The sequence below is a fragment of the Dermacentor andersoni genome, chromosome 10, assembly GCF_023375885.2.
Source record: "Dermacentor andersoni chromosome 10, qqDerAnde1_hic_scaffold, whole genome shotgun sequence".
Lineage (NCBI taxonomy): Eukaryota > Metazoa > Arthropoda > Arachnida > Ixodida > Ixodidae > Dermacentor > Dermacentor andersoni.
In genome coordinates, this window is record NC_092823.1 from 130001361 (window position 1) to 130145539 (window position 144179).

The 144179-nt window shown below is 43.4% G+C and overlaps 3 protein-coding genes across 5 annotated transcripts in view; 1 reads left to right on the forward strand and 2 right to left on the reverse strand.

Annotated features, from left to right (window-relative positions):
* LOC129388114 (uncharacterized) overlaps positions 1-4261 on the forward strand; it is a 19563-nt gene extending 15302 nt beyond the window's left edge. For both annotated transcript variants that reach the window (XR_008615138.2, XM_055078183.2), the window contains exon 3: positions 1466-4261. Coding sequence is in view for 1 of the 2 variants with exons in the window: in XM_055078183.2 (XP_054934158.1) it covers positions 1466-1718 (253 nt within the window). In the remaining variant the exon portion in view is untranslated. The remainder of the gene's footprint in view (positions 1-1465) is intronic.
* Positions 4262-8339: 4078 nt separating this feature from the next.
* On the reverse strand, positions 8340-76815 carry LOC126545055 (kinesin-like protein KIF16B). Of its 2 annotated transcripts, XM_050192687.3 has the most exons (37): positions 76551-76815; positions 73948-74017; positions 72708-72740; positions 68583-68699; positions 64576-64692; positions 63494-63526; positions 62532-62593; positions 61693-61799; positions 58880-58949; positions 58709-58781; positions 58292-58359; positions 58053-58153; positions 56412-56528; positions 54116-54213; positions 50529-50603; positions 50392-50436; positions 50236-50295; positions 48010-48132; positions 47876-47927; positions 47182-47319; positions 44509-44597; positions 43735-43820; positions 42842-42886; positions 41661-41838; positions 39392-39484; positions 37623-37730; positions 32869-33042; positions 30504-31128; positions 28108-28226; positions 23776-23912; positions 22201-22378; positions 21747-21889; positions 21196-21273; positions 19167-19218; positions 18086-18214; positions 17475-17567; positions 8340-15207 (listed from the first exon to the last, which is right to left on the reverse strand). In XM_050192687.3, the coding sequence occupies exons 1-37, from the start codon at positions 76595-76597 to the stop codon at positions 14971-14973; spliced, it is 4170 nt and encodes a 1389-aa protein (XP_050048644.1). In that variant the 5' UTR covers positions 76598-76815; the 3' UTR covers positions 8340-14970. The 2 variants fall into 2 exon arrangements, with proteins under 2 accessions (XP_050048644.1, XP_050048645.1); XM_050192688.3 differs by lacking the exon at positions 72708-72740.
* Positions 76816-106473: 29658 nt separating this feature from the next.
* LOC126545057 (neuroendocrine convertase 2-like) overlaps positions 106474-144179 on the reverse strand; it is a 211525-nt gene continuing 173819 nt past the window's right edge. The window contains exons 5-13 of the mRNA XM_050192689.3: positions 144117-144154; positions 135113-135189; positions 127275-127363; positions 126183-126358; positions 124654-124866; positions 123766-123866; positions 121801-122034; positions 118997-119161; positions 106474-117886 (exon numbers count right to left, since the gene is read on the reverse strand). Of these exons, the coding sequence (XP_050048646.1) occupies positions 117538-117886; positions 118997-119161; positions 121801-122034; positions 123766-123866; positions 124654-124866; positions 126183-126358; positions 127275-127363; positions 135113-135189; positions 144117-144154 (1442 nt within the window). The 3' untranslated portion in view covers positions 106474-117537. The remainder of the gene's footprint in view (positions 117887-118996; positions 119162-121800; positions 122035-123765; positions 123867-124653; positions 124867-126182; positions 126359-127274; positions 127364-135112; positions 135190-144116; positions 144155-144179) is intronic.

Genomic DNA, 144179 nt, shown 5'->3' on the forward strand with positions numbered 1-144179 from the left:
GCACTGACCGCCTGACCGGCTTTTCTAAACCCACAGAAGCATGCCGCCAACGACACCCCTGTATGCTCCCTAACCTCTCGCTTCCCCAACACTGTCCCATGCCAGTCTTTTTCTTTTCTTGTTTTTTCCCCCCTCTTGGTGTCCCCCCCCTCTTTTCCTTTTTTTTCCTCTCCTTTGCCTTCTTTTCTTTTCTCCCCACCTTCCCACCCTCCTGCTCTTGTCCCGCTGTCTTGGGAACCGTGCCCACAGACATCAGGCGACAGCGCTCTTTCTCTTTGAAGTCTCCCTTTACAACCAGCCGCCACCGACAGCTGCACGTGACGTCACTGTACAAAACCTTTAAAACTAACATGCTGAGTTTGACGAGGCCGCCTTTGACGAAGATAGGTCCTCCTATCGAAATGTTGGCCTGCCTTTCTGAGGCACTTTATCCCTGTTTATAGCCTTGATATTTTTTTTTATTTTTTTTGTAATACGAAGCATAAGACTCCTAAATGATAGCTGAACAAATCTAACTTCTAGAATCTGGTTTGTACGTAAGTGTCAGGAGGCATTACAGGAAAAATGGCTTTGGGTTATAATGCGAGTGGCCTCATCTTTTTATGTGCTGAATAAAGGAAAGATGACAACGATAGGTATACTAGGGAGCAATACCATAAATAATAAGACCATGAATAAAAGCAAAGTATAATGACAGTACTTCTTTGGAAAAACTGCAACTGATTTGAGTAGCACTCTTATGCTAAATGCAGTTTCTTTGTTTAGTGAATGCAATGTAATTAGAAAACTTAAGGGTGGGAATCTGTGTTAATGCCAAGGAAAAACACAGGAGGCAGTTATGTCCATTGTAAGTCGTTGCCTGAGAGCAAGGTAATGATCTCTGCGATGACATCACTATCATAAATATCATGGCCTATTATCTAAACTCGGGCACGTGCAGCATAGGCACACCATAAACAGCAACAGGTGCATGTCCAAACACATGGCAGTGCTAAATCTGCTAAGTAGCGTGGTGTTCGAATGATTGCCTCTGGGAACACTGCACCGCAATTGGCGTAATAGTGACCACCTGTCTTGTCATTGCTTTACGTGCTCTTGCACCCCACTGTTTCATGGCACTCATGCTCAGGTGGAGACGTGCTAATTAAATATAAAGACTCTTGTGTAAAAAATTTAGGATGTACGTTTGTAAACGCCTTGTCGCTGTCTTGCGCCACGTGAAAAAATTACCTTTTGTAAGATAATGTGCACGCTGACGTATTTCGATTGTTCATCTGTACGAAAAGATAAATCTATTATGCTTCTTTGTTTCTACATTCTATGCATCCCATGAAATCATTGTGTTGTGGGCACTCTTGGTCCTTATCCCACGTGTGTTTAGCATTGGTGAAACTTCTCTCAATTCTGGAATATGTGCGAAGTAGACTAAGTAGTGATGTTCTTCATATTTCTCTTAATCTTGCAGGTCACTCGGTGCATTGAATCGTCAACAAGCAAGCAACACAATGAGAAGGCTCGGTGTGGCCAACCACGACAGCCTTACGGCCATCATGTTTTCAGTTATTGCAGAGAATAGTGAAAATATTAGTTTTGAGGGACTCGTTAATGGGCTCGTGGGCTACTATTTGCTCCAGCGTTACGCTGGAAACCAGCAAGCTGACGCAGTGTCAGTTGATTGGCCAACACTGTCAGCATTCACTTTTAAATATATTGGTTGAGTTTAGTTGGCTGTGCAAGTGCTTTTGTTTTCTGTGACCTTGTTTCTATGAAACTGTACTGTCCTGTTATCATATGCTCGGTGGCCTAGTACATTTGTGCGCATCAGGAGCCCCGCAAGCTGCCACTGCCGGGGTACATTCCAAACAGACGCTGTAAAAAATCCCAATGTTTTCTATGATAAATTGCTTCGGTACTGCATAGGTTTGGTTAATATGCTTTTTTTTTTTTTTTTGATGTTGAAACCTTTACATGAGTTCTCCGCATTTGCGTAGTTTCATCGGCATAATCTTGTGAGAGCTTGTGACATCCTCTACCAGAGGCGCAGCCATCTATGCACCCTTGAACATTTTACACTTTTTAGGGTGTAGTCTTGGTCCAAAATCTATATGCGGCCATTTGTTGTGTGCGCATTTTCCTTGTGTAACGCTGCGCGTTCGTACCATCTCTTCAACAACCTCGCTTGTTTCCGAGTGTCCCGTAGCGTTTCAGGCAGGAAATATTATTGGAAGCTTAGTGCTGACAAAAAAGAAAAAAAATATATAAAATAACGATAACCGTTTGTGTCAAGTCTGCACCCTAAAGGGCAACAAAATTGTGCTCTTGACCATGTGGTGCTTGTCCCATGATTTCTAGCCATGTGGAGCGAACTGTGGCATTGAGAACGTTGTATTCTGCAAACTACATTTTCACTTGCAACTTGCGAATGCACAACTGGGTTACGTAAAACTTAGCTCAGAACTGAGAGACTTTCATCTTTTTAAACTTCCTGAGGTACATCTTAAAAAGTTGCATAACTGTTATTTTACTGAGTTAGAGCGGACGTATCCTTCCTGCTTCCTTCCCTTTATTTGCAGTAATTCAATGCAATGTATCAATTGAATTTCTGAAATTGTGTGATCTTCCACAACATTTTATTAGGTACTGGAAGAATGCGTCATTTTTCCACTCGCATTATCAAGCTGAACTTTTTTTTTTTTTTAAGCAGCAAGTTACAAACTGGTGGCAGTGGTTCAGCATCACATTTGGGACATCACCTCTACTCTAGTTTGCAACTATACGAGGCCCATTCTGCCTGTCGATTGCGCATTACCCAGCCTATGTGGTGCTTCTGTACTGCACTTTAACTTTGTTAAAATGTTAAAATGTGAGGCTTAGGTGTGTGGTCAAAGGCTGTGTCAGACAAAGCACTAGTGGAATACCTTGCGTTATCCACCATCTTGATGTTACATCTATTGAGGCATTTCTTGGTCTCGCACTTCAAGCGGTGCACTCTAAAAAAGATGTACATTTTTCTTTTTCTACGATAGTTGTCATCACTGTTGCGTGCATGTTTTCACAGTGCACCAGTTTATTTTCTGTTGGGAACACTAAACAGCACTTAAAGCCATGTGATGTTCCTGATAAAAGTACTAGGCACGCTGTGTTGAAAAACAAAAAAAAATGGGTGAGGTGTTGCACACAAGATTGGCGACGATTATTGCTGTACATAATTGCACCATAAAGGGTGGCATAGCTTGGTATCCCAAAGGGTGCGAAATTCAACCAAGTTGTGTGGTGGGCTAATACCTCAAAGGGTGCAACGCATTTTAGAGTGTAAATCCTGCAGAAGTGAAAGATAGTCTCATTTGCCCGCTCACAGTAGTCTCATTGATCGTAAAGGCACATCTTTAAAAATTCTTGACACCACATGAGAAGCCAACAAACACTGACACCAAGGACAACATAGGGGAATTGTTTAATAAATGAAATAAAGAAACGATAAATTACTGTAAATTAAAGTGGATGAAAAAACCAACTTGCAGGTGGGAACCGAACCCACAACCTTCGCATTTCGCGTGCGATGCTCTACCAATTGAGCTACCACGGCACCATTTCCCCATCCACTTTCTTGGGTATTTAAGTGTCCTAGCAGAACCCTGAGAGTGTTAGCCAGCGCCACCACTCACAGACCTTGGCAGCGTACGTGGAATGTCCTTTTTGCTGCAGGCGTCACGAGAACGTGACCCTTTTGGGTGAAGGCAACTGGTCAACTGGCAGCTGGTCAATGCGAAGGTTGTGGGTTCGGTTCCCACCTGCAGCAAGTTGGTTTTTTCATCCACTTTAATTTCCATTAATTTATCGTTTCTTTATTGATTTATTAAACAAGTAATTTCCCCTATTTTGTCCTTGGTGTCAGTGTTTGTTGGCTTCTCATGATATGACTAATAAAAATCGGGCCCCTCAGTTAACCCGCTTTCTTCTCGTTCTTGACACCACGTTAGACTATGATACTCGTTTGCCTAAGTCGCCCCTGACAATGTGTGTTGGGGCACATTTGCGGGATATTCTTAAACAGGGTCACGTGACTGGAAGCACTGAAATTTCGTTCACGTCGGCCTGGAGCCCGTGCAGTTGTTAGCCGCCGTCATAGTTCTGCTCATGCTCATTTTATCAAGTGGAAGAAAAGGATGGCATTGTTCTGTGTCGCATGACTTTTCTGAGCAGTTTCGAATGTGCTTTCTGCGTTGTCCTTGTCTTGTGCAATAAAATTTTTGGTGTAAAAGCCAGCGAGCCATGTTTGTTGCACGACGTGCTGCCTAGAAAGCATACAAATTTTAACTGCGACCTGAACAGTTATTCACTGCGCCTTTAAAGATTGCCCATTACATTGCACTATACATGTACGACCAGTCTTTTTTCTTTTTCCTTCTTTCAGGGGATTCATATTGGGGTAGAAAGCCCGGCAAGATCTTTGTAAATGATATAAATTTTCCGGTGTCACGTCATCGTGACAAGGTTTAATTTTTATCCTGCTCCGCAGTGTTGCCACACCTTAGGAGGGACACAAATTATACACATTTCTCATCGCGGGGGTTGTATTGCATGTCTGGCTTATCGACGCAGACATGGGGCAGTTTTAGCGTAACGGAGACGTACCAGCATAGACTTTGCCGATTGATCCGTAGACTGAGCATCTGCGGTGCTCATGGTGACAAATGGTTGGAAGTAACATAATCACCAGGGAAGTTATTTTTCGATATTGCATGTGAACTGGGCAGACAGATTTGTTGCAAATGTAGCGTTACAGCAGAGATTCATCTAGTAGATCGGAAAAAAAAAAACATTGCACGACGCGCCAAATTACTTTGCATGCCAATAGGTGGTGTCCAGATCCACACCCCAGCGACGGCTCCCTCTGAGTAATGGAAACTAATCTCGAGAGCTGTGCTTTTGCGGACAGCACATGCCGGAAGTGATTGCAGAGCTGTAAATGCGTCCAGGCTGCCATGTTTTGGACACCACTTATTCCAACACCCGATTACTACTCAAACGTGGACCTGCTCCACCACTTGCAGCGAAGTAATAATGCTAAGCAGACAAATGAAGCGCGCCACTATGCTGACATACAACAGTCGGTAATGTTTTGAGCTCACGGAACACATAGAAACTGTCACAAAATTGGGCAGCCATGTTTTGGACGCCAATTATTCCAACACCCTATTACTACTACAAACTTGCACCCACTCCACCACTTTCAGCAAAATAATGCTAAGCAGACAAATGAAGCGCGCCACTATGCCGACGTCCAACGGTCTTTACAGACCGTTGGATGTCGGCATAGTGGCGCGCTGTTTTGAGCTCATGGAACACGTAGAAACTGTCGCAAAATTATCGCGTAAACATCTAACATTGTGTACAATATTCCTTGTGCAGACTGCAGTTACATATACAACGGCGAGATGGGAAACTTTGAAAGGCGAATCAAGGAACACTGTCATGATGTCTAATGCGCTCTTGCTGAGTATTTTGCAACAGAAAGACATTATATTGACTGGGGTAGGGGGCATGTGCTAGCCACTGAAAGTAGTCTAATCTCACATTTGCATCTCGAGTCATTACTAATCTATACCACGCTGAACTGCAATGATGGCAGCCTTCCTTCTGGTTATGCCCGCTTCTTGTGCTATCTATTCACAGGTACATAATCTCCCCCTTTTGTTTACTTTCGTTGAGAACAAGGCCCCCCCGTATGGGAGCTGAAACATGCTTTCTTTTCTTTTAATGTTCTTGGTCTGCATCCGACCAGATGAGTTTTTGTTGAACTCTTGATTTCACATTCGAATTAAGCACAAGCGCTTCACAAGTGCTCCGCAAGGCCCTTCACAAATTTCTTTCCTCTGGGGAAAAGATGGGGAATGCGGGAGATGGAAATTCAAGACTATGAGCAAAACGTGAACAAGGTGAATGCAGGAGCAAACGTTTCGACTTGTCGAAACGTTGGCTCCTGCATTCACCTTGTTCACGTTTTGCTCATCTTTCCTCTGGGTTACACATGCGCGGATAGCAGTCTCGGCTCGTCGCATTTGATAAGTGCCCACTGCAGTGAAACGGTGCGCTCGCTGGGCTACTTTCTCATTTTAAATTTTGTTTTCCTGCTCAAACATGGAGCCACCATGGTGTCATCAGCTTGTCACACAGGTAGCGAAGCAATTAGTGCGATGGGGACAATTAATACTTTTCGTAGAGTTCTAGCAAATTATTTTCAGCTTTTCTGTAGGGTGAAGCAAATATGGTCGGGTGGTATCCTGAATTACCCTTATTCATTTGTCTTCGTATTCCCCATAAAGAAATGCTTACTGAAAATTGTGTTCTGTGTTGGCGGCCAGCTATTGCGATTGTTAAAACAGAACAAGGATGCGCTCGCGGCATCTGTCACACAGAGATGACAAAATGTGGCTTGTCAGAAACACAATTGTTCAGCACTAAACTGCTCGTTGTATTGATGCCCCGCAATCGAAAAGAAAGTGGCCTCCTATGCAGCAGGACACCTGCCAGCTGGCGACGGTTGGTGGGTCAGAGCAATGCCTCTTGCTGGATGCCTGCCACGTCGCTCATTTTCTCATTGGATGGAGGTTGATTACAAGGCTGGCCTGTGCTCAACCAATGGCTTGATGAGAGACTGTAGGTCCTGCCTCCGGGATTGCAACAGGCGTCACTATGTTCTAGGAGACAGGGGAACATGATTCAAGTTTGGGCGTGCTTCTATACAAAAATCCTCCAGGTGACCAGCCCCTAGGACCTTAACAGAGAGAGTGCAAGAGTGGGGTTGAATATTAATATGCAGAAGACAAAGATAATGATGAATAGCCGGGCAAGGGAACAAGAGTCCAGGATCGCCAGTCAGCTTCTAGAGTCTGTGAAAGAGTATGTTTACCTAGGTCAATTACTCACAGGGCACCCTTATCATGAGAATGAAATTTACAGAATAAAAATGGGTTGGAGCGCACTCAGGCAAACATTGCGAGATCCTGGCTGGAAGCTTACCATTATTATTAAAAAGAGAGGTGTACAATCAATGCATTCTACCAGTGCTGATATATGGGGCAGAGACTTGGAGACTGACAACGAAGCTTGAGAACAAGTTAAGGACCGGGCAAAGAGCGATGGAACGACTAATGTTAGGCATAACATTAAGAGACAGAAAGACAGCGGTTTGGATCCGAGAGCAAACGGGGTATAGCCGATATTCTAATTGATATTAAGAGAAAAAAATGGAGCTGGGCAGGACATGCAATGTGCCAGTTAGATAAATACGCATTGGACCATTAGGTTTACAGAATGGGTACCGGAGAAGGGAAACTGAAGACTAGGTGGAGCAATGAAATTAGGAAATTCGCAGGTGCTAGTTGGAATCGGTTGGCGTAGGACAGGGGCAGTTGGAGATCGCAGGGAGAGACCTTTGTCCTGCAGTGGACATAATATAAGCTGATGATGACGTAAACTTCTCCATGCATGCTTTTATGTGCTTATTTCATGTGACATGACATGACAAGAACTTTATTTCGAGTTCTTAGGAATTGAGATCTAGGGGAGCCTTCGGCTCCCCAAGATAAAATTGGTGGCTCTGCCCCGATGCGATCGGGATGCGAATAGGACAATACCATCAGGCTTTCAACAACAGCGGTGGGAAGTGAATTATAGTTAGTGAGTGAGGCAAATTTTTGTTGTTGTATTTACTCTTTCAATCTATTTTTCAGAAATAGCTGCAGAAAAATCAGTTTCCCAATTGCTTCTGCATGGTTGAAGAAATACAGTAGGACCAACCTCATTGCTCTGTCTAACCTAGCATGATAAGGTTGGTTTTGAGCCTCATAGAAGCCACTGATGGCCTGTTTAGTAAAACCTGAAAAACTAACGATTTTGGTAATTTTTTCAGAACATGGATAAATTTAGAAGCACATGAGATAATCAAAAATGAACTTTATATTTGAAGCAAGCACTTAAAGTTGCACATGCTGAGTTTTGAGCACCTTAAGTTGAATAACTAAGATATTAAAAAAAATTTAGTCAGATTGTTCTGTTATTCATCTCTGCACATATGCTACTGTTTTTTTTTTCTGTTACTTTGATAGTCTTCCGCTTTTGCGAATTTCAGGGCTTAAACAATGTTGCATTTACTGATGTATTCATTTGATATTGCTGAATATTTTTTCATTGTGATGACCTGTATTTTAACCCCCCTATGATAATGCCGTGCAGGCAATGTAGGTATTCTGAATAAATGTATAAATAAATAAATAACACTCCCTCTAGATCTGAATTTTTAACACCAGAAGTTTAAGTGAAGCAGACACGCATCATAACAGTGAAGGAACATTTATTGGCCATCCTGTAAAGGAACAGCCAACAGAAATGCATTTGTGATAGGGAAATTGGCTCAGATCATAAAAGAACTCCACCACACACAATTTCCATGTAGCCTTGACGGTAAAAAAAACCTGGTGTGTGTATTCAGCAGAGTGCAAGCCTGGTGTGTACATACTATCGTTATTGAAATGCTGGAATAATGGACGCAGATGGGAACAGCTACGATGATTGTGGCCTCCCGTGATACTTCGTTCAACATGTTAGAGAAGTTTGCGCATAGCACAGATCTTGCCGATAAGATCGTGAGCCAAGCATACCTTATGAAGTTTACACTGATTCCAAGACCTTTCCCATTGTCAAACTGGGAGAGAAGCTTTGCACACCTTGCTTGGGAACAGCTATAAAATTTCCTACAAATTTTACTAAGGGGAGCTCTGGTACTGTGATCCTCAGTTGCCATGGGAATTTATCTAATCATCATGCATACTTTTCTATAGGCATTAAAGAAGGCAATATGCATAACCACCACGAATTGTTGCATTCATAACGCAACGTCTTATTGAAAATGATCTATTTCCTAAGTCACAAAGCTGTTTGAAGCCAGAAGGACGAAGTTTAGTAAAATCCACATACTAAACATTTTTATGCTGGCTGAACCACCATGCTTCCAGCTCTCGTAGACACTAGCTCCAGATTTATTTCTAGTAATTGTTGCAGTAAACTCTATAGAAACAGCATCACAAAATGCCACAATTAAATGCCATTTATATCTGTGCCACTGGTTTTATGGCGATACGTTAACAAGCACGTCAGGCCAAAGCTCAGTTGACACAAGGCAAGCTATGTGAACGCCATTGCTAGTGAGAAGGCAAACAACTTGCATTTTTCCCTTGTGCAGGAGAACACGTTGATGGCTATGTGCATATTGTACAATGACATATCTCACCATTTCCGATGTGCTTGGAACCTGCCTTAGTTTTAATCTCCTTTATCTGTATTGTGAGCAGCTTGCATTGCCCTAAATACACTCGAATGAACTTGCCAACACATACTGCAAGTAAAATACCTATTAATGCATGTGACTAACAATCTCTAAAGCCAGTGGCAATGCCACACTGTACATCTGCAACTTTCAGAAGAGCACGAAATTCTAAAAATATTGTAATTTTATAATCCCACATCTTGAGACACTTCATTCAAGCATCACTAAAATTGCTCTTCTCATAAACATCTTTAGGATCGCCTAAGATGCGGTAATAAGGCACATTCCTTTGATCAGACAAAACTGGCAGGCATGCTGTGTATATAACATTGGCGCCATGAACAACACCTGAACTGTATAAGCTTTGTGTGCATATAAATGTCAAGTACAATGCCAGGACTTGTGAGGACTTGGATACCCCATGAGAATGGTACTATTTGGACAAGCCACAGGAAATCAGGTAGTACATACATCAAATGACTCTACAGCAAATGCTATACCATTATTGCACGATGTAGTGGTGAAATTTTGGTGTCTTATCCGCAGGTATACCTCATTCATTACTCTATTTGAAACAGAAAAAATTTTTTTCTTCATCCATAAGAACATTTTCTGCAAGTAATGGGCCACGTTTTTGTTTACATGAGAAAGCAATGTTGTACTATCATTATCTGCACCAAGCCCGCTTTTGCAAAGTAAGCACAGTAGGTAATGCAATACAATTTAGTTCAATTGAGCTTCCTTTAATTCATTATAGTTTAATCTAAGCCAAACAACTTAGTCTGTAGCTACAGGGATCCTACAGCCAAAAATTTTTATAACGGCTAAAAAAAACCAAGTCAAAGCCAATGTCATCAAAGGCCAGCTGCAACAAAATTTCACTTTGGCTACATTGGTTACAAGCGAGTGGTACATTCTACTGAAGCAATTTTGGCAAAGCTGCAGTACTGGCAATTGCCCAATTTTCTTATTAGCAACTTGTAAATAGCACCCAAGCAGACCTCGCATGCGCCTGGTGGTTAGCAGGTACGACACAGATCACAGAACATGGCCTCAGAGATTTTCAAAATGCTGCTGGCGTCACCCATTCTTGGTGGACATGCCAAGGATCCACTCTGGTTCTCAACAAAGCGATATTGTGTCACTTCTGGTGAGTGGTAATGGCTAATGGTGGCATTGTTTCTTTATTTTTGAGGATATCAAGAACGCCATATTTTTGCTAGCCTTCTGCGATGCATCCACTCGTATTTCAAACATAAAATTTTGCACACTGCCTGAAACAAGGATTTTTATGAGGTCCCAATTTTTTTGGAGTTAGCCTTCAAACTTATGCCAAAAAAGTTTCAAGAAATCAATACACAACAGCCATCGTGTGCATGACCAATGACAGAACTAAACACTTCAAACCTCAAAGGAGCTTCTGTAACTTTGTATGGCAAAACGGTAATGTACAAATGGTTGTGTCTTGATGTGCAGACAAAATAGGCTCCATTTAAAAAAAAACGCATTCGTAACACACACATACACACACAAAAAAAAGTAAAAGGCGCTTCCATATATTGCAGTGACAAAAGCTTATCAAGGAAGCTCAAAAATTTCTAGTTAAAGTTAGCCACAGAAAGTTTCCGAAAGGAAGGCAATTGAAAACAAGCCTCTTGCGAAATCAGCAACGTAATATCTTCAGTGTCAAGGTAGGTTAGATGCGAAGTGCCATGAAGCAATAACTGTGCCGATTCACTTCTGACAAATGCCAAAACCTCAACAATGTCCAACGACCCAACAAAAAACAAAAAATTCTTGAAATACTGACATTCACGGGCACTGATGCTGTGCCAAGGGCACACAATGAGTAGCCACTTGGTTAAAACATGTTGGTGGGCTAGCTGGTTTGAATCCATGATGGAATGTGTAAGCACAACTGAATGAGGATGTAGAAAGAAATATACACACACTGAGACAGCGCTATCTCTATGTGTGTTTCCTTCTACATCGACGTTCAGTCGTGCTTACACATTTAATCATGAGTAGCCACAGTTTATTGCTGCAGAAACGGAAGCCATTTGGACCAGTTGTAGCATTTCCTACAGCCCAGCCAAATGTGGAAACATGAGAACTGAGCTTTGCACCTGTTCAGCTCAGAACGCCAAGGTGTGAAATTTGTCAGGTACAACATCTCAACATATCTGCACAGCAAGCAATGCAAGTGTGCTGTAACATATTAAGCTCTAAACAGTCTAATACACAAAACTACCAACACTAGAAACATGTATGTGTGAAAACATTAGCAAACAATGTGCATCAATCAAACACTTTTGAGTGATTATAAACAAAAACAAGCCATAGGTTTCATTACAGCTCTAAGTACAAATTTAACAAAGTTACATATTCCCCCTCAAAGTCAATTTTACATTTTACAAGGGCCGAATGTTCACAAATAGTGGCAACTGGTCAAATATGGTTACTTATTAAACGGTCAAACATCAGCCGTGGAGTCCCACAAGATAAGCAATAGATTGCTAGCTGCTGAAGCCAGGTGTGGACATATCTTCGGCAATAAAGACCTTGCGTAGTTGTTAAATGAAGGCTTTCCCTATTTTCACATGTGCGCACTCACAAGAACAACAACAAAAGAAGGGTGTCTTCTCAATATAAATACAAACAAAACGCACGCTGCACACACACATCGTAGACGAATTCACACAGACGTAGCACAAAGAAAAGGCATCACCAATAACACTTCGAACAAAACACATTGTTCACGAAATGCTGGAATGAGCAGATTTTTGTGCGCTTGCCTCTCAAAAGGAGGCTGATCACTGTTCAGTGTCGTTTTTCACCCATCAGTGTGGGAATGGCGCCACTCTTAGTGTTGACAAAGCACAGTTCAATGACCAAGTAAATGACCGAGAAAATGTCCACAAGAATGTTCTAGAAGAATGTTTTGCAACAACGGCCCTAAATTGCGGCATGCAAGCAAGCGTCCCATACTAATGAAAAGCCTCAGCAGGCATGTCTGTGGCATGCAGCAAATGGCAGCAAATGCATGATAAAATTCACACCAACCACAACATAAACATGTTAGTGTGCCAGTCACCCTGAAGCAACCAAACGTTACAATGCACCCAAAGTGCTGTGACAGGACTGGTGTCAGATAAGCTGCATGGAGACTTTTCTTTAATTACCTTAAACAGAGGGAGAGATAAAGCAAGCCTCCTCACTGCATTAGATTTTAGACTGGTTTTCTGCAAAGTGTGCACTAAAGTTTTGACTATACATTGCAAACTTCAGTGCCATTTCCACTGCCTACCTTCAGCACCTGAAGGTAAGCAGTGGAACGGCCCTAAATTGTAGCATGCAAGCAGGCATCCCATACTCCTGAAAAGCATCAGCAGGCATGTTTGTGGCACGCGGCAAATTATCAACTATGTATCTCAGTGTGGTCTCATAAAAGTGTGAGCTCACCACTCGGCGACGATACAAATCTTACAAAAGCTATGAAGTAGCTGATGAAATGTATTCAATAAAACAAGAATGACTAAAGCTGGCCTGGCATAACCACCTTGCACTCAGATACAATAGAGTATGCTATTCTATACTACAATTGTAAAAACAAATATGTGCAAAAGAATTTCAGTTGGTTTGAGCTAATGCAAATTGCCTCATGCTCCCTATTTTTAACATCCACTTTGAAGAACTTGCAGAATTTGTATAGATGAAAGTATGAGATGAATATCTTGATGGTGCTGAATCGTTTCTCCTATGTAAGATGAGCAGGTGCTTGTATGCCAGTAATATGGGGAAGTGAGAAAAACCTAAACATTATCATAACCACTGCCAAGCTCTATACAATGTACGAGATCAGGACTGCCCAGGAAATGTGTTGGGAGCTGCCATATGACAGCAGCGAACGTGTACTGCACTCCTCGGTGATTATGAGCTTTCAACCTTCGTTTCCTGCTACTAGTGAACCTAGGACTTAAATAAAACTCTCATGCTATAGTGTATATAACTACTTAAAGGAATTCTTGTGCGCACCAGATGTATTTGTGCTGACGTGTTCCCACAATACAAGTGGAGTTGGAGTAAAGAAGAAAAGTTGATGATGCATTCAAAAGCATGGACAAATGCAAAAGACAAGGAATAACCTAGTATACGAAAAATCTCTACGGAAGCGGAGAAACAAAAACTAAATAGAAAACTGTACAAGAGCGTTGCAACAAGCCCGACTCATTCATAATAAAACAAAAAAAAGCACGCCTCACATTATGCTTTCATGCAAAACAGTATATGCTCTCCAAAAGTTAAAAATACCTATACAAATAGGACAACGCAGGCATCCCCATCGAAGCTAGAAGGAAGAACAGACAGACTTCCAGCATGCTCCAATATGGTTTAAAAACACCTAGAATAGTTGCAGGTATGAGTCAGACTCGATAGTTGGGGGCATCATAAATAAGCTTGGATTCATGCTGCTACTATCTCATGGCCAAAGCTAAATAACACTTTGAAACAAAAAGTTTGCAAGGACTTGTTTGTACTCGTGTAAACAGGAGAACCCTTACATGGTGTACGACGACTTGCTGTAGGTTAGTTGCCAGATCCTGCACTCTGAACTTCACTCCTTAATGCCACCTACAGTCTTCTCTAACGAGACGGATGTGCAAGTAAAAACTGCCTCGTACATTTTTGTGGCATGCACAAATGCATTTTTGGGGCAGTTAATACCAGCCTCTTCATGCAAAGCGGCACCAATATACCAGTAATGCTACAGTAACAGGCACTACCATTTGAAAGCAAACACAGCAGACGTACTGTTCTCCAGGGCTACCACAAGCAAAAGCACCATGACCAATGCTTCACAAAAGCCGATGCAACAAAGCTGCTGATAAAAGAGGGTGCGCTAGATTATACTTTGTCAAGTGAGTATATGAAACAAAAGCTTGGCTGTTGGAAACACAGCCGGTACTCGGACACCAGGAAGGCCTCCTGACATTACCTCTTGCTGCACTTGCATAGGTTTGCCTCAAAGCAGACAGCATTCAGGAACAGTCGCGAATTTACAGAGTTGGGTGTAAACACACCCCCGCTCATCGCACACTGGTTTCTCGACACAGCAGAAAGGTGACCAACCAACACACCCGGTCAAATGGCACAGGCATGTTGTGAGTATAACCATCTATTTCATGGTTAGCCTTAGCTACGCTGAAAGCTTGCTGTTTGGTCTGTTGATGTGGCACCTTTTAACAAATGACTCCAGTGTGCAAACTTACGACATAACTTTTGCCTCGACAAAAGAATACTTGTAACCGGCAAACTCAATGCCACACCACTGTCTGGCGTGGAGGCCAGCTTTTCATGCAAGCACAGTAGTCCAACAACTTGGGAACGATCTATGCAATATCACAATGATGAACCACGAGCGTGTGTGCTTTGCTTGAAAAAATTATGCCAGCAGTGGTTAAACACTGTCCTATTTGCACATCCTTACCTCTCAAGCTCCTTTGCCCACAAACCTCATGAGAGGGCTCGTGACCCCGAATTCAAAATCGCGTTGCAAGGCATAGTGCAATTGATACCGCTGCATGAAACATGCGGCGCACTGCGTGAAAAGTGTCTCCGAAGCTATGCAAACATCATGGCCTTCAGCCGGTGCTGTGCTTGCTCGTCTCGAAACATCCTTTCCGGAAGAATGGTGCAAACTCCCACATGTGCTGTTTGCAGAGGCCCTGCACTGTTCGGTGCAGGGGACAGGACAGGTCACGACGGCACTTGTTGATGAGCTCAATCAGGTAAACCTCCAGCAGCTTGCGCCGTTCTTCCACCAGTCGCTGTGACTTGTTCCCAAAGAGCAGCTTTGGGGGGAAGTATGGCAGCATCACCTGCCACCGAATTAGAACAAAGAGACAATTTAAAACCTAAAACATCAAGGGGAATTGCACTGGATTACTTGGAGGAGGCCACAGCAAAGAAACATCTTGTTTTCCACTAGTTGATATGAAATCACAATTACATTATAAGGTTTAACATCCCAAACCAACCCATGGACTATGAGGGCTCTGGTTTAATTTCAACCACCTGGGACTCTTTAATGGGCATTTAAATTTAAATACATTATGTTCTGGATTATAGTTCACCGGCTATACAAGTTTGAAAGTTGAAATTTCTCGAGGTGTGGACTATACATGATTCTATTTCTTAATATTGGAGGCCCATTTGAACATAACAAAGCCAGACTGCCCCCGTGAACGTTTCCCATGCTAAATCACATAGCAAAGTTAGCTCCGCCATGGTCGTCGCTGCACACAAGCAATATTTCCAGCTCAATGAGGCAGCTTGGGATATTGTTAAGAGTATGATGAAATGCCACAACATATGAAACACCATGAAAATATGCAAGTAAATATTCAATATGCTTCCCGGAGTTGTTCAAGCTCAGTGTAGTAGACCGTGCACAAGGATCTAACCATTCCGAAGGCGATAAAGACATTAGGAGCCGCTTGTTGAATCCAACATGCTTGACTTGTTTTGTTCTGGTAGACACGATGAGAGTGATTTTGACCTCTTTTAGTACCGAGTCCGCTATACAGTCCAATAAAGGATTCAGGCTTTTACCGGTGGACAACGACATGTTTACTTACCTACCTTTTACTGCTTGCAGACAAGCTAAAACGCCTAAGTTCTCCCAAAGTTCGACCCTGTGGACTATACAGCAGGCACAGACTATCTAAGAAAAACTTTTTATCTTAAGTGCAAATTGGCCCCTGCGGACTATACACCGAGTGCAGACCATAGTCCGGAAAATGTGCTACACGAGTGTTCTTGCACTCTGCCTTCGTTGGAATTCAGCCACCATGGCTAGGAATTGAACCCATGACTTCAAGCTCAGTAGCAGCATACAATAGCCGCTGGGACATCTGAGCTAGTCAGTATGATATGGATGTGAATTTTTCAGTGTTTGTTTTGTATCAACCTTTCCTAGGTGGATTTTCAATGGCAAGGTTTAGAATGCATAACCTGAACACGCAATAAGACACCGTTTGAGTGTGAAGGCGTCTGCTGCGATTTGGAGCAGAGCATCTCTGCCTTCCTCTGGCAGATTTGTATTGGTGAAATTGAAGTGCAATGCAAGCACTCAATCGGACTGTGCTCTGATGTCACAAATCTAATGAATACAGGTAGTTCCTTCAGGGTAACCAGTGGCATTCAGCATAAGCAAGAGGAATGGCAGTGATGCCTCCATGGAGCTGAATATGAACAATATAAGACATGTTCCATTGGCTGTGCTCCTTGTTAATGAGGTGCCACTTTTTCGTGGATCAGTAGCTTCAACCTCATCTTAGCATTTACACATTCCTACCCTGGCTTCTTGGCCTTGAGGTAATAACCTTGCTAGCTCAGGTCAACTGCTATGCGCATCTTCTTGAATCTTGATCATACTGCCCCACAATGCCATGTCGAACCAATCAGCATACCAAGAGGTATTCAGCAACGAACTGAGGTTATCAGACTTTGGTACTAAACGGTGCAACCGCAGGAGAGGGAGAGAGAAAAAAATTTTGTGAAATGTCTTTGCTGGGGTCAACCACAGGAGGAGTACAGAGATGAGAGGCTCATAATGACGACTTCCAATGACGATTTATTTGGAAAAACAGCCCACTTCTAAATGCCAGTTGTATGTCAATATCCAAAGCTTGCACAAGAATGCAGCCTTTTTGTTTCATGAGTGCCAAGTCAGTAATTGGCTAACACTTTAAGCAATGTATTATTTATGAGATTGGAATCTAGCAATTTCCACTGAATTTGGTTTTTGAATAGTACACTGGCAGTAAATTTTACGAAGTTACAGGGCATGCAGTGGCACTGAATGAAAGGTTAAATGAATAAGTGCAGATTTCTTGCGTGGCTAATTACAAGGGGCCTCGAAAAAAATACAAAAGTTACATTCCCACAAAATTCCAGCCACTTATATAGTATTTATCAATGATGGGTGGCTTGCTTAACATACTAGTACTAAGCACAAGTGTGAAAGACAACTGAGCAGGTGCTCCCCTCGTACTACACTAATCAGTGCACATTGTCAAAAACCAATGGCACTGAAGTTGCTGTGAAGAGAAGAACCACGGCCTTCTTTCTCATGAGGTCTCACCTTCTGTCCATACTTTAACTTCATGTAGTCATGGAGCTCTCGAAACCGCTTGTATCGCCGATACAAGGTCCAGCTGTCATCCATGACTACCACCTGGAAAAGAAACACAAGCACACAGTTACAGAAAAAAAAGTCAGACGATAAAGTTTTATGTCTCTCAGCTTTTACGTCTAAGATTCTATAGCAAGGAAAGGGGGGTAGGGGGGGGATTGCCCCAGATTAGTTTTGACCCCCAGGTCTCTTTAAACAATCACCAAAAACTTGACATACGAAGATTTCTGCACTTCAGCCTGTCATAATGCAGCCCCTGAGAGTTAGACAAAAGGCTCTTGCTGAAATTAATTTCCATCTCCTTAACGTTTAAGATGCTGTATAAAGCCATGAGAACATGAAAAGACTGAATAGGAAACGTGACAGAATCTTCCCTGAAACATTTAACAGCAATGCAAAGACTGATAAAAGTTAAAGTGAGGGTGCTTGACCAAGGACAGACAGGGTAAAATGAATGTGTGCCAGCAGGCATGTGTATGCATCTGAAACAAGCACCACACTAATGTACCAGCTGCTTCAAGTGGGAAGAGCCGAAGTTATTTTTGAAGAGCAATTTTTACCTTGACTTCGTATTCAATGTGAGCATTGGATCCACTTCCTCGCAACGTGTAGGATGGAATGGATATCCTGATGGGGCACTCCTCTGTGCCTCGCTCGAATGACAGGTAGGGGTGCGTTGGGAGAATGGGCTGCAAGGAGGCCGACAAGGTTGCCAGATGCTATAAGCCTAAACTTGTTTCAGCCTAATAGACTCTTAAGGGCAATTTCATAACACCACTGTTGCAACCTCTGGCTTACTTTGATATTTAGCATAATTTTTACAGGGATTAGTGCTAAATGAAGGGGGCAAGTGAGCCATACAAGCGTACACAGAGTGCACTCAGTGCACAAGTAGTCAGCACTTGTGTGTTACCTTTATCTTGTGTCCTTGTTTGGTGCAAGAAAGCTGCAGTATCATAATGATCAATGTACAATTCTGATTTGTCCTGTAGCACTGTTTCCTGTACACAGGATACTCAACCAACTCACTCAAATTGACTTTAGTGTTGATATCAAGGAACTGTGCTGTGAAGAGACATGAGCAAAGACCGTACGCAACTGCGGCAAAAATGTATCACTTTGTGCATTTCCCTCTGCCTGATAATTTTTTGTTCAATTACTAGAATTACTTACAGAATTCATGCTACGCCAGATCGCATGTTGCAATCTAACAGGCAACTAGCCCGGGGCACTTTTCTAATGTGCATGTTCAAACACTTTGTCCATTCAGCATCTACATAATTTGCAAAAGTACAAAAAGGTTGAACAACATCTGTGCTTCGAGAAATATCTACCCTTGTGACTTTTCGCTGACCCCATGGCAACTATACAGATACTTCTCATAAGAAAACAGGAAATATTTCTATCCATGCATTGATAATCAACAACAACAGTTCCACGTTACCTCTAACAAAGAGTGCACAAGACATGGCCCAAACTTTTGAAGCCACATGGAAAAGAGTGCAAAGAACTTGCATTGGAAGTGATTGTTGAACAATTTGAAATTAAGGCAGAAAGTGCACTCAAATCGGGGATACCTGTTACCTGCTCCCTCAACAAAGAAAAAGCATGCATAAACACATACACACACACAAAACTCACCAAAGATCGAGATGTGATGTTTTGTCTTCTTCCAGGAAGAGTGGAAGAATTGCTGTTAGTGAAAAGCAAACACCAATTATCAATCAAGAAAAATTCGAATAAGCACATAAACCATTATTCTGTGTTTTGCGATATCAAATCACTTAAAATCCAATGTTATCCGCTACCGAGTCTAGTTGAAAAGTAATTATGCAGCAGGACTACAATGGTATTGCATTCATAAAACAGGTACAGTAGACTTCTGCTGATTTCAGCCCGGTTAATTCAGTTTTTTGGTTAATAGTCCTGACCGAAGGTCACAGCCAGTGCTCATGCATTTATTTAGGCACAAACTTGTTATTTCAATCCTAAAATTGGCCTTTGCCAGATAATTCCAACTTGACCACTCAGCACGCATGCACCTGACCTCTATGGTGACCCCAACAGTGGCAGCGTCTGTCTCGGTGGAGATTAGGGAACAGTGAATGCATTGAACACGTCATCTACAATCATATGCCCATGTTGAGCCTGCTCTAGGAGGACTTTCGAACAGTAACTGTAGCTCACAGTGTCCGATTGCTGCTTTCACCTGATTTTAATGTACACTACTTTTCCAAGAAAACTGGGCCAAAAGTCGCCTGCGTGGTGCAGTTGGACACAAAACCAACAAAACCACCGTTACAATGTTCACAAGCTTCACTGCATCACACGGATGTATTGCGGCGAAACTTGCGAACAAACAGCGCGGCAAAGCTGATTTTAGTAAAGCGGTCACCAGTGCGCAACAAATTAGACCCAAGCCCGTTTTTCTTACTAAAGAACGGATGCAGATTAGGTTTATACCCTGTTTGGGAGCTTTAATGTCATTTCTGTGTTAGTTTTCTGCTTTGGACAAAGAAAAAGTGTGTGAACATTTTATTCTGTGGCATGTTAGAATAGGGTAAATACTGCCAAATGAGTCAGCGGCATGTTTCAGTGCTTCTTTTGAGTCTTGTTTAATTCAACCTGCCAGATAATTCAATAAATTTCATCAGTCCAGTCAGGGTCAAATTAACAGAAGTAGACTGTATTGCCACCTCAAACCCCCTCTAAGCTCTCATTACAATAAGCTCACTCTCTGAGATCATTTACTGCACATTTGTATGGAGCCCCATCAACTTTTGTGGAAACAAGACATGCTTCAATCCTTCTATCCTATAATGGAAAGTCTGTTTAGTCTACCAAGTGGCTGCTAGTGTAAGGTTTCTTTCATGCAGTGACAAATTTTGCTTCTGACAAAAACCAATGAATATGTGCAACAGTTTAACCTCTGTAAGTAAGTAATAAAAAAAAGCTTTTGTTATATATGTAGACATTCATTATGAGTGTACACATTGATACTGAATAAACAAGGAGAGAGAGAGAGAGAGAGAGAGAGAGAGAGAGAGAGAGAGAGAGAGAGGTATTTATTAGGAGAGAAAAGATGGGACATTGGCCTGAATCAATGTTCTGACCTGTTACTCGGCAGGATAAACAAGAAGAAATCACAATTAAGTTTATGCTAAAGAAAAGAAAGTGTTACACCTAAGAATTTGCCAGTGGCTTGTCATGCTGATGCATGGAACACAAATGTGAATAATGCTCAATTAAAAATGCACTTCGCATAGCCATAAACATGCAACCATGTAGTTGGTGTCACCACACAGGATCAGAGCACTGGCTTGATGACCACGAACCAGCCAACCAAAGACACAAGCCAAAACAGGCACACAGTTCCGAATGTTTCATTTTAACTTGCTTTTGCTGAACATATGGCATTTTTCCATGAGAACACACTTCCAGCTACGAGTGACCAAAGATTTCTTTCGCTGCAACCAATACTGCTTCAGATCTAGCTTTTTTGGTTTTATTATAGCAGTCAAAACAGCAAGATATAGCATGACCAACAGAATTTTATATTCACTTTGTTACACCAGATAACTCCCTATACCCATGTTCGTTGTATCAGGTCTGACAGTACATGCATGGCAAAACAATGGCAACCTCTGAAAATGAAAGGACCAGGACATACCCATCACAGGGCAGTGGATGCAGGCCCGAGTTATGTCTCTTCAGGTCTTCTGCCTTTTCCTTAATGAGCTCCAGTAATCTGAAAGAGAGTGTGGTCTCCATAAGTGGCATGTAGTATGTTTTAGGAACTGTGCATTGCATTGTTTTTTGTATGCGACACAAAATAATTATTTGGGAGGCACAAAGCTAGTTTGACCAAGGATGTGTAATTATGTGTACTAAGTTGGCACTACAAATGAATATCTTCTGAAAAAAAAAGAAAAAAAAGAACAGCACCCAGCCGATGACTGGAATTTACTTTTTCAAGAGCTTCCACCTAGTGGAATCCCGCAGAAATGACTTGGCAACTAAAATTTATGTGTACCAGGTACCCAATATGTGCACACAGAATTTTTTTGTCACCAACTTCCATCATTAACTACGACAACTATGTCTTGCCATCAGCTGCTGATCTCACATGTTTGATGGCTGACTACATCTCTCTGCGACATCCATTCAAGTGCCCATAAATGAAGTGATAACAGCGATGATATCGGGATCCCATTCACTCACTCCTCCCGATGCTTGAATTCCATCTCCCTGAGCTGCTTCAGGCAGACATTGTCAGCTTCTCCCCGCTCAGAATCAAAGGCTTTCCGTCGTTCCTCAAGCTCCTTCTCAATGACCAAGTACTTTTCCTCGAGACCAGATAGATCCTGAAACAATAATAATAATAATAAAAAATATAGTTAACATCAACTCCAACTTTATTTGATTTGATTGCTCCCAAGTGCCAGTCCTGGTTGGCAATATTATTTTTTTCCCCGTGTGCCTCACGGCCATGATGTAGCTTTGGTACACAAAATTTGCATGTTATTATTATTACATGGTGGCTCACAATTAACATGAGAAGCACCTCATATTTGCGTCTCATCCTAGATGCACAATCTAAAATTCCTTTTCTTTTTGAAGCCACAGATGGTCAATGACAACAGCAGCAGGACCTCACGTGCCCAGCCTTACTCACCCAGCTACTGTGATGCAATTTGTTGGATATGGGAGAAGACGTCAGAGGTCCGAGGTTGTCGGAGCACGACAGAAGATAGCTTTCGTTGTGTGCAGGGGATGACAGCTGGCTGCCATTGCCAAGAGCGTCGATCAGCGGGTCGTTACCATTGCTGAACTTGGACAGCTCTTCTTCAACTCTGCAACAGTGCATTTCTCATCTACATACATGGCCAGTTAAATGGTTCACGAGGTACAAGCAGCCATGTGGATGAAAAAAACAGTAAGTTACAACAACAATGCTTTGGGCAACCCTTAGAGCTGCTGCTGTAATTTTGCGCATGTAACAGACACTGAGAGCTCAAGGGAAAAAAAAATTGACACAAACTTTGACACCTCTGATATGCTCAAGTCATTACTGTGCAAAGCAAACTAGGTATAATAGCTTATATAAACTAGGTATAATAGTTTTTCATTGCAATGCAGGTGAAATGCACATCCTCACTGCTACTCCGAGTGGCCATGTTTCGCTTACATGAGGTTTATACTTTAATTTTTGAAAAGATGTAAAAATTGTTCTGCTCTTTAACTGTATAATTATATGTGCAGATCTCTTTTTTTTTCTTTAGTGAGGGTTGTAAATGGCATGTGAACTATGCATAGCAATGTGAAGATACCCATTATTTTTCTTCTTTGTGTGTCTTGCATGTTGTCCTCTTTAGATTGAAAAGTAACATCACACAAATATATGTACAGGCCAAACTCGTGAGTGAGAATTCCTAGCCTCGAGTACAACCCTGTAATCATGACAGCTTTACAACTATTGTATGCAAGTTACTTATTTTATTTGTTACTATCAGTCTGATTGACAGAATTTAGGCAGGAGTGGGTATTACAGAGCAAAGTTGAGTTGTACACTTCCAAGAGAGGAAAAAGATATTCAAGGTTCAGCACCATCAGTAAATGTTGTGGAAATTCTAACAAGGTAGGCTCAGTGAAAAACCAGTATGAGATCAATAGGGTCACAAGGTTGAAAGTTCTAAAATTTATTGAAAGAAATAAGCACATCATCTTCCGGCATTGCAACTCAAAACATGAACAAAATTAAAAACCAATACAAGACAACGCCATTGTGTCACAACTCTTTCAATCTTTCCCCTGTGCTGATGGAGTTGCTTTAATATCGGTGTTACATGCGTTGTGGAAATATACAGGCAAAATTTACATTGCACGCCACACTGCACTCACAAGAATATCTTGAAATTTATGCAGCAGGCCAGCGCTGACCATAAAACAGCGACTATCATCATCAGCCTATTTTTATGTGCACTGCGGGATGAAGGCCTCTTCCCAGCATCTCCAATTACCCAATCGCGCCAGCTGGTTGCATCTTAAGTCTGCATATTCCCCAATTTCATCACACCACCTAACCCAGCCATCCCCGACTGCACTTCCCTTCCCTTGGCACCCATTCTCTATTTATCATTACATGGCTTACCTAATGCCACTTCTTCCTTTTTATCCCAACTAGAATATTGACAACACCTGTTTGCTCTTCAAGTCATTATGCGTAAGTGATGAAAGCTCAGTGACTGACCGCTGTCGCTTGTTCTTCAACGTGCTCAGTATGTCTTCTTCCTGCTGTGCCAGAAATGCCATCTTGTCATCCAGGCTGTTCAGCGATGTCTTGAGCTCTTTCTGTTCCGTGTCAGCATCCACTTTGCGATCTTGCACCTACATATTACCGAGTTGTTGACGTATTTGTGAAAACTTTCAATTCACTTTGTTGGAGGCTTATGGAGCATGGCCAATCATATAAAATAACTAAGAACAAGAATAAAAAGAATATGCATTTTACATCATAAAGTGTGAAAATGGAACCCAAGAACAGAGACACACAAGAACACACACACACTTCCAAACAGGTGTTTTTTAGAATCAGGTGTTTTTGAAGGTTAAACAGTGCAAGAAACAAAGACAGACAGAAGGAATGTACACACACCCCAGAGTGCTGCGGTGAGATCGCACAAGGACCTCGTTTTTTGTGCCCTCATGATTAGCCGGCGCTGTGCTTTCGTCAGAGGTCATCAACATGGCAAGGCAGGAGTTGCCAATTGAACAACGCCTACTCAGTGACGTAGGAGGCAAAGCAAACATTCAGAAAGCGATGCTTGCTTGATTTCGCCCCTGTGGTGTGTGTTTATTCTTATTGTCTTTCCTGCACTATTTTGCCCTTAAAAGTCACATTGAGCCAACCAGCCCAGCCATCGCATGCTTGCTTTTTAAGAAATCAAAAAGACACACTTTCAAGACAGAGAACAGCACTGGTGCTCACAAAAAACCAACACGTTTTGGAAGCAGTAAGGAAACAGTTCATGGTTTGCAAATGCAAAGCAAAAATGCCTCCAAGGGTTTAACCCCTTAACTACCCATGACGAGGTAACTTGTGAATGTTCCGCAATTTTTTCACATAAGTATATGTGCTGTTTATTGCAATTCTGACAAATAAATAATACATACTGGCTTTTGCTTTTTTCTTCAACAAGATCAGTAAAAATACAGCGAGCATTCCTGGTATCAAAATTTCTGGAAAAAATTAGCATAGAACATACAGGTCTAAAATTAATTCCACACTTTTAAGAATAGTTTGAAATTTGTCATGGCAGTTAAGGGTTTAAAAACTAAACTCAGCTGGCTTTTTCTTTAAGAGAGGTAAAGAACTTGTCATATAAGCCTTTCAAGCAACCTATTCTTGTTCTTTGTTAGGTTAAAAGATGTGTCACTAATACAATTTCGGCCCCACTGCCAGATGATATAAGCGCTGGCAATGTCTTGTCTGCATCATTTTCTTGCACTTTCTGAATTACTTAAAGGGGCCCTGCAACACTTTCTGAGCACGGTAAATAAATTATAATAGATGCGAGACAATGCTTCCGTGAACAACTGAGCCCGATATTACTAATTTTTACGCAGCAGGGAACGTAGAATGTTGCTGTAAAGATTGATCATGCTTTCCTAGAGCTTTGTCAAACCCCCGCCATTGAAACTGCACATGACAATGCCATGAAGTCCTCATGAAACTATTTGCTAGATGTGCAAAAACGTCTTGAGCAATACTAGCTCTACCAAGGCCACAAAAGTGTCTGCAATGGTAACAATGTTTGTGATATCCTACGTATTCAAAAATTGTGAAATACCACTGTGCTTGAAGTGTCGACATAAGAATTCAGTTGTGTTTTTGGTAGAGGTGTGCGAATATTTGAAATATCAGGTATTATATTTTTAATATTTACATTCGAGTCGAAAACTTTTGAATATTCAACTGGATATGAATATTTGAAACATATAGAATATACTGCTGGCTGTGCGGCAGCAAACATGGTTCTTAGCGTTTATTTCTGCCTAATCTAAGAAAGTGTGTCTGATCTTGTGCTGAATTTCGCAATAATTTCATGCTGCTGGCAAAATTTTGCTTGTAAAACACGCTTACCCCTAATGCCTAAGCTTTGCAGAAGAGCCAGCCTCTCAGCAACAAGGGGGCACGGGTTTGTGAACAGCGAGGGTGCACTCTTTTGCAGGTTCCACCCCGAATCCTGAGCTTATTGCTTGACGGAAAATGTGATGAGTGACGACTGGTACAGGGTCAATGCCTCCGAGTTTACGGGAAATTGATGAGGTATAATAAGGCACAGGTTGGCAAGAACAGACTAGCAGAAATTTGTCAATTTTCCAAACCTAACATGAGTCAAATATACAATCTTCTAGTATACCGGCTTACAAGTTTAACTTTTTTACTAATAACAATGTAATTGCAATGTTCCAACATGTTAAAATAAACCAACTTGCTAATAAATGCATGTGCATATCATTATTCCATATTTGATACGATATTCGATGCTAAGTATTCGTATTCAATTCGTATTAGAAAATTTTGATATTCGCACACCCCTAGTCTCCGGTAATCGGTGGCCGTCGTCTGCTTGAGTTTTGCCGGTGCCTCTGCAGCGCAATATCATGGCATTGCTGAACTTTTGCTGACGACTACCATATAAACTCTATGTCAACTTAACCGCAAGCTGAGGGACAGCCTCTGAGCTTGGCATGCCAAAACCAAAAGTAAAGGCGTCTACGTGCACGCCCAAAACTAATTTTAACCTACGTGACACCATGACGTTCAGTGGGCAGAGTGCTACAGGCACCACCCTCCCCCGACATAGCCTCCACAGTATAAGTCGTTGCAGAAGGAGTGGAAGCAGCACAGAGGGGATAAAGAGCGATCTATGTTCGCTAATACCTCCGCCTCTACTGAACACATTCAAATACTTTTTGCTGCAAAATATAGTTGTGTTTCTGGTAGAGGTGTGCGAATATTTGAAAATTTCGAATATTATCAGGTATTATATTTTTAATATTTGCATTTGAGTTGAAAACTTTCGAATATTCGACTCGATCTATGTTCTATAGCCTCCACAGTACATGTCGTTGAAGAAGGAGTGGAAGCACCGCAGAGGGGATAAAGAGCGATCTAAGTTTGCTAATACCTCCACCTCTACGGAATGCATTCAAATACTTTTTGCTGCAAAATATTACTAACATTTTTAATTAGCGTGAAGTGCTTTTTCACAACTTTGATAAAAAGCGTTTCAGGGTCCCGTTAATTACAACAAAGCAAAATGCCCAATGGCATAGATTTCAAAGCACCTTCATGCTTATAGCTATTTTTTGACGCTACATCTTCACAAAAGTTACTAGCTTGAGTTCCCCGTTTATTTTTCAATGTAGTATTTTATCCTTAATGATAGGCAACTACTGGTGGCACCATGATGATGCCAGAATCTATAATGTAGGTGCCACATGAAGTTGAAAAATATTTTCCAACTGTCTTTTGTGTTTTATATTTCTTCTTCCTTGCAAAGCCCCTACTCATGGTATGACTGACTTGTCCACAAAGCCTAGATACTGGACAAAAACCATTCAAAGACGACTGTCCGAGCCAAGCAATAGCTTCCCCGTAGATCTGCTAAATATTCTGATGGGGACAGTTATTGGATTACTCCATTAGTTAACGCCAGGGAGCATGTTGGTGGTGTGATGTTGCAATGCCTCAAGGATCAGCCCACTTTACAAGCCACATCAAAATCCTTGCAAAGAAGCCTATCGTGCAGTGTTATCAGGATCGGTCTACCAAGTCACCACCTTTGATTACAATGCTTCCAGGGCCTGTTAAGTTTACTGGGCCAGACAGCTATCCCCACAAAACAGGTGTGAAGAGCCAAAGAAAGCTTTGCTTTACATGTAACCTACTTGTTCCACAAAATGTGGATCCTGACTCAGCTTATATACAGCACAACCCTTTCGATGGATTCCGAGTTATAGCACCTTTCTTTCTTCCGCTTTACAATCATTGAATAGAATGCACTACTTAAGTATGTTTTTTCAAGATAATGTGAAAGTGGTTTTGAATCTGTACTGCAGTCACTCTTGTAGTGGCAGTTATGATGTCATGATCTAGTCATTCACTGAGTCATTCATTTTTGTCATGTATGTCATACCCTGCTGGTTATGGCATCTCAAATATATTAGCTGTCGTTACTTGTACTTATAAATGTTTCCGTTAACAGTGGGAATTTGATGTGGTGCTTTGTTTTCTTTTACACTCTTGTTCACCTGTAAATAAATAAATAAATAAATAAATAAATAAATAAAAACAAGTCTTTCCCAACTGCTACATCGCATTTGCATGATTCCAGTGCGAAGACAATATGATCCTGGGTTCCTTGGTATTGTGCTCTATCAGCTCTTAACATGCGTCTTTTTATGTTCCCGTGCATATTGTGTCAATGAGGGTTCTATTGCAGGAAGGCTGCAAACAGTGCTACATAGCCATTATCCTCCTTGAATGCATATAACTGTAAGAGCAAGTAATAACCTTCTGGAGCTGCTGTTCCAGGTTTTCTTTCTCGGTGAGAACGCCTGTGAGTTTGCTGTCACACTGGTTCACAGAACTCTCTATGTCGGCGACGTCTTGTTCCTTTTCTGATATGCAACCTAGAAAGAAAGAAAAACGTATATAGGAGTGAGAACATCATGAATGTTTCAGTGAAGAGTTTAAGCAACTTAGAAGGACTGTCCGATTAATTGGCAATTCTTTTCAGCTACATATTATTTGTGCTGGCACATATAAAAAAATGTGTGATTTGGCCATACATCATTAGTAGTCTTGGCATGATTCATCTTGGTGTTGAGGTCTTGCAGCTAACATGCTTGCAAGGCATACTGTGAAAGGAAGTTGAATCCCAAGGCTAGGTCAGGCTTCCATTACCTCTTCACCTTGTCGCTGATATCAGCACTGCACATAATACCAACAGTGTTCCTGTTTCAGCCAATATCTTTCCTGTAACACAGGAGGTTGTGCCTGCATTGGCAGTGAACTTACATTTACACCTACACCAATTTACACTGCAGAAGGATGCTTAAAAATTGTTCTAGTAAAACTTTTCCCACCAATTTTAAAGGGATGATATTCATATAAGACAAAATTAATATGAAGAGTGTTTATAAAGTTCCTATTATTGGTACCACAAATTTGAAACAGGTGTACACAATAGGCATCAAAATGAGTGCATGTGTCTAGTTTTATCAGATTATAAAAATTGTGTTCTTATAGTATCATGAAACACCGCTAGGACACCAAAACAAAATGGCTGGCAGCAGTGTGCGATGACTATCACCACAAACCACCATCAGCTTGACATGAATCTCTGACATTGAGCCCGTTCGAATGGCGAAAGCGGATCACTGCTCGTGCTTTAACCAACATTTCCAATGGACACTGCCATTTTTGGTTTGATGCCCTAAAGGTGTTCAAAAGTACTAAATAGAACACAATTTTTATATTCCGCTAAAACTAGAGAGCCGTGTGCTCATTTTAATGTCTATTGTATACGCCTGTTCAATACTGTTCAATACAAAATTTAGCTACCTTGGCTACTGTTGAAAGTGTCAAATAATGAGCAAAAGCATGTCTGTATGTTTTCATTGGCAGCTTTTGTCAACGCTGCATGACGGTACCCCACTGTACAGAGGCATGTAACGGAGATTTTTCCTAATGAGAGCTATGCAAGTGGCTGCATGATTTTGTCTGGAACATTACAATAAAGAGTGGCAGCATGTGTTTTTACGTCCACATGCAACAGCCCAGCGAAGGATGTTGTCATGCCTCAATGAAAAGGTCCATAAGCACATCTAGTCTCTCAAGCACATCGTTTAATTGCAGCGTCTACTAATGAACATTTCACATCACCCACAAGTACATGCTACATTCCAAGCCACCTGTAACATATCACCTGTCAGCTGAACACTAAGCTGCAAAGTTTTCTTTTCAAAAGTATGTTACAAAACATTTTGTGGCCCATCATTGCATGAAAAAAGAAATGTTGAGGTCTTGTAGCTAACATGCTTGCAAGGCATACTGTGAAAGGAAGTTGAATCCTGAGGCTAGGTCAGGCTTCCATTACCTCTTCACCTTGTCGCTGATATCAGCACTGCACATAATACCAACAGTGTTCCTGTTTCAGCCAATACACATGTTACACATGTTAGTTCCTTTGGATGTAGAAAGCCACAACACACTCTAGACTGTGGGAATGATTGTGGTACATCTAGTGAACGCATTTAACAAAGCAAATAGAAAACAACCTTGAGAGACAAAAAAGCAAGTGAAACATTTTCTGCTCTTGATCTTATTCAGCTAGCTACAATAATTTCACCAACTTGCTTCCATTTAATCAACAATACACAAAAGCATCTATGTGCACTGCTCATGCACTGTCGTTTCCTGCACTGCTCACCTTCCTAGAATGTAAAAAAAAAAAGTCAAATACATAAGACATTTCTTTGTGCTGGTTTGCTCATAATGAAGCACAATGCACAAAATAAAAGACAATTAAGAAAAGCATAAGGAGACAGGACAAAGCACATTTCACCTTGTCTTGCTTCTGTGTGTATTGTGCTTGCCTGCATGCATAAAAATAATAAAAAAAGAGTTCTGGAGTTTTCTGTGCTAAAACCACAATCTGATCATAAGCCAAGTCACAGTGGGAGATTCCAGATTAATTTTGACCACCTGGTGTTCTTTAGCATGCATCTAAATCTATTTACACAAGTGTTCTTTCTAATTTTTATTTTTATCAGTTATTATTTTTTTGCCTCCATCTAATGTGGCCGCCACGGCCGGGCCTGCACCTGCAACCAAGCTCAGCAGTGCAATGTCATAGTCACTAAGCTAATGGAGCCATAGCTCCACTGTCAAGTCGAACAACCAACCTTCCAGCTTGTCCAGGTCCTCAACCATGGACTCGAGCAATGGAAGCAGCGAGTCCAGTGTGTCGAGGTTATGCCGCCAGCCAACTTCCACGTCCTCTTCTTTCCTGCCCAGTGCCTGCTCCTCTTCCTGAAGTTTGCGCACTTCTTCACCCACGAAAGCAAGCCTTCCCTTCACAAGAGTGCTCACTTCCTCACTGTCCGACTCATCCGACGAGAGTTTGTCCTCGCCGCCACCCTTTTCATTGGAGGACGCTTCGCCAGAAGTTCTTGTGCCATGGCCTTTCCTTTCACGGCCTTCCCGGTCACCTGAGCCATCTTCGTCTGGTGATGCTTCATCGGCAAAGCTCTGCAACAACTTCTGCTTCTCTGCCAAGGCTTCGATTTGCCCAGCGATGCTTTGCCGCTCTTCGTGGATCTCGGCCAGTTGGGCATGTTTCTTGTCGGCAAGCTGCTGACGGATGCTCTCGACGATGTTCTCCAGATCACTGGTGTTCTTGGGAAGGGGAAGGTCATCGCGGGCGCCAGAGATAAGCGACAGGAGGGAGCGCCAGTTCTCCGAAGCTTGGGTAGTCGAAAGTACGAGCTCGTCTTTCAGAAGATGTATCTCGTCCTGTAGGAGATTCGTCTGTGTGATAGGCAAAAAATACAGAGAGTCCGTAGTGGTTTGTTAACTTCCAGCCAACTGTTAGAATATCGCGATATATCAGTTTTGTGCTCGTAAATAAGAACAGAATCCTTAAGTGAGAAGTGAAAGACAGATTGTGACATCAGGTGCAATTGTTGAACAAAAACATGCTTCCTCGTCCCCATCTTGCCCTTAGAAAACAACACTCTACACCTGGAATTTCCAACAAAGCTGGACAACTTGAGAATTTTTGACTGTAACAGAGCTTTGCTCAGAAATGAAGATGAAGAATATTGTATACTGTCCATTTCTCCAGTTCATGCACTTTCTCTCACAATTACATCACTCTGCAAGGGGCTTCAAAGTTTCCCAAAAATTCAAGTTTTATTTTTTTCGTGTTTTCTACATTGATAGACCACCTTGCTTCATGGTGTGTGGCACTCGGAAACAAATGAAGCACTACTAATAAGTAATGAAGCTGCAGAGTACCATTAACACTTTCGTTATTGCATTAAAAAATGCAAAAGCAATGTTTAGATTTAAAGGAGGACTTGTGCTTGAGGTACACAAAAATACAGTCTTTGCAAGAGCGCATTTGCTTATTACCTATTTATTCACTTTACTAACTTATTACCTAATTATGTTCATTAATCAACTAGCTCTTCGTGATATTGTCTTTTATATTGTTTCTTTTCTTTTTGCCACTCAAATGTATTCTTCAATTGATTGACATATGTATGCACTCACTCCTGCAATATCTTGCTATGCAAGATGGCAATATATGTAAATAAATAAATAAATAAATAAATAAATAAATAAAAATTATGTTGGTCATGTTATCCACAGGTGAAGCAACCTTAACCTCATCGTCTTGAATAAACTTGCCATTTTATACATCCACAATGAAGTCTAAACTCGCTTTGTGCGTCATTATTGATTTACAATACAGTGCACTTATCCGAAACTTTATAAGGCGAAATGCGCTGCTAAATGCCCTGCTGCTACTCATAACTCGGCATGATGTAGCAGCATAACAGATGACTGGGCGGGCCACAGCAAGTGACAAAGTGTGATGTCCTGCTCCAATGTGACCGCCTCAAGTCTTGACACACACGCACCTCACGAGAAACAAAACAAAAATTGGCTCACAGAAAAGCTTTTGTAGTAAATTACTATATACAATTGAGTAAGGACTGCACTCGTGTAACATCTCCATTCTTATCTTGGCAATAAAAAATTTATTATATGTTCAATGTGAACTGATAAGTGTAACTGCAGCTTGCTTCCTTTGTTTCTGAGTGTGTGGACTGTGGACTATGGTGTCATTTGGCATCGCTCTGAAATGCTTTCAAGTCACAGGCACATCCGAGATTCTGTTGCCGAGATGAGCCTCAGTAGCGACGACAGTGACACTGTTAAACACTACAGAGGCAACCGGTGTGTGATGTGATACGTGAACAAATAAATGCATTGTGAAAGCAATGCTATCTTGTTATACAAGGACCATGTGGATCAAGCACGCACATTGATCAGGCATGATGGGAAAAATTGGACTCATTTGACTACTTCTGTGTCGGGGCTGCACCTTGTCAAAGCTGTGAAAGAACATGCAGCCCTTATATGAGTGTGTACGGTACTTTGGGCCATTCTCAGGCATCCCAGTATTTTTTTTTTGTGTGTTTTTGCTGCCTAAGACCTTTATTTAACACTAAAGAAGATGAAAGGCTGAAAAAAACTCACCTGAGACGAGTATTCATCTTTCTTCTGGCTGACCTCTTCTTCCACACGCGCCAGCTCCTGCTGCTGCTTGGCGATAGCGTCCTTCAAGTCCTGCTCCTTCATCTCGAGGCTCTTGATCTCATCATAGAGGCGCGACTGCTCTGTCTCAAGTTTGCTCAGCACGTACACTCGCTCCTGTACGTTCGAGGAAAACAAAAAAGAAGAAAAGGGCCGCCATAAGGTGCTGACAAAGCGCTCTAGCATAAGCACCTATAGAAAAACAACACAATGTGCTGATTGAGAAAATGCTAACTCAGGCACATACAGCTAGATTCAAGACGCCTTACCAGTATATCAAGTGTCCCAGTTCACATAGAACAAGTAAAAATAAAGAAGAAATATAAACACAGTGTTCTGGGAATAAATTGCCCACTCTGGTAGGATGAAACCACCAGTATGTTGTTGGCAGCTTTCAAAAGAAGCCTCCAGTATCCATTGTGTCCTTGTTAACAAGTAGTGATTAACTGCCTAATTTTTTCATTACTTCTGTAATCATGTCAGTAATAAGGTTCGCAGAGCAAAATAAAAAAACCGTCACTTTCAGTAAGTGATGCACTATCGTTCATAGCATTTTTTTTAATGCTTGAAGGAAAGTCACTGTGGCATGGAAGCAATGGACTGTGGAAGCTTTTTAAGCATTTCGCAGGACTTATTTTAGGCGTGGAAGAAAGAGCGATACAAATGGTAGCAAGCTGCAAACAAACGCAAGTGAAGTTTTCAAATGTGCTCTACAAACCCTGTATTGACATTGTGACCATAAGGTAATGAGAGAGTTGGTTATTTAATCACCACTACTTAGTTACTAAGAACATAAATATCGGAGCCTTCTTTAAGAGGTATTCAAAAACATACAGCTGTTATCCACCCAGAGGCCTCCAGAAGGCTTTGCATCTTTTGGAAGAAACTTGCTCTGTCTGCTCGAAAAGCTGGCAGAAAGAAAAGCAAAGAGGGGCCAAGGGGCAGAAGCCATTGCCACTCTTTGTCTCTAGAAATAAACTGCCAATAGGTAACATAATTTTATCTAGCCTACTCTGTAAGCTAAACACACATTACTTAATTTCACAGCATTTTTAAAAGTCAAAGGCCAGATATTTGGCACACCCAAAAGCAATATCCTTGGTTCTGAATTTTTTTTTTGTCAAGAATGAACAACACTGTAATAGCCAAGAATGATCCAGTAGATTCCACTAAGTTTCCAGCGTAACTTTTTTTGCCACTTCAAAGAAATGACCAAAACCATGCCAGCACTTGCGGTCACCTCTGTCATGCCACTGTTACCATGACCAAAAAAAACACAGCATAAGAAAAGAAAAGATTCTAAAGTTAAATTCTAGGGTTCTGCATCCAATAACCCCAATATGATTATTAGGCATGCAATGGCAGGGGACCCCGGACTAATTTCAATACCACCCTGGTTTCCTTAGCATGCACCTAAATCTAAGTACACATGTTCTTGCATTTCCTCCCCATCAAAATGCAGCAATCGCAGCCGGAGTTGAACCCATGACCTCGAGCTCATAATCAGTGGCGTAGCAACAGGGGGGGCCGGGGGGCCGTGGGCCCCGGGTGCAAGGGGCCAGGGGGGGAGGGGGGGGTGTCATTTACGCCTAAATGCACCCCTCTTTCCGCCGGCTTGACTGGGCGCAAATTGCAAAGAATGCTCCGGTATCCAGTAGCCCGAGCTCAGGCACCCGATGCTTTGCGCTGCAGAATTGTCGACTGCAGCTCTATCAACACCCCACGAAATAATTGCACGAATGTGCGGGCTAACAAATTTAATTCGTGAAATGGTCGCTAAACTACTCGCCTTAGCGGAACGTTTCATGTGGGGTGCGCTCGTGCTGTGCGTTCATGCTGGGAGCAGGAGTCGCGAAACATACAGTGAGGCGTTGTAAGGTGTTGGGGCTCTTGGGTCCCTCTTCCGTTCAGAATGCGCAGCGAAGACGAACAAAGACAGTAGCAAGAGGGCGTTCAACCAGTGCGCCTGGCGCTCGCGTTTACGGCGAAGCGTTCGTTGAGAGCGACGTTGCATAAGTGGGGCCGTCAAGAGTCGCGAATGGGATTCTCTGGATCATCTTCAGACTCGGTTAGGCCGAAGAGTTTGGTGGCGTATGACTCGACAGGCTGTAGTCGCGGGCCCGCCGCGATGTCCGGCTCGCTTTTACTTCCCCTCTCCCGCTCACTCCGAGAAGCCGCTGCGAAACCTGCCGTTATGTTTCACGCTTTCCTTCTTACACTTGAAAGTTTCAGAAAACTTGTTGTTGTGTGACTTCATGTCACAAGTACAGTGTCTGTATCAGCTGCACAGAATTTTATAAAATAAGAATGGTGAATTTTGTAAGGATATTTCCCGATCGAGATTCTATGAAGTTATGTCTTTTTGTGATTACTAGGAACTCGGTAGCGCGAAAAATATGGCAGGTAAGTAATAACCATATCCTTAATAATCCCTTAATTAGCACTTATAGAGGAAGTTCTTCAATTCGAGAATTGAGGACTCAAATTCATATTATTAACTCAACAAAAACTTCTTAAACAAAATCGTTTTCGGTGCTACAACCTACAGTACTTTGGCACTGCGGGCGGCGCCCAGTATATGGCAGCAGCAAAAGAAATATGAGATAGTGGACCAGAGACGTTGATCCCTCAATCCTCTCCATTGCAAGTGCAGACCAACAGTAGTGCAAGCTTTCGCTGGCACGGGCTTCATCGCAGCCTTTTCTTTCTTTTTTTATGGTGATGCCAAGAATCGATGCGAAGCGTGCTCTATTCTGTTCCCAGTCTTGCGGTGGTACCGCAGCTCAGATAATCATGTTTGTCCGTATAGCAGCAAACGAAAACAAGGCTTTATTGCTCAGAATGAAGAGAACTCGCAATTGTCATAGCATTGGCGCCCGCGCAGCGGGGAGGCAGGTAGAGTTTTTTAATAGGGTGGGGAGATCAGCGTCACTGACAAACAATTTAATTTTAGTTTTCGTTCAGGGCTGCCCACAGACAAAATACTGCGTGCCATAGTACCTACGATGATTTTTGTGAAGTTGTTGTTAGGCAAGATATGAATGTCGGGCTTCAATTTTACAAATGCGATATTATCGCTAAAATTGGTAATTAAAACTTTATTATAAAGATATTTTTTGTTACTTGTGACGTGAGGCATATTTTCCACGATGCTGCATTTGTATTGGCTGCCAAGCCTTACAGTCTGACAGAAGATGTGCACACGGGCTTATCACACGTTATCAGTGCAGCACCCTGTGTTATTTGGCGCAGGAAAAACACCGTGTGTAGTATTTGCTGCATTCGCGATCGCTGGGAAAGGAAGCGAAGGAGAGGGGGACCCGGGGAACGTGCATGGTATCCAAAGCGGCTGTACTGGTACTGAAACCCGGAAATTGTCGATATCCTCGCCTTCCTTGACTACATCAGGGGGGGGGGGGGGGGGGGGTGACAGAAGACCTATGGGCCCCGGGTGCCAGACGACCTAGCTACGCCACTGCTCATAATGGAACATCATAGTCACTGGGCTAACGGAGTGGGTACAGCGATAAGCCAACAAGCAAAAATATTCGAACAGGTGAGTATTGGTCAACATAATGTACAAATATTTAATCGGAAGCAGGCCTAGCCAGAATTCAGTTTTTGTGAGGTGATTTTAATCCACGAAAACTATGAATTCAACAAGGTGGACATCTATTGAAAAAAATGAATAAGAAAACCCAACATTACTCTTGCAAAGGTTTCGAAATGCTACTAATATTATGCTACAAGCAAAAAGACTCACATTTAATTTTTTTAATGCACTGGGCGTTATTTTGAGGATACCAATAAAGTAATATAAATATAATAATTTGGATTCTAAGTCCTAATGCTGAACAATCAGAGGTATCATTATTGGCATGCTCGGAATGAATTTTTGCCAGGCAGGGTTTAAAACCGTGCACATAAAATCTAAGCAAGCACTTTCATGTTTTGTCCCACTGAAGTGTGACAGGCATGGCAGGGAATCAAACAAGCTGCTAGACAGAAAAATGCCCGAGTGCTAGCACGGAGCCACCACAGCACCATGGCTAGAGCTTTTGCTAACAGCTGGCCAAGGAAGACAGAGAGAGAGAGAGAGAGAGAGAAGCTCTTTAATCAAAACTGAAAAGGTTTGTCTGGTGCCATGCCTAGGATGCTAATTTACGTGAATGCAATAACATACAAAATCACGGCACAGGGCACATGACAGACTATATGCAATTAACTTGAGACCAGTGTCTAAAAAAAAATTATGGGGTTTTACCTGTCAAAACCATGATTTGATTATGAGGCACACCATAGTAGAAGACTCCGGAATAATTTGCATCACCAGGGGGTCTTTAACGTGCACCTAAATCTACGTACATGGGTGTTGAGATCAGTGTCGCACAGAAAGATTCATAACTGACCTTATACCTTAGGACACACAGGCAGTATTGGTCTGTTGACCAAGTACATTTTATAACTCAAGGCATGATCCCCGAAGTATAATCTAGTGCAAATGTAGGGAAAATCCCTTGTAGGGTGAAAATACTGCAATAGCAGATTAAGTGGGTTGTGCCCTGTTGTACATTGCATGCAAGCCACAGGTGGTGATCCTGCCCACTTAATGTTATGCAAGATATAATTTGCATTGGCAACATTCAGATGAAAAGAGGGAAAGTGATTGCACGATGCCAAGACATTCATAAACAAACCTGTTGAAGCCTGTTTTTGAGCTGCTCAAAATTCTCTCGCACTTCTTTCTCCTTTGCTGTCAGGTAACGTAGCTCCTGCTGAAGCTGCACAATCCTCTGCGCTGTACCCTGAAACAATAGCGAGTTGCAAAGCAGAAAGACCTCTTGAGTGTGCTTTTACCGCATTCTTGTGCCTAATACTGGCTCGAACAATTAAAAAACTGTAAGCATGAAGTGAGAGTGAACGTCAATTCACAAATTTGGCCCTGTGATGTGGCTTTATGGCAATGCTATCTGCACTGCAGTGTAGCCACAATGTCCTTTAACTAAGAGAAGAGATTAGTGTCTGGCAGTTCATGCCAGACACTTCATGACTGAACATGAAGAATAAGATTGTTTCTGGAGCTTTGCTGTGTGCTGGTGATTGTGCTTTATACTGCTTTCTGTAAAAATTTAAATTGCCATTGTATGCAGTTTCATGCACGAAGGCCTGATGTACACATTTTCTTATTTGTAATCAGGGACACTGGTCATATTCAGTGTCACATATAATGTATTAACATGTGGCATAGCTTGTTTATATACAACTCAAGAAAAAAAATGTGTCAAGGGAATACTGAGACATGCAAACACAAACACAGACACACACACAAGACACATATATATGCAGCTGTGAACAACAGTACATCTCTCAAAGAACACTTGTGCCAAAATCAAGACCACTAGAAAATTTTCCGATTCAGTGTTATCAATAACTAATACAACACAGGATACAGAAAGGTACCTGCACCAGAGTTTGTTCAATGTTTTAGACACAGGCACTGAGCACCAGAGAACAGAGCACGCCCGACCAACACCTTATTATACACATATCTTCAGGTTGGTTTATCTGCTCTGCATTTTTGTGACCATGAAATACAGCAGACTTTTATTAATTCAATGCGGATTAATTTTATTTTTTTAAATTCAATTCCAACTGAAAGTCCAAGATGACGTCTATACATTTCTAATGATCCAAACTTTTGTTATTTCGATCTTAAAATTGGACTTCGTTGGATAATTAGAATTTGACCAGTCGGCATGCACATGCCTGACTTCTAAGGTGATCCCAACAGCAACCCCATTAGTGGTAGTGGCTGTTTTTCCAGAGCTAAGAGGACTGAATCTGTTGAACACATTAATATCCCATCAAAAATGCATATTTCTGGCATGGCCAAGGAAGATTTTCCAGCAATAGAAGTAGCTCGCTGAATGCCTGATCCCGGTATTCACACAATTGTAACACAGGCCTTCTTTTTCCCCTAGAAAACTGAATCAAAAACTGTGTCCGAGACATTTATATGCTTTGCCGCATAACGCAGCTGTACTGCGCCAAAGCTGACTTTCAAACCGTGCGGCGAAGCTGACTTAAGAAAACTAAGTGCCACTGTGCAACATGCATCTTTGCCCATTTTTCTTGAATAAAAGTTGGGTTTGTGTTCGATTTCTGCTTCGTTTAGAAGCGTTTATGTTATCTCTACATTAGCTTTCTACTTCGACACATTGAAAGCAAGCGCGCGCTTGATTCGGGGGCGTGTCAGAATCAGGCAAGAACTGCCAAATGAATCAGCGGTGTGTTTTGACGTTTTATCTGCATCTTGTTTAACCCGACTTGCCGCATAATTCAATCAATTTCTTCAGTCCCATCTGGGTCGAATTAACAGAAGTCAACCGTAATTTGAAATGGAGGTCAGGACATTATTTGTGCACGAATACTGACACTACTAATACAGCAAAAAAGACAGCCTTACTTGTTCTTCGCTAGCTTGCTTCTCCAGATGTCTTCGCAATTCCTCAGTGACATTTTCAAGCTTTGTTTGCTCTTCTTCAGCTTTTCTATGAGCCTGAAAGTGATGAGAGCGAGTTATGAAGCAGAAAGTTGTAGTCTACTGGATTGTCCAAGAAAGCTACAACAGCATGCTAATCAGCATATGCCCTCATGGTATGAAAGCAGGAGCAGCCATACCTATCCCCTTCGGGACTCATTAAAAAAGAGGATACCATAACGGCTCATTATTTAATGTGATATGCTTGACTACTATTATTAAACACAAAGATGTCTGCAAATGGTGTGGAAAATCTAATATAGTAAAAGCTATACTGACAAAATGTCCACCGCTAGTGCTGGGCTTGCCATAAGTGAGAAAGTGACGATCGCGTGTGACAAGCTCAGATCGTCAAGATTCCTGAATAGGCTTAGTGAATAAGTTAGCTAGTTTAGTCAGTGGCCACTAGTAGAAGACACCGAATGCAAATAATCAGCATATGCTCCTTTTGAACACATACCAAGCTTTCTAAAAACAACTCTGCCACAGCGGCACACAAAATCTAGAAATAATGGTCACCTGGAAAAACAACAAGATTAAAAAAAAAACAATATGACTTTGCTTTCAAATCTGTTTCCATTAGTAATTAACTTCGCATGTTAAATGTGAAAACTTTATCTTTGTTAGGAGAGCGGTTGCTTAGTGCCACCTCTTCTGTGTGCTCCTTGTGTATAGACTAGAACGTATGAGCTAGCTTCAGAAACTTATGCAGTTTTTTGTACGTAATCAGTCCTAAAATAATACAGTTAGGCCTCGCTATAAGTTGAAGTGATGCCAAAATATTTTTGCTCTAGCCACTATTCTGTTGTAGATAATATCAGGTAGGTTGAGGTGCCGTTACTGCAACTTGTATGAGTAACGAGCAATTGCATTCATAGTAAAAAACAAACAGCTGCTGACCAGTTCTTCACAAGCCTGTTTTTCAGACCAGCTCAATTATTCAGACTTCTTTAATGCAGTGTTATGCTAACTGTGCAGTGTTATGCTAACCTAACTTATAAGTACACTTCTCTGCACCACACCTTTGCTTGAATAATGGCGGTACTGGCTATCCTTCAAATGAAGACAAAGTGCTAGCTGCACATGCTGGGGCTTGTCTCTTGCACATGGTTTTGTATGAGTCACAGTTAAATGTTCCATGTCATAAGACAAGCAAACTGTGCTTATTTGCCATTAATTGTAAAAATAACTACACGATCATTAGCGTGGCAAACTGCCTTGTGGGAAAGCTAGTATTACAATTATTAAATGTGTCCACTGCAGCATGGCTAATGCACGAAGGCAACAGAACTTTCAGGCTTCATGCGACATCCCATCTTTTGGACACAATGTGTAGCACATGAAAACTTTGGGCACATGTGGCTATAAGAGAGACAGCAGAAATTAAACGACCATATAAACCTGACAGCCGGGCTAGTTGGAAGCTAGACATTCATGACATTTCCAATGCGGACAGAAAAGAAAGCCCTTCAGGAGAAAAAAAAAAGAACAACAGTACAGGAAGAACACTGGTCTTCCACTAACTTTGCTACCAGAAAAATCACACCTGCAGGTCATGTAGGATAAAGAAGTTTCAATCATTGCATATGCATGCCACCATTCTTCACATATATAACATGCAGCCACTGAACAAGGTAGTCAAATTTTTTCCAGGTCAACGCAATCGATGGAGCGCTCATGAGCTGATCACTTTTTTGATGCAGTAAGCTTCATGAATTTCAGACTATAGTCAGCATCTGGTGGATGGTATATGGGAGTCAGTTGTAAAACCCTTCAAAATCACTCTCATCTGGGCTGTCTGAATAAAAACTGCTGCTCTAAGCAGCCAATTTATTAAAAGCAGCCACTTTTGAGTATTGCGAACAGTGTTTGCTTGCTTATCACAAGCTGCCAGACTGAGCTGGAAATGACACTCATGCACAGCGACGATCATCCCGAAGATGATGTCGCCAAGTGATTAGGCACTGAAAAAATTTGCAGGTGCAGCCTGGCCTCGTTATTCTCAAACACTCATCTGACCTTAAAAAATATAATCCCCTTTAGTCTGCACCCTGTGAAATTGTGACCTTTAAAGTGGTACAGTTCATGAACTATAGTCCTAACGATGGAGTAATCTACATTTTTCCAATCTGCACTTCCTCGAGGCATGTGTGCAGTCAATTGAAGGTATGCATCTAGAATGGGTGCTCATTACCTCATCGGCCATCCTCTTGAGCTCCTCGGTCTTCTCCTGCAGTTGCCTGAGCTCCTCGCGCTTTTGAGACAGCTGCGCCTCCACGGCTTCCTGCTCTTTGCTCAGCGGAGCAACAACGCTGCTGTTGTTGTTGTGCTCCTCGTAGTTGCCCGACTGCTTTTCCAATAGCTTGCGCATGCTGCTCTCACAGCAGGTGCCACATTCAAGGAAACAGATATGAATTGTTTAGAAATGATGCACTGATGTTTGAATACAGAGCAAGGAGGTGGAACACCTATCTTATCACAGAATCTCCTTCTGAACTCACAGCACATGCACATGTATGACCTGTATACAAAAATGAACGAATAAACCAAAACAAACAAAAAGACCAGATATCTTAGAGAGAGACACAGTCTGTGGCCATAGAAGGCAAGAAAGAAAAAAAAATTTAATGCAGCGGGACCCTGATACAACGAACAGAGATGTAACAAATTATCATCTATAACGAAGTGAACCTAAAATGTTCAATTTTTGGGGGGCTGAATTCAACATTATGCTTATAACGAATACTGGATATATAATAAAGGAGTGACATCATTATAACAAGGTTCCACTGTACATTCTGCTTGCCTGCTGTGTTCTTTTTACAATGTTACAATATGCAATGTTGTCAACTGGTTTTGCTTTCAATATTAATCAACTTATACTGCCAATTCTGTCACTAATTATAGCCCGACAGGTACATGGAAGAATGGCACATACCACAGTGAGTAAGTAAATCCAGCACATTCATAAAATAGTAAAGCCAAATTGCATAATGGATAAAGCACAACAACAAACAAGTGTCTGACCACATTTTCAACACAAGCCTCACGCCACTGATATAGGAGAACAAGTAACCAAGTTCATTGATAGAAAACAAAGATCTGAAACAATAGTCTGAACAGCAGTAGAGGTTGAAGGCACGAGCGAAGTGTTCAGTTTAATTATCCTTTTCTTGCCTCTAGTTAGACTTGCTGTTCAAAAATATAAAGAACCACCAACTAGCCTGGTTATCCAAAGAACTAGAATGTCCTTGGCTAGCGCCTGAATTTCCCCATAATGTCTATTTCAAGTGTTAAGTAGTGTAAAAATGCACAAGGTGTATTATTCTGACATTCTGTTGGACAAGCAACTTTTGAAAGAAAATTCAGGCTCACCTCATGTCCATAATCTTTTCACTTCCATCTTCATGAGCCTCAAACCTAAGAAGCAAATCAATAATTAATCATAATTAGTTAAATTAGAAGCATTAACCACCTCAGGTATGAACACTCCTTTATGCTTTCTATATCCCAAGTTAGCGATAGTGCTCAGACAGAAATGCTAGCCAAGAGGATGAATGGGAACAGCAGGGATGTGGAGCGATCACTTCCGCTGATAAGATCACTTTTGCGAGATTTTGTGTGACTCAGCATCACAGACACATCGGCATATGCGGCTGACAGCATTCCCAGCTAAGCTCACCAGCTTTGCACAGTGTCAGGAATGCTGTCGACTAATCTACTCTGATGTGTCTGTTGCCGAGTTGTGCGAAATCTTGCGAAAGTGATCGTGTCCTTGAAAATGATTGTTTGTTAATACTCTCCCCGTACAGCTTATTGGGTGAACTTTTGCTTGGGAAGAAAAGCAAACACTGAACCTTATTTTCACACAAGTTCTTGTATCAGCTCCTATAACAAATTTTTTCACTCACTCACTAAGTGACAGTGGTAGAAGGGAGCATAGTCAGCAACCAGTGAATCAAATCAAGATACTAAGAGAGTGGCCGCTTTCATAGATTCATCACTGCACATTCCAGAACAGTCGGAGGGGCTGGTGTGAATGCAACCATGTACTACAACATTACTGCAGTGACAAAGTCATAACAGTGGCCGCATTTGAGTGTTGGTTTGATTGCTTTATCATTGCAAGGCACATTAAAAAACTTTGTCGAAAAAGATTCGCAATCAGAAGCCCTTTAACACAGACACGTTATGCATTTTTTTTATGATGTGTAGCAGGATTCTCTAAGGAGAACCACAAACGTATAGCAGTGATGCCGGCCACGCACCCATTTCCGCAGATGCTCTCTGTCGACTTGGACATGTCGCCTGCTGATCGGCTCAGAAAAGACAAGTGAGACAGGTTCATAAGTGACTGGAAAAAAAAAAGAATTAAGTACATTACTCAATTAAAAATGATGTCCTTTCTCTATAGACTAGATCAGAACAAGTACACCAATGCAAGATATTGCATCCCTTGCAAAACAAGAGTGACAACTCTCATTAGCAATGGTGATAGTGCAAAATATTGGTTATTCAGAAGTCCCAGTCCTATCACTTGTATTAACACTCAAGCATCATGACAGTGCAGCAATGAGCATAAAGTTAGGTTGAGTGCAACACAGTTTGTATACCTCAAGGGTGTGTGCGGCAATATTGGAAAAGCCATTTCCATCTTCCAATGCACCTCAACCCCCCCCCCACACACAGAGAACGAATGAAGCCCAGGATGAACAGCTGCACTCAAATGTAACTGTGCGATTTAAAGCCATTGATAACGTATGGACTGCAGTCAAATGGGCATGACAGTAGCCTATTAATATTAAATGCATACTTAAATGTTTATGTCACACCGAATTTGCCATTATCAGGTGCTGTTGAACATAATACAGCCACAGAGAAGTTCCAAAAGGTGAAAGGAAAAAGAAGAAATTTACCAAAGCGGAAAAAAAAACAAGAACAAAGCAAGCTTATGAAACCACAGACAACTTTTTTTTTACTGTTGGAGCAACAAGAACAAGAATAACTGAGAAATGCTGGCACGTGGAGGTCGTGTGTCTTACCCTCCTCTCCTTCTCTTTTCTAAGCTTGTGTACCTCAGCAGGGTCATTGTATCGGAACACATTTGTCGATCCCAGCAGAACGACACAGCCTGAAAAACAAAAAAAGCCTATGTTCATGCTACATACAGATAACATCAACATAACACATAATTAAATCAGCGAGAATGATCACACAAGTTTGACCACACGATGTGCTCAAGTGTCGCTAACATAAACTACAGAAAACTTGTGTAGCCAATGAAATAACTTTATGCATATTACATGCACAGTAATTCATCAAGAATACTAATTAAGCCCTGTCCAGTATCAGAGATGAGACAATGACTGCGGTAACCTTGACCATATCATTTTGAAGTGGGTCTCGCTGCCTTTGCACATACAAAGGCTGGAATCCAGGGAAAACACGGGGAAGGCGGGAGATGGCAATTCAAGACAATGATCAAAACGAGAACAAGGTAAAACATGGAGCCAATGTTTCGACAAGTGGACTGGTCTTTTTCAAGGCAACATATGCTTTCCTCGGCACAGTTAGCGTTCTTCTGTAGGTAGGGTTGGAAAGTATTCCGTTGCGTACCTGCCAGCCTGTGAAATTTCAGGATTAATAAAATAACGTAAACATGACAACACAGAGAAGGGGAACAACAAATAATTATTTAAAAGCCAGCCCTGAGCACAAACTGTTGAGTACAGTACAATGCCTCTGCAATGAACACCTATACAGCAAAATGACCTGTACAATGAAGGATTGGTTATGCCCCAGCCTGTATACTCGACTTCCGGGCATGCTGTGAAACTCATTGCAATAGGGTTGGCTGTAGCCACACATTTTGCCAGACAAAGTGTGTACAAAAGATTTGCTGCTTATTTCATTAGTCTCTCTTAAACTCAAGTTAACAACGGTATGCTTTTGTTGAACATGCTCAGCGTGCCTTATTGTGAGTGGTACAATGGGTGACCTTTATAACTAAGTGACCTGTATAACAAAATATTCTGGTGGTCCTAAGCACTTCATTATGAAAACGTTTGACTGTATTTTTTCTTCCTCCAAGAGGCAGACTGAAAAAAAAAAGAAATCTGAGGACACCTCAGCACACTTATTATGAGTTGTGAATGTGAAAGCATAATGTTCAATAAAGTGCCACTGAGCGGTCCTTCGAGTTATGAAACCCTTGCAGGAAAGGGAGCGCACTGAAATGGTTAGCCAAGTCGCTGATTTAGCCAACATTTCCTGGATACAACAAGGCCAGTGCACTTCAATCCATGACATCATACCTTGCCCAATTGCCATAGCATCTGATGGGGATGTTTCCGAGTAAGCTGCAGTGATTTTGACATCACCTCTTTCATCACGCCAGGCTTGGCAATGGAAATTTCAGTCTATGCAGCATGATGTCATAAAGCACAGTGCACAAGCCTGCTAACTAGGAGGCGCTGGTTTAGCCCAGTGGGTAAGACACTCGAGTTCTGAGCATGAGGTTATAGGTTCAAAACTTACTACCACCCAACGTGTTTTTTTTTTTTTTTGAGCTTTTTTTATACATTTTTTTTTCTAGTGATTACCGAGGTGAAGTTAGAATGCAGGCAAGAGCTTGTGCAGACAAGGAAAGTGTGGATAACATGAGCTTCCGACAGAGAGAGTGAGGGTGACATACGATTGCGGTGATGCCCTCATGCAACACCTGGTAAGGCAGCAGATGTCCGCTTTCACTTGCTCTGCTCTGTCAAGGCACACACATGATGTGGCATAGCAGCCAATGGGAATTTAGGTGCCGTTTCACTGCTACGGATGCCATCGCTCAATGAGCCAATTCATGCTTTTGCATCAAAAGAAAGGGAGCTCTTAAACACGCGTGCCAATGTGCCGGATAGAAGACAGAGAAGTGAAAGTGACGGAGTCTGCAATGCAGTGCTTTAAGTAGTCTCAGAAACTTGCAGATAATGTAAACAGAATTCATGTCCCAGCATAATCACTGCAGCGTATTATTTTACAAAAGCCTTTTCAGGGATGCATAATACTTTATTAGTGAGGATTTGCATTTAGACACATAATTCAAGAAGCAGCAAACTTGAAACAATAAGAATGACATGCAACAACTTGCTTTTGAATCACAGTGACTTTCTCAGAGACTTTGTTGTTTCTGATTTTGCCTGCAGGAGAAACTTGTTCGCAGAAAGCACCCCTCTTGCATCCGTTTGCCACCAAATGATGGACAAATGAAGGGTTGAAGACTGAGTGAAATTTTTTCATGAACAGATTATCCTTTTCATAAGTACTGACATAGCATTGGTAAAATCATAAAACAATCCCAAATTCGTGAACTTTACAAAATATTCGGGAGTGGACAGGTATGTCTTTGACACTACCTTCACTGCATTGATATTAACTATAAGAAATGTGGATTTCAGTTTTCACACTGTGCTTCTATAAAAATCTCACTATATAATTTCTAATGTGGCATGATGCACCTATCCTATCCTATACACACTGATTAGTTTTTCTTATTTTCGCTACTTTGAACTGACCAGTCGCCATTACAGTGATACTCTAAAGCCGTAGTAGCATTTGTGCCACAGGACTTCATTAATCATCATCCTTATCTACCAAGAATAACTACACAAGATCCATTGGAAATGGAGGGGAAAAATGCTCTTTGAGAATGTGTTCTCACAAACCTTGTGTGAGCCTGGTAGGCTTGTCCACAGGCATTGTGTTGATGCAGCACTCAGAGTTTGCATTTGGGTAAAGGGTGGCCCCACCGTCCACCAGCTCTATGGAGCAATGCTCATCTTGGATTCCAGATCCAGATAGGACTGCACCACAACCAGACAGACACAATGATTGAAATTCAAGACTCTGGCTGATCCAGATTTCCAGTCTAATCAGGATCAGATGTGAAAGACTTGCAGTGACTGGTCCTAAAAGCCAAGGAAGGCTTCCATGAAAGTTGTTCTGGTCAACACAAAACCAGTTACCAGTCAAGTAAAAAAGAAACAGAACTATTCTTTGAAATGTGATAATGTTACGAAATGTTACTCCATACCTTTGCCTTGGATAGCGACCATATTTCTTTATCTTTATTGTGATCAGCTATGACAATCAGATCTTGCAGCTTGTAAGGGCCGAGAATTCATCTCGTACTCAGCCTAGTTGAACAACATCCTTGAATTTGACAGCGGTAAAGTGCAGCTTTAGAATACATTATATGACTGAGTGTCAGAGCAAAATAACATTTAACCATCATCTCAATCACTCAGCCAATGCAATATAAAATTACATTATGCTGCCACTGGTATAAGAAAAAAAAAGACAAAGATCTTGTGCCTTAGAGGGTAGAAGTTCATTATAAAAAGGTAAAAGAATTCTCACCAATATCTTGCTTGGTCACTGCATTCTCAGTGCCTATGAAGGTCTTTCCATCCTGTAGGAACACAGACACCACATCATTACTTAGAACTGTGGCATTACATAAAGTTTACAGATTTAATAGGTCACACCCACACCTTCAAGTGGTAGAGGACAACACCCGTGCTCAGAATGTCATCTCCCAGTCCAATCAGGTGCGGCCGCTCGGAGTCGAGGACGACGCCTTGGCCAGACATCCGCAGGCCTAGGGTCTTTTGCTCCTAGCAAAGAAACATTCTATCTTCAGTTGCATGAGGGACCACTAAAGCAATGGCACGTAACAACAAACACCCTGCAACAAAGATGGACTCACAAGCAAATGCACTGACTGACACCAGGGTCATGGTGCAATTCAGGGCAGCTTAACAAGAAGACAATGTTTTATGGTGATGGCCATTACCATATTTACACGATTCCAACGCGCACCTTTTTGAAAATAAAAGGTGCGTTAAAATTTGCTTGTGCATTACAATCGTAACTAATTCTACTCAATATCAAAAACGAAACCCATTCTTACTAAAAAAAACTCAATGCAAGGTAGCTAGTCGCACTGCCATAGAATGGGTTGTCTGAAGAAAGTGAAGCTTGGAGACAACGCAAGGTGGGTTCATGGTGCAGGAGATGTCCTCCTGCAGATGATGGCTGCGCAAGTCTTCAAGAAGTGCAGCATTTCTTATGCATTAAACGGAACTGAAGGTGACTTTCTGTGGTTGGTAGACAGCAAAAAAGAGGTGTCGTCGGACTCTGGTAGTGATTAGCCACTAAGATTCACCTGTAAATGTCTGTGTGCCTCTGTATGTTCCATAAATCGTTTTAACACTGTACTCATCGACTCAGGTTTCGCTACTTGATGTCCATGGTAGAATTGGCACCAAGTTATTTCTTTATATTTGGGTGGTAATATAACAGCGCGTTACAATCAGTGGCATGGTAGAATTATACAAATTGTACAGCACTACATGATGCTGAAATGGCAGACATAAGAGCAAGAAAATAGGGAATTAAACTTACTTCGTTAGTTTAAAAGCAAGTTGATCTTAAATACTATAAATGTGTGTAAGAGCAAGCTTGGTAAACCTAATGCATGTATGTAATACAGTAGACATTCATTAATTTGATTCCGATCCATTCAATTTTTTGGTTAATTAAATCCCAACCAAAGGTCCCGGCCAGCCCCTATACATATCTATGGGCCCAAACTTCCGTTATTTTGATCACGAAGTTGGCCTTCACCAAATAAGTTGAACTTGACTGTTCAACTTCGCAGCAATACAGTCGTGTTAGGCAGGGAGCATATGCAAGTTATTGCAGTGAAGCATGCCAAGCATGAAAACTGGGCCACTGTCATGGAACATTGTAAGTGTTCCTTAATTATACAAGTGTGCACACGCCATCTTCGAACACAGTATGGGCACCTAGATGTCCAATAAGCATACTGGCAGCTATTCAGAACAGTGTCTCACATTGTGGCGATTTGAGCCCACGCTTCACCTGCCTTACGTGTCTTGTATATAACACTGTTAATAGGGCCTACTGCACATTTTTTAGTTATACGCAAACACATGCGCTATGCACTGAGAAGCTTAGAAAAACCATATGTGTTTTGGGAAAGCTAGTGAAAAGGAAGGCGATAAGATGAAAAACACTCAGAAAAGCGGGGGTACGCTTAAAGCCAACAAAGAAGCGGGGGTTTATCTAAAGCACTGAACGCCTGCCAGTAAACTTTTTAGGAGTCTCGATGCTGTACTGTGACTGGAGATGGCACATGTGCATGGGTAAATTAAGGGACCCATGCTTTGTTCTGTAACAATGGCACCTTTTCCCACTTAATATGTTTCACCGCATAGCACTTGTATTGCGGTGAAGCTAACTTCAGAGGCTAATACTGTCAAGTAAATGAACAGCTCGTTTTGGCATTCTTTTCTGCTATTTATTTAATTCGACCCATTGGATAAGCCGGGCAGTTTCGTCGAACCGTCAAGATCGAATTAACAAAAGTCTACTGTATGCATGTAAGTGTTAATGTATGCAAGTGAACTTACTTTTTCTTTATTTAATTAAATGTAAGGCAATGCTTAAGCTACCCTTTCTATAATAAAAAAAGTAAATGTTGCTATTTATGACCCTCTTAAGAGCCCCGTAGGCATTGTCGAATGCAAACATAAAACAAAACAAGCCGCCAGCACAAAAATGGGGGAGAACGAAAAATTTCCCCAGAGCAAAATGTTCCTTCTGCATCTTTGAACTTGTAAAAGAAATAGTACTAGTGTGAATGATCACCTGCCTCCTATTCTTCGAACCAAACCATAGAAACTGCAGCTTACCTTTAGAATTTTGTGTGTTTCCTTCCATTTCTCCGTCCACTCTTCTGTCAGAAATTTCACCTGATGCGCAAAATAGAAACCAAAGTCAGTGAGCACAATGTAATTGATGTGTGCTTATGCCATTTCTACACCCATGAATAAGAGATAGAAGCTTACCCTTGCTTCATTCTCTTGGAGTTTCTCCATCACCTGTGTGCTACTCTGAAATCACAAGGGTGGCCAATTTTAGTAGGTTATCTTGTGCATGTAGTACATCTCTGCAAAGTGATGGAGGTAAAGGATTCAATACTTACATCATCCCCTTCGACTCTTGACCGTAGTCTGGCAATCTCCTCTCGAAGTTCTTTGATGAGTTTGACATTTGGATCCTGAAAAAAATAAAAGCCTACGATGACGAGACGTTAGTCAAGACACTTAATGCATACATGACAGTGAATTAGATGGAAATTTATCTTTACATGCACAGTAAAACCTCAATATAATAAACATGGACATGACAAAGTAAATCTAAAATGTTTTCATTTGATACCAGAATGTAATGAATACATGTTTATAATGAACATTGGATATGATGAAAGTTTTCACATTGGATGCAACTTTATTATAACAATGTTCGACTATAACATGCATTCTTGATGTTTGGCCCTTTACAAACTAAGATTTTGTGTTTCCAAATCATGGTTGAGTAAGACATGTTCTAAATGTATTCATAGTCAAGAGGAGACACTGGTGTCCTAAAATTTTCAAGAATTTTTATCGTAAAGATAAACTTTTCAGGAAAAGTATAGTTTGACCTCCTAAAAGCATATATGCAATCTTTTCCCTATTTCCAATAGATATTAAGTTATTTAATATATTATGAAAAACCAATTTGCCCAAGTTTTCTATAATATCCCCCTGTTGAATACCAGATGAAGAATTTTATGTACATATTCTAGAACAATAAGACCACAACAAGACCACCAATAATCTTCTCTATTACTAGAAAGGTTATTGCCATATCTAATGTTATTCAAACCTAAAATTTTATATAATTGTCATCATCATCATCATCAGCCTGCTTTATGTCCACTGCAGGAGGAAGGCCTCCCCCTGCAATCTCCAATTACCCCTATCCTGCACCAACCGATTCAAACTAGCGCCCACGAATTTCGTAATTTCATCGCTCCACTTAGACTTCTGCTGTCCTCGACTGCGTTTCCCTTCTCTTTGTACTCATTCCGTAACCCTAATGGTCCAACAGTTATCTAACCGGTGCAATACATGACCTGCCCAGATCAATTTCTTTCTCTTTATGTAAATTAGAATATTGTCTATACCCATTTACAATGATACCTATACTAATCCAGGTATCATTGTATTGCAATATAAATAAAAAATTGCAGGAAACATTCCGATTAGCTTTATTGTGTGTATGAAATCATAAGCTTTCAAATGCAACAAGAATTGCCCAAATCCAACTACTACATCAAAAGATACTGTTGGCAACAGTAGGTGTCACAGGAGAAGTAACTTTTTGAGAAAATTAGAAAAGTAGTTTCACAACATTATCAATGTTTATTCTTGGCAAACAAAGCAACAAATTCAAGTCCATATTTTACTAGAAGCCACCCGGCACATAATCCTAATGGTTCTCTTTCATGTGCCTCTTCTTCACGACGTGTATGAACTTTTCTGCTCTAGCAAGCTCCTTGTAAGATGCCACCAGCCAGTGCTGGTCCTTCTCAGCACACCTTTCAACTGCTGTGCTGTCTTGGTTTAAGCGGAGCTCCTTCAGGATGGTCTCAGTGGCAAATTATTTTCCAGCCATTCCTGGTGACTGCTTCAGCAATGGCGCTTTCTACTGTGCAAAGTCATGCATGCCTGCTTTTAGGCAAAAGCAACCATATTATAGCAAGAAGGCTCTCGTTTGCATTTTGAGTTTTCTCTCGCTGACAGCGGTGCAACGGCTTGTGGTCAGAGGGGCATGCATACACTGGCAGGAAGGCTCCCAACATATTTGGGAAGGTGAATCAGTTCTGTGGAAGTCTCCAAGGTGGAGGGGAGGAGTGCATGAAAGGGAAAAATTCGCATCCACCCAAATTGTAGCACAAGGCTACAAAGGAAACCAATATAGGTTTCTCAGAAATAAAGCCTCGCAGTTGAAGAAAAATTCGCCCTGGTCTGGAACACGAAACTGGGACCATCGTCTTTCCGAGGTGGTTGCTCTACAACCTGAGCTGAGGTTGTAGCGATGCTTAGGTAGGGCATGCTGCCTAGTTGTAGGGATCCCAAAATTCTTCACCTTTTGGACACCGTGAGCAACTTCTCTTTTGATCAGTGGACATTGCATGGTAGCAAGTGGCATGGACAAGATTCTCCATCTCATCAATGTGCCCTTGGTGTGCCTGGAGTGCCCTGCCGTTGTGATTGGTGAGCTTTGTCACAAGCTCGCCCGTGACCTTCTCTTTGCTACTGAGGCTCGGTCTGCCTTCTCCTTTATGCTTCTGAAGAAAGTTTCGTAATGCGGTGCTCATTAGCTTGCGCACGTGATTTAGGCAATCCTCCTTTTCATTATGCAAAAAAAAAAGTGAGGCATGCAGACAGGACACAAAAGTAGAGAAGTGGACAACACGAACGCCGACTATCAACTGAAGAGAGCACTGAGGCGAAAAAAGAAAGAAGACACAAAACTCATCTGCGCATGCTCAGGAATGTGCCACTCTTGTGTCCTGTCTGCATGCCTCACTTCTTTTCTGCATAATGAATCCTTACCAACTAGCTCAGCAGTTGATAGTCGGCGTACGTGTTGTCCACTTCTCTACTCTTGTGTCCTGTCTGTACGCCTCACTTCTTTTTTGCATAATGAATCCTTACCAACTAGCTCAGCTTTCTGTCGTTCTAATCCTCCTTTTTGACTGCCATACAGCCATACAATTTCTCCTCCTGGAAGTTGTTAAAAGCAAGGGTATTGCCGTCGCACAACATGGCTGTGCATCGCAGCACACGTTTCTCCAGTGACCAAGCAAAGAGAATTTGGCAGCCTCCTCCCCCGTTCGCCCAGGCTTACTGGAAAAGCCTTTCTGGCACCTATGGTGAATTTGCCACTCAGCAGCATGTCCAAGCATGTTGCCCTCGATACATTGTTGGCCACAGGCATCGGTGGCATCGGTGCAGACATAGCTTCGGTAGCTTCCGTGTGCGCGCCGGTGCACGATGCTGAGGTGGTTGCCATCATTGATATTCTATCCAATACCACTTGGGGTATTCGAGACAGTTGCTTGCATTTTTCCCCGAAGACATGAGTCATTGCAAACTTCCGCAATGTTTTTTTGGTGCACTACTGCATCCAACATGGCGGCTCTGACTGCCTTGAAGATGACATTCCCAGTCATCAAATCAGGGAGCAGAGTTTGCCTCATGTGGTAGAAATACCCCAATGCCAAGCAAGCACCCTCCTCTTTGTTGAAGGCACATACCTTCATGCTTGCCAGATGTAGAGGAATTTCACCACCAAAAAACGGAATGTTGAAGAATCCAGCTTTCTAACAATTCCAAAATGGCTGTGCTGTGGGGTATGGTAAGCCCTGGAAGGGGCACTGAATTTTTGAGGTGCATTTATGAGTGGAAATGGTCATGATGCGGGCTTTAGAGTGCAATAGCAAGGTGAATACTAATCAAAAGCTGCTAGTATGGCAGGAGTAGCATCACTAGGATGTTTAGATTGCAAAAAATTAAAATTTTACAACTCCTTTTTTGGTAATCTTTTTGTCACCCTAAACAGTAACTCCTTTAAAAATGACTAAAAAATATAATTAATTCTTGGGCTAGCTGGCTGATACTAGCTGGAGTCATTGTAGCACAAGTATGTATTACGAGCAAACAGCATGTGTGAACTGACCTCATTGATAGTCGGCTTGTTGATAATATTCTTGGCACGGTTTGCATAGCGCAAGGTGCTCAGCGTTTCTCCATAGTTGCATTCCGCAGGAGAGATGGCTGCATGTGAAACGAGTTCTCAGTAAGTGCAATGTTTTCACACAATGAAAACGGAGAAGACAGGAGATGGAAATTAAAAAAAAAAAAAGGAATTAAATTATGGGGTTTTACATGCCAAAACCACTTTCTGATTATGAGGCATGGCGCAGTGGGGAACTTCGGAAATTTGGACCACGAGGGGTTCTTTAAGGTGCACCTAAATCTAAATACACTGGTATTTTTCGTATTTTGCCCCCATCGAATATTAACGCCAGGACCGGGATTCGATTTCGCAACCTCGTGCTTAGCAGCCCAACACCGTAGCCACTAAGCAACCACAGCGGCTTCGAGATGGAAATTCAAGACGATGAGCAAAACTCGAACAAGGTAAACGCGGGAGCCAATGTTTCCACAAGTGGACTTGTCCTTTTCAAGGCAACATGTGCTTTCTTTGGCACAGTTTATATGGACAGGGTTCTTCTAAAGGGGAGAGGGGTAAGGCGGGTGGGTAAGGCAACAACCAAAGGTGTGTTTGCAGTGAAGGTGCAGAATTGAAAAGGAGTGTTATTCAGAAGGCTGGTGACACGGCCGAGTGTCAGCCGCCCGTGCATTTTTTTTTTGTGGAAGGGGCCTGGTTGCCAAGTGGGGGGGGGGAGGTAATCTGACCTTCAGCAAAGCAGATAATCCCCCCCTGTCGTCCAGGCCCCTTCCATGAAAAAACACATCATCAGTTGACACATGGCCATGTCACCGGCCATGTGAATAGCACCCCTTCTCAATTCTACACCCTTGTTGCTGACACACCTTCGGTCGTTGCCTAACCCACCTGCCTTACCTCCTCTCCTCTTTAGAAAAACCCTACCCATATATAATGTGCCGAGGAAAGCTTATGCTGCCATGAAAAAAAAAAAGTCCACTTGTCGAAATGTTGGCTCTTGCTATTACCCCGTTCTCATTTTGCTCATATTTTCACCCATGTAACACTTGCCAAAAATTTAAGAACTTAAACAGTGAGAATAGGTGCTCTTGGCTCCATCCACAGAGGGTATTAGATGAAACTCTATGAATATGGTTTCATGCAATGACATGTATGAAGACTATTATTTGCTTCTTTCATTCTCAATAAACAAAACATATGCCACAGTCTATGGTCTAAATGAATGAAAAAGTTCCAATTTCTAAGCCTTGAAAAAGTATACAAACAAAGATGTAGAAAAAACTTCACGTGCTACCTATTGCCAACAAGGCAAAACACACCATCATCAGTGTACAGATGGCACCATTCATATTTGCCTGTGCAAGTTTATGTCTTTTGTTAAACTTACTTATGTGAAATGGTGCACTTCAACCAGCTTTAAATGAATGCCTGTGCTTACACTGAGCATCCCACTGAAAAAGTCCCGCAAACAAAAGCTCTCTCTAATACCTGAACACAAGCAAGCCATTGGTTTCTGCAAGAGCTGCATAAATACTCATCCATGTTAGCCATGGCACAATGGTCAGCATAGCATTACAATAGCACAATAATCAGTACAGCAAGCACTGCACTGTGTCCAATTTTAATAAAGACTTAGAGCTCTAAAACCACGAAAGTCGCAGAGAAAGAAACACACGCCACACGATATTCACACATGCCTTAGATGCATGCTGTTGTTATACCTCGTCTTGACATGCGCGAAGTGTCCCCTTTCTATATATGTATTTTTCCATACGTGCTTAAACATCAGTTGTGAGTGAAAAATATGAGTGCGTGTGGTGTGCATTTCTTTCTCTGCGTCTTTCGCGCTTTTAGTGCTCTAAGTGTTTATTAATATGCATTACCAACTAGCCCACCTATCCATCCTTTTGCAGTTCTAATCACTCAGAAATTAAACAGATTTCAGATAGAGAGAGCAAGGACAAGAAAGGCAGGGAGGTCAACCAGACAAGCACCCGGTTTGCTACCCACATCTAAATTCAGCAAGAAAGTCGCAAGTTTCATGAAAGCACATATAATTGGAACAAATTATAGCAAAAAGTAAAACTATATTCAAACCACAAACAAGAAAAAACACATCTCAGCATCTATATAAGAAACCTGTTCATGAATATCGTGAAAAAATGCTCCTGTATGGTACTGAACAAGGTTGCCAAGAATGTCTTGTGTTTTACCATGTTTGTGGTCAGCGGACACTTTTACCTTTGACTATTCAGCAAGATTTTCCTTTAGCAACACTCACTGGCAATCATGATTGTCTTGGAGTTCCCTCCTAGGCTGTCTCTCAATAGCCAAGTCAAGACAGAATCCCGGTAAGGAATGAACACGCGCTTCCGGCTATGACTGGTTGACAGCTCGGCTGCAAACAGAAACATAGAAACGTAATTAAAATATGAGAACCACAATACACTGCATTAAGACACAAAGGTAAATGTACAAGTGGGATAATGTTATGGATCTGCATGCATCCTGAAAAGATGGGCATTTACTTTACCTGCTAGACCAACTACAAGTTGCGATTGAAACAGGAAATTAGGATAGCGATTTGGGTGAGTTGGTCTAAGTTCACGGTGTAAATGTAGTGCAAAGTACCAAACTGTCGGACGACAATTTCGTGCTTACGTGTGTTAGGTTAGACAGCTTTATGTTTGTACCTCTTTCTGCTAAACACGCACCTATGTCCCTGCACTTTGGTGCTTTGTGCTGCATTCACACCATTATACAGAAAAATGAAGAGTGGGGGAAAGGTGGGTGTAAATGATGTTTGCAGAGCAAAGCTGACAGAAGCACAGATTTTACGCTGGTTGCAATAAGCTAATTCAGATCAAAGCAAGACCCCTAAAAGTCTGAAAGAAAAAAGAGCATAGATTTACATTAGTAATATCTAGTCAATGTGTGGGTGTAAAATGAAGTTCCTTAGAAAAGACCCACATAACAATCAATACGGCAATTAATGGCCTTTCTTCACTTGGCAAGGTCTAAGTATGAATTTAGTGAGCCCAAAAAAGAGAGAAAGAAAGAACTTATCCGAAGTACTGCCTAGCTACTTGGTACGTACACAACTGAGTGATGCCACTTTTAAAGCCATTGCATGATAAAGTGAGTTTGATAAAGCCTAAAGCAATAAAAAAGAATTGTAGATAATAGAACATATCACAAAATTTACCCAACATATACAAATGGCTGGAAGAGGTCACTTCCACCCTTCAGCAGTGAGAAAATAAAGAAAGGCTTGAAAGTGAGTAAAGTACTGAAGAACAACCAAAAGAGTTTAGTATAAAAGTAAACAGGAGTTGACGAGCGAAATGCTGAACAAGGGAAAAAAGTGCTTCTTCCGAGTTCTCCTCTAGTAGTCATCACGAACATTATCACAGTCATCTTTGACTGACAGTGCTGCAATACTAACGCACATGAACGAAGTCAGATCAGACAAAAGAAATGCATCATAATAATTGGGTTAATATCTGCACAACATTAATTTTAGTAATCACATTTTATGAAATAAATTTTGACCTTCCTTTTACTATCAATATGTTATGTGTCCAACTTTCTAAGCTTAGTCAGCATATTTACACACAATGAAGAAGATCTAACCTGTCAACCAATATGGCAAAAGCTAATTTTTTAAAGATGCTAATAATACAAACTTATTAGTATTCTCAAGGTGCTAATGTTCTCATTCAATGTTTGCAGGTCTCTTGATTACTTTTTAACTCTTTAATCCACTAGAAATCGCAGAATGTTTTGTTTGGCAATCAGTATCTGTTTGTTAATCAATCTACAGCTTTATCAACAATGACAGCAGCAGCAGCAGCAATCACAACAATGAAGATGATCACAACAATAATGCTAGCTTAAAGGCTAATGCCTGTTGTCTACTAACCTAGTGCCGATATGACTGTTCCAAGTGTGACTAAAGACTTGTTGATGTGGCCACCTTCTTTTAAACGCTGGCCAGTTGCCTTGGTGGAATCAGCCCGTTCACTGAATAATGTAACGAAGTAATCACATCATTATGCACTGTTCAATTCTGATCTAAAATGATCATAATTGAATAAAAAGAATAAAATGAACAAATGAAAAGAATAAAAGTACCACAATAGCATACAATCAAAAGCTTACCTGCCAGCAAGATCGACCAAGTTAACTTTGCTGACAGTTTCACTTGGGAGGTCACGAATAAATTTTGCCTGAAAAATGTAAAAGCCAGTAAATATGCAGACAAAGACACACATGGAAACATACCACTGCGCATGAACAGTAATTTATGCCTTGACCATTATAATCTCAAGATTAAAGATGAAGCCTCATTGTGGTATTCAAAACAAACTTAGTAAGGCAAGAGGTTCTTAAAAAGATGATGAAAATGCCTTCAACTCTCACTTAAGAATGCCTGTTAGGCTTTGTTGTAGTTTTCTATCGCTCCTCATTTTTGCCTTAAGTGTTAGAAGTTCACTGCAGCAAAACAATTAAAGTTTCACAGTCTAACAGTTTGCCAAGCCATTCTACAGAGGAAAAAATAAAATGGAAAAGCTTTACCTGAGTAAAATTCAAAGTAAAAATAGCATGCGACCGGCTGCTGACATCATTCATGGCTGTGGATGCAGTCGTCCTACCGAGAGTAAAGAAAGGCAAAACAATAAATTGTACTTTCAGTGAGAGGCAAGGTCAAACTTAATTAAGCCTAGCAAGTTGTGCCATAGAACACACCTGTGCGCATTTCCGCGTGCCATGAGCTCCTCTACATCCGAGTAGTCCATGACAAGGTGGCGTGACAAGTCTGTTAATTAAAAAAAAATCATTAAAACAGACATCTGTTGGCTTTGCAATGGGCGGCAAAACTCGATAAAGTGTCATGTACTGACAAACATCAAGTGCAGCAGCAGGGGCTGCAGAAAAAATTTACAATCTATAACAAGTTAGTTATTGTAACAGGATGCCATTGTTATATCCATTATAAATCGCAAAAATAATGTCACCTTCATAATACAAAAGCACTGTGATTCATTGCATTTTGCTGATATACAAATCATAGTGTAACAGACACACAGTTCAAGAACCATATCAGGCAGTGACGCCTTACTAAGCAGTCGCTACATGACACGAGTATGTATAGACATAACTATCATTATCATATTTTCTTAATTCCCTAAGCAGCCTCCTCACCTCCTTGGTGGTTGAAGTAGTAGGGAACTGCGCTCACATTTCACTAAAACTTAAGATGTTAAAAATGCAGCTTTTTTTTTTTTTTACTGTTATACAATCTTGCAACAGCATAAGCATGGGGTCATACTAAACATGTGTTATGCCATATTAATGCATCTTCAGGGCCAGCCATTATGCACAAATGGACACAGAGCTTTGATATCACTACAGCAAGACCACTGTATGTTTCAAGAAACAAACAATTTTATCACTGGTAAGTACGAGAAAGAAAAAAAAAAGTCCTAGTCCTGTTAGCTAGACATTAACTTAACATACAAGACTACAGCAGATATCCTATTGGAGTAGATCTATTAAAAATTTATTTCTAAAGTGAAGATGTAGGGATGCATTATTATCTACATATACTATAGAGTAACATATAATTATTTACTCTTCTTTTTACTCAAGGTACAACAAAGGGACTTCAGTGCAACCATGTGTAAGTTATAACAATGCTGTTTTGCTTTGCCAGTCACTCAATACCCCATTATATCAAACAAAAGTCTGTTAAAAAGTATTTTCAAAAGTTTTTAAAACTGTGGCAAGTGCTCAGGGATTCCAAATTGATGACTACAGCCTTCGTGAAGCAACGTCACCCCCCTCCCCCCCAACCACACCCCAGAGAGAGGTGCATAATGTGGTATCATCATCAGCAGCAAGAAGTAGGGCTCATTCGACTCGTGACGCTCGCACTATGAGCGACCTTGAGTTTGGGTGGTTCCGTGCTGACGTGGAATGAAGGAACGTTCCACAAATGTACAACTTCCTGGGCGTCATGTGTCGCAGCACATAACACAAGAAAAGAAAGAAAGAGAAGACCTTGCTGACATAAACACACCTCCCTCTTAAAGATAAGGCCAGTACTGATAACAGCAGGGCACCAAGGGATGCTTTCACTTTTTCTTTGAGCCATCCTTGCCTTGTCAGTTGGTAAGAGCAGACAGCCTTTTGATAAGTCTGTCCAACTCCTGTCTTGTGCAAGCAAACCTAAACCTGACCTGCAGACCTGAGATTGTGGCCTGCTGATAAGAGTTAAACATCAAAGAAAGCGATCGCTCTTATTTCTGACGGTACCCTCTCCACATACTTAGTGGATATCGAAAGTCAAGGGTTTACGACAACCTTTCATGAAGTCTGTCCACTCAAGTTGTTTTACATGGAGAAAATGTGGTTCCTGAGACAAGAACACGACATCGCCTTAAGAACCTGCTAAGCATGAAGTGTGCCCATCACTCCTATCTGCAGCCTACAATTTCTGCTGAGTATGCACTCAAATGTTTGAAGCACGTGAGAGAGTTACTGTGTGCCAGTACTGCTGTGCATTACACTTCAAAAGATACTGCGTTTTGAATGTTCCATGGAACTCAAATGTTGACCACGAGTGTGTCACAACAGATCCATCGAAAGGTGCCTTGGGTATGGCGCCTTTCGTACCTACCAATTTTAGTTATAGTTTCAAGTATGAAAATATCATCTTCAGCACATGTTTAATGAACAAAACAGGTTTATCCACTGACTCTGTAACAGATGAGCTATTTGCTTTGATTTCTCGTTTAGTCGGAAATCGTAAAAAAAAAAAAAACTGCACGGCTTCCCTTTTTTTGAACACGATGCCTTCTTTGGCAAGTCATCCCCACTTTCATGTATTGGATATCTGGGTTTCTAACCTTCCTCATGGCCTGAAGACAGTGCAATTTAAAATGTAGGCCTTTCCCGAGGCTGTGTGCAAATTGAATTGAATTATGGGGTTTTACATGCCAAAACCACAATCTGATTATGAGGCACGCTGTAGTGGGGTTTTCGGGACTAGTTTTGTCTACCAGGGGACCTTGAACGTGCCCCCAATGAGCGGGACAAGGGCATTTTTGCCTTTCGCCCCTATCGAAATGTGGCCGCAGTAGCTGGGATTTGATCCCGTCACCTCGTGCTTAGCAGCGAAACGCCACAGCTGCTAAACCACCGAGGTGGGTCTGAGAGTGTGTGAAGTCTAAATAAGTGGGCTGATTCTGAATATTGTGCAGTCCAAAAAATTAAGTTCTCAAATGCTCCTCCTACTCCTCTCATGCATGGAGGGATGCAATAGAGTGCCGTGCACAATGACTCGGCCCCATTCTTGCCGCCAACTCGCTCAGGAAGACATGGTTTTGATTGACTTCAACCACGAAAGCAACAATATCAAAATCAGCCATTGAAAGAATGGTGGCTGTAAAGTAAGACAAAACAGAAAATAAAAAATAGGCTTTGGATCAATTTGAGCATGCCACTTAATAAATGGCTAAAGATAAAACAGACAGTAAAACAGTTGTTAAAAGACTCACCTTGTACATATGGTCCAAGCTTTGGATGCTCTCGGACTCTGAGATTGTGCTGTGTGCTTTCTCGCTTTAACAGGTCTTTTACCTTTTCATTGTAAATTTCAAGATAACTGTAAGAATAAAAAACAATAAAGAGAAAGCAAGAAAGTATTACATTTATTTGATTTTGTAAGGACACAAAACCTTAAAGTACAGTTGTACAGTTCTAATTTGAAATTGTCGAGGGTTAGCAAATTATCTTGGACACAAAAAAAGAAGCATGAAATTCCATGCTGTCTTTGTTTTTCAGCAGCTTGTTCTGCACAAGTGCCCATGTGAAAAATGTTGCCCAGGAATTCTACGGAGCTTTAGTGTTCGGAGTAACACTGCATTGGCTTCTTGGCACGATACCATTAAATGCATGGGAGATCTCAATCGATCAAGTCACTGTCAAGAGGCCTTTGCTAGTTTTGCAATGTCGCTTTATTTTTTTGACGCAAGTAACACTTTTCATCATGTAAATTACTATACTAAGTATAATGAGGCACTCTGCTTGGTTACTTTTCAGCTGTTAATTGCCATGATGACCATGTAGAAATACAGGTGATATCAGGTTAACAATGTGAGCACTGTGGAGCAGTAGCTGACATCACTGTAGAGCAAACGTCCAGTGGCCCCAACTTTCTTTTTTATATCTTAAATCAAGAAATGAAAAAATACAGGATAGCACGTTGAAAAATCTTTTGATTTGCATTGCCATTGCCAAACTGATGACATGGCACACAGTGTGGCACACAAACTTGCGCTTCCACACATGTTTAACATTGGGTACCAGTTAAGCAAGAAGTTTAGACAGTACTTACCTAACCTCTGTACGAAATGTAGTGCCAGAATTTTGCCCTAATTTCATCCTAGTGTACATAGCCTAGAATGAAAGAAAGGAATACAATTATATATATATATATATATATATATATATATATATATATATATATATATATATATATATATATATATGTATGTATGTATGTATGTATGTATGTATGTATGATGGTGTCCGTGTCCCACACTTGACAGGTTCTAGGCTACAACAAAGTAAACAATGTGAGAGAAAAACTGGATGTAAGGAGAAACTCATTTGTGGAGCACTGCAGCACCTTTTAAAAAAGGTGCGAATGTATATGGTATTACAGGGCATCCCCACGAATATTTTCTGACAAGAATTTTTTTAATGTGACTTGTACGAGCAGAGTTAGCAGTAATCAATTGTTGTCCCTGCCATGCCTCTTTGGCTTTTCAAAATTTTTTGTTATTCCTACATTGTACTCAAAGTTGTGGCATTGTGCCCGTGATGTCTTCACTCTTCTGTTTTATCTTCGTGCTGAGCATTGGTAGTGGCACGGCCTTCGAGATCAGTCCGTCACGCCGCCTAAACTTGGAGGCCACAGCACCAACAAAATGGTATTTCTCTCCGCTATGAGGAGGCACCACTGTTTTAACACAAAAGAGGCCTCTCAGTGACCAACAGCCATCGTGTGTGACACAATGAAAACAAAATAAACATAAAGTTGATTAGCGAGTGGCTTTTTGAGAAAAAGTTAGGCTCCCTGCTATGTGTATACACATAGTAATGATGGTAAATGGCTCAGGTGTTCATGAGACCATAGTGACTAAGCAGTCAATCATTATCAGTTCGTTATAAAGTTCATTACTAGTGTCATATCCTTAAATATTATCACGCATGTTTACGCTTAGCTCTCAACCCAATGTCCCAATGAAATCGCTCTAAACAGAGAGATGGACTTCAAGTGACAAGCACACTTACTTGGCAAATTCGCGGTATGAGCCCTTCATTGTCCTGAAAAAGGAGAAGCCTCTGAGATGATAGCCAAGGCACCCAAAATTCAACTTAAGCAATAATATGGCATTTAATATCACAGCAACAATGCAGAATCTAGAAACAGTGCTCACAAGAAAGCCTTCTGTCAGTAGCACTCAGCATGAATATACAATTATTAAATTGTTGAATGGTTATAAGGTCCACAACTATAGAAACAAACATACACTTCTACATAAATTAAAAGCTTCTACTTCGTAGCCATTATGCAATCTGCAATGCAATGTGCATTGAAATTGACCAGCTTCCCTTGAAGTCAAACATTACAGGTTTCTTCCCATGCAAAATACTTTCTTTTTTCAAGCCAGAAACAAGATTTAAAAATCATAGCAGCTTATTACCACTGTCATCAGAAAGCAACTTTCTCAGAGTGAACATTATGCACCTAAATCTACATTTTTAGTAATTTCTTTTAACTGAGCATTTCCTTATACTTTTACTCGTAACAAGCCTATGTTAAATTAACATTGCATCCTAACTTTTTAACATAATTCATATTGGAACCAAAGATATCGCTACAGGTATGTGCGAAGTCTTAAATTCATACCCTTGTACAATACAAACTCTTTAATTTTACACTGCCTCATAAATAACAACAAGTGCAGTAAAGAGCTTTAACTAACTTTTCTATAATATTTTACAGTGTAAATAAAGCTGTTGCAGTCCCAAAAATTCCACCTTTAAAAATTTTAAATGCCTCAATTTTTATTAGTTCCTACAGTAATTGCCTAATAAAGGCACTGTAATGTTTCCCACATGATGAAACATGCTAGATCAGAGATAAGCTTTCTTTTAAATACTACAAGCTTCACAGGGTATTTTCTTCATCCCTTCCTTATGAATTGATGGACTTAATGTTTTGATAAACGTAAACCGTGTTTGTTTGGTTCAAGAACTATTCAATATAGCTACCCATAAGTGCCTTTCTATACCTTGTAAAGCACATAGCAACACCCAGAAGAATCGGCAAAGAAAAAAAATTTGAAGCAAGTTCTGGAATGCAAACTCACAGACGAGCCCATCATAGTGAAGGTCTTTCCTGACCCGGTTTGGCCGTAGGCAAATATGCAAGCATTGTAGCCTTCAAATGCATTGTCCACAACTTCCTGGCCAAGGTCATTAAAAACCTACCCCAAGACACCCCAAATATATTGTACATGTGAACAAAATATTCATAAAAGACAAGTATTAATGTGCTTTTGATTGATTGAGGCAAGGGTCCATGCACAAGAAGTAAGAACAACTTGGCACTAAATGTATATAAACTCAATCTCCACAATGAATTGAAGTTCTTATGCATAGTGGAGGTGTTTTGAAGATGTACTTAGTCTCTAACAAAGCTTCCTGTAATGACTTACTAATGTGCAGGAATTTAAGCACATATGTTCAAGCTTCTGTATAGGAGCAGCAGGCCTCTGTTTAATCCATCATGTAGTTTATGAAAAGTAGCATAGCAATGGTTTGCAAAGGTCTCTAAACAAAATGGAACAGAACATTGAATATGTTCTGTCAAAAAAAAAAAATTTAATTATGGGGTTTTACGTGCCAAAACCACTTTCTGATTATGAAGCACGCTGTAGTGGGGGACTCCGGAAATTTCGGCCACCTGGGGTTCTTTAACATGCACCTAAATCTAAGTAAACGGGTGTTTTCACATTTCGCCCCCATTATGTTCTGTCAATATATGCTGCTAAGGCAGTGTTGCTGTGGGCAATCATTAGCAGCCTTGACATACCTGTATAACAAGATTAAAGCTTTATTTGACAACAAGCTTCAACAAAAGTAGCTGCTTTTGTTTTTTTTACAAGAGTAGCTACTCATTAAGCTTTAACACGAGTTTAGCAACTCTTTAACAAGAATACCTAAAACTCATGTTATTCTGGCAGTCTATTAAAAAAAAAATTGTTTTCTTAAAATTGCTAGCCATTTACAAAGATTACATGCAGTGACATTTATACTTTCCGAAGCTTGACGCTCTCAGTAATCTTGCCGACACAACAGAGTCTAACCTAATTGTTATTACTGAAACTTGGCTTAATTCTACAATAGAAGACTCTGAAATATTGCCATTTTTCCCTAATTTCAATATTTTCAGGCATGATCGAACTACCAAACGTGGTGGCGGCGTATTCATTGGCGCTCATAAGGACCTTCAATGTACTGAAATTAAGACATCGTCCTCCCTAGAAATTCTGTTCGTCCTGTGTAATGCCTCTTACCCACCCACAATAATCGCAGTCTGCTATCGCCCCCCTGGCAATGATCCTAACTTTGTTGCAGAATTCCACGAAACATTGCGTTCGGTAACTGAATTGCATCACCACTCTCCGATGTTACTGTTCGGTGATTTTAACTTCCCCGCCATAAACTGGACTAACCTAACATCAGCAACTTCGCAACACAGTACCGAAAGCGATTTTGTTAACTCCTGCCTAACCTTTGGATTAACGCAACTTGTCACTGAACCTACACGTCAAGGTTGTAATTCTTCTAACATACTGGACCTCATTTTTGCTTCTGATCCTGACAAAGTTTATGCAATGACGTATTTGCCTGGTCTTAGTGATCATTCTATAATCCATGCATCGTACTCCTGTCAGCTTACACAACCTACAAAGATAACCAAAGTGATCAAACTGTATGACAAAGGGAATTACTCGGCAATTAACTCGGAACTCGCACATTTTGCTGTTTCATTCCACACCAGTTTTTTTATGCGTTCTGTCGAAACTAACTGGCTGCTTTTTAAAAACAAGATGCTCGATGTGTTCGCGAGATACGTTCCCGTTATCACCCTAACCGAAAAACAGTCATCCCCATGGTTTAATATCACACTAAAGCGTTTTAACAATAAAAAGAAAAGGCTTTTTCGCTCTGCTAAACGATTTAACAACGCAGGCGCATGGAATAAGTATTACCTTGCAGAAAAAGAATTCGAAGCTCTAGCAAATAAAGAAAAACGCACTTTTTTTTCGCAAACGCTACCGTCTATGTTAAGAAATAACCCCCAAAAATTCTGGAAAGTTATTAACCCTAATAACTCCCAGCCATTAGCTCTGTTTGACGATCAAAACCATCGTATTCCCGATTGCGAAATTGCTGAACAACTTAACCGTACTTTTTCTTCCGTCTTCACAACTGAACCTGTTAACATATTACCTCGCTTCCCTCTTTCGGATCATGCAGTCATGCCTGATATTACCTTTTGTCCTTACGGCATTGAGAAACTAATTGATTCATTAAAACTTACATCATCGTCTGGCGTCGATGAAATAAATGTTAAAATGCTGAAAAACACCAAAACAAATGTGAGCGCGATGTTATGTGCTATTTTTCAGCAATCATTGTCATCAGGAGTGGTGCCGGAAGACTGGAGAGTAGGCAAGATTGTTCCAGTCCCCAAAAAAGGTCCTCCATCGTTGTGCTCTAGTTATCGCCCCATTTCACTCACCAGTGTTTGTTGCAAACTAATGGAGCATGTTATTTACTCTCAGATGGTAAACTTTTTAGCATCCAATAACTTCTTTCACCCAGCTCAACATGGCTTCCGTAAAGGTTTTTCATGTGACACCCAACTAGCTTTATTTTTTCATGATCTAAGCTCTAACCTCGATTTGAACGTACCTGTAGATGCTATTTTCTTAGACTTTGAAAAGGCATTTGACAAAGTTCCACACCAACGGCTACTCCTAAAACTTTCCCGTCTCAAGATTAATCCATTTGTACTAGACTGGATACGTAGCTTCCTCACTAACCGACAACAGTTTGTATTTGCTAACACACAGTCATCTAAAAGATCTTCTGTCCTTTCGGGCGTACCATAAGGCACAGTTCTCGGACCACTACTCTTTCTAATTTACATTAATGATCTTCCTACTGAGATCTCTTCTAACATTCGATTGTTCGCAGATGATTGTGTAGTTTATCGACGCATAACTAACACTTCAGACATGCATTTGCTTCAAGATGATCTAAAACGCATTGAATTATGGTGCAACAAATGGTTGATGTCTTTAAATACTAAAAAAACCTCGCTAGTTTCTTTCCATCGCAGACAGCATCACCAATCAGGGAAATACACCATATACGGCGCCGAAATCTCATCCGTAGACTCGTATAAATACCTCGGCATAACCTTTTCAACTACCCTAAATTGGTCACATCATGTCATTAACTTAGCCAATACCGCGAATCGAACCCTCGGTTTTCTCCGCCGGAATCTAAGACTTGCTCCCCCATCAGTAAAATTGTTAGCTTATGTTACATATGTCCGCCCTAAGTTAGAATATGCATGCTCTGTCTGGGATCCTCATCAACATAACCTATCTAATACACTGGAATCAATTCAAAACCGTGCAGCCCGGTTTATCTACTCAGAATATTCTTATCATGCAAGCGTGTCTGAACTAAAATCCCGTGCCGGTCTTACTAATCTAGAATCGCGACGTCTTATTTCTAGACTGTGTCTTTTTCACAAATTCTATCATTCACCACTCCACATTTCAGCTATATTACCAGCTCATCGTCAGTCCAGCCGTATTAACCACAGCAAAGCCGTGTATCCTCCCCCGGCGCAGACTACCTCTCATCTACGATCATTTTTTGTGAAAACCGCCAGGGACTGGAACGGTCTGTCTGCCGACATCACGCACCACTCCGACACTCATCACTTCAAGCATGCTCTGGAATCACTGTTTTGTTAAAGCCCATCCCTCATGTAATACCCCATCTCTGGGGCCTTTGAGGTATAATAAATAAATAAATAAATAAATAAACATGTTCCCTCAAATCTATACTACCACTTGTACCAAGTGGTGTATTTTTCATTGCAAAACATAATTAATGACCTGATAACCTTGCGTTGTGAATCAAAAGAAGTCATATGGTGCTACAGATTATAAGTCCAACACCTAGATCTATACGAGCACTCGCACGTCTTCACTAGCAAACTATAATAGAAGACCCAATAACTCTGAGCTGTTAAGCAGGAAAGATGTTATGAAACTATAGATATTACCTGTTCTTGCGTTACAAAGTGTTGATCACTTGGGTGCACAGACCAGTAAGAATAGTCAAATGTAAATTCCTTAATTCGCTCTCGGCCTAACTCCTCACTTCCACCCTGTGGCGACACCTATGAGTAAAAAGCAGTGTTAATACCTGTGCAAGGTGCTGGCATAGGTGACACAATGCGCGGACACACTGGCAATGACAAACATATACACAGAGCACACTGCACCCATTTGCAGGAGCACGAAAACAAATTACATAGGTACAATCAAATATAATTATAATAGAAAGCTACACATGCGTGTATAAATGGGTGCACCGCTGGAACCACTGGCATTTGCACAAGCACAGTGTGCAAGCTGAATCGCCAATGCAATGCACTGTGTTTGGATGTAAACCGAACAACAATAGTAATGGAACAGATAATTTCATACTAGACAAACCACGAAAATAAAATTTCTTCTTCAGTTCTTAAGAATAGGCAGACTTGAATTCTTTTTTTTTATGCACCCATGATGTGGTTAAGAATAACTTTTTGTAGACAGTCAATGAAACAAGCTCAAAGTTAGATCCCACTGCTACATTCTTATTAGCATAGTGTTGTTTATCAGATTTAATTTCCTGTTTACTTTGACCTGAAGTCAAGAATGAATGAATGAATGAATGAATGAATGAATGAATGAATGAATGAATGAATGAATGAATGAATGAATGAAACTACAGCAGTTGAAATGGCTTCTTATTATCCCAATGTAAAATTTGTGTCACAAAGCATGAGTAGTGCACCATAAAGATTATTAAATTTGCCCGGATAATCTTTTTTTACGTATGGAAAGCACGCAGCAATATAAAAATAAGTTTGGTCAAAATGTTTTGTTTACTACAATAATGGTTCAGTGACACAGAGCAAACAGGAGGGCAATGAACTTTTTCAATGTATGGCATACAGCATTGATGTTTGTTTCTTTTTGTTTGTAATTTATTTTTAGATGTTGTCTCAGGGAATACTAAGGTTGGAAACACTGGAAGATAGAACATGGCAAATATCACCAGCTTGCAGACCTAACAATTTGACAAGAGAAAGCCAAGACACTTCATCGTGCATATAATCCACAGTGCATCAATGAGCCTCTGGTATTGCAGTATGAATGCAAGTGCAGAAAGCTGGAAAAGAGGCTGCAGGAAAGAACTGGTGCAACTAAAGGCAGCACAGCCTCATGACCTAGTGGTGTCCTGCTGTCCATAACAGAATGCAGCTGATAAAGTATCGCTGGGTCATGTGAATTGCCCTCAACAGTCAGATGTGCGCTGTGGTGTGAAACTCGTATAAAAAAAGATTGAAATGACTATGCATTAAATAACTGTAAAGAAATTTTCATTCACGAGCTTGACATAATGCAAAATCAGCCATAACACGAGTATTGGAATGATATATAAAGTGCAACATTTTGCAAAATGCAAGGATTGGCTGTGACATGTGAAAATAGTATGAATCTTTTGTAGGACCAATTTTTTATGAGCTGTGGGCCAGAAATTATGCAGGAACTATAAAAACTAGGTCTTTGTAAAGATTGGCTTGTTTTCACTATTACACACTACACAGTTAAAAAAAGCAGGATGGCAGCAATGGGGATAGACTTATTTATTTTTGCCCATACAATTTTTCTTGCTACCATGAGATATGCTAAATCTTGTTATTCTTTGTAATAGATTCTGTATTTTGTTCTGTTAACATTCTTTTATTTTTGCTTGTGTATTACCGTATGGTGTGCTGCTGTTGCTTTGAGTTGTTAAGTTCATAATTTTTCTTGTAAAGGAGGTCCCGATACAGTCTTTGACTATGGCACCTCCTTTTGTATACTAAATACCTGTAATATGACCGAACTTTTAATAATAAATTCCGATTTGGGTATACCTGCTTTTTCAGGCAGTAGAAGATGGTGAATGTTAAGTTTATAAAAACACTGGTTGACTTAAACAACAATAATAAGAAGGGAATGATAAACTTATAATTGCTTAATTAGGCAGATTGCTGGTTAACCTTTTATGACAAGAGCGCAATACGACACCTCGACTACTGAAGACATGCCACTGTTGAAGACTTACCACTGCACACAAAAAAAAAGTCATCTATTTATCTGGATAACTAACCATTCGGTTACCTAGTAATGGTCTAGAAACTAGAAATTAAAAAGTAAATGGGAATAAGCAACACAAGAGAAAAATATCCTTTTGCTCTTAGAAAGCTGAACCAGACACCACAATGCCTGCAGTAAAGTTTTGGAGCAACACCGAGGCCACAATTTAGAAAAGGAACACAACACATGACCTATTTACAAAGACTGCGCTGTCACATGGTCATAAATTTTATAAACAGATGTCCCATCTACAGACTCTGGCACAGTGAATCAGAAGCTCCACGCTCACGCGGCTCCATTCACGTTTGTTCAGACAAGTTTCGCAAGGTCGGCTCACTGAGCCATAAAGTTTTATGACCCACAGTGTGAACCCACATGTGGGTTAAAAAGAAACTTTTGGCAAAGCCTAATGGCTCTGCATCAAAGATATGCCGCTACAGAACTGAACAAAAGCCACCCCCATTATCACGATGGCCCCGCGGGTGTGGTGATAAATGATAAGGCAAAGCTACATGCCGACACAATGCTGGACTTGCGTGTTGTGCGATGTGGCTGTCACTGCAATTGGGGAAAACGCCCTCAAGTGAATGCGCTAGTGCAAGAATTTCATTGACCGACAACTGCTTCTGTGCAGCGGAGAATAGATCGCGATGTAGTACAGGCACACCATTGCAGCAGGAAGGCCTGTGCATACACCAATTTGTCAGTGCTCTTTAGAGGCTGGTAAATAAAATTATGGGTCTGCCCATTGACTCTATTTTGATGAAATGGTTTACATCACAACAATGCACACCAATGATTATAATTAGATCGCTCTAAGAAGCTGTTTCCAATAAGATGGAGGAATGAAAATAAATGGTTTCTTGAACACTTGTTATGCTTTCCTGCCCTTAATTTTCAAACGATCTGTGATGTAAATTTATCTATTGCAATAATTACAAAGGAAAAATGCCTAGAACACTCTGTACTTTCACGCTGAACTAAACTGTACATTTGATTTAAGAGCGTGTAAAGCTGACAATCTGAGATGTCACCAAGTGACAGAACAAGAACATCTTTTTAAATAACCTTTGTTAAAATTTTGTTGAAAAAATTGCTGTACCACTTGTCATATGAGCACTGTTGCCGATTATTTCTGCGTTTTTCTCACGTTTTGCCAAACATGTGCATGTTGTGTATTTTTTTGTTTTCTCATTGTATTGTAATCCCACTCTAGCTGCTTGGACCACATGGCCTGCAGTATTGTGAAAATAATATAAATAAATAAATAACTAAATAAATAAATAAATAAATAAATAAGAAACATGGCGTTTTAAGCTTGTTCACTTGACTGTGCAGGCAATACGACTATATTGCTACTCAATATCACTGCAGTGTGTGTAGCTATAAAACAAAATGCAATTGGTAGACGGTTTAAAGCAATTTTTCCACCTCTCAACTAGAATTCTGTGCCTGCGATAAATATTTACATTCTACTTAAAATAATTTACTGGTGTTCAGAAAAAAAAACAAAGTATTTATATCTGCAGCTCCGCTCGACAGAATTTGGAAAGGGCATTGTATTCCACCTTCTGGGATCTTGTAAAGCAGTTCGAATTGCTGGACTGAACCTTAGAATTTGGATTGCTGAATCGATGCAGGTGTGTGGGCTTCACAGTAACTTGAGTCTCAATAGGTAACTAATGCATAAAAGTTTGTTTTACAAACAGCACACATGTATCACGCTAGTTTATTGTTTTACAATTAAGCATAATGCCAGAATGCAAGTCCCATCCTGATTCAAGAAGTCAGAATTGTATGCAGCGAAATATTATGACAATTGGCTGGGGCAGGTTAATTATATGCTACTGTGCAAAAAATTCATCATGCACATAGAATCCCCCACAAGACGTCCATGCAACACGGTGTGGACAGAAACCATGCAGCCTGGCACAAACTCCACGTAAACACAGGAAGCGATAACCAGATTGACAGGCTTGAAGCACTGTACTCACTATTATATTGGGGCAGGAGATTAGGCTCTGAAACTGTACGATGCAGAAAAATAAAGTAGTTGCGATGTACGAGAAATAAAAAGCCAACTACTGACTGTACACAAGAATCCAAGAAGTACTAAAATAAAGCAGCATTTGTGCACAGATGTGACAAATTGAAACTAGTATGATTATTCCTTATGTCAATTCGGTTTTAATAAAATATTTAACATTAACAGCATGTAAGGCAGATTACCGACTGTGCTAAGACATAAACAGAAATATTCTCTAGGAGCAACAGGCATAGGCCACAACAATTGATGCCAGAAATACACACATTCAATTTTGCAATTGCAAGCTGCTAGTGGATAAAATGTATGCAAGCATGCTTTGTACACTTGTTATAGAAGAACAAGAAATGTAGTACCAACTCAATTCTTGACAGTTATTGCAATCACTGGCATGAGGAAGGTTTGACTTATAGGAACCGAGGCTGCCTGAAGTACCAATATGTGAGTGCATAATGTAACCGCACAAACAACAATGGACAAAGAAGTAAACGCACTGGACAAGCATGAAACTTGAGCAGTTGAAGTTCTGCGCTTGCCCAGTGTGTTTCCTTCTTTGTCCATTGTCGTTTGTGCGGTTACATTATGCATTCAAATATCGACCACCAACTAGTCCGCCTTTCTCAGTTACGTATCAATATGTGCCACTACATTTTTATATAAGTAGACATTAAAAAGCAAAATAAGAGGGGCGGGCATACTTCCTCAGCACCCACCTTTAGTTTAGGAGTTTGAAACAAAGAAAAAAAAAAGCCAATCTTCCCAGATATCTAGAGCACCCTATGAATGTAAATGATTTTGTCCCACCATTTCGCAATTGTATTTGAGAGGTCATCTAGCCTGGCAATACACAATTATAGAAAATAGGGGTGCTTAAATTTTCCTTAACACGATAAACAGCTGAAAGCATTCATGTCAACACTTCCAAGAAACCAAAAACGTGAAACGAGGTGCTGGAAATTATTACGAACAATACTGGTCTGTTGAAAAAAAATTTCTAAAACAAACTCGTTCAGTCATGTCAGGACAAAACAGCCAGCACGCAAGAATATCAACTAAAGCTTACTACAGGTCAAAGCACATCTATATGCACATGCGAATGTTCAGAGTTATTGTACCACTAAACTGGCACACAATGTCATCAAGCACACCTGTTTCCCATGCACAGATGAGGTAAATGGCCAATGACTAACCTTCAGATTTTCAATGCATGTCTTGTTACCATCCATGCGAATAATCTCACTGCTTTTCAAGTCAATCTCCCTGCAGAAGAAAGAGGCAAGCATGTAATTTCGACACACCTTTCCATGCCAATGCCACCTTTAGTTTGGCTTCTTGCTATATATCGTTCAAACTCCACCCACCTGAGACCAGTTAGCTCTCGCATACCATCACATTCTGGTACAAGCATTAAAAATAATAATCAGTAAGCTATTTGTTTCCGCGTGTCAGTTAGGTCCCATACATGTAAAAGATGCAGACAAGTAAGACACATCACCTGTGCTGTCTTCTCACTTGCCCATATCATTGCCCCATTTTAATATGGAAAGAAAAATGCAATTACGAGAGTCTAGTTGGCTGAAAGCCTTCCAGAAAAAGATAGCCAGATTATAGAGGCTGCAAGCCCCAATGTTGAGTGCAAACAAAACACCAGGAAAAAAAAAAAATTAAATTATGGGGTTTTACGTGCCAAAACCACTTTCTGATTATGAGGCACGCCGTAGTGGAGGACTCCGGAAATTTCGACCACCTGGGGTTCTTTAACGTGCACCTAAATCTAAGTACACAGGTGTTTTCGCATTTCGCCCCCATCGAAATGCGGCCGCCGTGGCCGGGATTCGATCCCGCGACCTCGTGCTCAGCAGCCCAACACCATAGCCACTGAGCAACCACGGCGGGTAAAAAACACCAGGAAGGAAACAATGAAGTCCGCTTTTGTACCTTGCACCTTTTTTTAGCACATAAAGGAGGAGTGATTGTGGAAGAAATATGTGGCGAAGAACAGACCACATTGAGCGACAAAACAGCACTAAGATGATGAACAACAGAATGTTCCATTCTTATCTGTTTTCTTCTTGCTTCATCTGCCCTTGAAATGCTCTATTATTGATCAACTCCTTCGTTTTGTCTACACTCAATATGTTCTACTATAATGATTACTAACCAGACCAGCGCTATGGCATATAGGACCATTTCATGAGATCACACAAGAGGAAATGGTGCACGAAAAGATGGCATACAATTTTCTGATCCTTCTGATCCCCAACACCTTGTTTTTGTTATAGGATTTCGGTTTTAACTTTAATGAAACCACTACTGCATGGTCTGACACAACGGCTGTGCTAGTACTTCAATATGTGCTGACTTTCCCCAACGGAGCATGCAGTTGAAGTATGCAATATCTATGAGCGAACATCTGCTTATCTTAAGCAAATACATACTCGACCTAACTCTATCCAAACAAACGATAAATCAAGGGTGCAAGATATTAAGAGCAAGATGACAACACCTCAGAAAATGAAAATCCTATTTTATTCTCTGATTTGGTTTTGTTCGACAGTTGTTTATAAGGTTGGCTGGCACCCCTTTATCGCACCTTTCTTATCAGGAAACATTGTATTTGGCAAATTTCACTACACCACAAACTGTTCGTTTTCCAGACGTATACAGAGCGCTTCTTACATTACTGAGAAGCTTTTCAACACTTTTAGATCCATGACAACTCTTACAGAGTAACGAATGTAAAAAAAAAAAAAAAAAAAAAAAACATCGAGAAACGAAGTTTCATTGAGCAGGAATATTTTTAGCGTGCGAATTCACATGTAGCACTGGCCTTTTCTTATGAGAAAAAAATGGTGCACTTCTAACATGGAACAAGTCAACCGTGTAAATCACAGCATACTCCAGCGCAGGCTGTGTAGTTGCCATGAACGAGTTCAACGATCGATTCCAGCCACTAAATAAAAAGCCAAACACTGTCGGCGAGATGTATGCATGGTTTAAGCGCTCCTGCTGCTTACGCACCATTAATATTTCTGTATTGTTTGCGTGAGACTGTTCAAAGCCAATAAGAGTGAACTGATATTAGTACCTAGGTGCTCTGAAAACCGATACATCTCTGCCAAAGCGTGTCCCGCCAAGTATTGTTTACAGCCTTGTTTCGGCTGGGAACATGACGGAGCTCGAACACCTTTGTGTAGGATTCACATAGACGGTCGAGAGAAGTCATGAATCGTTACAAGAAAAGTGGGAATTACTAGACTACGCCTCCGAAGAGACGTGAAGTACGACGGAGAGCAAGCGCTCCAAAACGCACTCGGCTGCAGCACTGACAGTTGCCAAACGTACAGACCGCGCACACCCAGTTCGTTGCTTTATTCGCAAGCGCCGAATATAGCCAGTTCATCACGCGCTGCACCCCAGAATCTGAAAGCGCGCCGCGCAATCCTTTCAGCCAATGTTGACACGCACGTACGCAGTCCACGGAGCTGGCGGTCTGCGCAACGAAAAATGCAAATAACAAGACGGCAGCCCGGAACGGCGCGGCGAACAGCTGAAATCGGGAGCGCAACAGCGGGGGGCGCAAAGCTCCGTTCCAAGGAAAAATGTGTTTGTTATGTCAGGAGCAGCACCTATTCAAGGGCCGTCAGAAGCGAAACTGCTACGACAGAAAAGCAAACCGTAGCAAACGCAAGGCAAGGAAAAGAGTGCGGTCCACGAAGCGAGGCTGGTTTTCTTAGAGCGACAGGCGCGTGAGTCACACACACGAGTCGGTTGCGACGCGAAACTGTCTCACCTTTGATTAAAGGGCCTGGCACGCACGGCGACCTTCACTGACGCCATGGTGCACTCCCGTGAAGTTAGCAGACACTACTGGTTGCAAGAAAACACTGCAAAACAGGTCAACACAGCATGGAAAACGGTGGCTGAAGGGTCGGCTCCTGCTGCTGTCTGCATAACTGCTCCGGAGACGACGTTGCGAAGATCACAGCTGTCGCACATACGGGGGATCCTGAAACGCGCGCACACATTTGGCTCTCGCTTCTGTGTTGCAGCCGTTGCTGCACTCCTCTCAGCTGCGGCCGGCGATACGAGCGCTACCTGGCGTTTTCCAAGAGCGACGTCGTGCCAGTGTGGCCGCTGCATAGCGCGAACGGCGCTAAATTTGGCGAGGAAGTTGCGCATAAAGCCCGGGTGCGCGTTTGTTGGACGTTACGCAGTTACGCCGGTTACGCTACGCTTGAGCAGTTCTTTTGTGTCGGTCGTTGTGCGTTGCGGGCGTTGCAAGGTACGAGCTGCCGACCTTGATTACACACTCTGCGAGCACCCAAAAGCACGCTGTAGGCAAAGAAAAAATAAGTGGGGCCGCTCTCAAAACACAACTGCCTTAGAACTCCTTCCTGCTTGCTGAAGCGAATAAATGAAGTGCGCCTGCGAAGTAACGGACAATGACTTACTTTTCTTTCTAGGTGGGCTGTTCACATGTTTCATTTTCCTTCTATCGTCTCAGAAGCTACGTTGTGTATGCAGCTGACTGTAGGGAAACTGACCCCTGCAACGTTTAACACCCGAATCCTCTCAAGTGAGGCTAGCTTAGCAGGACTCTTAGAAGAACTGTCAGACATTGTTTTAGATATTGTCGGCCTTAGTGAGAGTAGACGAACTGGTGAGGCTTACACATTACTGAATAACGGCCATGTCTTCTGCTATAGAGGTCTCCCGGATAAGAAGCAATACGGGATAGGATTCCTAATCCATAAGGACACAGCGGGAAACACTGACGAATTCTACAGCATCAACGAGACGGTAGCAGTAGTCGTAATAAAGCTCAATAAGAGGTATAAATTAAAGGTTGTACAAAGCGAAAATAAGTGATATTAGAAATTATAAGGTGAGAAAGACTGAAGAAGCTGTAAATAATGGACGCAGACTGAAATCAGTGAGAAGGAAACTTGGCATAGGACAAACCAAGATGTATGCACTGAAAGATAAGCAGGGTAATATCATCAGCAATCTCGAAGGTATAATAAAAGCAGTGGAAGAATTCTGTACTGACCTGTACAGTAGCCAGAGGACTCAGGAGTACTCTATACGAAACAATAATGAACAGTATACAGAAATCCTCCTATAACTAATGATGAGGTCAGAAGGGCCTTGCAAGGCATGAAACGGGGAAAGCGGCAGGAGAGGATGGAATAACAGTCGATTAAATGAAAGATGGAGGAGACATAATGCTAGGAAAACTGGCGGCTCTATCGACTGCAAGGGTCCCAGAAAACTAAAAGAATGCACACATACTAATCCACAAAAACGGCGACGTTAAAGAACTGAAGAATTATAGGCCCATTAGCTTACTCCCAGTATTATATAAAATATTTACCGAAATAATCTCCAATAGAATAAGTGCAACATTGGACTTTAGTCAATTAAGGGAGCAGGCTGGCTTCAGGAAAGGATACTCTGCAATGGATCACATCCTTGTCATTAATCAGATTATCGAGAAATCCGCAGGGTACAATAAGCCTCTCTATATGGCTTTCATAGATTACGAAAAAGCATTTGATTCAGTAGAGATACCAGCAGAGATAGAGACATTGCGTAATCAAAGAGTACAGACCGCTTACGTAGATACCGCGGAAAATATCTACAGAGATTCCACAGCCACCTTAATTCTACACAAGAAAAGTAGGAAGATACCGATGAAGAAAGGGGTCAAACAAGATGACACGATCTCTCCATTGTTATTCACTGCGTGCTTGGAAGAAGTATTCAAGCTATTAAACTGGAAAGGTTTAGGAGTAAGGATCAACAGCGAATACCTAAGCAACCTTCGGTTTGCCGATGACATTGTTCTATTCAGTAACACTGCGGACGAGTTACAACAAGTGATTGAGGGCCTTAACAGGGAGAGTGTAAGATAATGATAACTAAATTATGATAAACAGGGGAGTGAGTCAAAGATAATGATAAATAACCGGGCAAGGGAACAAGAGTGCAAGATTGTAAGTTAGCCTCTAGAGTCTGTGAAGGAGTACGTTTACCTAGGTCAACTAATCACAGGGAACCCTGACCATGATAAGGAAATTCACAAAAGAATAAAAATGGGTTGGATTGCATACGGCAGACATTGTGAGCTCCTGACTGGTAGCTTACCGTTATCCCTGAAAAGGAAAGTATACAATCAGTGCATTTTACCGGTCCTGACATATGGCGCAGAGACTTGGAAACTAACAAAGCTTGAGAACAAGTTAAGGACCGCGCAAAGAGCGATGGGACGAAGAATGCTATAGGCGTAACTTTAAGAGACAGAAAGAGATCGATTTGGATCAGAGAGCAGACATGCATAGACGATATTCCAGTAGACATTAAGAGAAAAAAATGGCGCTGGGCAGGTCATGTAATGCGCAGATTAGATAACCGTTGGACCGTTAGGGTGACCGAATGGGCACCAAGAGAAGGAAAGCGCAGTAGAGGACGGCAGAAGACTAGGTGGTGCGACCAAATTAGGAAATTTGCGGGTGCTAGTTGGAATCGGTTGGTGCAGGACAGGGGTAATTGGAGATCGCAGGGAGAAGCCTTCGTCCTGCAGTGGACATAAAACAGGCTGATGATGATGATTCTACACTCTAAGAAAAGTTTACGCTCTTTGAGGCTTATCTTGTCTCGCAACGATAATCGTCATCTATCTTGAGCTTCTTTCCTTCCTTTAATGCTGCACGCCGGGTACTTTCAGGTCAGGAAGAGCATGCACGTTATCAATGTGACATTGCATTCTCGAGAGGAAAGTAGCGAGTGCAGAATTTTCAAGAAAGGAAACGCAAGCAAGGCAGATGACGGTTATTGCTGTGGGACAAGACTCTTAAAATTTCAATGTTTGCGCCCTTTGGGGCTTACATCTTGTCCCACAGCAATAATCGTCATCTGCGTTGCTTTCGTTTCTTTTCTTCAAAACTCTGCCCTCGATACTTTCCTGCCGATAATGCAATGTCATGTTGATATCGCGCATGCCATGGCGCATGCCGTTCGTGACCTTGAAGTACCGGGCTCACAGCGTTAAACTAAATGGGGGCAAGATAGATGATGACGGTTATAATGGTTATACTGTACACCTGGGTATCGTATTACATGCTGTATTTGCCATGGTGCCACTATCAGTGCATTCCCCAAAATGTACTTTATTTTTCTTTATCGTGTAAATACATTTTTGCCTGTATTGTGACCTACCACTCCTGTAATAGCCCAAAGTTGGGCTGACAGTGTCAATAAAAAAATGAAAATGATTATGGTTGTGAGACAAGTTAAGCTCCAAAGGGTGCAAACTTCTTTAAGAGTGTATATAGAATTTACAACCTTCGAGGGGTATTTGTCCCCAGAAGATAACTCTCATGCCGTTGGTGTAGTACCAGTACGCAAGATGGATGATGATTATTGTTGTGGAGAGAGACGTACGTCCAAAAGCGTGTAAACTGTTTTGCGAGTGGGGAGTTTCTTGCGGAACAGAGGTGCTTCTGAGCATGGGATTTCTACACTCTAAATACAGTTGCACCCTTTGGGGTGTATATTTGCCACAGAACAATAATCGTCATCTGCCTTGCTTGCGTTTCCTTTCTTGAAAACGCCTCGCTATTTACTTTCCCGTCGAGTATGCTCTGTCATGCTGACAACGCACATGCCGTTCGTGACTTGGAAGTACCGGGGTCGCAGCGTTAAAGAAAGAAAATGCGGGCAAGAGAGATGACGATTATTGTTATGTGGCAAATATACAACCAAAAGGGTGAAAATGTTTTTAGAGTGTACTCTAAAAACTTTAAACAGCGCCTGGTACTTCCAGGCCACGAATGGCATCCGCGTTATCAGCGAGTCGAGGGTTCTTTGTCAGGAAAGTAGCGAGGGCAGAGCGTTGAATAAAGAAAACGCAAGCAAGACCGATGACGATAACTGTTGTGAGACAAAATTACACCCCAAAAGGTGTAAACTGTTTTTAGAGTGTATAGCCATTCTATAGTTTCGGACTATCAACTCTCTCAAAATATCGCTAAAATCGCGGATAACGAAGATATTTTTAGAGCTCCTAGAAACGTAACTTTAACTTAATTCGACAAAAGAAAATTTTACAAGCGTGCTTTTCGGATCAGGGCTACTAACGGCTGCGGTACTTAAATGAATGTTTTCCACGAGTGCCGTAATTTTTAAAAATTTACAGTCCTTCAGTCAATGTTCTGTTGACGACATCGATATATAATCTTTTCATATACTGTATGTATCGTTGAGTGCATATCGGTAAACTGGGGTCAGCTGATGCTCAGTATAGGCGAATTATACGGCGATATGCGGCACAGTGCTATTGACCTGTCCACAAGGCGCATGCGCAGGCTTTATCAGAAGGTGGCAGAAATGGCTGGCACACGGAGACAGAAATAAATGTTATAGATGGATATAAACGAATTTTAGTGCTGTACAGCTACATCAGCAATACACATAAAGACGGTTATTTTAGGCAGTGGTCGTCGCAAAAGTGTGTCGCAAACTCCTCCTCCACTGCAGAACGGAGGAGTTCATGTGCTCTATAAAGTTTATTGTCTCTCTCTCTCTTTCTCGCGAGCGCAAACGTATGCAGCACGCGGTGGGGTGGCTTGACGCGTCCTCCCCTTTTCCCGCGTTTCTTTTTTCGGCACCCGTTATACTGAGTACGGGGAAAACAGTGCAAATGGATAGGGCTATTCTAATAGCAAACATTTCAAATTGAACTGAATTCGAGTATTCGCGGTAAAGGAGCGTCCAATATTGAGTAGAATATAGAATATTCCCAATTTCTAAAAAAAGCGAAATGAGAAATTTCGCGGAGCCAGTCCTGCAACAAAGGGCTCGTTTACATTGTTTCATACACATGCACCGTGATACAGTACGATCCCAGTAGGCGCGCGATGACATTAATATATATATATATATATATATATATATATATATATAAAGGAGCTGGACCTCCCGAATGCGCAAAGTGCAATGTATAACACTAATTGACAGAGCAACGGTCAATACTACAGCACCGCGCATCATTTTGAATGAATCCAAACTTGACGAGTTCGTTCAAGTAATACATTTATTTGTCTAACTCGAAGCAGGGAATGCATGGGTTGCCTGGAACGAGACGTTCTTACTCAACGGCTGGTAATTATTTTGCATAAATGACCTCCTTCGTGTGTTTAGGAACTCGCGGTCGTCTGCACTTCAGACGATTGGCATTGGCAACTGCATGGGCCTTGACCGAAGACTCGACGGACGCGCTGCGCACTTAAAAGCGTTGAGCGTGGAGAGGCGTCGACGCCTAGACAATACAGAGATAAAAAGTGCAGAAATTATATTCGGTGGTTTCCAAGGCAAGCGAACAGCCGAAAGCGTTTAGGAAGCTATTCGCCCTATTAAAGAAAGGGTGCGCTTGAAGTTGTGGATTTGTTTGAGGGCGCAAGTAGTGTTTGTTCTTTCATTCAGTAATTCCATGGAGAAGAGAATCGTTAAAGGGACCGACAATCGCCCAGAAAGTGTCATGATATGTTGGTGGAAATGACAAGACCATGATTTACAGCCATAGAAGCGAACATGCCGTTCGCGATTTAAGAAGGAATTATAATTTTGATTTCGTCCAGAAAGACGCGGAAAATGAGGATCCTAGCAAAAAATAGTTACTACATATGTCTAGCGAAAATCGGTATGTCGCGCCAACTTGAGGTGATATCCTGACACTGTAGAGACGGACACACACGGATTACCGTACGTAAGTGGGCTGAAATTAAGTGCACTATAATTATATTTTAAAATGGTAAAATCGCGGTCTTTGTATGACATAGGCGTTTGTGTTTCATTTTATACGTATTACGAACTAAAGAAAGTTCACGCTAACAAGCTGCACTGTCTTCAAGGCAACGAGATGCAACATGCAATGCGGCAACGAAAGGGTGCAACAGGAGGTCCCTGGGCTGATGTATGCGAAGGACCTATAGTGCTACTCGCGGACAATGCAAGCTATCTACAGACACTTGCGAATATGAGTAGCAACGTAGCGACAAGTCTACCCTTTAAGTTTAGCTCAGAGAAATCGGGAATCGCAATCTTTAACGAAGAGACGAGTAATTACGTAGTATCAATGAAACAGTAAGTCATACCCATAGTCAAGCAATATAAATACCTCGGCGTATGCATAAACGAATGAAAGACTTTACTTACTCAAGCACCCACCACGATAATCTGAAAATAAAGGGGAAGCGGAATTCAGAAATAATGAAACATAAGCACTTTGGGGCCTCAATAAATATGAGGTGGTGTGTGGAATCTGGAAAGGAGTAATGGTGCCAGCGCTAACGTTCGCGAATGCCATTCTGTGCTTAAAATCGGAGTTAACCAAAGATCGGCAGGCCGGTTGGCTTTGGGAGCCCACGGTAAAACCCCAAATGAGGCAGTGCAGGGGGACATCGGTTGGGCCTCTTTTGAAGTCAGAGAAGCGCACAGCAAAATCAGTTTTGAAGAATTATGGTGAAAATAAATGGGCGGCTGAAATGCACAAGTATCTGTACCTTAAAGGCGTGGACACAGAATGGAGGAAGAGGTCAAGAAAGTTGGCAACCAAGTACAGGGTAATTGAAAGTGTAAACTGACAACTAGGAGTCATCAGAAAGAAAGTGAGAGAGTCAGAGACGGCGAATTGGATGCAAATAACGAAAGCAAAAAAAAAAGAAGGAAAGACCATGGATCTTTACAAAAATAGGAAGAAAGAAATTAGAAAGGAAAATGTGTACGATAACACAGAATAGCCTTGGTACTTGACGCTCGAGCTGATTGCTTAAGTGCAAAAACATACCGGAGCAAATATTCGCAACAAAATGAGAACCAAGAGTCTTTAGACCACTCAGCACATCCTAGTGGAATGCGAAGAGATTCACTCAGCGAGACCCTTCTAGAAGCGCTTGGATTTAAAGTGTATAGAAACATCAACAGGACAGCAGTCGATATAAGCAAGAGACGTTTAGAGTATCAGTGGAAAAAACGCAGAGAAGAGATTGATACGACCGGATCCGTTACAGGCATAGGTAGCGTCTTGAGAAGTCTTGAGAGAAGTCTTGGGGAAGAAAAACAAAATTAAAGAGATGTATGCAAAAGTGCTAGAATGGAAAACATGCATAGCAAACCTGATTAAATCAAGCAGGCTCGGTGACTATTTCACAGCGCCTCGTTTCAAAGGCGATTCTAAATCATCATCATCATCATCATCAACATCATCATCATCATCATCGAGTGGATGGGCAGGCCCGACGTGAATGCTTTTTCACAAGCTCGAGTTGACGAGTGGGTACCCAGAGTTCTATGGTCTCCTTGTGATATACAGAATTCCATCGAATAATTGTGCCGTAATTGGTTGCCATTAATATACATGCGAACAGAAAAATGCAATGGGAGGAGGTCTTCGGTCACTCACTTCCGCCTTGTTAAGCGCGTGTCTGCTTTGGCATGGCCTTCTGAATTTGGGCGCTTATGCGCCTTCGGCTAGCTGTTGTCGTAGAGGCATCATAATGTTAAAACGAACACGGGTCAGAAGCACAGAAGCAAGGAACACCATGACTTATATATGACCGAGGCAGTTGGACAGGAAACCACGAGAGCACCTATGTATTATTGCACACTTCAGAAAACGCGAAACGTGTGAAGATCGACTTGATAGACAAAATATTACTTTCTTACAGCTAGGACGTACCGCACTTGTCACCTCAATCCCTCCAGTGCCAGCGTACAATCGCCATCCCGCTGTCTCCAGCATGTTTGCTGCGTGTATACGATGGCTTCACGAACACGATCGTGACTGCACGTCGGTATATTCTTATAAATATGCTCCACGGCATTTTACATGCTACCGCTGTAGAATGGACACACCAAACTGTAAGTGTTTGGTTGCATTAAAGAAGAAAAAAAAGACGGGTACCATAAGAATTGGTCGTCGGGCCCTTTTACCAGTACATCGGTAGCGGTGCCGGAGAACCTTCTGCAGCGCCACACGGGGAGAGGGCGATCGGAGAAGAGGAGACCTAGCTGTCCTTCCCGGGCGCTCCACCAGAGAATGTAAACCTCATGCTGCTCCCAAAGCTCTCACGTGAGAGCACGTCACGAGAGGCCTGACTATTCGTTTACACGCGCAACGATTTTACGAAAGCACGTGTTCAATGGCGCCACGTTCTGTCTTCGCATTGTCGCCGATCGCCTATAACCATAAGTTCCGGAAAAGCCCAGAATGTGCGATAAAACTTGACGAAATATTTATTTTACCGTTGGAAATGCTACATCTAGAACTCGCGCGTGTGTAAGAACTACGTTCGCATCGAATATTTTTTTTAACCTGATATATTTACTGTTGCTGACGAGGGCGTCCCGCAACACAGTTGCACGTGAAAGTGAAAGTGAAAGTGAAAGTGAAAGTTTATTTTCTTTTCAACGAAAAGAGGGCGCCAAGACAAAAGGCAAGAGCCTGACAAGGTCCTGGTCACCCGTAAAACAGCTGGCATTGTGCATAAGCACTTCACAACAAATACACAACGAATTTCTCAAGCATTGTAAAAGCATGAAGCAGTAAGTTAACATGCAAAGTTTGTACAGGAAAAGAATAAATTGAATACACAACTTATCGTATTAGTGGTGTAAAGACAATATCTTTTTGATACAAACATAAGAATATCAGTCCTAAAACAAAGAAACAATATCACAGCTTACAACATGTGCGTTATAGAAAAAAAAAAAAACATTTTGAAAGGTAGTAAATTGAATACAAATAAATACAAAGTATGCAGACTAAATAAATGTATCATTCCGTTTGTTCCAATAGGTATTTTTTAATTGTAGATTTAAAGCGTTTTTGTGGAAGGTAATACTCAGTTTCAAAGGGAAAGTTATTTATTACTGTGGGAATCTGGTAGCATAGTGTTTGCTTGCCATAATTGGTGCGTGTGATAGGAACAAGCTTACGTTTCGTACGAAATGCATAACGGCTGTTGGAATTATCTGGGCATGAAAAGAATAATCTATGATGATGGATGTACTTAAGTAGACAGAAGCTATATACTTCTTTTACTTTAAGGATGCCATATTTCTGAAATAGCGGTAACGTAGGTAAATCTGAAGGTCTGCCATGAAACCCTTCAATGGCACGTATAGCGCGTTTCTGAATTGAAATTAACTTGAGGTAATTGGTGGACGTCGTAGTTCCCCATACGAGGATACAGTAAGATAACCTTGAGTAGAGAAGTGCGTAATACATGGATATCTTTAACCAGGGGGGCAACAAATGAGATATTTTATACAAACAGCCGACTGTTTTACTTAAATCAGACATTAATTTGGTGATATGAAAATTCCAAGAAAGATTCTCATTGAACCAAACACCAAGAAATTTCTGGTTTGAAACACGTGAATATGCGCTCTTTGCGTCAGCTGTGAAAGTCTGACCACTGACCACCGGTCACCCACCACAGACCAACGAAAATACGCGAAAGAACCAAAGAAAGCAATTTATCCGCTCCACAAAGAAAAAGGAACGGCTTTTTGTTTGGAGAGCAGGAATGACGGTTTCTGTAAGTGGGGTGCTCAGAACCTTTGCATTCACAAGAATATGGTTTCGCGATTAGTGCCGCCGCTTCACTGAGTTGCTCAAACCAAAAGCGCAAAACGAGACTGATTGAGCACCACAGCGCTCTACACAACGTTCTCCGCACATTCCACAACCTTGTTCTTGTGTTTCTTGATGAAGTTGTGATTTGTTGAAGACTGTGGCTGAGTCATCTTGCACAACCTTCTCAACTTATTTGGCATTGACAGAACAAGCTTTTATGTATACGCGTTGCGCGACCTTCTTCAAGTTGGGAGAGAGAGAAACGAAGCGGGAAAGGTAGGGAGCTTAACCAACAACGTGCCCGGTTGGCTACCCTACACTTGGGGAGGGGAAAAGGGAAGCACAGATAGGGGAGAAAAAAGAAAAATAATAGCCAGTCAGGTTGGGAGAAATTTGATGCAGGTATACGAAGTGACAATTCTTCGATTTTCCCTGTGTGACCCTTATAAACCTCCTCTGTTTTTCCGTAGAATCTCTTCAACAAGTTTTCAGCAACTGAAACTTGCACGTGCATCAGGTAGCCTGCTTCGGTCAAGCGCCACGACAGCTGCCAGAAACTGTGGCATCTTTTGCTGGCAGGATTTCTGGACTGCTTCATGAAAACACGAGTTAACAATGATATGCTTTACAAGCTTGGAATGCGCAGAGTTAAAGGACACAAGCGACTTATTGCTACGCGTTTGATACAACCAGCACATGCTATCGTCACGCAGTTCACATCAAAACAGGTTATTTCACCACTGTCAAGGAATTCATGCGTCATTTGCAGAAGTTTAAAATGCTCCCGTCTCGCAATCAGTACATTAATTAAAAGCATCTGACTCAAAGGGATTTGCGCAACTGCTAAGAAACATGAACAGCTTATTAATGTATCTAAAAGCTTTTCCACTTTTTGCCTTCCAAAACCCTTGCGAGGGCGCTGTCAAGTTTCAGTAAAATATATAATTGATGATGAGTGCGATGCACGAGCCAATGCACATGCCTTCTTTCCGAAAATGTGGGTTGCCATCTTAGTGAACGAAATTCGATTTAAGGTATAAACTGAGCATAAATTTCTAAAAAAAGCACCACATGAGACACCTGATGCATTCTGAATGGATTAAGGTCTAATTCATTCGTGGGTTCCTCAATGCAGATTAGTGTCGAGAGCGCTGGTGTCAAGTCACGTGGATAAAGGAATACTTATCCTTTATGTCCATAGAAAAGGCAGACCATCTGCGAGGTATTGGCACAGAAGCTGATCGACAAAAAAAATATCGATACAAAGAATAATGAGTAAAAGTTAATTTAACCTATTTGGAACAATGTCTGTTGCGGTTCTTTAGCGCCACGTCAGCTTCCCGACTTATTTTCATTTAGCGTTCGCTTAGAAAGGCAGATTTTGAAGCAACATTTGTACGACTTTTTGCACACATGCAGGATGACTTCGCTATAACATGCACTTAAAATGCACGAAGTACACAGAGCGCACAAAAAGAAAAAAAAGTACAAGTCACCGTAAATACTTCATCATGGAAGCAATCAACGAGACCCAGCAGCCAGTTGTATGTGAACACGCGATTGCGTATGCAATGAAGTTATTTCACCTTCTTGAAATATCTTTTTTTTTTTCGTGTGTAAGTTTGCCCCACAACAAAAAGCGCCGTCAATCTTCTGTTAAACTTTTTTTTTCTAATGCAGTCCACCTGCTACTTCTACTGCAGCCGCTGAGACGTGCACGTGGCGTTTCTGACAAGAAGGTACACTGGTAGCGCGCAGTTAAAGAGTTGGAAGGCGTTTCAAGCTTATTTGAAGGTTGTCAAAGAAGATGCTTTCCTCAGCGAGTTGAGGTTGAGAATTGGACGGAGTTATAGCACATGGCACCCTATCCCGTGACCCCTCGCGTGAGGAGAGTAAGAGGAGCGTCGGACTGCTTAAATTCCTTGGCTGCACTAACTTCAGGATCGGCCCGCATATTTAGACTGCACTATCATCGGGATCGGCTCATGAAAAAGGCTGGAAACACATATCCGATGCTAAAATGTGGGGGTAACTCACCAAGAAAGTCGTTGCCTTTAAAATGCAGTGTATATATTTTAACTGCGCAGTACCACTTAATAGCATTACCTGTTCTATTGATGAATGATGTTGAACATTGGAAAAATTGCGTCATAAAATGTGTACAGCTCCTAGGAGTGCATTATTTTCAGTCACAGAAAAAAAAATGTGGCAGAAACCATGGAATATTACTGCCAAACTGCAGGATATCTTTCTTACGTTACCTGCCGCACGTCCCCATAACATCTGTGAATAACGAAACTTTATGGGCACATCAGTAGACACGTGCACATGAAGTGGTAGTCACGCTGCGAACCACAATGCCGATTTGTAATCACTGCACCCCAGTTTCCGCCCCGCTGAAGTGCACTGGAGGGCATTCACTGCTGGGACTTTTACACCGTACCCAGTGCTACAGAAAAGGAAGTCGCACGTTGGACCCCAGGTGAATTACGCGCGTACAGCCCTTCCTGTGGGTAGATTAGAATTTGCTATTGCGTGTATGAAACGAGTTTCATACACACAGAGAGAGATGCAACTGCTGCTTAACACCGTTACGAAAAAGCGCAAGCATTTTTTCAACCTTCCTGGGATGGGTGCGTGCGTGCAAAGGGGCGAGTTACGACACCCCGAAGATGATCCTTAAATGTGTGAATATTTCATGGCGTCTTTTATGAACCTACGAGTGACATCAAGCCAGTGAAAGGAAGACACACACATTCCAGAGTCTCATTATTGGCACAACAGAGTCGCACAAGCGCAAACTCCGCAAGTCCGTGCTCCGGCCCTCGCGCAACCTCTCCAGCATACGTTCTTTCAAAGCGAGGTGCCAGCATGAAACCTCCCTTTTGACTCCTGTCTCGTCGAACCACTTCGTGGCCTGGTCTACACACGGCACTCGGTCGACGCTCCAGGGGGTCCTTACTCGTCGTCCTGGTCGTCTTCGTCCTTCTTTTCCTCGGGCTCGGCCGTGGTGGCCTTCTTGGCGTGCTTCTTGCTGTTTCCTGCGCTCTTGGCAGCCTTGGCAGCCTTGCGGCGGTCCGTGGTCGCCTTCTTGGCCTTCCTGGTTGTGGCACGGGCTTTCTTCTTGGTCGGCCGGTGGCGGTCGGCAGCCTTGCGGGAGGCGGCCTTCTTTTTGCGCGGCTTATCTGCGGGAGGGGCCGCCACTATCGGCATCTTGTTGGGGTACTGAACCGCCGCGTCCTGGCGGTGTCCCAGCGGCTTGAGGTCGGCCGCCTGCAGCGTGTACTGCGCCTTGCTCTTTCGGTGCTTGTTGACGTTCTGCAGCGCGGAGCGCATGATGGCGATGCTGGCGAACGCCGTGGTCACCGCGATCAGCATGATGGCGCCGCCGGCGAAGTACAGCAGCTTCTTGTCGTGCTCCCGTGCCGCCGCCGCCGCGGCCGCCGGCGTCATGCCGGCGGCCAGGCGGGCCTTGCTTGGAGGACGCGTGGTGGGCGTGGGATGGACCGCGTTTTCGGAGGGGTTTCGGTCGCCGAGGCTCTGGACGCCGGCTCGCGCTGTGCAGTGCTGGCGAGGCCTAGTGGAACGACGATGTCCACCGCGGCTGCGGGGCGCGAGATGCCGGGACCGGCTGCCTCGCGATCTCGTGCTTCGCCCTTCGCAGCTACGCGCGCGGGTCCGCCGCTGTTGACCGTCGTCTTCTTCGATTGCTAAGCATTGTAACTGCCAGCAGCTGAATGCTGCCGTCGCCTTGCATGAAGAGTCAGTAAAGACCCAAGCCTTGTTCCGTGTCTGGCGATGCGTTCTGCTCAACCGTCAGACTGTGTGGTCATACGTGTCACCAGGGTCCTTCAATACTTTCTATTGTATTGTATTGAAAAGTATTGGAGAACCCTGGTGTCACTACGTCTGAGTCTATAGAACTCGAGTGCATTCCTTTGACATCGGCCCGCTGTGTAGGAGAAGGAAAAAAAAGCGACATTGATTCACTATGATGGCTAATTAGTCTAAGCAGGTTTGAAGGTCAATGGTGGAGACAGACAGACAGACAGACAGACAGACAGACAGACAGACAGACAGACAGACAGACAGACAGACAGACAGACAGACAGACAGACAGACAGACATTAAGATAAAAATGCTGGATCTTCCGTAATCGAGAGTAGATGTAAGCATGAAATGGCTACCGGCAAAGCAGATTGATTGGAGTAATTATGACGATTATTCACAACAGTCTCGCAACCATCGCAAGCATATCTCACAACCACCGGCGGCCTGCTCACGCAGCGTGGCGCCATCTCTCGAAGGAGGCGGTTCTACACCCGCGCCGCAGATCTCACGGACCGCTGGCGTTGAAAAGAGGACAGGCAACCCTGTCCTCTTTTCAACGATCAGGTGTATGGTGCACTGTATCTGCCTTCTGACCGTCGGTATTGGAAATGACAAATTAAACTTCAGTGTACTAGAAGTTACAGCTTGAGTTAAATTGTGAACAAACATTAGGAAGAAACCGGAAGCAATTTTTTTTTTTGTAAATTGTTTGGGCAGCAACTAGAGTATGTAGTGCGGTCCTGTACAAAGGGTTGGGGGCCAGAGATGGCATTTTCTTAAGTTTTGACTGGTTGCCCGGATGATGTCGTTTTGCCTTCGCAACGATGCCCAGATGTTTTCGTTTCGTTCTCGGCCCATTCACATCCCATTCTCGTCTTGAGTGCCCGGATAACGGCTCTGGATTTTGGCGCAAGGTCTCTTGAAGGTCGTCGACAACGGGGCTAAAAGCATTTCATGCTTAAAATACAGCTTTGCCCATAATGCGAAGCAGTGACGCGATAGCTGGCGCAAATTCGCTTGAATTCTTTCAACCCGCGAATGCTGGTTATAGATCAGCTCCAGAGCGTGATGTCAGCCAATCATTGCTGTTGAGGTACATTATTCTTTTCTGTTGCGTCATCGGCAGAATAACTTTATAATTCGCCGTAAGTCTTATCCTTTTTTGCTTGGTATCCGTGGAGTAAAAATTCGTAGATGCGCGCAGAACAATCGCCTGTAGATGAGAAGAAAACGTCATTTGTTGTGACGGTAACGTCCTCCGGTGGTAAAGTGAGAAACACGCCTATTCTTCCTCTTTCCTATAATGCCTTTCACATTTTAGCACTGGCTTCATTTAAGTTCTCTTACCTCGGCTGAACCCTGCAGATCATGGTGTCAGACAATTATAACAGCTAGCGGCATGACCGCGCTCTCCAAGCGCACTGCAGTCGAAACGACACGACAACGAACGCTTCTACAACGAAATTACATGCATAACGAATGAATAATTCTGTCCCGATTTGATTATGAGTGTTGCTGCGCGCAGGGTTGCCAGGTCCAAAATGTGAAAAGTAGCCAAAAAATCGCGGGAAGTAGCCAGAAAAGTAGCCAACTGTGGCCACATACAGAAATGTAGCTTAAAAAGTACACCGTTATGGAAAAATGTTGCATTTTCATTTATTGTGTAACTCTGAACACATTATCACAGCCAACACTTAAAGCTGCTTTTAGTAAATGCAGGAACATACAAAAAATATGAAATGTGCATAAATGACTACAGCTAACAGCGCTTTGATCAGCATGTAATATGACTAGAGTATTATCACAAATAAGAGTCACAGCTGCAGTTCAGGTGTAAATGTTTGAGTTAATCTTGGCAATAATTTCTGGAGGAATGTCAAAGCTCGAGGCATCCTCGAGCGATCGCTTTCGCGATTATTTACGTGCGATTTTACGTCTTGGCATAGGACGCGTCGCAGGCCCTTTGTTATGCTGTGCAAAGTGAGATGCCCAGTCGCGCGAAATCTCGCAAAAGTGATCGCATTCCGGAATACAGCAGTATATTGTGAAGCTGACAACGCATAAATGGACCGACTACGCCGAGAGCGCGACGGCCACACCGGCCGCTGCCATGCTGGTAGCATGTTCACGTTTATCCCGCCACCGGCCAGCTGCCCGAGTGTTCGATTTTGCAAACTTCGGGCAGCTTCGGGTTTTCTTAGGATCCCAGCTCACGTGACTTCCTGTCAGGACCGGAACTAGCTGGCTACCGTCTGGCTGCCAGAACTCCGAAGCCCAATGTGTAGCAGGCCTGACGCGGAACGTGAATGCGAAGATGGAACACGCTGTGACGTCACTACTGCAAAATCCTTTGCATGAAATGAAAGCGCCCGAGTCAGATTGACGATGATGATGGACCAGCTTGAAAATATTTGAAGTGCCGTGGTCCTGCGTTGGCATAAATATTTGCTAATGTTGCTGCATAATATGAGCTACACAAGTTTCTACCCACTTTCTACAATAGTCAAGCTATTTCAAAAGTAGCCAAAGAAGAAGCCAAGTAGGCAAGGCATTTTTTTCCCGGCAACAGCCTCAAAAGGTAGCCAATTCGGCGCAAAATAGTCAAATCTGGCAACCCTGGCTGCAGCGCGAGCTTTACAGCGAAGCGACCTGTATAGCGAATGAATTCGGAGGCCCCAAGCACTTCGTTATAAAGGCGTTCGACTGTGTTTTCTATCTGCTTTAGCATCGGCGAGAAGGGCTGAGGAACATCTGGAACCTTGTACTCAGGAAATCTTGCGCGGTTTCGTCTGGTTTCGACTGGAGTGGGCACTGGCGGACGTGTGCGAAAGGAAATATGCTCTCGGGAAGAAGAAAACTTCATTCAAAGTCGGTTCCGTCATCACCACTGACGTGCAGCACGCGAAACGCCAGTGCTCGTCCGACAGTGAGGCAACTATTGTGGAACTGTCCCTGTCTCGCGACAGTGAGAGAAAAACACAGCGGGTCGTGGCATTACCTCACTAGGCGCGGACTACACCACCCCCTCAGGTCACTGCCCGACGAACAATACTTCTGTTTTATTTATTTATTTTCTTTGTTCTTTTACAACAACAACAACAACAACAACAACAACAACATTTTTTTCGTTTTTCTTTCATCGAAATGCGGCCGCCGTGGCCTGTCGCCCATTTGAGCAAGCAAATAGCTGAAGCCTTCATGTGTTACTTTTGCAGCACTTTAACTTCTCATAAAGAACACGCGGAAAAAGAGTTGTTTAATATTATTTACGAGGGTGCGGAGTGCTAACAACTTTCAGAAATAAAAGGCCCCTCATGATTAATTCAGAAATATTGGCACTCAGAAATCTTAACATGGTTCATGACTTCACAGTTCAACTAACGCTTTTACACAATCTTTAAGGTCGGACACAATGCAGGCAATGAAAAGAATTGCCTGATAACATATATTTACAGAACACTACTTTTTGCATTTTTCAGTAACTAACAATTGGTAACAAATACGTAATTTTGCGCGCCGCGTCTATGTTCATGTTAAAATTTATGTACAACTGTTCAAGCATGTTCCTCTTTATCACACCATGAATGTGATCATTATTGCTTTAAAAGGAACTTGCTGCGTGCCTACACATGATGTACACGTGACATAGCTAATTAGTGGGGAAAAAAAATATGAGTTGAACGCGCGGGAAATTTCGCGGTTGTGAGGCATTCTTTCGGGAAGCAAAGATTTCAGGCGAAAGCTGGAATGAGCAAGCTGGCTTGTTGATGTAAGGATTTTAGATTAAAAAAAAAATATGTGGCCGAAGCTTTTTGTTTCTGTGTACGCTAAAGAAATCCTATTCGTCGAGGCGCGCATCTCATAGTCGAGCCTTTCTTTTACCGTTTTCTTTTTAAGTTAACGGATCTGGGCATGCGTATAACAGGTATATATATATATATATATATATATATATATATATATATATATATATATATATATATATATATATATATATATATATATATATATATATATATAGGATTACATTGTGAAGTGAACTCCTCAGAATCGCGCTTGTCCCGCGCCTATCCCTTTCCTTCGTGCTGTGCCTCTATTTTTTATTATGTTTGTCTTTACGTGTCATTCTTCGTGACCGTCTCCACTTCCATTGTATAACACCCAGCTTAAGAAAAAATAAATGGTGATGAAGGTGATGGCGACGACGATGATGACGACGACGACGACGACGATGACGACGACGATGATGGTGACGACGATGACGATGACGATGACGACGGCAACTTGCATGGAATTACCTCTTCAAAGACTTGGCCCGGATTTAACAGAACCTGTTATCACTTCGTTTGGGGCCTCCAGTTTGGGATTCGACCGCAGGGACGTTCACCTCGCTGTCCAAAAAATCTTTGTGGAATCCAACCGAACGCTGTGTTAAAATTCTGTCATTTCCTTTTTTTTTTTGTGCACGTTTATATTAACGATTATTCATTCGAACTCACTTTAGTGACATTATTTTAGCAGATAATTTTACGTTCTACAGCGCTGTCCATAGAGATTCTGAGACTCATTCTTCATTATAAATTGGAATAATCCACGCATTCCATGGCCAACGGACCATATATTGAGTAGGAGCCACATGTTTGGTAGAAAACAATAGCAACAACAGCTCTGACCGAAGTCGTCGTCCAACCTGCAGCACTGCAGTGGCCGACGCAGGGCCACTTGGTGCGGACAAGAGCCTGCGCGGTATCGCGTGACCCTCTGCGTCGACACACCGTGGGTGACCTGCTTCTTGGGCTCGGCCATTCGTTCTCCGAAGCCCGACACCTTCGGGATCCACAATGCAGGCCGTTAGAACGGAACGTGATCGCAGTGTCGCTCGTTCGGCTTACGGCGGCGCCGTTCGGTCGATGGGTGCGGGGCGGTCGAACGAGCACGTGCGAGCTACCGAGCATCGCCCACTACTTCTTCGCTCCCGAGTCGCATATCTTCGAAACGCAGGGTTCGAAGCGCGAGCCACATGAGGCTGCGCCGAAATGGGTTGTGCCCTATCGCCGGAGTCTCTTTCGAACCGAAGCTTTCTTTGGCCGCCCTAGCGAGATTGGTCCTGGCTGCTGGCTGATGGGTCTCTCGGCGAACATGTTTGTAGATAGTATATATAATCATAGCATAAGAAGCCAACAAAGACACCGAGAACAACACATAGGAAATTACTTGTACTTACTAATTGAATTGAGGAAATGATAAATTAATGGAAATGAAAGTGGATGAAAGAACAGCTTGCCGCAGGTGGGGAACGATTCCGCGTCTTCGCATTACGCGCGCGATGCTCTACCACCAATTGAGCTACCGCAGCGCCGTTTTCCCGTTCACTTTCTGTGGTATTTATGCGTTACTACTAGAACTAACCCTGGGAGTGTTATATATATATATATATATATATATATATATATATATATATATATATATATATATACGAAAATTCGGAAATTGTATATGCGCGCCGAAGGCAAGTACCAGCGAACGGACTTATATGTGGTATGACCCTTGTGTGCGACCCGCTGTGCTTGGTTAGCGGATACGGCGTTACGCGGCTAAGTTCGGAGTCGCGGGATCAAATCTCGGCCGCGGCGGCCGCATTTCGATGGGGGCCAAAAAAAAAAAAAGACAAAAAAAAAAACGCCCGTGTACCGTGCTTTCGGTGGACGTTACAGAACCTCAGTTGGGCAAAATTAACCCGGAGCCCCAAACTACGGCGTCCCTCATTATCAGAACGCGGTTTTGGCACGTAAAACCCCAGAATAAAAAAAGAAAAACACTTTATGCTTACCAACAAAGTATATAGTGCCAATCTGCACAACATTGTTTGGCGTAAGAAAAAAAAAAGAAATAATTCCAACATAAAACAAAAACATTAGCAATGGCGGCTCACAGATATTTCTAAAGAACATCGACCTGGAATAGCGGCTATTTTATACGAGATTATCATATTGGCTTAATTTCCTTTGATTTTTTCGTGTGCCACTGGAACACAGGAGAGACGGAATCCCTATCTGTCGCACTTCTCTGTGCATACCAAACTGCCTTGGTGCATATACCGTTCATCGCCATTTTTCCGTCGAAAGGCATCATACATCGGTCTCCTGTCGTTGCTGCAGTGTAGACACCTCACACTGTGCAACCTCATAATTTAGCGTTTCCATTCCGGCATGTAGCTTGTAAGCGGTGTACTGCATAGTCATAAAAATTGCATGAGAACAAAGTTCTTAAGGTTGCGGTGATTTAACACTTATGCTTTGGATACAGACAGAAAGTGTCACCATAAAGAAAGAGATTGTGCCACCGCGTACGCGGTAGTGAAGCGATTTCTTAAGTACTGTGACGTAGGTTTACCGTATATCAGCACTAACAACAGCACAGCTTTTTTTTCTACTTTTTTAAAGCTACTCTTCTAAACGGGAAATCTTTCATAGTGATAACAAGCCCTGACACTATCTTCCGCACGAGGCAACGAACATTATTTCAAACTCTTCAAAGCAAAGTCTGATTAAAACATTATACCCTATAACCACTTCAGTATCAACAGGTATTTCTCGAATCGTTGATGTAGGCCTTGACTGAATTGTTTTTTGATCTGGCCAAGAGCCGTCCTTTGCAGAAACAAATCGATTTGTTCGTTCGTTAAGGTACCGACAAAATGTTGAGAAGGGGAGCGGGGCGCTGACGGCTATGACAAATCCGACCTAATCTAGAATACGCATCGTCGATATGGAACCATCATTGACTAACATCAGCTAACACTTCGGAAGCTGTGCAGAATATTCCATTCGTAATCAATCTGAACGATTACCAGCGCATAGCAAGTGCAACTGAAAAATGAAACTTGCCTTCAACATTTCTTCGCTGACCAAATGCAGAAAAACCACTCGCCTTCGTTTGCTCCATAAGATACGCCATGTAAACCCCAAAATAATTTCACGCTATGTCGAACCGACTTCTTTTAGTTCGGCAAGGTTAGACCATCATCATAAGATAAACATCTAATGTATAAAACATCTACATTTGGTCACCCTTTTCATCAAAAAAGTGAAGGAAATGGAATCACCTGCCGGATGTTTTGCTAACACCAATTACTTTCGTGAGGCACTTAATAAGGTTGCCTTACAAACCTTGATGCACGTGCATGCATTCCTACGTAGTTATGTTTTGTTCTCTTTAACGTTGCTTACTACGTTATCTTAATTGTTATATCCTCTCAAACTACATGTAGCCTGCTTTGCATTACGCTTTATTTTGCTATTATGTGCTTATCGTCTCTCTAACTTGCGTTATATTCTTGCACAGTATTATGCATTATTACTTTATAATTCATTGTACGCGTTTCTTTTTATTTGCATATAAGTATTTATTAGCCCCTCCTATATGAAATGCTTCACTGTAAACTATGAGGATTCAATAATAAATAAATAAATAAATAAATAAATAAATAAATAAATAAATAAATAGCAAGCGACCGAGCAATCGGGAAATGTACTTATGTAAAATAAATTTAGTGAATGTGCACACACGAGCACAGAGAGTGAGGGCAATGACAAAAAAAAATAAAAAAAAATAAAAGGGAGGCAATTCAAGCTAGATTCGAAGTCGATGAAAGCCAAAGCCTTCCTGAGTGATTTCGGGGTTGATCATAGAGTGCATGAACCAGATAATTTATTCCGAGAGGCCCGCAGCACCTTGATTAAATGACAGCGTCTCAAAACACCGGCTGTCACAAGCGGAGAAAGCGAAAACGCCCCCGTGCCACCCCACGATGGTACGACGCCACCGTGCTGTGGTACAGCGCGGTGGTACCACAGGTACCTCATGGTGGTACTACAGGTGTCGATACCACTGGTACCACCCACCGGTACTGCACGATGGTACCACCGGGTAGCACTGGCACCAGATCAATCTTCGGGATTAGTGCACATTTTTTTAACTGCAGTATCTCCGGAAGCGGTCCAAGAAAGCGGCTAGAAACACAGCCGATGTGGGAAAGCGGGGGTAACCCGCGAGACCTGTGTATTTAATACAGATGCGTGTCGACACGTGTTCTAGAGGGAAGCTGGTTGTGTTACCTCATGCTGTATAGGCCAAAGTTAATGCAAATTTCCTACCTTTTCTTGGGTCACGTAAAGAGGAGAGACGAGGAATATGCCTTGACTACATTGGTGATGAGGATTCATCGGCCATTACGATTTATTTCCAAGTTATTCAGTCTCATCATTATTCAATAAGTGTGGGAGATGGCGTTGATTCTGCACACATTGCTTGACAGAGAACAAGACTTCGACGCATTCCGTTGCAGCGAGAAAGACGGCGATGACATCATGATCAGGAGGTGATTATCTAAAAGGTGACTCATGCTTGTACCGATATATCTCCGGTAGGGGTGTAGTCAGTATTGTTCTCTTTTTTCTTTCTTTCGCGCTTCTTGCTTTGGGATTGCGGATACGCTTCTTGATTAGTCGAGCGCGGCGCATGGCCTCTTACTACGTTTGCCGCACGCATTTTACATTCATTGAAGATTTCTATAACACTCGATCATTAACATCCGATATACTGACAGCCCAAAAATATACACTGTGAGGAACAATCACGAGTTAATTTTGTTGGCATGTGTTTTGGTCATGAGTTTCATTAGGAGGCTGAGACATACTGTTGAGGTTGCGGCCGAAAGATCTTTGTTACGGACCAACAGACAGAAACGCCAGATGGCTATAGCTTCGTCAGATGGAAGAAAGGACAGCTCATAGAGTGGCGTCCCCTAATGCGAGTTCAGCTCTCAGCCGACCATAATCACCCGCACAATCGAGGTTGAAGGTGTTTTTTTTTTTAATTTGAAGCGGAGGTCATTTTTCGAACGAGTTCGAGCCACCCTACTCCGGCGGTTGCGGCATGCGGTGCCAGAGTTCCGCACGGGGGCCACCAACCAGCGCCTTCGTATATGGCGACAAAGTCCGTCAGGATTCCGCAAACGCATTTCTCTGTTGTTGGGAGGAAGTAATCATCGGTAGGCACCATATTTTGGAGCATTGTAGTGTACTAAAATGACTTCTCTCCTTTTCCAGGTGAAACGAAAGTTCCTTCCTTATTTTTGCCGGTACCTGGTGGAGACCTGGCTTCTCTTCGGTGTGCGTTGCTTTGCATCTCGCTCGCCCTGCTTGGTCGCAACGTTCAGTCATCACGAGAGAAAACTGGCTCTCTCCTTTCTTTTGGAAGTGGGTTAAAAAATCGAACAGCCTGGTATGGCATTCCCGGCAGCTTGATGAGATTGTTAATTTTCTCAAGCAACGCTGCTGGGATCAGGCACTCAGAAAATATTGTGCTGCGGCGTTTCTCTATCATTACAGAATGGGTGGTTTTGGTTCAGACAGGCCTGAGCGGATAAAAAGGCTCTATTTGTTCTTCTATTGGCAGACACCCTCTTGCGAAGCAGCACAAGAATGATGCTATTCTAGCATCAAGAAAATTAGCCAAAATCAGATGCCAGCTCAGTTTTTCAGCGGGTCTGTTTTGCTGCTCGAAGTGTATGAGCAGCTTCTGGGACAATCGCCCAACAAGAACTTTGAGAGAAGTGTTTCTTAAATCTAAATTCGGGACGATTTCTTTTACCTTACACACTGTGTTTTCGGGTTCTTTGTAAAACGGGACGGCGAATTCTGAGCTGAAAGGCCGAAATGCGGAAGTGCGGGGACCTGTAAAAGGAACTACTCTCGTACTGAGAAAAAAAAAAAAAAAACGAACTTTGAATGTTTGTCATCTGAATGTCTGAGTCCAGGGGCGTTTGTTTTGGTTCTAAGTCCGACTCGCCTGTTAAGCGCCTCGTCAATCGTCGCCCTTATCTCCCCAAGCCTACAGAGGTCAATACACTTATTCACTGCAATGCTGCTGTAAGGGATCAACGTACAGCGAGCCTGCTGCCCAGTCACGAAGACGGCGCGTTTCTTAGACGCGGACCGGCTGCCTGAAAGTAGGTGTGTGTCTAATAGAAAGCATGGGATGCGGCGAAGCGTCATGCGTTCTCACGGTCCCATATGGCCAAAACTTTTCGTAGAAAACGGGCTGGGATAGGGGGATGGGGGGGAGCGGCGGTGGTTGCACACGCATCTGAATGACCCGCGCTTGTCAGAAACAAAAGTTCGAGCATCCGCGGTGGCACGTCGCTTCCCGCGCAATCGCTGCAAAACCTTCCAGGTCGTCGGCGTCGGAAACGTTTGGGAGGAGTTGCCACCGAAAGCGAGAACGAATAGATGACGCGCGGGGTACCCATTGGCATTACATAGTTCCCTAAGTGTTGTTTCCCTGTGCATAATCTTGTTGGCATGTGCATGTGGGGCTGGTGTCGCGCAGGGGAGATTGAATTTGTCTGTTTTTCAACCACGTTTGGTCTTCGGATTGTGGGAGAGAGCTGTGGGTGGTGGCGGGCGGCTTTCCGTCCCAGTACGACCCCGCGGGCCTAAAACGGACCAACGAAATTTTAATGCATTTATAATTGGTTCTTTGTGATTCATGCGCTGGACTTCCGCGCCTTGTCTGGCACTCTGAACTAAGGTCAGATGCTAAGCATCTTCGGCTTCGCTGAGCGGGACAAGTTCCCAGTGTTAACTTGTTCCAAAAGTTATCTTTGTAAATATATCTTGCCTGTAAATTTCTGTTCATAAAGATGCGTTATTGCTATAACTTCAAGCTTTATCCAGCTTCTACGGTCACTCGCCAGGAAGCCCGTCTCTCGCGGGCGCACCTCTGGTGCAACGTGTCGGGCTTGTCTGCCTGCGATCTCTGCTCAGATGGGCTTCAATGAAGCAGTGGTACAGAAGTATCCAGGAAGAACGACGAACGAAACCGATTATAAGCAGAACAACCTTGACAGACTCTCAGTGAGGATGTATTTGGAAGAGAGCTTTTCCACGAAGGAAAAAAAAAAGAATTGGCCTCTTTTGTCTGCGTGCTTCATTGCGAATTACGTGTAAGCGTGGTAGTGTTACGCCCAGTAAACGGCATACAAGATAAATGTATTCCACATGTTTTATACATTGCTGTCGTGTAGTTGCACGCTGCTTTCACCCTGTTGTATACTTTAGCAAAGGTCGTGCGCCCATCTTCCGAACAATTCCAAAAAGTTACCTCGTAAATCTTGATTCGCGTGTAGAGGAAAGTGTAAATTTGTTCACGTGTTTTGTGAATATGGCGGCTTCAAGCGAGGCTGTGTACTTAGCCTAACAACTTGCACTACGACATCATTCCAGCTTGAATCCAGTAAAATGTTTATATAAATATTTCAAATCGAGCTTAGAAATAAAACAAACTTTGTCGTCCATTTACACGAAAAAATAATTTGTCTTTACAGAAACCATATTGACAAACTGAAGAACCGCACCTTGCAAAAATCTAGGGAACTATAGAGAATTGTTAAATCCGAGTTCGGAGCAAACTGGCTTCAAAGGTTGGCGGCAGTGCTCACCCAGAACACGTGAGCCACGTGTTCCAGACTGCACAGGCGATATCTAGCGATGGCAACTTCTACCTGGCTGGATGTGAGCATGTGTGGCTGTATTTAAGAGATGCCTCCTCCCACACTGCTGGTCGCCTCATGCTCTGTCTTGACGGCCAGGAACAAGTTCTATAGTAGTCTTGACCTGTGTACGAGCTCCTGGCCCGGCTTACCCGCGTGACGTCATCGCTCAAAGCATGTCGGTGTTCTGTTATCTCGGCGCTGCCAGAAAGTAGTTCCCAACGCGGTGACCATAGCGTTCCCTGGTCATGATGGCCTCTGGTTGCAGAGAGGCACGGCGTCTCAAACGACTGCGTCTGAGTCTTCGGCCAGAGAGAGAGAGAGAGAGAGAGAGAGACACTCATTGTGAAGAGGAAGAGGCATGACGTCTCGACAACAGCGCGGTATCACAACACCGTGGGGTTTTTACCGCTGTGTGAGACTGCACTATCTTCGGGATCGGCGGCCCACGAACACAGTTAAGACGCGGATATTGACCAGCGCTTCCATCATATGGGAGTGCTTGAACAACTCCATATCGCCCGCTTACGCTTTCCCTTCCACTGAACAGTGTGAGAGCAGCTCCCTACTTCAAGATCGTCTGGGCCGGTCTAGCCAAGACGGCACATGGCTACCCGAAATAAGAGTCCACCTCATGCATATAAGCAGCTCAATAAATATGTATTGCCTTCCTCTCATACTCACGTCATCGCTCTATTTGCGGAGACGGTCAGCATAACAGGCCGGTATTCGCTGCATTCGCGCCATGAACCTTGACCACTACCCCAAATCGCTATCCTATCGTATCCTAATATCTAAGTAATGATGCGTCAGTGTATGCCATCGTACATACGGCTCCCAGTGCGACGCTCGGGCCATTACGTGTCCGCGCCGGCGCGTTCGGTGCGAGTTCAAGGGCAGGACGGCTGTAAAGAGAAAAAAAGAAAGATAGACATAGCGAGAGAAGGAGAGAGACCTCGCTAGCTTGCTCCGAATGCCTCGCGCGATACTCAGTGGCGATCAGATAGCGATGGAAATCAAGCCCCGAGGCTCTGCGCCGCTTTCTCCCGTGGAATATCGAGTCACAAGCTGCGCGAATGAAAGCAGCTGCGCTGTAGACGAGAAAAGAAAGGAAAATCACGTCAATTGACGGAACCTCGCCCGTGACGATGGAGTGAACCGGCGGGATAAAAAAAAAAAGCAATGGGATCGCACTAAACAGGGGCTCTTGTCTCCATAGCGCGCACTCGCGCGCCCTGCCTGTTGAGCGGACAAACGTGTTGATGTCACGCGTTCACGTTTCGTTCTGACGCGAGCAGTGGTGCGTGATCTGCATAAGACACCGTGTACGATTTCCTTTTTTTTTTTCTTTTTCACTCGTGTTGGACAATAGTACGATTACTCGACCAATTAACGGTAAGCTTCTGTGCAATAAAACAAAGGAATAAAAAGAGGACGTTGCTTTGGGATCGGCCCAGAGCACTAGCTGCCGTTTGGAAAACAAAAGTTCGGCAACATGATACACTCCTATAACACGGGAGGGTGAAAGCCTGCTGCGCACTTGGCAATGCGCCGTCTCGCATCGTGGCTTTGCTGCTTTCCCAGTTCGGCTTCTTCACTTCGTTTTCGACGCTTAGCTGCGGCTTCGCGCGCTCGTATAGCGGGGATCAGAATCGCGCCAACGACGTTCCTCCTCGACTTTACGTCGCATCCTCTCAGCAGTGGATGGAAACACATGCTGTTCTGTGTGTTGTTAAAGATTATGGGGTTTTACGTGCCAGAACCACTTTCTGATTATGAGGCACGCCGCAGTGGAGGACTCCGGAAATTTTGACCGCCTGGGGTTCTTTGACGTGCACCTAAATCTAAGTACCCACGGGTGTTTTCGCATTTCGCCGCCATAGAAATGCGGACGCCGTGGCCGGAATTCGATCCCGCGACCTCGTGCTCAGCAGCCCAACACCATAGCCGCTGAGCAACCACGGCGGATTCTGTGTGTTGTATGAGTGATTTCAATGAATGGTATTCACTGTTCGCTTCACTTTGCTGAGCGCTTGCAGCCTGAGCCTTACGGGGGTATGAGCCATTGCATTTCTTGCTTGCTTACGGGGCACGAGCCATTGAGAAGGTCACGTGGTATTTTTTTTTTGTGTACAACTCGACTAGACGCCGCGTTTCTGTACGTTGGATGCGTGATTCGAATGAATGTATATATGCCTTGTGCGCTTGACTTTGCTGAATGCTTGTAGCATTTGCATTACGAGAGGTATGAGCCATTGCATTTTGTGCTTGCTTAAGGGAGGCATGAGCTATTGCTGATGATGATAGTTTTTGTACACTTGGAGCGGATGATGCGTTTTTTTAAAGGCCATCATTGGTATGAGCCACTTAAGGCTCTCGCCTTAAAATCACCTTTAATGAATTAAGTTATGGTATTTTACGCACCAAAACTGATTATGAGGCACGTAGTAGTGGGGGACTCCGTATTAATTTCGACCTCCTGGGGTTTTTGAATGTTCATCGACATTTAAGTACACCAGCGTTCTTGCTGTCAAAATACCAACTAACCCAACATTCAACTCTTTTGAAACGATTACTAATCGTTAAAATAAATTTTAGGGATATATTATAGTATAGGTGCGATGTACGATATATTTTCGTTTTCATGATGAGGAAAGACGACTGATAAGATTAGCGTGGTAGTCTATTTCGCTTACGAAATTAAATGTGTATCACATACGTTCCTATTGCGCTATCCTAGTGCTGACACCGTAAGAGAGAATATAACAGGAAGAGTAATGCCTAGCCCAAGTTGGCGAAGGGAACCGTCCAGAAGTCGCTTTCTTTGCACGTTGAACCTACAACATTCTATAAAGAAATGACCCATAGTTTCCAGTTGTAATAATAACATTGAAATAAAAACATTGAGGGGAAGGAGCCAAACTAGACCCGTGGGAATAAAAATTAAGCATTGTACTTGCCTTTTGTTGAAGAAATGATGCAACAATTTGTAGTGTTCTTTCTTTTTTAGTTTTTCCAGTGAAAGTTTGGCGCTTGATTCGAGCGGTTAGCTCAGTTCGGATCGCCTTGGTCCGTTACATATATTCGCAAAGCGAAATGGAGTGTTGTGGGTTTGTCTTTTATTTTTGTTAACTTCACGTGGCGTGTACAGTGATCCGAGCTTATCGCTACTGATTTATGATTTACCACTGCGATCGTCTTGCAGCAGTGGCGTGTGAGACGCAAGTGACAAACGACAAATAAACGAATTTTTTTTACGCTTTTTGTAGAAACGTTTCATGTAGAAAATGCAGTTTTCTTCTCCTCTGTCACTCCTCACTGGCATCAGACGTGCCTGAGACGATCACTGTAATCTTGCGGTGTACACTCGAATGGCTGCTGCAGCCCTTCCGACTAGCTTTGCAGTGATTCTGGGCGCTGGTGACATTGGAGCAAGGTATATCCGGCTCGAGCTGAACGTTGAGCTGCTCCCTGAGCAGTCGGATGAACCACGTGGCCGTAATTATGTCGCATCGTGGTCGCGCGCTAGCCGAATGTAACACGCACCGCCAGAACACTACAGAGTGCTCGAAAGCGACCACTCGAGCGTATTAATACCATAGAAATAGGGTGACTCTGCTCTTATACATACGCGACATGTTCGTCTGGTCGTTTCAGGGCGCTCTGACTGCGCTGCGAAAGTCGTGCAACAGGTCGTTCAAGGCATAAAAAATAGCAACACCAAGCTATTTTAGTGCCCTAAACTATTCTTTTAACCTCCTTCACTTGGCGCAGAAAGAAGTTAAACACTTCTAGTGAAAAGAAGGGGTCAACTTTTAACTTTGCTCCCAAACCCCACTTACGTCAATGTTACGTCACAAGTTTAAATGTAGTTTTCTGTATTTGTTTTCTCGACCATTGCTACGTTTAGTATTGTACTGCTAATCTAAGATGCAATGTGATCCTTTTTTTTTGGCGATAAACAAGTAGCTGAACCCGCGTAGCGGGTGCCTAAGTACGTGGCGTCGCGACTACCTGGAGCGGGAAATTCATGGGCCGTCGTCAAAACCCGCCTTTTCTTGCTTATACCATGCCTCCTCTTGCGGCAAAAGCGGCCGTCCAGCTGTCGCGGTAATGTAGTTTACAATTGTACAGGTCTACTTGGTATTTCACCTATATCTAAAGCTACCAAGCTATCACTCGCTCAATCACTTACTCGTTCACTCGCTCACTAGTTCAATCACTGATCCCTTTACTCGTTCATTTCCACATTCATTTACTAACTCACTCATGCATTAATTCACAGATTCACTCACTCACTCACTCACTCACTCACTCACTCACTCACTCACTCACTCACTCACTCACTCACTCACTCACTCACTCACTCACTCACTCACTCACTCACTCACTCACTCACTCACTCACTCACTCACTCACTCACTCACTCACTCACTCACTCACTCACTCACTCACTCACTCACTTCATACTGCAGCGTATTCGACGTGCTTGACGCTGGTGACTTAAGTGAGCCACCGCGATCACTAGAAAATTGTACAACCGTCGATGTATTCCACTCATTCGCGTCCAAGCGCAGCTGACTCGTTCGGCTTGCGAAGTGCAGAGACAGGTGTGGCCCGGTGTCACCCTATCGCACCGCAGGTAGCTCGCACGTTCACGCGACGGCACTCACACGAACGTAGTAAGCGCACAGAGGTACAATAGAATTTATTATACAGACCAACAATATCTTACAACAGCATGGTACGCGAGACCCGAGTGTCCTTTATAACTTCTTTCATATCTCCCCCTCACCCTCGGGTTCGCCACGGGGTTCGTCAACATAGTTCACTTTACACGCGGGCTTTGCTCCCGGCTTCTTCCAAGGGCGATTCACCGCTGCACTGCATCCATCGAACAAGGAGCAAGCGGTGAATACGATGCGAAAATTCGCCCGTCGTGTTCGATCGGGTTCGTTCGTTAAAAGCGAGACATCTGTCACCCAAGGAAAACACGATAGCATACATGGAACATGTGGCGTTCTATCGGCACGGCTGCCATGTAAGTAGGTAGTCTCACAAGTTGACTGCTTGCAGAGTCGCTAATCATTTGCGTATCAACATCGTAATCAGAGTGGCCCGATAAAGAAAGCTTGCCTGCATTAGATCGTTCTTGTCAGACGAGCTTATATGCTCATTCAGTGTGCGACCCGATGATTGCAAAAGCGAACCAAAACAGATGCGCGGCTTTTAGGTTTGTTAAATGGCGGTACGGGTGCCGCTGCAGTTCGAGAAATCGTGGAAATAAATGCAGCATGAAGCGTTGAACAAGCAAAGAAGCGACATCGGAACTTACAAAACGCAGCATTAGGCCCAAGAATATCGAGGGTTAAGTAGGCGAAGACCAGCAGACACATTCGGAGCAGCCAGCTATTGAAAAATGAAACCGCACATAATTTGATGTCGAGCTCAGACTGCTGTTCAAGCTTGATTGCTCGAAATGTGATGTATTTAGACTCTATTACTCCTTGCTTGCATCTGGCTGCATCTAACTGCGCGCTTTAAAAAAATACCGTACTCAGAATAGCGAACCACAGCGTTGTCTCAGGTGAAGCCAAACTATATGTAAGCTGTTTTCTAGTGGTTACACTGTCCAAGTTTGTATGCGAAATTTGGGTTTTTCTTCTCATTACAAACGCAATATTTATCCAATCCCATAAATTACATGCGAAAAAATGGGCTATGGAATTTTCTTGTAAGCTTACATTTTGTAAAATGTGACGCCTTTTCTTCTTAAATGTATCATTCATTTAACAAATTATAGCTGTAAAGAAGCTGGCGACATATTGTGCTCGTTGCCAGCGTCTTTAATGAAAAAATAAACAAGTAAAAACGATAGGGCCGGAAATCATGATAAAACCTCTTCTGCCGACAGCTTGAGTCCGAGGTGCGACATCTCTTTTTTAATTAGTCGAGAGCAAGCGGGATATCGGAAAACACACAAGCATCTTCAATTAAATTATTCCGTCGGAAAAAAAATTGCATATGGTTCAGCAGCGCCTCAAGAGTAGAAAAAAATGAAGGCTCTGTCCATGTTCTGTCTGATGCCAGCAAGCGTTCACCGAGCCACTCCGCATTCTCTCTTATAGACTATCAACAGCGAAACGTCTACATGTACAAAGTGCAGAGTATAAACAGTGAATAATGCATACCAGCGTTCGCTTTGGCGTGAAAAATATCGCAGCTATGCATGCGCACAAAAAGGAAAGAAGTATGTGCTAATATATATTGCAGAACAATTCCACAAGAAATTAAGTAAGCTGTACTTAACGCTGCTTCAAAAAATTTGTATTTGGTTAATAAAAAAAGTTTCAGCATGGAGCGTATCACGTCGACGAATACGAAATTCGCTTTCGCGCGATACCCAGCTTGGTCACACTCACTGCGTTGTCATTCCACATCAGAGTTGCTGGATGTAGAGAAACGACTCGAATGTATAGGAAAGTAGATAGCGTGACATGCGAGCTACACACTCATTGGGTAACAAAACACTTAGAAGTCTTAGGTACTCGTTTAAACGTAATGTCGTGGCGAAGAAGCGTAAAAACATGATTACGAGTCAAAGACGTAACCGAGCTTTGCCATTTGCGAGCAGGTTATTTACGCTAAGACTCATTTAGGTCCGAAACAGGAGGGAAACATCGACGTAGGAAAAGGCGGTATCTGTACAGCCGAGTTCACATTTAAGAATAAAGCCTATTCTAGAGTTCGTGCTTTCACAGCGATATATAGTACAATATCATTGGAGCTGTCAAAAAAAAAAAGAAAGAAAATAAACCGGGGAAGTTACGAAGTCAATAAGAGGCTATGGTTATCTTTTTTTTTTATAGGCGGCGTTCAATTTGTTGTTTGGTCGGTTTTGACAGAGTCTACTGTGTTAGTGCTGGATGTGGTCTTACTCACGGGTCAGAGGAAGCTGGGATATGGTCATTCAGATAGCGCATAAATAATAGGGAATCGAAGGTCACGGAGCCGCAGCTATCTACATACGTTTATGTTCTCACTTTTCTGTCCTGTCAGCCGGCGATTGCAGTCGCACCACCTTTTTTTTTTGTCCGACTTTACCTTCGCGTTAACTTGCAAAAGTTGTTTACACTAAGATCTCAAGCGACAAGGTACGCTACCGCTGCAAAACTCACCGACGTACTCTCTAGAACGAATAGGTGTTCCGACTACTCATACATACTGGAGTAACCGTTGGCTCCTTATTTAACTTCATTTTAGAGAATTCTCACACCCGGGACGAAGTACATTTGCTCTGATTGTGTACACACAGAGTAAAAGCACTCTATCGGGGTTCACGAAAATTCAAGGAATGGTGTGAAACATGGAGGACAACCACTTACTCCCGCCTAAGGGAGTAACATGAACTCCCTTTTGTTTGGAGTGTGGGCAGACTGCTGTCGGGGTAGCGGATTGCTACTAGCCTTAACTACATTGGGTTCGATTAGAAGTGAAGCTCCGTGCTTGGTCCATTCCTCACCACACATCGTAGGCTACATTACGTGGTAGGCTATATTACAAAGAAGGAAGGTAGTAGCGTGTAGCAGCCATTCATTTTATAGCGAGAAAAGTCTTGCCTATGATATGGCGTGAAGTACACTGTGCGTTCCAGCGTTTGTCTCAGGTAGACTTCCTGTTCTAGTCTACAGCTTGAGATATTTTAGCGGTTGCGTGCCAGCTAAAACCTTTCGCAATATTTTCGGGAAACTGAAGTGAAACGTGTATGCGTCAGGTTACAACAAAGGCATCGCAATGTAAAAAAAAGAAAACATGAAGTAAAAAAGAAAAACAATTGACCGCGAAAGCAGCATGGAGAAGTGTACACAATTAAGCAGGGTTCTAAACAGTATTGGGTGGTGAATATACACGAAGAAAATGTTCTATTGCCGAATCGAATGGTGGCTGGACCGGAAACGTGAGAGCAGTCTAAATATCTAAAGATACTATGTAAAATGTTTGTTTAAGCAATCGCATGGAACGAAGCGACTAGTATCGTGACGTCATGACACGTCATATCACGCGTGGTACCAAATATGCAACTCGTTCGTGGAAACAAGTATTATACTCAATTACACGGGCCAATACATAGTCTACTATGGGGCGCTCTGACGCTTTTTCTTTTAGGATTTTAATTTTTCCTTTAGGATTTGGCTCACTAAACAAAAAAAGAAAGAAAGAATACAAGTGGAAAATGTGATGCAAGTGCTCCTTTCACTATTTAGAGTTCAAGCGAGGTACGGCGGCGGAGAACCATAGCAGGAGGTCATCTGGGGGGCAGACGCGGGAACGCTGGTGCATTGTACGCGTAAAACAATAGCAAATAAAAAAGGTATGCAGCCGCGTACATAGTTCGCGAGCGGCGAATGTCGGAGTGCCGATCGCGCAGTCAGCAACGTGGCATGGGAAGCTCGGAATGTCGTGTAAAATTACGGCACGGCCCGCTCGAACATCGAAGCACGACTAAAGCGCACGAGTGGCGGGACAAAAACGCACGCAAGCTGAGACGGAGGGTTCTCACGTTATGTGTTGTCTTCTTTCTCTGCATCGAAGGTGGAGCTGCAACCCTCACCTGTCCACTATGCACCAGCTATCGTAGCGCTCCGGCTTCCTGTTTTGTCTGACCTCATAATGTTTTGTGAGAATATCACTAGAGGGAAATTTGGCGCTGGCGTCAGTGAAATGATCGAGATAACGTTGCTGGAACACTTTGACCAGCTCGAGAAATTCGAGAAGTACATAGCTTTGATCTGGTAATACCAGAAACCTGAACAGGAGTGCATAGAACTCCGTAGAAACAACTTTCAGTGTCCTTAGGTATTCTTTGGCATTATTAATGCTGATAGTATGTATTTTTAATGATGATATGTATGTATGTATGTATGTATGTATGTATGTATGTATGTATGTATGTATGTATGTATGTATGTATGTATGTATGTATGTATGTATGTATGTATGTATGTATGTATGTATGTATGTATGTATGTATGTATGCACCCATAAAGAGAGCAATATTGAATGCTGTCTTTCCACTGATGTCCGTGAGTTTATAGAAATTAGTTGTTTTGAATGTCAGAAGCAGATATTCTATGCTCAAAGGGACTTTTAGCTAGGGTCGCGTAGCGTATTATACGTAAGTCAATCAAAACACTGCAAATCTTACCATGATCTGATTTCACGGTCAATGTTAAATGTGGACTTGAAGGAAGCAGTGATATGACACAAGCACCATATGCAATTGAACCTAAGATAACTCAAATAAAACGAATAACGAGTAGGACTTCAGTCAAAGCAAGTAATTCCTTACTGTTACACTTTTTATTCTAATTCTGGTAGAACGGTTCCAGCGGCGTAGGCCGCGCTCTAGTGACAGTTGCACAAAACTCTAAATTAAAGTCTGCGCTCTTAACTTTTTAGGTCTTTGCTGTATTGTCTGCCGGCCCTAAGCTCTGCGTATCTGTTGACACGTGCCCGACATGCCGCACGCGCCGACAGATACACACAAAAAAAAAAAAAAAAAAAAAAAAATCGAAGTTAGCTTCGGCAATACCTGTTACTGGACACTTGCCAATGCATTTCGAGATTGCAAGTTCTGGTCGGTCCCTAACTATAGGATGTTTGACGGGGGACACCGTGTCACGTTGCGCGCAACTTGCGCATGCGCAGCTGGACGTGTGGGTCGCAGGGTTTCGAAAGAAATGGCGTGCAGAGGACGCTCCCGCGAGGCGGCGGATTGTGGGTCGTTTTTCGTCCGCTTGGTGGATTCGAATAACATCCGTTGACGGGACATGGAAGTAGTGTTGGAGATTCGAAGCAACGTGAACAGCCGGCTGCGTTTGCATACGCTGTGTTGCGTTTATCGTTTCAATGTTTTCGGGTGCGAGAAAACGAAGCTACTATTTTGCAAGAAGAGCGACGTCACAGTATGCACTGCAGTTATGCTACAGTAACTTCTCGGACACCGTTGTTGAAGCCTCCGCACCATGGTATAACGTAGAGAATAAAGGGGGAAAAACGTCGGCTTAGTTATTAATGCCGAAAATTGGGGGCACTTGTTATTGGGATTCTGGAGCACATTTAACGACACTGAATATGATGTACAGTATGGTCTACTATCCAAGGGACTTGGTATGTCGCCATCAATTACATCTGTGTTACGTGATGAATGCCTGCAGAGTATTTCCTAAGAGCAAGAACGCCTCCCCAAATCATGTCAGTCAGCTTTTCGCGATGTATGTAAGGAAATATTGTAGTTTTAATGCAATTATTTATACTTTGGTGTTCCTTTTAAAAGTGTACCATACTGCACATGACGGGAGCTGGTCATGTAGCCGTTGTTCCGTCCTTTTAAATGATATGTTCCACATAGGCTTTGTTGTTCAATTCTTCATACACATATGCCTTGAATGTGCCATATTCCGTGGCACTTTCGATTAAAGTACTAACGGCGTGTACTGATGTGCTCGAATGTCATTTCATTTTCGATACATTTCTTGTCATCCTTCGGTGTGTTGGAAGAAAAAGCAAAACTGAGGACATGCTTCGAGATGCGTCAAGTGTGTTCAGAATGTGTGTGCACCGACGTATCTGTCGATGACCGAAGAGTGTTCATTGCAATGGAAAAGAAAACGATTTTATTGTGCGTAATATTGTCGACACATGTTCACACTGACACCGTTTCAGTTTCCTCTGGTCAGCTTCCAGATGTCGACTGTACTTTATCATTTGCGAAAAAAATGTCTCGATAGTTGAAGAAAGAAATGAACTTCTCGGTTAATAAATGATAAAGCGCCGTCGTTGCTTTGTCGATTCGCACTTGATAATTGTTCGATACTTAAAAATATATTTTTTTTTCATTTTTTTTTCTCTTTCCTTGGTCGAACTGGGTTCCTCCTCTACATGCCCGAGTTTAGATGCGACATTTGAGCTTTACCCGTGCACTTAGATTAGCTGCTGTTAATCTCCCGTCACTTTGGATCAACGTATCAAGCGTCGCCACTGTTTTGCATCTGTAGTGGTGGAGCTTATAAAAATCTCAAGTAAACTGGCTTCTTCAAACATAACAACGAGAATGGCCCTCTTTACGGAGTGTAAGCTTTCTCTTAAGAGCTGAATGAATCAATTATCTCCTTGGTTACAGCTACAAAGCGAGTATTTTTATTCTAATGATCCTCTCTGATAAAGCAATACTGTAAGGGCCTCATTTATAGAGCAAGCTGGTCCCCCAGCTCCTAAGCAGCTCTCATCTCTTCGGTCGATATACATGTTACCGATGACATCTCCCCAACGCCCTCCTTTCTTTTTTCGGGATGGGGAAAGGGGGAGCTTTGGGGGAAACATTGATGTCATTAGAGCTGTACCGACAAGCCCAAACAGTCTAATTAATTAGAGCTGTGTTAATTCATTGTCAGTGACCTTTACTTTTCGGAAGTGCGCATTAATTACAACGCGCGCTTGAGAAATCACAAAAGACTCGGCAAACCTTGTGTATAGAGCCTTCTTGCAAATGAGGTCACGAAGATGTTCTTCACCTCATGTGTCTACGCGTTATCTCGCGGTTACTGTAATTTTTAATTATGCTCATCCACACTTACTCTCCAGCGTAGAAATAATAGAATCGCGAAATTTCCGATCCCACGCTTCACAACTTTCCCTGGTGTTCGCGGTCGGGCGTTACCAAAACAACAAAGGGCACCGCGGAAATCAGCAGTCATATTCCTCGCTGTTTGGAGCGAATGGTATCGAAAAATAAAACCCAACATTTACTCCACTATCAAGAGACACATTTCCTGATTGATCATACATGTATATCGCACGTGCATCGAACATTTTCTTTTTGCCCGGACCACAAGGCCTAGCGCGAATTTGTCCGGCGATGCAGCGCATCGTGTAGTCACCATATCACGCCAACGCAAATGCACCAGCGTATCAACATCCAAGGTGCAATTCTAAAATTTGCAACAGGCAACATAGCTAAGTCTAATTTCTTTACAAAGAGCTCTGCTTTTCAATGTACGCATTTGTAGAGTGTGTACACCGAAATCTTTCCGGTTATTTCTGTTCTTTTAACGGTGGCATTGAAAAATACTGTCGAGAACAGAGCATGAACGCACTGTCAGCACAAAATAACTGCAGTCTTTGCCAAAAGTACACGGGCCACAGCACACACCAGCCAGACTAGTCGCCAGGCCGTGTGGATGAGCTCGCATCGCACTAGGGGAGCATCGAAGGCCAAGCGAGTGCTTAACGCAATTCTTTACCAATGCCCACAACTTTAGTTGCGCGAACAGGACACATATTATATGCAGGCCCAGAGTTATAACGTCAAACTAGCTTAGTTCAGCGCAATGCAGCATCTGAAGCGCTACGAGGCCTTCTGGTGCACATGTCAGCCACTTAGTAACGTTCTACGGATAGTTTGCGCGTGCACTCTAATGAGAGTAACCTCCAGAAAAGTTCAAATTTCAGTCTTAGAATTTAACAGTCGTGTCTTTAGCTTAGGTAATACTAACGGTAATGTAGGTTTTGATGTTTCGCTTATTTTATTATCACATCTAAAAGTAGCATCGCTCGAAGTGAAATTTATAAGAACAATACATATTACCTATAAAATGTTCCCGTAAATTTTACTTCGATCGCTGTTGCCTTTAGACCAGAGGAATAACAGCGAAAACATAAAAAAGAACAGCGCGGCTGTTGTCATTCCTATAGGAAATCGTGTGGATGTTATCTTTAAACTTGACAGTGTGCCTCTAGTTTAGAGGTTGCCGTGATAGTAGCGGCACTTCGAAACGAACTGCAGAGCAATCGGCTTAAACGCAGCGAAGACCAGCACCAGTCCGTGTGGCCTGTATTTCGCTTTTCCTGTTCGCGCCACAATTCATTTAAAAGCATCGCCGCAACTACTTTGGTGACGTGTGTCGTGACCTCAATACTTCCGACAAAGACTGCACATTCAACAATGTTTCATCCTTCGTACCGTTCACGAGGCAAGCCAGAGCCAACGCCCAAAACGACGATGCGAGTTTTTTTTTCTTCCCTGTGATTGCAAATATAACACGTGTTTTGTTCCTTATGCTTCAGAAGTACTTGAGGCTCATAGATTTCTTTCTCTCTATCATAGTTCAAGGACACTCGAACTTAACAAAGCGTTGTAAGAGACAACGGTAACAAAGTGAATCGATACAGAGAAGGAGCGGGCTCCAGTCTGAAGAACACGGAAGATATGGTGCGTCCCAAGATTTGTCACAAGAATGCAGCAGACACTCGCATCTTCTCAAGCATACTGCACCGCAAGTTCCACAGCACCACCATTAGATAACACAAGAGCTTGCGCATTTTCTTTCTTCCACAACGGCATGCTTTCCAGTAAGACAGTCGTTTTAAGCATGCAAAAACGTTGTCACGGTTATCAAATGGGCTGAAATATGGTTTGGGATGCGCAGCGCTCGCATTGAACGGGAAAGTAGTTTCGTATTGAACCTTGTCTAGAATGTAAAGTGGCCAACAAACATCAGCATTATAGTATACCAGTTCCCGACGGTAATAAAGCTTCCTAACACATCGCCTCAGCATGGAGTTCAACTTTTCTTTAGGGTCCGTCAAGCAGGCGACGATAACTGTGGCTTTGCCCACAGCATCTGGGTTCTGTTGACGAGGATTTTCGTGCACACGATCTGTGCGTGATCGGTTGGTGCCCTGCCTACCGACTTGACCATCTAAATTTTTGACGCTTACGCACCGAAGGGTCATGAAGAGATCGTACGATGGAAGTGGTCCTTGCGAATACCAGACTCGGTGTCACAGAGCCGTTCCTATTCCTACGTTTACAGGAACGGGCAACGACCTATTGGGACAGTGGATGATAGAAATGTCATGAATGGACCAGCGGAAGGAAGATATCGTAAACAAAACGTGTCGCAACTCTAGGTCGCAGTCTCTGAACTAGAAACTTTAGCCTTTGAGCCTTTAGAAGTTAGTCTTATCTAGTGTAACCTAAGAGACAATGTTGCATGCTGTAGGTGCTGACAACGCCGTCTTGCAACCTCTATTACTCTGTTCAGCCGAACTGACGGGTTTCTGAATTGCATTCAGAATCACTCTAGAGCTCAGAACTTGCGGTGCATCAAGCTCGAAAAAAGAAAGACAAGCTGCAGGTTCAGGCAAGAAATCTCGTCGGAGACCAGCTTGCAGACAAAGGTCCTTCCGATTTCCGACTGCAGAGCTCGGATTTGTTGGCTGCAGTTGGCTTAAGTGCAATGACTCAAGATGACACCACAGCGGATCACTTTTCTAAGCTAGGGCGCAATGCATTGGGTGGTGATTCGCCATCACAAAACGAGCTTTCCCTGTACCGAAAGCAGGATGGGTGGTCTGGATTCCACAGCTGTCGGTGCACCATGACAGACCGGAGCGGCTTTTCCGGGCTGCATGGACAAGAGAAAATCAAGATTTCTAAGTCGTTGACGAGTTAACGTCCTTTGAGATTTTTCTTGTCGATAGACCTCAATAGTAATTGCTTTTTGAAAGTTTATGAATAACAGCAAAACAAAAAAAATATAAGAACACAAGTACCCAGGCTGTCTATGGACGCCCTATAGTCTTATAGACCATATATAGAGTATGTACAGGGGTTTTTGCGCTTGTAGCCCATAGTATCATTTTGTTGTGAAACGCTGAAATGGCCTGCCTTAATCTGTCTTGGTTCACCAGACAACGTGGTGAGATCAGGCGAGATCGTAGCACCGACCATGGTCATCCTTGACACCACGGCGCGCGCTTCGAATCACAAGCGGTGATGCAACGCTCAAATTCGACGCACCTGATATTGAAGGTGTTCAGAGCCCATCATGGTGTCTTGGAGCCCAAACAGAACACAAGAGGATGAAGACAGACAAAGGCGTTGCTGTCGCATCCTCTTCCTTCTGCGTTCTACTTGGTGCCAGACACCACGATGAATCTGGACCGACCAGCTCGAATTTCTGTTTTTCTTCAGAGCGCTAGTTGAGAGCTCGCTTGGCCACAAATGCGGGCCATCAGGCGCACGGGCCACCCAATTCCCTTTCTCGGTAATCGCTCACACAGCACTTGCATGAATGAAAGGCCTTCGAAATTAAACTTAAATCGAATCTCTCTAAACAACGCAGCTACAATGAGAATTTTATTGATATATGTTAAAGACCCATTTTGGAACATATCCGTCAAAGTTCAGTTATTTATGAATAAATATCTAGGTTCCAGCACTTTGCTAATATGAACGATTCACCTATTGAGGCCATCAAGAGTTTTGTTGCGACATAGCTAGGAACTTACAGAAAAGTTTCCCAATGTGGTCGTTTCAATCTCAATCAAACTCTTATTGATAAAAGAGTTTTTTTTTGGGGATTCAAATTTTGTTAAATGCGGTGCCCCTTCGCTAACGCAAGTTCCAGCGCCTGCCCTCCGAGGGAGGGCGCAAGGTGTCTCGCGCGCCTCGTTTCCCGCATTTCTAGGGATGGCCGAAAAATGGCCGCCGCGCGCCCGCTGACTACAGCTAACAAAATTTGAGCTCTGCAGTCCCGGTAGCCTTTGAGGTTCCCGGCAGGTTCCTCAGTACGTTATTTTTTTTTCCCTCGGTTCCTTTCGCGTCGTGCATCTTCATCGTCGTCTCGTTTTTTGCTTCATTTCCGTTAGGCGTCGTCCGGAGTGCTGGCGTGCGCGGCGGAAGCCCCCTCAGGGTCTGGACCTCGCTTTGAGGGCCGCGGCTCCTCGACGCGTCGACTCGTGGGCCTTCTTGACGATGGCGAGCTTGGAGTTGTGGTCGTGCGCCGGCAGGTCGACGTAGGGCGGGTCCCGGGTGCCGTGTATCATGAGCGTCCACTCCTTGAGGAAGCCCCGGGCCTCGCCCCCGACGTCATCCGAACCGGAGTCCTTGGCGCCTCCGGTGCCGCGGTCGATGTGCGCCTCGAGCGTCCAGCGACCGCGCGGGTTCTCACCCCAGGTGTGCGTGGTCATGAAGGGCCACTTGGTGAAGCCGTCGTGGCTGTCGTCGTCGTTCGGTCGACGGCTCAGGATCATAGACCTGCAAGGCAGAAAAGGCGAGCGTGTGTTGTAATTCTGACCAGCACTGGATTCAGTGTGTATGCTCACAGCTACGACGACGGCTTCGAGTAATAACACGCACCTGGAAGACGTCTCTGCGACTAAACGCGGCCTCGCATCGACAAGGAAAACGCTAGGAAAAAACAGACAAATTATAGTTGTATCTAAACGCTTCGGGTGAGCAAACTTTTTTTCGAAGAACAGAACCGTAGCTTACATTAAATCTATAAGAAAGTGTGACCATGATTTCTTGTGCGCAGGCGACCTTCCTCTCGAGATTCCAATCATTCTGCTTAGCCCCTATCTTCTTTGGAAAGCAGCGTGCATCGTTCTTCACTTCGATGCTACATGTCTTCGCTAAGCCGTCTTTTCTGTTGGCTTTGTCAGAAATGGAACGAGACTTACGATAGCCGTTTTACGCTTAGCTAAGCGGGGTCAGCTGAGCTAGTTGGTTGTGATACGCTTAGCCGCCTATTTAGCCGTATACGGTGAGTATTAGAATACAGCGTCAGCCCAGAAGAATATTGCGTCAAAGAGCTGAGCCGCGTTATTGAGGCCCTTCAAACTACTCTGACCGACTTTTTCCCTTTCCCCAGTGTAGGGTAGCCAACCGGGTTCAGTCCTGGTTACCCTCCCTGCCTTTCATTTATCATTGTCTCTCTCTCTCTCACCGACGCAGCTGTTTCTTCCTTTCTCTCTACCACCTTACTCACTGGCGAGTCAGGCATGAATTTCTCCTGACACCAAGAACGTGTTTACACTTACGCCTACTAAAGCGGCTGTACGAAGACCCTCATTAAGAAATGTTCAATTAGCCCCGGATTCCGTCAGTCCGAACCCCTTTTGCCACTCTCGACCGTAGCTTCCTTTCCACGATTCTCCTAGCGACACTGAGATAGGCGACCAGTAACCTGTTTCACAAAGCTTCACAGGAACCTCCCAAACTGCGCTCCTCTCTCCTTCGTATCTGTTTCCAGCTCAGCTTCGGGACCGCACTCATGTTGACTAGAGGGTGCGCGTGCAACGGCTGCTGAAGACAGTCGGGAAGGGGTGGTTGGGGGGTGGGAGTAGCGCGCTGTCCGGTTCTTACCGCGTTCCAGATGGGGAGACCATGAAGAGCTTGACGTCTCCGCGGCGCGTGGCATTGAGGGTGATCACGGCCTGCACGTGCTCGACGTAGTTCACCTCGGTGTCCGTACCGGCGCACGAATCCGTGTCCAGGTAGATCTTTAGGCTCTCGTTAGCCTTGAACTCGCTGTGCATTAGAGAAAAACGGGAAGCGATCATGATCATCATGATCATGTCCAGTGCAGGACGAAAACCTCTTGTTTCAGCGATCTCCAATTACCCCTCTCATGCGTACGGCGCAACTTGGAGATCGCTCGGATGTCCAATTTCCCCTAGCGCAAGACAGGGGTAATTCTCGCCGACTTGAACTTTCTAGAATTTCTAGAACTTTCTAGACTAGAATTCATCTACAATGAGCGAAAATAAGGGGATCCGAGAGGCTCGATTTTTCGTTAGTCACAACCTTAAGAAGAGACAAACCCTTTACAGTGGAGAATGAACGACATTAACGATGTATGGATGAACAATGACACATCTATAAAGTCGCGCTTACTCGCTCAGTCTTAAACTGACTTCACTTCATCATATTCTAAACGTCGCGCTTCTTCACTACCTTATACGGAAGACAACAAAAATACATTCCGATGCAATAGAGAGCATGGAGGTGCGTCGATGTGAGCAAGCAACTGCCGAACGCGTGATGTTGTCGTCAAGAGGTTACCATTCAGTGTGTCTTGGGGCACACGCACACAAAAGGAGGTGAGACGAACACCGCGGGTAAGTGTTCAGCTCCCCAAGTCTGTACCCTCTGATCATGGCGACTATACCTGCCAAAGTGAGGCTGCAATAAAGCTGCCCACCTGACTACTACCTGTGGATCGATCGGCATCATATGCCCCGGTTGGACTTCAGCGAAAAGCCAATCATACACGCACACCATTGCACTTTTCTTTAAGCAACATCGCGCGAGCGTCAACCACACGGTGCGTAGCGGCCGTGTAACGGCGAGAAGCCGCGGTATCGGCGACAGGATGCGCGGGCGCCCAAGCTGATTTCCATTTCGAATGTGTTCCGCTGGGCAGTTCACTTCAGGGGTGCCCCTCGCCGATAGATGACCGTTGACGCGTGCGGTCAACGCTCGCGCGATATCATAAAAAAGAATTGCAAGGGTGTACATTTAATTTGCACATATTACACGTTCAATGCTGCATGACAAACTGAGTGGGGAACGATCCCCCAACCTTCGCATGCGAAGGTTGTGGGATCATTTCCCGCCTGCGGCAGGTTGTTTTTTCATCCACTTTCATTTCCAATAATTTACCGTTTCTTTATTTCATTTATTAAGCACAAGTGATTTCGCCTTTGTTATCCTTGGTGCTAGTGCTTGTTGACTTCTTATGATATGACTAATAAAAATTGGGCCCCTCGGTTAACCCCCTTTCTTAAAAATCAGGCCCCTCGGTTAACTTCCTTTCTGCTTGTTCAGTTCTCAATATGTCTTTTAAAAAAACTTACAGGCTTTAAATCAATATTCTGCTTCCTACAGTCACTATAACTCGTCTTCCTCTCTCAAGTGCAACACATTTAATTAAAATAGGCCCAGCGGTTGTCCCATAAAAGCATTTCCGCGTTTTACATGTACTTGAACTGGGAAATAGTGAGCTTGTCGTTAGCTAAAACTTCATCCTAAGTCCCTCACGTTTATGTTGTAAAATATGATGCAATTATTACGTGGAAAGCCTCACATAAGTGAACATCTATATCACAGGACGAACGGAGTGGCGTTTCCGGGGATCAGCGGCCACAGCGCACTTACTTGGTGCTCGCAACCAAAATTCAGTGCTTCGCCCACTCGAAGCACGAAGGTACAAAAATAATACGCGACGCGATGTAACTTTTAGTCCACATATTGTAGCCGTAATATATGAAAGCGTGGCAGGTGAAAAACAACTGCACAGCGAAACGTGTGAAGCGATACTTCTACGGCCGCCCTACTGGCGTAGCTTGCGCAGTGTTGCCTGCTGTGTATGAAACGGAATATAGTGCTGAGTCACCTCACTCCGCTTGCTTAGCCCAACCGTCATGCGTTTGAACGAGCTAGCGCTACTGAACAGACGGCCATTGCCGGACCGAGAGATGTTAGGACAGCGGTCAAAACGAACATATGCGCTAAAGGTGGCCAGAGCAGTAGATCGCTTTCTGCGTAGCCAGCTTTCTCGCTTCCAAATACTTTTGAGATTGTTTTTTTTTCTCTTTCTGTCGCAAACAAGACTTTCTGTGGTTAACCTCCTGGCATTAAAACTTCTTTCTGGGCGAGTCGGTTCATACTTGATTTGACAAATATAACAGCGCTAACACATGAAACCACAAAGAGACGAGGACGAGACACAAGCGCTGCGTCTCGTCCTTGTTCCTTTGAGGTTGCCTGTGTTAGCGCTGTTATATTTGTCAAATCAACCTCCTAGCCTTTCCCATATTTTCTCTCTCGTTGACTCGGTGCGAACCTTCAAATGTGCGCGAAACTGTGCTCTCTTTATCTTCTTTCTCCCTCTATTCGTTCCCATTCCCCTTCCCCCTGTGCAGGGTAGCAAACCGGACGTACGCCTGGTTAACCTCCATACCTTCCCTCTCTTCTCTCTCTCTCTCTCTCTCGTTCTCGCTGCACGCAATCGGAAGCACGACCTGTCGCGCCTGCAACAGCATTCAGCAATTTTCCAGCAGGTTCCCGCAGGTTCCAACAAATGGAGCAGCCATCTTTCAGATGCGTCGCATGTCGCAAATGGGCGTCGTTTCGCGCCTGCATTCGTTTTCCTCCGCAGTACGCACCTGGTCTTGACGTACGACCCGGCCTCGCAGTGGAATCTCGCGGGCACCGTCTTCCATATCTTGGCGAGCGCCACCATGGCGCCGGCGTCCAGCACGCCGAAGCCGAACAGGTGGTTGAACTCGAGCCCGACGCCGTTCATCTTCCAGTGGAAGCGGTTCTTGCTGTCGTACAGCGAGTTGCGCTTCGAGGTGAGCACGGTCAGGTGCTGGATGTCCCGCCAGGTCAGCTCGGGGCTGCGAACAGAGCGAAGCTCAGCGTCTTACGTCACGATCATCATCCGCAGTCATCATCATCATCATCATCATCATCACCACCACCACCACCACAATAATAATAATAATAATAATAATAATAATAATAATAATAATAATAATAATAATAATAATAATAATAATAATAATAATAATCACTATCATCGACATCCACATTACGCTACGAGTGCCCGTCCCAGTTTTCCCCACCGGCGCCTACTTCTCGTAATCCTGATGCGTCCATCTTCCTCCAGCTGTGCTGTTTGCGTAACGCGTTTCAATGTTGTACGTATGTTCACACCGGCAAAAGCGCATAGAGGAGTCACGTATGGCAAGGCCGCCACAGAAAGATGGCGGCTTGAAGTGATCAACACTCTTGAAGCGGCTATCTACAAGTAACATGACAGGCGAAATGAAATCACTAAAAACGGCGAAACACACTGTATACAATCGAACAGCCGAACACACAAAGTTGTGCGCAAGAGTCGATGAAGTCATTTAATTTATTAGTACAAGAACACGCGCAAACATGTACAAACATGTACAAACATGTGTATCTATAAATGGATAGGAGTTTACTTGAAATTATCCGTCAGAACACACAGTTCAGGCTCTTAGACACCCGTGGTGGAAGAGGTGCACATTTTCTTCACAAACGCACCTTGAATTGGCAACGCGTTTCGTAGTGCCGTGTATGTGCTGCTGTATCAAGCGGCATACGGTGCACGAGTCTAAAATTTTCTGCTATCCCTAAAATTTTACGGGATTGACATTTTAATACTTCGTTCAATAAAGAACGTCTCGGTCCAACCATGCCTGCTGAGCAAACCAGGTCTTTACGCTGAGGCGACAAGAAATCTGCTTCAGCAGCAGGCCAGCTTCTTGTTGGAAAGAGATTTAATGTCTCTTCGTTATTACACACCCGTTTCGCTGTTGCATCCCATGCAGTGTTACCAGGGATATTGCGGTGTCCTGGTATCCACTCAAACGCTATAGCGGTATTCCTTGCGTTGGATTTTGTGTGATCTTCAGCGATTGATACAGTAAGTGTTTACTCAACATATTTTTGTGCGTGTTCTTTAGTGAGCTGGGGGCTGCTGGCTAGTTCCAAGAACTGATCCGTATTTTTTTGCGAATTCTGTACTGTTGTTTGAAGCGCGATGCACATGGAACAACAAAAATTTCGGCGACACTCGAAGATGTAACTTGGGATAACTTAAATGCCTTTTTTTTAGCTTCAAATCTGGCATGAAGTGTGCGGAAGCAAATAATTGTTTTGGCATGATTCATCTGTTGTACGTGAACATACCGACCATTTAATGCGTAAATGATGTGTAGTGCCAGTTGCTTCGCGGCTATCATGAACGCTGCTATCTTACGTGTAATCCTTCCATCGATAATTCTATTTTCGAGGGTTGTCAGTATCTAACGAGATTAAGTAATACCAAACCTGTATAATTCAAAACTCGGTTATGATCCTGTATGCTCCTGAAGACCTTTCTGAATTTCACTTTTCTCTCTTATCTTAAGGACATATGGTTTTTTTATACAGCTTTTTATATACGTGCGTATTCTGTAAAGTAATTGTTTTCTTGGCCGGATGTTATCTGCAATCGTAGCACTATATCCGAAAATTAATTATGATCCAGCAATAGTTTTGTCATGTTAACAGATGAATTAATAAAAAAGTATCAAACTGCTCGGATGTCTTACTTTGCTTCCAGCGCGAGGGCGAACACACCGGCGGCTTCGGGTGCGGCTGCTGATGTCCCAGAGTGCGTCTTGGTGCATTTCCCGTACAGGTCAGTCGTGGCCTGCGTGACAGCAGTAGTTCACGCTTTAGAAGGAAGCTCTGCCTTTGCTTTTTTTTTCTTTTTGGATTTAACCCACAGAGTGCACCTAAATGCTGTACTTTAGTTAAGCACCCTGTGCTCAAAGAAACATTGTGCACGACAGGATAAATGGGCAAACATGAGGCTGTGGCGTGAAGCTTTATGCTACGGACCGGTGAATGCCAACTTCTCCCTTTCGCGAATAATCCTTCAGCTTGTGGGTTTTCGCAAAACTAAGTTCACCGAGAAAGATGTCGCGCTATCCAAAAAAGTGAACTTACAGTATCCTACGTGAGACGTAACCAGAATCTTCATTCTGATTGTTACGTTTTACAAAATAGAAGGATATTACACTCTTAATTATGGTTAGCATACGAGCAGGCAATAGCGCAGCAGTGTGACGACTAGGATAATTCATAAGGCATTTCATCGCAACGAAATGTGCCCCAGTCTGTTATGTGTGTTCAGTTTGCCGCTAAGAACCTAATCAAATGACAATAGCAAAAAGCAAGAAAAACAAAGTCCGATTATTCGAGTACCTGTTCAACCTGTGCTAAACAACCGAGTGTCACTTCAATACATTGACAATTAAAGAGCACTCCATTCGGAGGATTATCCGCCTCACAGACCGGCGTTAGGGCGGCAACCCAAATTTAATCTCACACATCTTCTCGCCAACAGGCACGGAACGTAACCGGTATAGCTAGGGACGAGGCCTAGCAGTGAAGGCGACAGCCACGGGCGGAGAACGCGGCATAAGGGGGCGTACCACGCCAGTGTGCGGGTCCTTGGCGCCGTTGCTGAAGGTAGAGGCCAGGGTCGACGAGCAGGACTCGTCGTAGTGCGCGTTCTCGCCGTCATTGATGGCCGAGTTGATGGACACGGTCCACATGGAGGCCGCGTATCCGTCGCAGTTACAGTCGTCGTCCTCCCCGCCGTCGCCCGACGCCCACACGTAGATGTTGCCCAGGCCGTGGCGACCCTGCAGTGCGCAGCAACGCCCACGTGATTTTTTCGCGTAAGAGGTGAAAAAAATTGTGCTTGAGATAGCAACCTATACTTAATGTTGGCACTGCTTCATGAAGCAACTTGTCTGAAGCCGTCTGTTTGTCATAGGTGTCTCCGAGATGCCACATAATGCAAAATTTTACAACCAACAGCACGTTATACGTGGCTTTTGCTTTAGTTCATGGTCATCTTGTCTGAGAGCTCTTGTGTATCATATGTATAACCCCCCCCCCCCCACCCACACACACACACAAAGAGGAGGACGCTAATGTGTGCACAAATACGTCGGCTGCAAAAGCCACCATTCGTTGAGTGAATGCTGGATGACCGGCAACAAAGGCGCGTAGTACCTGCACCTTGCTGGAGCAAGTTCTTCACGTGCACATTATGCATTGATTGAAAAGCAAAAGCCTCAGCAACACTGTGTACATGAGTGACATGAACTCGCCACTGCAAGTGATTTCTGCCGCAGTTTTTATGTGGCGAACCTTGAGTACTGTTTTCTGGGTGGAAGCGAGACAGAAGGCTTTGCACCGGAAGAGGTGCTCACATAAATAGTCGGAAACGGAGAAATTGCTTTCTTAGGCATCTACAAATACATTTTTAATCAGGTTAGTAGTATTTATAGAAGTGAAAATAGTAATATCGTGCTCCTCCTTCCCTGTGCCTATTCCACGTGCCTCCTCGCTCATGATAAAGAGATGTAGTAACATAGCGCATTTCTCAACATACATACACGCAAATAAAGTCATAAATACCAGTCTAAACTGACGTTGTGTTAATCTCGGTTGTCGGTGACAGCCTAATAATTAACAGGTTTATTCATGCTATCCAACCCAAACAAAATTGACGTAGAATCGCAAGTCAATTAGATTCATCTGGTGGTTCAGCGCGTTTCAAACCTCTGTTTGCTCTGTATAGCTCGGTTTCTGAGGGATTAGTTTCAAGACGAAACCTCAACGTTTAGACAAATTTTATAGAGGATCCTAATATCACTGTTCAGCGAGAGGTAACATTTTAGCTTGAAACAACTAGCTTTTATTTTCCAATTATCCTAGCATTTGCAGGAGTAGAGCAAATTTATTAAAGCCACGATAGGAGTCTAGCATGCGCGGCTCTCTTTAAGAGGTCAAGGGCACGGCGTTTTTGTCGGTGGAGCTTGCTTGTAATTCTTAGGTTGTCACCGACTATATAATGTGTTTTAATGACCGTGTTCCGCTTCCTGCACTTTCCCAGTGTTTTCCAAGCCGTCTATTCGTTGCATGGTGCTTGAGCGTAAAAGTATAATACCTCGTTCACGCCGCGGACAATCGCCCTCATGGTGGCATTGCGGGGTCCGTCGACGGTCTTTCCGTCGTCAGTGGGTCCCCAGGAAGCGCTGTAGATGTCAATCAAGTTGGGCTCGTGGCCCATAGAGTTTGCCTCGATCAGGTCCGTCATGTATGGCTGGTCCAGCATACGGATGCCTGCACGCGAGCGTAGCAGCCATACCGTCATCAATTCATTATACCTTGAAAAAGAAAGAAGGTTCTAGTGACGCGTTACATATGAGCGGAGCAAATACAAAAATAATGAAGTCATAAGTACAAGAGGATACATACAAGAACTTCAAGATATAGTGGTAGAGTCATAAAGCAGGCCAACATTACGTCAAATTACGACACTCAATTCGGACACTGTACAAACCTGCATCCTACCCCGGTTAATTACCTCATAAACACACAGTACACCGAGAGTCAGAGAGCTTAAATACACTTACCACCTTAGCGCAACTCCTTCTATACCGTCCCCATTTTGGCCCACGCTGCGCTAATTGTTTCTGCCGCTACGCGAACGTGGAACGCCTGTTCCCCTGCCACTGTGTCCCACGTGATCACCTCACTACCCCCTCCGTAGGAGGGGGTAGTGAGGTGAGGCAACGAATTGGCTATTGACCGCTTAGCAGAGAAACACCTTTAATATATTAATTGACCATGAGTAACGTCGTTGACATTTATTTCACATCGATTAGCTACAGCCAAGACTGCGCGTAACAAGGGAGTCGAGCAAAAGAAAAAAACTTTAAACGTAAACATGTAGCAGGAATCTGTCTGGTTGGTCAAGCGAGAAATTGAATTAAAGTAGAAACTTAAACACCAATTAAACACCACACTTAAACACCTTTGAGTGAAATCGAGAACGTCTACGGAAGTAACCCGACGTTTTGGAACCTCCTCGGTCACTTGTAGGCCAACCCTGACACGCGAATATTCGCGGAATCACGGAGAGTTCAGGCTAACTCCCAGAAACTTAAGTTCTCCGGCGAATGTGTGTTGACAACGCCGCCTAAAGCAAGCAAGCAAGCAAGCAAGCACGCACGCACGCAATACACAGCGAGCTTACCAGCCACTTTAGAATCGTAAGCGACGCCGACGCCGCACACTCCGTTGTCTCTCTTGGCAGAGACTTCACCGGCGCAGCGCGTGCCATGACTGCGAATATTGGGGAAGGAAAGAAAAAACATGCCAAGGTTAAGCGCCAGAACACTTGATCGCACAATTTGCGCAAACATATTGACCAATGTGATTTCTGAACCAAACTAGGTGACTGCTATAGCTGAGACCGACGAGTGCTGCAGGATCAACGAAAATACTCATCATGCCGTGACATCAACCATAATCTGTAGTACTGTGGTCATCTGTGGACAGCACCATGCGCCGCACTATCTATCTATCTATCTATCTATCTATCTATCTATCTATCTATCTATCTATCTATCTATCTATCTATCTATCTATCTATCTATCTATCTATCTATCTATCTATCTATCTATCTATCTATCTATCTATCTATCTATCTATCTATCTATCTATCTATCTATCTATCTATCTATCTATCTATCTATCTATCTATCTATCTATCTATCTATCTATCTATCTATCTATCTATCTATCTATCTATCTATCTATCTATCTATCTATCTATCTATCTATCTATCTATCTATCTATCTATCTATCTATCTATCTATCTATCTATCTATCTATCTATCTATCTATCTATCTATCTATCTATCTATCTATCTATCTATCTATCTATCTATCTATCTATCTATCTATCTATCTATCTATCTATCTATCTATCTATCTATCTATCTATCTATCTATCTATCTATCTATCTATCTATCTATCTATCTATCTATCTATCTATCTATCTATCTATCTATCTATCTATCTATCTATCTATAAATGTGCTTCTGTCATCTAATTCTGCGTACACGTGACGTTGCTGATACCGGATAGGTCGCCGTAATATTCTCAAAATACTATGTATCACTGATGTGCTCACCAATTAGCTCAGTGTGCCTGCAGAAATTCTCCAAGCCAATCGAAACAACTTTTGCCTCAGATGTGTTTCCCCGTCTATTCTTTTCAGCTTCGTTTTACGCATTCTCTTGATAAAAAAAAAAAGAAGACCAGGCACTCTACTCACTTTGGTTTTCACTTCGCACCGCTTCACAACGGTGTCTCTGTCTTTACTACACAATGATGCACTTCGGTTGCACCACTACACCTTTAACAAGTACGAATGGTAACTCTGCCCTCGAGTAACGCAAAACCAAATGTTGGAAAATCTTGAAAACTTGCTTGCTTTTGCATGGGACGTCACATTGTTAACGGTAATATAAGCCCCTCGCTGTTTCAAGAGCCCCTGCTCTTTGACTACTGAATTGAGTGTATCACTTAACCTAAGCGCGCTTTGGGCAATAAGCTCTTCCCACGACATTCTAAGGAATTGAAAAAAGAAAAGAACAAGCACGGGTAAACCTCGCGGTACTACAGTATACGTTATTCCTCAATTGCAAAACTAAATAGCAGTGATTATCTCTGGCCAAAAACGATCACGTTGGCACAGTAAGGCGACGTTCAAACTGCATTTGCTCTTGATAGATCGTTTGGCGATCGCGTCATGTTATTTTGTGCTACCGGTCCGTGCGAGAGCTGTGGTAACGCGGAAAGAAAAGCCGGAGCTCAAGCACAACGCAGGAATCGATGCTACGGATTATGATCCTAGATATCTTCTTTCTTTCTTTAATTTTTTTTTCTTTGCTCATGCTTGTTGATTTATAGACTCCCCGTGAGCGGCTATGACGTTATGCTGTTCAGCCCGTGGTCGAGGGTTCGATCCCGGCCGCGGCAGCCACATTTCAATGGGTTTTGAATGTAGAAATGCTCGCTAACTTATATAGGGCGTCCTAGATAACGTTAGCCGAGCGGTTGAAAGAAAAGAAAAACAGAAATACAGTGCAAGATACAGTTAAAGACTCACGATGTTAAGTCGTCAGAGGTGTGATGACCTTAACACCATAGGTCTTATAATTGTATCTTGCACCGTGTCCTTTAAATCCATACTTTGTTTCGTTTAGCAGCTTGGCCTACGTTAGCAGGAACACACAGTGGATTTAAGTGCACATTAAAGAACCCCAGGTAAGCCAAAATTATTGGTTGCGTTGTAGTGAAGTACGTGGTCGGCCCTTAGAAGGAAGATTCCGGCTACATAAAAAACTGCATCAAAATGAAAAATTATGCTCGCATTCCTCCGGAATTTCAATTAAATGCTTTTCTGATCGCATGCAATTCCGTCTTGTTAATAAATGTTAACACCTTGTAAAAAATGCAGCCGTCTCGCTTTGCACTGTGACCTCGCGACATCCACTGAACCTCAACATTTCCTTCACCGACGTCGAGCGGAACATTATCCGCCCGGCTGTTATTCTGGGTTGTTATATCCATATTCTCATTTTGTTTTGGTTGCTACGTGTAGCTAGCAGATATACCCGAGTGCACAAGCTAAAAGTAAAAAAGAATAAAGAAAAAAAAAGCATTTATTTTTTCGTGCTATCACGCAGAGGTATAAAATAGTTTTACTGGTATCTACTGGGTGCGGGGACAATTGGTATGTCAGTAAATTTCGGCAACTCAAGGAGCGAGAGCTTTGGAACACCCGTTACGCCGAATTTTTGGCAAGTACAGATAACTCTGCAATTGCGCACTGTGACCCACAACACTTTCGATTCCTCCCTTCAAGCTTCCAGTTCTAAAGTGGAGAAAGGTCGGGAATGTAGTTTCTCAACTTTCCCTGAACGCAGGGGGATGCGTCGTCGACGACCTTTTCGAATTAGAACTGCAGAGCGCGCAATACAACCTTGATTAACGGCCCCCAGCGGCCCGAGAAAATAAAAAAAAAAGAAAAGAAAGCCGCGAACTCTATATCTTCTGCGCTAAGAATAGATCGCGCACTCGTCGCCTGTTTGTATAGAGTCGAAGCGTGGAGCAATCGGGCGACGCGATTGTTCGCGGCGGCGGGAGAGGGGAGACCGGTAAACGGGCTGCAGCACCGTACAACACGCTTGGGACAGAAGGCGCCGCTCCGGGCGTCCGTGCGGATCGGTCTCGGCGGAAACTTACGCGAACTCCGCGATCGACGTGTACCGTACGTCGGTATGTACAGTACACGCGCGTTCCTGCTGCAGCACGCCGAGCGGTCGGGTCGACACCGTAACGCTACGCGGGGTCGGTCGCGCGTGGCGTCGCCTCCCGCTGCGACGGCGGCAGCGCCGAGAGCCAACGACTGCAACGCTGTTAGCCCAGTTCTCGCTGGCTCGGGCTACGGAACGCGAAACACGACGTGGCCGAGAACGAAAAGAAGGAAAGAAAAGGAAAGAAGTGAGACAATGCGCGCAAAGATACACGTGCAAAGAAGAAGAAGAAGAAGAAGAAGAAGAAGAAAAAAAGGACCGAGGAAGAACGTTTTCCGCCGGTTGCCGACGACCATTAGGACCTGGCTTCCGTGTTCGAACGGGCAGCGTTCGTGAGACGAATGACTAGCACACACACACATACACAAAGAAATAACGATGCGCGTAGGTAAAGAGAGAGAGACAGAAAGACAACGATAACAACAAAAAAGAACGAAGCAATAAAAGACAGAAGGCAAATAAAGAATGCAATAAAGAAGGGTCCATGGATGAGAAGGAAAAAAAAAAGCACGAACGATTAGGACAAAAAAATAAAATTATGCATGTGAGCGCAGGATGGCAGAACGAAAGGCAAGACGGATCCACGAGGAGGTGGAAAAAAAAGAAAGATGCCAGTACTCCGGCAACAACGAAACCAGAGCGAAGGGGAGAAGGGATGCAAAGAAAGCGTGGCAGAAGGAGAAGCAAGAAGGAGTCGGGATAAAGGAGCAGCCGGCAGGTAATGTAGATGTAAAGGTAAGACACGCTAGCGAAGCAAAACATGGCCCCAGCATTGTTTCCTTTGAGGAAGACAAGCGATGCGCTCAGCGATCGACGCTGGCTCGGCCTTTCGGCGACTCCGTCTGGGCGGCCGATCAAACTTTCCTGCTACGTGAACAAACAAAGGGAGAAAGCGGGTTAATGCAGAGCCGGGCCACGAAAGAACGAAAGAAAGGAAGGCAGAAATGAAAATATAGTCCTGCTCACGCAACGGGGGGGGGGCACTCAAGGATGAAAGAAAGGCAGCGGGCTGCACCGTGGATATCTCTGGGAATGCGTGCACACGCAGGGTACATTATAAACAGGGGCTGCCGGGTATGCGCTGTATACGTGCCGCCTCTGCGCTGGAGCGTCGCCCAAAGTGGCGCAGCGCACACAGTGGCAGGCGCGGCTGAGCTATAGCGTTTTCCCGTTCCACGGCCGAATGCTCGAGTGCCGCGGTCGCCTCGCGTAAGAACGTTCCGAGCTGGGCCAGGCTACAAGCGGTTGCGAACAGCAGAGGACCGGCTGGCGTGCTCCTCACCCGTTTAACTGTCCGGCAGGGGAATATCGCATTAGACTTGCCAACTTGCGTTAAGCCTGCGCAACACCACGGACACCAGGCACACTCGCGAAACATCGCTGTCCCCAACATTTGCTGGGACAAAAATACAGTTAAATGTAGCCCCCCCCCTTTTAGAACTGTTGCCGATTGGAATATATCGCCTGTGCGTGTATTTGGTAAAAAACAACTTTGTTCGTGAGTGATAGCGTTACTTCATCATCGCTGATTCACATAATGCCATTGCCCTGTCGTCGTTTTTTTTTTTTTTAGTTGCGTTATCCTGTTACTGCGTATTTTGCATGGCGCTTCCTGCTTGGACCACACAGTGGTCTGCGGTAATATCAAACAAAAGGAATAAATAATAATAAGAAACTTCTGCCGCTATGTCAGGGCCGCTGTGCCGGTTATACTGCCGGGCATGAGGTCGCGGGTTCGGTTCCCGACGGCGCCGACCACGTTCCGATGGGGGCGCGGCGCAAGTATGCTTGCGAGATTTCAGTACGAGTTAAACAATGCGGCGGGGTCTGTATTGTTCGGCCGCCTTGAAATTATGGCGTCTGTCATAACGCTGGAGACGCTGTTTTGCGAGTTGCGTGACTATGCACCCCGGTGCTTTTATGTTCCGAAAATGCGGTAGATACGACGAGGTGCAATTTACATACAGCGAAGCTTCGTGCGAGTGCATAAAAAGCCGAAACACGAGTTTGTGTCTGTTGAATGTCCGCAGAAACTGGCAAGGAAGGCTTTATTCTGGCATTGTAGAGAGGCCAATGGAATGGCGTCACTGCTGCAGCGGATGGACGGATGGATGGATTTTATGAGCGTCCCCTTTGGAACGGGCGGTGGGTTGCGCCACCAAGCTCTTGTTACTTTATTGTCTAATGTTCTACCTATGTTAAAGAAAAGAAAAGGTAAAAGAGAAGTAAAAAAGAAAACAGAACCCACGGTGAATTCCCCATAACCAAATTCCCTGAACCCCTATTCTGAACTTCGTTTTCGTACGGCTACGTTGTTTGTCGTTTCCCTACTTTTCTTTCACCAATCTTCCAATCGCCTCTTAGTAATCTCTACTGCGCCCACGTTTACTTTCCCCCTGCTCTAGCTGAATCCAAAGGCTTCATGGAGGCCAGTGGTTCCTAAATCGACCGCTGGGCAGACGTCTTCACATTCTACTAAAACGTGCTTCATAGTTTCCCTAGCTTTACCGCAACAAGCACATGCTTCTTCTTCCTACTTATATCTCGCTTTATAAGTGCGTGTTCTAAGGCGTCCTGATCTCGCTTCGAAAAGTAGTGAGCTTCCCTTTGAGTTATAATAAATTGTTTCTTTCCTGATTTCGATTTTTCCTCTTAAGTAGTTACCCATGGCCTTACTCGCCTTCACGGATGCGCGAAGACAAGCGCCATCTGGTGGTGCTGCAACGAACCTAGTGGCGCGCGTCCTCCGCTGTGATTGGTTGGCCTATTCGGTTAAAGAACAGCCAGGCCGTATAGCACCTACGGTCAAGAAACCCGGCACGGTTCGCAAGAAAAGCAAGAAGAAAAAAAAACAACTGTTGGACCAACCTTGTGTGCTTAATTTTTGTTTCTCAACATCACAAATCGAGGGACCCTTCACGGGAGCCTCCGATGAAAGCCACAACGCAGTCGCTGCCCTGAAGAATACAAGTCCCCTTGTCGAAACGTTAGTTCCGGCCTGAGGCATCCCTTGTTCGACCCACTTGATAAATTCCAGTATTCATATTTCTCTGAAGTTATCTATTTATGTATTTATACAAGAATGTTAAATGTAACTGCAGCGGCACGGAAACCGCAAGCACAAGATGGCACGTCGTCAGGGGCAAGAAAAAAAAATTGTGAGTTGTTTTCAGTGCATTGCTGCAATGAATGCAATCGAAGTATTCCTTTCCTTCGTAACTTTTCTCGAACGCACCCCATTGAAACGTCACGTTTCAACGACCCGCGTCTGTGGGCGACGTCAGAGTGCGACCTTCCTTTGTTTCGCTCAGGTTCCGATCGAAGAACAATGGGCCATTTTGCAGAGTAGCGAAGAAGTGCAAAAAACAAAGTGCTTGTGTTCGGTTTCTTCCGCTATAGCCGATCATCATGGAGGCTACACGGAAGCGGCGTCGTTGGACAGAGGTAGATTCCATGACGTTGTTGACCGAAGGTATAATTAAAAAGAAATGTGGCAAATGGTCACCTTCGTTGACGCGTCGTTGGCAATCAGATATAACAACCGTACACTCTAAACACAGTGACCTTTAATGTAAAGGTGCACGCTACCCCTTTTTTGTTGCAGGTAATCGACGTTCATCACCATAAATGATAGCAAGGTTCATGTGGGTTTGGATGTTCCGGCTATTTTCCGTCAGATGCTACGTTAAGAAAATGTGCAGGAGTAATATGCACTTAATCAGGAGCACGAGACTCGTTGAACATGCCATAACACTACATTTGGCGGCGGAATTACGTAGCGCTAATACTTGCAAATTTTATTTCTATTGACGTCAACTTTAGCCCTCCTACTCGCATTATTTAGAGCAAAGAGCACCAGTTTCCCGATGCGGAGATGTGCCTACAAATCTTACCCAACTTGGAGTATACGCCACGAGTCCATCACGAGCTGTTCTTAAGTGCGATGACTTCTGCGACCTAAAAGCACCCTAAAATATAAATTTAGGGTGCTTTACGCATCAAAACTACGGTCTACTTCTGCGGCAAGCCGTAATGGTGTTTTTTTGCATTTCACCCCCATCAAAATGCGGCCGCCGTAGCCGGTATCGAACCCTCGACCTCGACCTCAGCAGCGCAATATCTTAGCCGCTAAGCTACTACGGCGGGTAGCTGGCATTAATTGTCTAGCTTCCAGCTATACGATGCACGATTTCTGAAACGAGCCGTGTAGCCTGCGGGCTTCAAGTCCTGCCAACGGTTTCCGGTCGGCCGAGGGTGTTATTTTCGTCCTAGCGCTGGCCCCCAGCAGGATGCGCCATCCGTTCCCCGGAAGACTTCCGGGCCTGTGTGTTTGGCATTCGACTCGGCCGATAAAGGGATAATCCGGATGAAACGCCCCTGCCTGTGCAATTCCCCTTCGATTTCCCGCGTAGAGGTTTCGCACGGCCAAGTCACGCGACTGTGCATGTTTACAGCGCGTATGGACAACGGAGTCTGAAATGTAGCCGGTTGTTATAGTGTCCATGATGACGAACTGACAGCTGACTTGTGAAACGCGAAACCACAGGTCAAACCACTGACTATTATCTTTTCTGCAGCGAAACGTGCACATTATGTATGTGCGACGATTTGGGGGAGGGGGTTACAAGATAACTATAGCATCATAATACATATACATAGGGCTACGCAGCACTTTGTTAGAGAGAATGGTAATTCGACTCACCTGTTGAACCAATCGTCGGTGTACCTTGGGTATGGGAAGGGGTCGTTGCTACTGAAGTCGTAACTGGCCTTGGCATTCTGCGAAGCGCAATGAAAAAGAACGCGGCGTGTCAGGGACCGCTTTCCACGTGACCCGGGGGGGGGGGGGGGGGGGAAACGGCCCGAGGTCAGTGAGAAGATTCGCTTTCAGCGGTCGCGTGTCGCGTTATCGCTGATACCGAATATGCGCGCATCGTTTCGCTAGCCAGCGCTGTCTCTTGTGACTATCTCCCTGTGCCGGTTCTCTGCCCTTTTCGCACAGGTGACTGACCAACGATAGCGTTAGGCAGTAACTGTCCATTTTGTGAGCGTGGACCAGTTAGAGATTCGGGTTATATTGACTGAACAACGCAGTGCAAAACGTTATCTTATGTATGTTGTTTGAGTGCAAGGTCATTCGAGATGTGCTTGCTTGGCATGGTCGGAGGATACAGCTTGGAGGAACCATTACGTAACAAAATTGAAGCCGAGAAACGTCGGTCCAACACGTGATCATGCGTGCCTTCCACCAACCCGAGACAACGCACGGGTGCGCCGCAACGCGCAGCATCTGCACTCGCACGGTGCAACGAAGACAATAAATGCACGTGTTACAATAGGCGACAGCAGTTGCAGAAGCAAGCATATCGGAAGAAAATGCGCATAGAACGATTGGCAAAGCGCTCGTCGATTGAAACCTACCGAGAACAAAGCAAGCACACTGAGCCGAGTCCGCCGAGCGCAGGTTCACGTGTTGGGCCGACCTTTATTTATATACAGCATACCTACATCGCCATAAAGGCATTACGAAGGGAGGAACAAAACATAACCAATAAGAACACAAAAGAACTTTGCGCAGATATACTCATATACGTAAGGCACAGTGCAATCTTATTTAAAGAAATGCACGTAAATAAGGTGAACAAACAGTTTTTCAAGAAATTAAGCACATACAGTTGTTATTGAGGAGCGATATCACAGCATAGAAAGGAAAAACAATCACCGCCCAAGCACTCCGTACAGATGGTTAACCAGCGAAGCCGAAACGTGCGGCCCCGGTGTTTATTCCTGGGTTAATCACGAGGGTTCGTTAAACGACGGCTTGGTAGGCTGCCGGATCCTCAGTACGCAGTTGCTGCTTGCGCTCGGCTGCACGAACCTGTTCTTGTGCCCGGGCTGCAGCACCGGCACGGCGTAGACGAACTCGTTCCCTGTTCTGCTCGCGGCGTTGCTGATCGAAAGGTGCCTGCTCCCAAAGAATGCGTAAGACGCGTGGCCTACCCATTTCGAGCCAGAGAGAAACTGCTGCGCGCGCGCTCGGCTGCTACGGAGACCAGCGATTAAGCTAATCCAACATCACTTAGATAGAACAAGGCCTTTTCCCTCCGATCCATGACGTCATATTATCTGACCCGACTGCCACAGAACTTAATGGGGATGCTCCCGAGTAGGCAACAGTAATTTTTACTCACCGCTTCCATCACGCCAGCCTTGTCAATGGAAATTTAGGGCCAAGTAGCGTGACGTCATGGATCGGAGTAAACAGGCTTGTTGCTATCTAGGTGGTGCTGGCTAATCGCACGCTTCTCTTTCTCTCTGTTTTTTTTTTTTCGCGCATGCACAAGGGGTTGCGCCGGAGCAGTTTTTGGCGTACAGGCGACACACAGACGGACGGACGGATGGACGAATCGGCTATAGCCAAATACAGCTTCGCTGTAATAATTCGTTATTAGACACATTTACCAAATAATTAGATTTGGAATGCGAAGGCCGGCTGCATGACCTTATGCTCCCGCCTAATTTATTATCCTTCTTCGTGTTGTTTCTTGGCCCTCACGACGCCTTTGTGTCGACGCCTTTCCATTCTCTTATTTTCAAAGAAAAATCATAAAGTATTTCATTGACAACGCACTCCCTTTGTCTTAAATGTTCTCAATCTATTGAAAAGTGCGAAACAATATCAGTGCTAACAATCTGAATGTGATTTAATCTTAATGGCACTGCGCTCTCCGGGCAGCCCAGTGGCGTTTGTGCTATGTCACTGCGGGCCCCACAGGACGTGTCAAAACTTTTAAGGGTGCCAGATATTCTGGCGCACTCGCGTATGTCACATCCGCGTATAGCTTAAGCGTAACGCTAAACCTTGCTACCGCTTACAGTGCTTCGCCCTTCGGTCAAAACTGCCACTTCACGAGGGAGAAACGAGCGAAGGGGATGGCTTCACGGAACGTTGGGTTGCGAAGGCCGGCTGCATGACCTTATGCTCCCGCCTAATTTATTTCCTTCTTCCGTGTTGTTCCTTGGCACTCACGACGCCTTTGCGTGGACGCCTTTCAGCGGTGTTCCGTTTCTAACACCCCTGTTATGAATGGAATTCAGGTATTGGTGCAGGCACTCATCGAAGCATGCTTCGTGTTCAAAAAACATTTGAGGGATCGCGCCTCGCGACATCCGCTGCGGAGTTTTGGCAACCGCGCTTAAGTTTATCGCGGGCTTTTTGTGCCACGTGAAAAAGACGCCCTGCATGCTCGTGTCATCTTCCAAATTCATATGTCACCCATGTGGTGAAATATTATGGCAGAACATAGTGATGTGTACCTGGTGTGTGCCAGACTAAGCTCGGGGTTGAAAACGCATGTTTAGTGTGTACGAGCTGTGGATAGATGAATTTTACGCGGGTCAGCTTGGCAAGGCTTATTTATGGCCACTAGGTCTTTAACGTTCATAAATAATTGGCTTCGTTGCATAATTATGAATACCAATAAATGTGACATTGGGTACATTTGTGGCTGAACTGGATTATGATTTGAGCAGCGACACTCATTCGCCCAATAAGCTACTTAAGACAATTTCTAAAACCGTCCCAACTAAATTACGAAAGAGTTTAATGGTTGCGGTCAGAGCGGCTAAGTTAAACTAATTACTACCACATAACGAATATCTGATAACAACCTTAGAAAAAACACATTTAGGATGGACTAAAAAAGAAAGGCAGACTCAATTCCAGTTGACATCTACATAAGGCGAAGCATTCTTGGTCTGATTGGCTCACGAAACATGCACCTGTGGGTATACGAAGTGCGGTTTTCAAGGTGTAAATATTAGTATTAAAGGGCAGGATGTTATACGAAGAAACAATATTATTTGCGGTGAATTATAGGCAGGCTGCATATTATATACCCATATCTGCACGCAGTACGTCATACATGCATTTGTATGAATTTTCAGCGGTCACCCACAGTGTCGTGTTGCACTCGTGGTCTTTCCGATGCCTCGGTTTCTTCTATCGACTAATATACGGAAACGTTTCAGTGCCGCCATCTTGGGCTGTTAATGCTGCTGTTTTTTTTTCTTTAACGACGAAATCTACGTTACTACAGTCGATTTGCAAGCACTAAAATAGTTGTATAAATGCGTTCACAGTTTCATGACCATGTTACGTCGCTTTACTTCTAATAACACATCGAAATTCTTTGTGTAACAGCCCAAGATGGCGGCGCCCATTAATCGAATGTAAAATCGTCTATAGAGCAACTGCGGATCGAAACCGCCCCAAGGGCCTCAATGCATTGGCTTGGCCGCGAGAAAGGCTGTTCGACACACCTGCCGCTTGCCGACGCATGTGTCCGTGATGCGTTCTTTTTTTTTTTTTCAATATCAGGTTTGTGTGCTTAGAAATCCTGTGTTCGAATACGGCCATCGGACAACTTCAGTAATGTTTACTTCATTATTTATAGCGTCGTACTTTGTTGAAAATGACGAGTTTGCAAAGCCACAAAGCCTTTTGAAGCCAGAAGGATGAAGGTTAGGCAAATCTATGCACCAACAGCCAATTCCGTGCTGGCTGAATGCTGGCTCGCAGCTCCGGAAAACGCTAGTGGCACAGATCCCTCCAGTAATTATTGCACGAAACTCTGTGCTCGAAACGGTAAACCCGTAAACTACTTCCTCGCTGCGCCAATTCTAGAGGGCGTCCATCCCGTTAAACGCGTTCGGCGTTAGAGGCCAGATACGTACAAAAAAGGTGCCTGGAACTCGGCAAGAAAACTTCACTACGAAACACAGCACGAGCTCAACAGTCCCCGAACGCGTGGCCGCTCGAAGGAGCTCCAACTTCTAATCACCGTGGCGATAACAGGCGTTAATTTACTCCGACAAGGTTACCGTATAACAATCCACTTGGGGACGTTCGAAGACAGGAGTGCGACGTCTGGACAAACCCGCGTAATACCCATTATTTTCGGGCTCCTCGAACAGCCTGACCGGCGACTCACGCGCACGCTGGCGCAGTGTCTCTGTGGCAATGTTTGCGTGAAACTATATAAGCTGTTTTCTCTCTTTCCATTTTTACTCCCGGTTCCCTTCCCCAATACTGAGTCGTAGGCGAGAACTTTGATTCAGGCTGACCTCCCAGCTTTTTAACATAATAAATGTCCCCCCCCCCCCGTCTCTCTCTCTCTATGCGAAAATAAACTTGCAATGCACAGATACGCATGTGCGAAACAAGCCCAGCAAGCAATTATGCAAGACGCCCTCCTTCAACTCTCTCTTTCTCTAATCCGCCCTCCCCTCTTTTCTTTTCTCCTTACTCTTCACAATCTCTTCTGCTCTCTCTCTCTTCTTCATCGGGGCCTGTTGCATCGAGAACGACTAACCGGTCGGGCCGCCCACGCTAAGCACTCGATAATCGCCTCCCTCGCACGTGGCTCGACCCGCAGCGGTCGGCGCTCCGCAATCAGACCGGCCGCACCGTTAATGGCCCCCCTATTAATCCCGCGGGTATCGAGTGTCCGCCATTACCGTAAGCGGGGTCGGTCCTCCTCTTCTTGCCGGATCGCGGCCGCCTCCCACGGGCTTTCACCGCAGCCGCCGCCAGAAACCAGCTGCGCGGAGTCCGACTAACGGCTTCCAACGCCGGCCCGTCTGATGATGCGCATTCGGCGCCCCTCGTGTATGCTGCCAAGATCCCCCGTTCCATTTACTTTCGACACGCTCCTATAGCGAAGCTTACCGCAAAGGCCCCGACATAACCTCACATAGCCTCAATTTCTTTCTTTTCTTTTGCCGGTAGAGAAACGTCTGAATTTCAGTCAGAGGAACTTCTACGTCACGTCAGGACGCCCAAAATTACTATCACGCCGTTCGCTAACTCTGAGCAAAATCTGTGGGCTCGTCAAAAAAAAAAAAAAAAAAAAAGCAATTGTAACGGGACGTATGGAGCGAAAGAATCCTCTTATATTCGCATCGTACAAATTCTGGCTTGGCAGGTGAGCCATCTCGAGTGTTACTTCCTGCTGGTGGACCTTATAGCGTTGCAAGAGCTGCCGGCAATTGCTCTGCCCGAGTGTTACTTATCGTGTGCGATAAGTAACACTGAAGCCCGTCACATTCCATCTGGTGACAAAACGGCATCTGGCAATATTAACACGGGGGATTTGAACAGGGGCGCAACAGGCTGTGTCGTATACATCTGTCAAGCTGCTGTTGACATCGACCATTATTTGTTAGAGTGCCCTGAATTTGACGCAGAACGTAAAATGTTAATAGATGGACCGAATCGCTAGACGGTCCCGCACTCAAACGCAAGTGGCATTCTATTCTCGCGAGGACGCCCGATATTTCGGAGAGAGGGGCTTCGTGTCCACCTACACTTCCTCCCTGATATAGAGCCAGAGGGCGAATGGTGGGAGGTCTGGGCCGACGTAGAACCATCCCGCGTCTTATGGCAACCTCCGAAGCAATATTTCAGAGATTACGACTTCAGTTGGTGGACCTGACCTGAATGGATGAAGCAGCGTGAGAGTCTTTGAGTGCTCAGCCTTTGTTGGAAACATGTTAAGAGTACGAGATGGTGACACGCCGACAGTTTTTTTTGTTGTTGTTGATTCACTACGCATGAGGTCGAAATGAAGGTTTTTCTCGCTTAACCGTCCTGTTCGGAATTAGGAGCTCAGGCTCGGTATGACGCCAAGCCACGACGACAGGCTATAGAAGAGGATACCGACGTCTACACAAGAAGTTGGGCACGCTGTCCGTGAATGTGATAATTTTCGGTGATTTCTATTTAAAGGAACAGCGGACACCTAAATAAAAGGAATAAAAGAAATACGCTTCAGCAGAAGGTAGATATTCACTTTCTATTTTAAATGGAAGAAACCTCACCAAAATTTGTCCAGTGCATGTAGGGAACACATATTTATCTGTTCTCAATTCCGGTGGTAAAGCTTCTAAACAATTATCGCCGCAAGAACGGTGTTACATTCGCGCGTTATGCAAAAGATTAACAGTTGACGCACACATGTTTATTTAAGCTGCGGTGCGGTTCTCACATGTACCTACTATCCTCCCACAGCATGTCATCCGATGAGACCTCCAGCATGTACCTACAGTCAGTGGCAGTGAAACAATAAAGAAAAAAACAACGCTATCAAGCCTTTTCTAATGCATGTAAAAACCGAGATTCGAGCAGGTACCATCGAGTGTACACTGAGTTCTTAGTTCAATTGCTTACGTAACGCCTGGATTGCCGCATTGTCCACGGAAGGAAATTCACCCAACTAGACGTCATGCGTGTTGGAAGTGTGTACGGTGTGCGAAGAAACATATGCATATGCGTATGACGAATATGAAGAGAACAAAAACGACAAAAAATAAAAATAAAGCAAAAAACGAAACAAAACAGAACGTTCAGGAAGAATACAATAGAAATTGCATTAGTTACTCAATGGAGAACTTCATATTCCGTATATGCCATCCAACGCAGTGATAGCTGGACGGCACGACGACGTCATGTCATTGGCACGACGGCGAAAACTCAGGAGACGGCGAGACGATTGGCGGCACGTCACGGACCCACAATGGATTGTTTGAGAACAGTTTCTGGCGATTTCTATTTTGAAATTATAATGATAATATTCATAAGAACGATGTTTTGGGATTACTCGTTGCTGGGCTACTTGTATCATAATGTATTCATAATGACTAATGATCGACTGTCCCGTTTTCTTGATTTTTAACCTCAGTCCTCGTCTTCGTTCCGGGCTCATTAATATTTATCAGCACAATAAGGAACATGCTTGCTGCAGGTGCCGTGAATGCTGACTCAATACCCTTAAGAAACAAGAAAATAATGTTAAGGACGAGTGCGCCGTAAGTTCGAGTGTTTACGGTACCTCCCGAACGCTTACCACACCTAGCTCTTGCTTACAGGACTGTTCTCTCGGCCTTTCTTTTTCTGCGAGGCGCTTTTGGCGCTGCACGTCTCGCGAGTGGATTTGTGCGGGATCATTAATCAGAGCGGCACCGGCAAAGCGGACACCAGCACCCCTGGCTGGAATGGCGTTCCCTTAACGCGTTCCGCCCCAGTCCGCACTTGCCTTTACCGCACCGAGCTCGTTGTATCTCATTACCGGGCGCACATTTCACTGCCAGGCGCCACCGGAATGGGCTCCCTGTGGGCTAAACTTCTCTCTGGACACTGCAGCGGACGATGTAGGCGATTACGGAAGCATGGAATGCCGCTTGGTGCTGTACTATGTACACGATGCAGAACACGTGAGCTCCGCGTGTCTTCTGAGCGCGTATTACTGCGCAAAGTAGTCCGGCAGAGCTTGACAGTGCCTTCTCGGTGTATTAATGTTGGCTAACATTAAAGACAGTCTTCGAGCCCAAGTAATGGAACTCATCTGATCTGGGGATACCATTCTGCACGGCGGCATTTCGAGCCAGTCAGGGAGGCCGTACCGGTACCTTGCGGCCTATGAGAGCTGATAATATGACGAGAATAGTACCGTCGGTTTCTCAGTGAAGATAACGAATCAGCGTAGCCTGCTACTTGCGACCGTTGCGCACACCCGGCAGCTTGGAAGGACTGTGTTTAGAAAAAAAAAAGAAAGATACCTTATTACCCAGAAGTTTAACATCACCAAGCACATTAGTACCTTAAACTAAATTAGCCGTAATGTCGAGTTCTGCTTCTCGTTGCTGGGGACAGGGAGGCAACCGACTGTTCCGTACTCCATTAAGAAGTGAACACATATACATACACATACACATACACATATACACATATACACATACACATATATGAAGGCTTTACCTTCATATAAGTGTAACCATGCTTCTGCCTTTTATTTATGTGCTGCAAGAACTTACATAATGTACAGAAAGAAACATTCTTTCTTTGATAGCTTAGGCTGCAGTGATATTTAGCTGCTGGATCCCTGTTACGTGGCTTTCTATTGTAGTTCATTAAGATGATCACTATAGAAGTAAAATGAATCGATGGACAGATGTCACTTCACTGTTGTAGTTGTAATGGAAGACACTGATTTCATCATTTTTTATTTTCCTTGTCGCCAGCGTTTATTAAAACCGCAACACCTGGTTTTTCATGAAGACGTTAAAAGTCGCATGCTTTAATTTTTTGAAATCATGCTATTTTATTTAACAGCCTTAAACAAACAACCACAGCCATTACTCGCAAAAACGAAACCTCCTTTTGTTAGGTGCCACACGTACCATTATTATCCGTTCACAAATTGGTCAGTGAAGGCACTGCAGCATTTCACGCGGCTATTTGAACAGGGAGAGTCCGGGCCCAAAGCTACCTCTTAACAAAGCGTGACCGCTCTGTCCTAAAAGCTTCCAGCACAGGCAGTGACGGAGAGAGCGAGTGATACGAAGACAAAGAGACAGAAAAAAGCGCGAGAAAATCACCTCGCGTCCACCAATCAGGCAAGCTGCCGGCGACGCACAAAAAACGCATCCGGCGTCCAGCCTACTTTTGCGACCCTCGGAACAACGTGCACCCACGTCGAAGCGTCTCGTTTATCTTTCCTTCGCGCTCAACGAGGCTCGCGCCTTTGCGATGCCACGTTAGCGCTTGTCTCCATTAATTAACGAGGCCGGGCTAGCAGCGATTGCCCCCTGGGTTTTACCGGCTATAACGAGAGAGGCGGGCAGATAGAGAGGTGAAAGGCACTCACGTAATTGTCCCGAAGGTCCGGGTGCATATAGTCAACCCCTGGAGGCATAAAAGACAGGGCGAG

Coding starts and splice junctions, on each gene's coding strand:
- LOC126545055 (XM_050192687.3), bottom strand. CDS start 76,597: ATGGCGTCAGTGAAGGTCGCCGTGCGTGCCAGGCCCTTTAATCAAAG. Junction 64,693..68,582: donor ACTTTGTAACGCAAGAACAG/GTAATATCTATA, acceptor GTCTTGGGGTAG/GTTTTTAATGACCTTGGCCA. Junction 48,133..50,235: donor AAACACACAAAATTCTAAAG/GTAAGCTGCAGT, acceptor TTTCTTTGCTAG/GAGCAAAAGACCCTAGGCCT.